The 144,179-nt window shown below is 44.2% G+C and overlaps 2 protein-coding genes across 3 annotated transcripts; both read right to left on the reverse strand.

Moving 5' to 3' along the window:
- Positions 1-837: 837 nt before the first annotated feature.
- On the reverse strand, positions 838-112,145 carry LOC147105077 (S-adenosylhomocysteine hydrolase-like protein 1). Of its 2 annotated transcripts, none has more exons than XM_086011141.1 (17): positions 111,780-112,145; positions 56,328-56,439; positions 54,496-54,639; positions 49,012-49,112; positions 46,124-46,226; positions 36,032-36,126; positions 33,433-33,539; positions 30,743-30,859; positions 27,914-27,977; positions 25,790-25,878; positions 17,876-17,946; positions 16,073-16,167; positions 15,508-15,606; positions 10,770-10,838; positions 10,143-10,221; positions 9,748-9,868; positions 838-7,317 (listed from the first exon to the last, which is right to left on the reverse strand). In XM_086011141.1, the coding sequence occupies exons 1-17, from the start codon at positions 112,029-112,031 to the stop codon at positions 7,311-7,313; spliced, it is 1,725 nt and encodes a 574-aa protein (XP_085867267.1). In that variant the 5' UTR covers positions 112,032-112,145; the 3' UTR covers positions 838-7,310. The 2 variants fall into 2 exon arrangements, with proteins under 2 accessions (XP_085867267.1, XP_085867269.1); XM_086011143.1 differs by lacking the exon at positions 111,780-112,145 and adding an exon at positions 72,678-72,813.
- Positions 112,146-125,363: 13,218 nt separating this feature from the next.
- LOC147105078 (glutathione S-transferase Mu 1-like) lies at positions 125,364-140,959 on the reverse strand. Its single transcript, XM_086011144.1, has 8 exons — positions 140,811-140,959; positions 137,763-137,838; positions 137,015-137,079; positions 135,687-135,768; positions 133,907-134,007; positions 128,924-129,019; positions 126,930-127,040; positions 125,364-125,542 (listed from the first exon to the last, which is right to left on the reverse strand). Exons 1-8 carry the CDS (start codon positions 140,844-140,846, stop codon positions 125,450-125,452), a joined length of 660 nt encoding a protein of 219 aa, XP_085867270.1. The 5' UTR covers positions 140,847-140,959; the 3' UTR covers positions 125,364-125,449.
- Positions 140,960-144,179: the final 3,220 nt, after the last annotated feature.

Genomic DNA, 144,179 nt, shown 5'->3' on the forward strand with positions numbered 1-144,179 from the left:
GAGGGGAGCGGTCAAGTCAGAGGACCTCCTCATAGGACTGATCCTGGGCCTGGCCAAGAACAGGTCCAGGCAACGAGTGGGCGAGGGAGTCATTTGGCCCGACTGCCTGCCTCTCTTCTGCTATATTCGTGCCTGGGTGTCCCTGGAGATGGAGCAAGCTGTGTCCAGTGGCTCGCTTGAGGCCTTCTGCCGGTGGGCACTGGAGTGCTTCATCACCCCCACCCCAAAACAGAATTTTGATGTAATTTGTTAATTTTCCTTTAAATTTTGTTTGTTACAGTTTTATTGGTTGTGCCCCTTTAAAAAGGGGACACATCCTGTCCTAATTGGTGATGACATCAGTAATCAATTAAGTTGTAACCAATAAGAAGTAGACCTGTAGCTTTCAGAATCAATAAGGTATGTAACTTTTCTTTATAACCTGGTGTCAATCATGTGATGCAATGCTTTCATAAAGCTGCTGCTTGAGCAATGGGCAAAACCCCCAACAAATATATGCTGTAGTGGGTCAGCAGGGAACACAAGACACTACACTCAGGACAAGAAAGTTAATAGTGCCATAATATACATTGGAACGCAAAACTCATCCGATCTTCATGGCTGATAGAGCCACACTCAAAATATGATGTCACCAATAAAGATTTGGGTTAGCAGGTTATCTAAAAACAGCACTATGGTCACGGGTTTAACAGAATTATTATATTTCCATTTTGATTATGGGATGACCTTCAGTCTCCAGAGCACTGAAACAAGATAGACAGATAATACACAACAAAAGAAACACACAATTAAACTTTTGGATGGGGTGGAAAAGACAAGTGCGTATGAAACATGATGGTTGTTTAGGAGACCTTTATTAAGGTTAATGACATTTTTCATCCACTACTCTCCATAGTACAGCAATTAAAAAGGTTGTATGCAATAGAAAATTATCAAATAATATGTAGAGTAATAAGTGTTCCCTACTTTGAATACATCAAGTATTTAATTAGCTGAAATTGAGTAAGACTCCACACGGCTGGGTGACCCAATGGCCTTTTAGATTTTTCAAGCCATTGCCTTATCCCAAAAAAATCCTTTAAACAGGCTGAATACCAGGAGCTGTACCCGTTAAGAATCTGCACTACCTACTTTAAACTCTTTTTAAATCCAACATCCAGTTCAAATGACGACACTGACACTGCATTTGTACAGAGGTCACATCATACTGCAGGGACTGCATGTTACCGTCTCAAACTGCTGTGGTTGGAGAAAAACCACAATGCACAAATCCACCCATGACAGTGACCTCAGCCCATCCCCCAAATTCTTTTGGTCTTCATCCAAAATACAATGTACACCGCGTAAATAATCGAAACTTTCAGAGACATTTCGGTCACCAAGTTCACAGTTACAATTCTGCAGGTTTTCAGAAGTTAACAGGATATTGCACTAGTTCTGGTATGAATAGGTTTCTTTCACAAGTCACGATGGGTGTGTAATTCACACGCATTACATGTGGTAATGGATCACAAGGCTTTCATCACAAATAAAATCAACCCAAAAACAGACTGCTACCAGCCAGGTGGTGAGCTAGTTGTCCACTTATTATACATCCATTACAATTTAAATCTCAAAGGATAAGTTTCTCATGTTTTTATTATTGCGAAGAGTGTCAGATAATGCTTTAACTAATAGAGATTTTGTGCTGAGTGTTATTGGGCTTACTTCTGGGATTTGCCTTAATTGTTTGTACTTTTTTCTATTTTTAAAGCCACTGCTTTAGAGCCAGTGACAAAATCAAAACATTTGAGCAGGAGCTTATGGAAAGAAAATTCATAAGAACAAAACCTGAATGTTTTAGTTAACAAACAGCTGCAGTAAAGCACATGGTAGGAGTATGCAGCATTTTTTTGTACAAACCCAGTATTATTTTTTGTCACTTGCTATGTGCAATACAAGTGATGGGGACCACAAAGGTAGCTGTAATCAATGTATGACAAAGCAAGTATTAGTCCTTTTTAATATCAGAATGGTGTAGAATTTATAAGGCAATGGATTTCTTTAGCCCCATGTTGTATCTCCTAAAAGTATTTAATATGTATTTATTAAGATTTGATTAGAGCCAGAACGACGACGAATACACCAAAACCAACTCTGCTCCCCGAGCCATATCGCCACCATATCGCTGGCTTATGACAGTTGCCACACGGAACACGTTAATGGTGCTTAATAGGAAATGGTAATTCCAGAAGGCCCATGAAACTCCTAACACTAATTTCTCCGGATTCTTAATATCTTTTGTCTCCCTTCAATAAATTAGTAAATAACCTGGATTTTCACTAAACCACCGAGAGGAGTGTGTTGTTCTTTAGCTGCTTGTGGTCAGTGTTGATGATTTTCCCATCAAAAAATCACACTTATAGAAGAGAGTCACCCGCCTGGCGCATCCCATGACCTTGTACGCACCATTGCCGATATATACTCACACGTAGAAACCCTTCCTGCTCTTAGTTTGAAAGTTAGAGATTTAAAAAAATATATAGTTGACCACAGAGCTAGTTCATAATGTTCTATACACATCCATTCTTTGGAATTCTCTACCCCAGAGGGCTGTGGAGGCTCAGTCGTTGAATATATTCAAGGCTGAGATCGATAGATTTTTGGGCACTAAGGGAATTAAAGGATATGGGGATAGGGCGGGAAAGTGGAGTTGAGGTAGATCAGTCATAACCTTACTGAATGGCAGAGCAGTCTCGAGGGGCCGTATGACCTACTCCTGCTCCTATTACTTATGTTTTTTCTTATTGAGTGTCTGTGGGTGGAGAAAACCCATTGGAGTCACGTAAAGGAGGGATAACCCCCCAGAGTGTCCACTGAGAAGTCATCAGTGTTTGGTTAGGCAGACTAGCAAGGGGGAGGTGGTGGTGGGGTGAAAGGATTTTCCAAGTGTGCGCCGAATTATTGCCAGTGAAATAAAAAACCCACACGAAACGTTTGCCTCGGTTAATTGGTCATTTGAAACACCACAAACTTGGATTCCATGCTACAAATTGGACATAGTGTAGAGGAGTATTCTGCCACATGGCTCCAATGCATTGACTCCATGTTACAGCAGCAATTAATCTTTACGGGGCTCCGTGGAAAAGGATCAAGCTAATGATCTGTAGATACCTGTAGTCGTTACCTTTCCTTTAATTCAGTACAGGGGGCACTGAAGAACAAAAAATATATAAAAATGCATCTTCTTCCTGGTTCATGCTTCATTAACCTTCCTCTCTCAGCTGTGCCAAACTCTAAAACCCCTGTTCCTAGCATGACATAGTTCATCACCTGAAAGTTTGTCACAAGAGCACATACCTTCTCTGGATTAGTGTATCTTTGTTTTCTATTGGGATAATTACTAGGTATATTTAAAGAAAATTCAAAAGCACTGTACAAGTAGAAATCGGCAACATGAGCAAGTCAGGTACAACTTTTCAGAGTTGTACACCCCATAATTAAGCAGAAGCAGAGAAAAACATTTCAATACAAGAAAACAAAACCCTATTCTTTAGAGAGATAATGCATAAAGAAATTTTAATAGAAATAATCTCCCATCACAGATGTACCAAGAAAAGTAGTGATTATCTTGAATGAATTTTTTTATAAACAGGGCTGTAGCAGCCAGCTGGTTCCCTTTCTATGGTCCTTCAAAATAAACTACAAAAAACAACTCTGCGTCTGTCCACTGGCTGGAGTGTATGGGCAGATATAATTAGTACATCTTTTGTGTTTGTTTTTTTGTTGTTGTATAGATTAACGAGGATCCAGTCTCTTCTAACAATCATGCGGTTCAGACGCACGCTGCAATTCGTACCCCTTTATTAGCAGGGATTGATTTTCGTGCAAGGTTTGTTGGATGCTAGGGTGCAGAGTGGACATTCAATGAGGATACCTCACTGCCCGTCTCCGTGCACCAATGGTACACAGCCGGGTGGTGGGGGTGGTCCGCCTCCCTTTCTTCCAGTACACTCCTGGGCCACGGGGGCCTTCCCATCTTTGCCAGATTTTCCATGCTTCCCTCCTCTGCTATAACCACTTACACCCACCTCTGGACCCATCTTTTGATTCTATTACTTGTCTCATGCTCACCTCATTTTACCTTTCCACATTCATCACTTTTGGCATTTAAACACTCCTACCCCCTACCCTATCACAGACCTCTCCTTTTTGTTATTTTCCTGCACCCCCCCCCCCCCCCAACCTGGCTAAGCACTTGCTTAAAAACTGTTAAGTCTCTAACATTTTCCAGTTCTGACAAAAGGTCATTGACCTGAAACTTTAAGTCTGTTTCTCTCTCCACAAATGCTGCCTGACCTGCTGAATATTTCCAGCATTTTCTGTTATCATGGATTAATGTTTGGGGAGTTTAAAAAGGCAGGAAGATAATTCAGTGTTGTTTAGCATGCCTGCTTGCAAACACAAATTCCATAATTTGAGGTCCCTTTCAGTTTGTGAAATTAAAACATGAATTTCCACATTTATTAAGAGATAATACACAAATTCGACATTATTACTACACAATAAACAGCAGCTATCCAGGCTTATTTCCATCAGCAACATTGCAAATGTAAATACAGCTAAATCCCGTTAATGGTAACACTCAAGTAAGGGAAATGCTTGATGAACAAAAAATGCTTTGAACCGCCCTGGGATGCTTCTATTTAAAAGACATCTACTAGAACTTCCATTTCCAGGGCTGGGAGTGGTGGCGCCTTTTGACATCAAGTCAAAATGGACTGTTGTACTTAGCAATTTTCTCTCTCTTCCTCCTCTTTTTTTTTCTCCAGAAGATATCTTATCATTTTTGGAAAGTAAGACTTTATGGCCAAAGCAGGCCCACTTATTATCTCCGCCTACATATTAATATTGTTAGATTTACACTGGCAGTTTTCACGGTCTCATGGCCTTACTGTATTAGCATTTATCAAATGTTAGGCCTCAATATTCACTGAGCAAAAGTTTAATTACCAGCTACTAAGATGACATTTTGGGAATTATTTTACTTGAAGTTGGCAGTGATCTGGGGCTGCAGTGGGCTCATTATATAGCCCAGCAAACATAGCATGCATGATGGAGCGGGGGGGAAATGGCTACGTCTGTTAAATTAATGGAAGTTGGGGCTACCGTGCCATCTCTCAGCTCACCGATTACTATTGTCAAGAGTTCCCAATTTAATAGTACGACTGGTCCACTAATGTCAACCGCCACGCTTTTATTCCCATTTTGGTTCCCAGGACAGCGTGCATCAGACTTCTCAACAACTGATTTCCCATCACTGGCAGTAAGAAGATGCATTGCTGGCAAGACTAGTCCTGGTATTTCCCTATCCTTATGAGATGGAGCTCTCAAAAAGTGTTCTGCTTAGCAGCTCAAGCAAGATCTGACCATGCCCTCTCCGCCGAGGAGGGGAGCTCACTATCTTACTGTTAAAAGGGACCAATTCATTCCATACTCAAGATTCCTCATACAGCAATTAGCCTTGGTGCCATTTCAGAATAACATTTAAGAACCCATCTATTGTTGTGGTGGAGTCTACGTAAACTATGTGTGTGCACAACATGGATGGGAATCCAGGAAAACAGAGTACATAAGTAACAGATTCATTACAGCAAACAGGATGGTGAGAAGAGTCATGGTTAGGGAAGCTTGGGCCAGACCATATTGCCTGAAAGGACGATGGAAGCAGATTCGATAGTAACTTTCAAAAGTGAATTGGATAAATTCTTGAAAAAGAGAAATGTGAAGGGCGATGGGACTAATTGGATAGCTCTTTCAAAGAGCCGGCACAGACACGATGGGCCAAACGACCTCCTTCTGTGCAGTGAGATTCTCTGAAATCTGCATCACAAATCAAATATGGCAAGTTGGTTTTGCACAATGTTGCTCCAAACTGAGACAGTAGCAGTCCTGAAAATATTGCAAGGGAGATTTTTTTTTCCCCTTCTTTCCCATTTAATAATCTAACTTTAATCAAATGAACAAAAGGTTACAAGGAAACAGATTTCACAAATCCGAGTCATTCTCACCCAAGTCAATTCACAAAACAACACAGAAGCAACTTTTTGATTGAAAAATCCTTCATGTTTCTACAATGATTTTTAAATTCTTTATTTTTTTTTAAAATATATCTTTTTCATGTAACTGGAGTGAAAGTATTTTCTGGTCCCACTGTTGGGTGTACAACCTTAGAGGCTCATTGGCAGACAACCCACAGTATTAGTAAAGGTCACTAGCAGCATCCAGTGCTTGGTCGTGGTCCAGAAAATGCATTGACAAAAAAAAAGCCTCGCCACAAACAGTACATAATCTCTGAAATGTTGTGTGTGTTTGTATATAGCAAGTGTCTGGAATATGAAGCCATCAGGAGGACTCAACCAGAGATTAGTGCTCGTCACCACAAACTCCATTTGGCACAATCTTACGACAATACTTGCTCTAATATGATTCAGTCAAAGTGTAACCGACTAGAATTAGAATACTGGCACCTTAGAATCACTTTCCCTGTTAAGCCGACAGATGCAAGCTTCGAATTTTCTTTGCCTGATTGGTAATGATTCGTGTCCTGAAGTGTAACATCTAGTGGTGTCAATATATTAAAGCGCATAAGTAAGGCCAGCATTGCATGAAAGGAGACGTGAACTGAAATTCTGCATAAACAAAGCCAGTCACATTTTTTTTTGGCTACAGTGATATTCACAGCTGCTTTAGTACTGAATCGGGTTTGTTTAAAAGTTGATGCTCATCATTTATTACAGTCAACACTGGTTCCTGAAAAGACACGAGTATCATACAACTATACTGGCAATCACCAAATAGGATTCGATTGCCACCAAGAAACAGATTTTAAAAAAAACATATAGTAAAAACAAGAGATCCCTTTGGAACAGTTTGAACTGAGCTTAAAGCTCAGGTCTTGGACTAAAACAAACAGGAAAAACAAAAAGATAATTTTTTAAATTATTACAGTACTATTTGTTTGCACATCAATCATATCATACAGGCTCAAGTGATTTCATGGAGACTGTGCTGCCACAATATAATGTGACAGGTACACCTCTCGGCAGTAAGTTAGAAATCAAAACACTCATTTATAATTTGAAGAGTATCGAAAAGAAAATACAAGCAAAAGACCAGGCTGTTAAAGAAATAAGATGCCTAGGAGTGCAGAAATGCTCTTCAAATACATTTAGTGAGCATTTAAACAACTAGGCTGGCTCCTACTATACATTCTTCTACTGAGGTTTCAGACAACTTGGTCCTTTTCAATCATTTTGGTTCTGGTCCGTCTAATACCTGCAGTGGGAAAAAAATTGTTGTGTGTAAAGAAGGGTTCTCTTGACCATTCCATCAGTGATTTGCATTGTCTGTGCAAGTCCTACACCCCCCCTCCCATTTAAGCACAGATAATCCTACTCTTTACATGAAGAGTTACGACACTAATTATAAGAACATAAGAAATAGGGGCAGGAGGAGGCCATTCGGTCCTTCGAGCCTGCCCCACCATTCAATGAGATCATGGCTGATCTATTATATCAACTTGCACACTAAACAAATGTTTCACGACAGTCAATGAACCATCAAACTACTAGTGGTTATTGAGCACGCAGATGGTTCATTGACTGTCGTGAAACATTTGTTTAGTGTGCAAGTTGATATAATAGATCAGCCATGATCCCTGCATAACATGCTATAAATAGGGTGCTTGGAACACATCACCGGGGGGCTGATTACCTGCTTATTCAGCACCAAAATAGTTACTTCTGTTCACATATAGTGAGTGCCCTTCTTACAGGCATAGAATAGACTTTTCAAGATAATTTATACATTAAATAAAATGGTCCTGCATTTTATGTGTTCATTTTTTGTGCAGAAATGCTCGCAGTATGCTTTAACTCAATGCTTCAAGAGTTTTTCCCCCGAGCTTGTTTATTCAATATTTTGTATCAACAGTTCTCTCCTCTCTGCAATAGAATTCCCACATGATGAGGTGATCATTTCTGATGAGAACCTGGGCAGCAGGTTTCATTGCAGACATAGCATTAGTTACTGAGTAAGGTGATTCCAGTTCTTCCCTTCGGGATGACGGTTCGAGTGGGACAGGATCATGTTAAGTGTGTGTGATGAGCTCCCTCTAATGGCTCAGGTCAGTAAAGGCAGTGTCTAACCAAGCCACCAAGGGCAGCAGGTCGCAGGTTCACGTCCTGGCCTGTGATGACTTTGTTTATCGCATGTGGAACAGCAGCAGAGATGTTATGAATGGATGAGTCAGGGCAGATAGGAGCAGACTGCTTCCAGTAGTTGAGGGGAGTCAAGAATAAGGGGTCAGAGATACAAAATTAGGTGTAAGATTTAGAACAGAGGGCAGAAGAAACCTCTTCAGAGAGTTATGAGGTTGTAGAATTCCTTTCCAGTGTGGCTGAGGTAGGAACTGTGTCAACGTTAAAGATTAAATTGGATAGGTGGATGAAGGAAAAGGGATTGAAGAGATATGGGAACAGGGGGGTAAACGTGATTAGAACTATTTGATCACGTGGAGGGGGTAAACGTCAACATAACAACAACTTGTATTTATTTAGCGCCTTTAATGTAGTAAAATGTCCCAAGGCGTTTCACAGGATAAGATAACAAATTTGACACCGAGCCACAGAAGGAGAAATTAGGGCAGATGACCAAAAGCTTGGTCAAAGAGGTCGGTTTTAAGGAGTGTCTTAAAGGAGGGGAGAGAGAGGTAGCGAGGCAGAGAGGTTTAGGGAGGGAATTCCAGAGTTTAGGGCCTAGGCAGCTGAAGGCACGGCCACCAATGGTTGAGCGATTATAATCAGGGATGCTCAAGAGGGCAGAATTAGAGGAGCGCAGATATCTCGGGGGGTTGTGGGGCTGGATGAGATTACAGAGATAGGGAGGGGCGAGGCCATGGAGGGATTTGAAAACAAGGATGAGAATTTTGAAATCAAGGCGCTGCTTAACCGGGAGCCAATGTAGGTCAGCGAGCACAGGGGTGATGGGTGAACGGGACTTGGTGCGAGTTAGGACACGGGCAGCCGAGTTTTGGATGACCTCAAGTTTACGTAGGGTGGAATGTGGGAGGCCAGCCAGGCGTGCACGGATTGATTGGGCCGAATGGCCGGTTTCGTGTTGTAATTTCTATGTACAGCTGACACATGAAGAATGGACACTTGGCAAAGTACAAGTAGATGTCAATTATGCATGCTCTCAAACAGCAATTGAGCTCTCTTCTCCTCCCTAGCCGACTTCTGACAGGGGAGGAACAGGCGACGTTAATTGATAAAGTTCACAAACGATGGGCTGCTGAAATTAACCTAAGTTTTCAAAACAAATATCCATGATGCACTTTGACCCCTCTATTGTTTTACATACAGGAAGAGGTATGTTTTCCCTTGGCTGCAGTGTAAATACTTTCCTACAGAGTACTACATATTTTTCCTAAATTGCAAAGAATAAACCCTCAAGTATATCTGCCTATCTTTCAATGAGGCACTGCTTCATATCAGAAGTTTTTAGGAAGTCTTTGAGTCACAACAGTAATAAAAGATGAATATGCTCAAAGATACAAGACGTTCAATGTTTTTACAATGCAAGTATCCTGTGCTCAGGGGCAGCTCCGTTTCTTCAAGTCAATACTTACGATAGCTTCACACGGTAAACCTTAAAACCATTCCACTAAATACGTGCATTGATGTTAAGGTCCATTATAGAGTGTACCTGTAGTAATTAGGTTTGAAAGGTCCATTTTTGTTTAGGCCAAGGTATTTTGCCTGGTCGTCTGTCAATTCTGTCAAGTGGGCATCAAAGGTTGGCAGATGCAAACTGGCAACGTACTCATCTGTAAGGAGACAAGTTTTATGAACAAATAAGTGCTGGATCGAAGTATTGGATAACTTAAAGAAGTATCTTCTAGCACCCTCTGCGACAGTTGTGCTTGCTGGCTGTCGACTGAAATATTTACCAGGACAACTAAAAACAATCTTTGAAACGCTCTCTAGAATTTCAAGTTAGTTATCGGTGCCACGGTAAAACTATACAAGGCGGAATGGCAGACCTCCCACTTCTTTGCATCCAAGATACAGCTTTACAATGGAAAGCACACTACCGCTTACCCATCTTTTTAGGCAGAAGGTACACGTCTTGTTTGTAGCGCCCCTCGGGAGCATTGTAGAGCTCTATCAGAGCCAGTGCCTGCACAGAGATCAGTATAGATCATTAACTTATATGTGATAAACAGGATTGATATAAAGCTGTATATTTGCCAACTCACCTGAGAATTTCACTTTTGTGAAACATTGTTTAAGTTTTGTTGCTCATATATCGTCATTGTCCATTAAACAAATTTAGCGGCTCGACTGCTGCAACAGTAGAGTACTGGGACTAGTGACAAGGAGACCAGAGATTTGCTAGTTTCAACTGATGCTTGCTTTTGAGCTCACTTAACAGGGCAGATTTGACCCATCTCTGCAGTTATTACTGGGTATCTGTTAGTGTTTTTCATATGTAACTTTTTAAGAGAACAAGATATTTCTTTATCATCTCTAACCAGAAGTGCTGCCCGAGACGAGTGAAGCTAGTCGGTCATGTGGCACATGACTGTAACACAATACACAGGATACATGAAATACAAGGTCATTTAAAATAAATACCAATATTACATTACAGAGGGCTCTGCCACAGTGTATCGTAAGTCACACTGCAGTTAAATTATTTATTGGAGTTCCCATCTAGTCACTTACCTGAGTGGTTGCTGTGATTGAAAGCACAAAAGTGGGCACAGTTGAACAGCTCAAGTTTAGAAGACGGCCCTGATCCAAAAAAAAGCAAGAAATTATTAAAATGGCATTTTAAATTGCACACCACTGCCAGTTTATTTTATTTTCCCTCCTTTAGGTCCCTTCACCGAACAGCATTCCTTGGCCAATAGGTGAGCCACTGGCAGACAACACAAGGTTTCTACAGAAACACAAACAAAAGATGCACAAGGACGCTATGGGATGAACCACTGGTCAAATAGTCCCTCCCTTACGAAGCCTCTGTGTGGGCAGCTACAAGTGCTACGAAAAATGATCTGATACAAGTCCCATGGTGTCATCAGTTTAATTACATGGCTTTCACTTCTCAAAGATTTGCTTGCTTCCCAACCTGACGTATGTGCACAGAATTCAGGCCAGACACCCTGCTTTCAGGCTTCACCTAATCCTGCTCTATAATCAGTTGCTAGGAGGCAAGCTTGATCCACTGTTGATTTTTCCATCTCTCCCTCTCAGCGTTCACACGATAAACCTAAACCACTTGAGCTTGATGTTTGTAGCTTACATCCTCTGAATCCTGCGAGCGGATCACTGCCTTGTAATTTCCATTACCTTCTTTAATAAATAGCGCTTTAGTTCAGTCTAAAATACCACTTCTGCCTTTTCCTTGTCAAATCAGAATTTACCAGCAACATTTCTTTCAGTTAGCACACTAGGGCAACAACTGAGAAATGTTCGATCCAGTGACTCCTACTGGAAAGGGCCAATGTGTGGATGTTCAGAGAAGATAGCGGCTGTGATGTTCTCCACATTCAAATAACCTGCCTACACTCACTGAGCTGGGCTCATATGAAGAATGGCTTTTACTCCATCACAACTGTACTTTTTTTTTTACCCCATGTTCAAATTCTACCCACCTACATCGGAGACTCTGATACCCTCTACCATTTTGATGGTTGTGGGTTCTCCAGTAGCCCTATTGGTCTCCTTTTCACTGTGGATATATTGTCATTCTATGCCTCAAGACCTCACCAGGAGCGGAAAGCCTGGAAAAAAAGATAGAAAGTCTGCAAATTCAGGTCTGGGAATTACACTGAAATGCTGGAGGACTTGGCTAAGGTCTAAACCTAGAGTTCAGGCCACCTCGAACAATCTATCCCAACGTCACTCACTTCCTCCAGGTAAATATGGAAACCTACATGGGCCCCAGATGTGGTTGTCTTTTTGTAGAATGCGTGGAACACTTTGTTTCAATTCTGCTTGGGGCCCTTTGATCCATACAGGCGGAACACCTCCGTTCAGTCCGTAAGGGTGACCCCGAGCTTCCGGTCGCCTGTCATTCTAATTCACCGCTCCATTCCCACTCGGACCTCACCGTCCTTGGCCTCTTGTATTGTCCCACGGAAGCTCAACGTAAACTCGAGGAACAGCAAATCATCTTCCGATTAGGCACTTTACAGCCTTCCGGACTCAATATCGAGTTCAATAATTTCAGATCATAACCTCGGCCCCTATTACTTTTTTCCTTTTAATTTTTTCCACCCCTTTGTTTTGGGTCCCTTTTTTTTCTCCCCCCCCCCTTTCCTTTTGTTTCTCTCTCACCTGGCAGCTGTCCTTATCCTGCCAGTACACTTCACACCTAACCTCAGCTGCCTTTTGTCTCCACGGGCCCATTACCATCTCATCTGGCTTCGCATACCTTTTATTGTCTCTTTTTCTTCTTTTGTTCGATTGCAACTTTGCCTTCGATCTTTTTATTTTCTTTCCAGTTTTGAAGAAGGGTTTCAACCCGAAACGTCAACTCAAATTTCTCTCCACGGATGTTGCCTGACCTGCTGAGTTTTTCCAGCATTCTCTGTTGTTATTTTAGATTTCCAGCATCTGCAGTATTTTGCTATCGTACAGAATCAGGCCATTTGGGCTCATTGGATTGTGCCAGATCTTTGCTAGAGCAATCCAAAACTAACCCCACTGCCCCACTCTTTGCCCATCGCCTTGCATCTTCTCCTGCTTCAAATATTTATCAAATATTTTCCTGTGCAATTGCAGCAGGTGCAACACTATGACTTGTCCATTCACTTCCTCCCAGACCACTGTCTGGGGCCCCAAACACTCTTCCATGTGAGACAGCAACTTACATGTAGGTCCTCCAATATAGTGTGTGGTATTTACAGCTCACAGTGCAGGCTCCTCTAAAGGACACTGAACTCAAATTAGGTGACCGCTTATCCGAACAACCTCCATTCCATCCATAATTGTCACACTGAGCTCCCTACAATTCGCCACCTAAACCCCCTCCCATTCTCACTCTTGCCTCTCTACCTTGAGCCTTATGCATGTGCAGCCAAGCTCAATTCCAGCTTCAGGAACAGTACAGTATCTTTCCCATGGGCACGCTGCAGCCCTCTGCTCTGAACTCTAACTTTAGACCTTTGCCAAATCCTCCATTTTCCAGCATATCAGTATTCTTTCCAGAACTGAATTTGCAGACTTTCTATCTTTTTTCCAGTTTTCCAGCATAGCTGACGCGCTCACCATCTTGGCTAGAAGCAGTTCTATTGTGTCTTTAAAGTCTGTCTATTGCCAGTCTGAAAGGATCACTTACATCTCCCAAAAAATTCACCTGCTTTTGTTAACTTTCCCTTTTGTGACTCCAGCATCTATTGCTTGCTTGCATTTTCCTTTCTCGCCCTTTTTCTTCCTGATTCTATTATATTCAGAAGGAAGCCACCGTCCAAAGTGTTCATAGAGTCATAGAGTTATACAGCACAGAAAGAGGCCCTTCGGCCCATCGTGTCTGCGCCGACCATCAATCCCTGTCCAGTCTAATCCCATTTTCCAGCATTTGGTCCATAGCCTTGTATGCAATGGCATTTCAAGTGCTCATCCAAATGCTTCTTGAATGTTATGAGGGTTCCTGCCTCTACCGCCCTTTCAGGCAGTGAGTTCCAGATTCCAACCACCCTCTGGGTGAAAAAGTTCCTCCTCAAATCCCCTCCAAACCTCCTGCCCCTTACCTTGAATCTATGCCCCCTTGTTATTGACCCCCCTACTAAGGGGAAAAGTTCCTCTTTATCTACCCTATCTATGCCCCTCATCATTTTGTACACCTCAATCAGGTCCCCCCTCAGCCTTCTTTGCTCCAAGGAAAACAACCCCAGCCTGTTTAGTCTTTCTTCATAGCGGAGGCGCTCCATCCCAGGTAACATCCTGGTGAATCTTCTCTGCACCCTCTCCAAAGCAATCACATCCTTCCTATAGTGAGGCGACCAGAACTGCACACAGTACTCCAGCTGTGGCCTCACCAGCGTTTTGTACAGCTCCATCATAACCTCCCTGCTCTTATATTCTATGCCTCGGCTAATGAAGGCAAGTATCCCATATGCCTTTTTAACCACCTTATCTACCTGTTCCGCTGCCTTCAGGGATCTATGTACATGTACACCAAGGTCCCTCTGACCCTCTGTACTTCCTAGGGTCCTACCACTCATTGTGTATTCCCTTGCCTTATTTGTCCGTCCAAAATGCATCACCTCGCACTTTTCAGGGTTAAATTCCATTTGCCACTTTTCCGCCCATCTGACCAACCCGTTTATATCGTCCTGTAGCCTGAGGCTTTCCTCCTCGCAATTTACCACCCCACCAATTTTCGTGTCATCTGCGAACTTACTGATCATACCTTTTACATTCTCATCCAAATCATTTATGTAGATCACAAACAACAAGGGTCCCAGCACCGAACCCTGAGGTACCCCACTGGACACAGGCTTCCAGTCACAAAAGCAACCTTCGACCATCACCCTCTGCCTCCTGCCACTCAGCCAGTTTAGGATCCAACGCGCCAAGGCACCCTGGATCCCATGGGCTCTTACCTTCTTGACCAGTCTCCTATGCGGGACTTTGTCAAAAGCTTTACTGAAATCCACGTAAACCACATCCACAGCATTTCCCTCATCCACACAACTAGTCACCCCCTCGAAAAATTCAATCAGATTGGTCAGACATGATTTACCCTTGACAAAGCCATGCTGACTATCCCCGAGTAACCCTTGCCTCTCCAAGTGGAGACTAATTTTGTCCCTCAGAATTTTTTCCAATAATTTCCCTACCACAGATGTTAGGCTCACTGGCCTGTAATTCCCTGGTTTATCCCTGCTACCCTTCTTGAATAATGGTACTACGTTAGCTGTTCTCCAGTCCTCTGGTACATCCCCTGTGGCCAGAGAGGTTCTGAAAATTTGTGTCAGAGCCCCTGCAATCTCTTCCTTTGCCTCACACAACAGCCTGGGATACATCTCGTCCGGGCCTGGGGATTTATCCACTTTTTGGCCTGCTAAAACCGCTAGTACCTCCTCCCTCTCGATGCTAATATGTTCAAGTATGTCACAGTCTAGCTCTCTTCACAGAAGCTGACTGACTTACTGTGCGTTTTCAGAATTTTCTGCTGCTCTTTCAGATTTGTAGTATTTGCTGTTTTCCCCCCCCCCCCCCCCCCCTCCCTTTTATTTGACTGAAAGGCCGGTTGCGGGCTGCCTACACCAATGGAACTGTACCCAGATAAAAGTCAGTGGCTTCAGGAATGGGGAAAAATAAATAAATGCTTGCCTTGTGATTCTCGGCAGCTTTGTGCTCACAATGTTATTACCCTTAGGGCTGCTGTGAACTACCTTGAACTAATTCCTGTACAGGTTCTTGCTCTAGAAGCTGAATGAAGTCGACAAACCTCAGCTAAAAGCACAACACGCTTCCCATCGGGCCAGATCACATGATCAACTTGAGACCGTACACGCTCCCATGTCAGTTCTGGAGTACGTAGGCTAGCCTGCAGTAGAAATTGTGAAGAAAAACCAGATACAAATATTACAAAATAGAGCGATACAACCATTGAAAAACAAACAATAAAAAAAAACCTAGCATATTCCATTTTAACTGGTCTAATAACTTGCATTCAAAATTAATTCATATTTTGTTTAACTAATAATTACTCTCATTTTAGTAAAATCTTTTAATACTGTAGCAAATTGTGACGTTAATGCGTTACTTTTTTTGTGAAAAAAAAAGTCAGAATGCCTGAAGCATTCAGGTTTCTGGAAGGACTATTATCATGTAAATACAGCTATTATCAGGCACTTTACTAGACAAAAGGTTACACAGAATCATAGAAATTGTGACACAGAAGGGGCCATTGGCCAATCATGCTTGTCTGGGTGCTATTTTAATCCCAATTCCCTGATCTTTCCCCAAGTGTTTAATTTCACTTTAAACGTCTGTGATAAACCTTTCCTTACCACGTCAATCTCAGTGTTGGAATGCCCCATGTTGCAGACAATGCAGCCATTTTTCATTCGGTCAAGCAGTTCCCTAGTAACAACGTTCTTGTTACCTGAAAACAGAACATATACATTTTTTTTTAATGTGAGAAGTCACACAACACCAGGTTATCCTTTTGTTTCTCTCTCACACCTGGCAGCTATCTTTTGCCCTGCCATTACACTTTACACCTAATCTCAGCCTATTACCATCTCGTCTAGCTTCTAATCTCTTTTACTTCTTTTGGTTCTTTTATTCTTTTGTCCGATCGCAGCCCTGCCTTCGATCTAGTTCCTTTTCTCTCCAGTTTTGAAGAAGGGTCAAACCCGAAACGTCAACTCAAATTTCTCTCCACGGATGTTGCCTGACCTGCTGAGTTTTTCCAGCATTTTCTGTTGTTATACCAGGTTATAGTCCGTCAGGTGAAGGAGCAGCGTTCGAAAGCTTGTGATTTCAAATAAAGCTGTTGGACTATAACCTGGTGTTGTGCGACTTCTCACATTTGTCCACCCCAGTCCAACACCGGCATCTCCACATCATTTTTTTTTTTTTTTAAACTGTGCACGATATGTAAATCCAGCTACAGCCATACACCACTTGAAATGCAATCTGAAAAGCAATTTATAAAATGCATCATTGCGAATAATATACAAGACTATTCATTCACAGCAGGTTACGGGGGACATCATTCAACAGCTCTGCAATCATTAATAGGTAAGTTTGGCCTCATCATTGGACTCTTGGGGCTTGGTTTTAAGGAGGAGGGCGGGTTGGGGGCTCCGAGGCAGTTGGGAAAACTGGGAGGCCAGGTTTCTCGCAGGCCTTGACGACTTTAACGCCAGGGCCTGATTTGCATGCGAGGCCTCAATTTCCCGCCCGCAGCCAGCCAGCTCGAGGCGCTGGCTGGCTGCGGGCATGCCTCTGGCACTAGGCCACACAGAGGGAGGGAGGGATTAGGCCGTGCTGTTGAAAGGATCAGGGGGAGGGTTGGGGTGGGAATGAGTAGGTTAGGCAGGGATCCAGGAGGTAGGTATAAAGGCACTTACCTCCTGGATCCAGCAGTCCCCGGCTTGCTGTAACTGCCGGGTTTTACGAATTGTGTAAAACCCGTCCACATGCAGTTAAAAACAAAATGGAGGTTTAAAAAAAAGGCTTTCAGCCTCATTATAATATTTAAATTGACGTCCCGCCTCCTGGGAGCGGGTTGGTCGCTGCCCCGCTTCCGTTAAAACCGGAAATGGGCGAGTTGGAGGTGGATTCCGGTCGGGAAACTCATTTTTAACAATTTAACTACCCCAATGTTCCCAACCCACCCATTCTTTAAGGTTAAAATTGCCCCATTGATTCTGGTAACAAAACAGAAGAAAACTTAATTTAAGAGGGGAAACAAAAAGCAAAATGCAATAAATCCACGGTTCTTCAAATGTCCCGTTTGATGCCTGTGCTTTTGGACTAAATTAAATATTCACTGAAAGGGTTTCATTGAACTGACACCAAAAACCAAATTTTACTTAAACCCCCCTGGAGTCAAATATAGGGGTGCTTCCAAATCAGCATCTAAACAGAACATTCAGTAAATGAAGATAATATTTAACTCACCTCTGCCACGATTTCATTTTTTTTTAAAATATATCTTTAGGACATTTTTCAGCATTCCACAACTTGGCCTTCCCCCATCCCATACCTCACTTCCAGAGCAATGTTTGCCATCACATTAGGTAGACTGGGCTGCTAATTAAGACATTATCCACGCTGTAACTACATCTGTATCCCTCCAATACCTGTGCAGGTAATGATCAAATCCCCCTGCCGTATGACTTCATTCAGTTTCATCACACGAAATCCGTCCATACTACGGAGGAAAAAAAAAGGTTTACAATGAAAATAAAGCAATTAATGCCTTGGTCTGAAAGTTTTTTGCTTTTGACACAAGGGTCAGCTACTTAACAGGGTCATCTGTTTTATCAAAGCACATTGAAGACTCATTACACTAACTCACAAAGTGATAAACCTTACTTTTTCTGCTAGTGTTAACCCATGGTCTGCTGGTTTCCAAAGTCTATTTAGGTTGAGGTCCAAATAGTTATGCCTCTAGTCAATTCTATCAGGTGGGTTGAATATTATTGGGCAGCGAAAGAACACAAGAAATAGGAGCAAGAGTAGGCCATACGGCCCATCGAGCCTGCTCCGCCATTTAATAAGGTCATGGCTGAACCTCTACATCAACTCCACTTTCCCGGCGTAGCCCCATGTCTTTTGATTCCCTTAGTGCCCAAAAATCTATCGATCTCAGTCTTCAACATATTCGTCGACTGAGCATCCACAGCGCTCTGGGGTAGAGAATTCCAAAGATTCACAAGCCTCTGAGTGAAGAAATTTCTTCTCATCTCAGTCTTAAATGGCCGACCCCTTATCCTGAGACCCCTAGTTCAAGACTCGCCAGCCAGGGGAAACAGCCTCTCAGTATCTACCTGTCAAGCCCTCCAAGACATTTATACGTTTCAAAGAGAACACCACTCATTCTTCTAAACTCCAGAGAGTATAGGCCCATTCTACTCAATCTCTCCTCATAGAACAGCCCTCTCATCTGAGGAATCAATCTAGTGAACCTCATTGCACCCCCTCTAAGGCAAGTATATTCTTCCTTAGGTAAGGAGACCAAAACTGTACACAGTACTCCAGGTGTGGTCTCACCAAGGCCCTATATAATTGCAGCAAGACTTCCGTACTCTTATACTGGCACCAGTACTGGGGCAGGAGGGAGCTGTTTCGTTGGGACAGGCTTCACTTGGCCAGTGCTGGGACTAGAGTCCTGGCGGATCATATAACTAGGGCTGTAGAGAGGGCTTTAAACTAACTAGTGGGGGGGAGGTTCCTAGAGAGCAAATAATAAAAATGACAACAGAGAAGGTCATAGACTTAGGTAGCAGTGGGGAAATTAAAAACCAGAGCGTGTCAGGAAGGGGCAGAAGGTATGGAGTAAAAGGTAAAGTAATAAAAAGGGCAAAAGCAGGAACTAAGTGTCACAAAACATCTTTGAAAGTTCTCTATCTGAATGCACGTAGCATTCGTAACAAAATAGACGAGTTAATGGCACAAATAGCTACATATGGGTATGATCTTGTGGCCATTACAGAAACATGGCTGCAGGGTGACAATGCCTGGGAATTAAACATACCAGGTTATTTAACGATCAGGAAGGACAGGCAGGAAGGAAGGGGAGGTGGGGTGGCTATGTTAATAAAGGAAGGAATCACTGTAATACAGAGAAATGATATTGGGTCAAAAGATCAGGATAATGAAACAGTTTGGGTGGAGGTAAGGAATAATAAGGGGAAAAAAACACTAGTGGGCGTAGTCTATAGGCCTCCGAACAGTGGCAACTCTGTTGGACGGAGTATCAATCAGGAAATTGTTGAGGCTTGTAATAAGGGAACATCTATAATTATGGGGGATTTTAACTATCATATTAATTGGACAAATCAAATTGGGCAGGGCTGCCTTGAGGATGAGTTCATTGAGTGTGTTAGGGATGGGTTTCTTGAGCAGTATGTAACTGAACCGACCAGGGGGCAAGCAACCTCAGATCTGGTCCTGTGTAACGAGACAGGATTAATTAAAAATGTCCTAGTAAAGGATCCCCTTGGAATGAGTGACCATAACATGGTTGAATTCCATATTCAATTAGAGGGTGAGAAGGTTGGATCTCAAACAAGCATGCTAAGCTTGAATAAAGGAGACTATGAAGGTATGAGAGCGGAATTGAGTAGAGTGGATTGGGAAAATAGATTAAAGGGTAAGACGATACATGATCAGTGGTGTACATTTAAGGAGTTATTTTACAACTTCCAAAAAATATATATTCCACTGAGAAGAAAAGGGTGTAAAAGAAAAGACAGCCATCCATGGCTAAATAAAGAAATTAAGGATAATATTCGACTAAAAACAAGGGCATATAAGGTAGCCAAATCTAGTGGGAGGATAGAGGATTGGGAAAACTTTAAAAGACAGCAAAAAACAACAAAAAGATTGATTAAGAAAGGGAAGATAGATTATGAAAGTAAATTACCAAAAAATATAAAAACAGATAGTAAGAGTTTTTATGGTTATATAAAAAGAAAAAGGGTGGCTAAAGTAAATGTTGGTCCCTTAGAGGATGAGACTGGGAAATTAATGGTGGGAAATATGGAGATGGCAAAAACACAATGAATTTATATCAGTCTTTACAGTAGAAGACACTAAGAATATCCCAACACTGGACAAACAGGGGGCTAAAGGGGGGGGGAGGAGCTAAACATGATCAAAATCACTAAGGAAGTGGTACTCGGTAAAATAATGGGACTCAAGGCGGATAAATCACCTGGACCTGATGGCTTACATCCTAGGGTCTTGAGGGAAGTGGCGGTAGGGATTGTGGATGCATTGGTAATAATTTTCCAAAACTCCCTGGACTCGGCAAAGGTCCCGGCAGACTGGAAAACTGCTAATGTAACACCCTTATTTAAAAAGGGCAGTAGACAGAAGGCTGGAAACTATAGACCGGTTAGCCTAACATCTGTGGTAGGTAAAATTTTGGAGTCCATTATTAAGGAGACAGTAACAGAACATTTGGATAATCATAATTTAATAGGACAAAGTCAGCATGGTTTTATGAAGGGGAAGTCATGTTTGACAAATTTGCTGGAGTTCTTTGAGGAAGTAACATATAGGGTGGATAAAGGGGAACCAGTAGATGTAGTGTATTTAGACTTCCAAAAGGTATTTGACAAGGTGCCACACAAAAGATTATTGCTTAAGATAAAAAATCACAGGATTGGGGGTAATATTCTGGCATGGATAGAGGATTGGCTATCTAACAGAAGGCAGAGAGTTGGGATAAATGGTTCATTCTCAGACTGGCAATCAGTAACTAGTGGTGTTCCGCAGGGGTCAGTGCTGGGTCCCCAACTCTTTACAATCTATATTAACGATTTGGAGGAGGGGACCGAGTGTAACATATCAAAGTTTGCAGATGATACTAAGATGGGAGGGAAAGTAGAGAGTGAGGAGGACATAAAAAACCTGCAAGGGGACATAGGCAGGCTAAGTAAGTGGGCAGAGATTTGGCAGATGGAATACAATACTGGAAAGTGTGAGGTTATGCACTTTGGCAGGAAAAATCGTAGAGCAAGTTATTATCTTAATGGCAAGAAACTGGAAAGTACTGAAGTACAAGGGGATCTGGGGGTCCTGGTGCACGAAACTCAAAAGGTTAGTATGCAGGTGCAGCAAGTGATTAAGAAGGCCAATGGAATGTTGGCTTTCATTGCTAGGGGGATAGAATATAAAAATAGGGAGGTATTGCTTCAGTTGTACAAGGTATTGGTGAGACCGCACCTGGAATACTGCGTACAGTTTTGGTGTCCATACTTAAGAAAGGACATACTTGCTCTCGAGTCAGTACAAAGAAGGTTCACTCGCTTAATCCCGGGGATGAGGGGATGGACATATGAGGAGAGGTTGAGTAGATTGGGACTCCACTCATTGGAGTTCAGAAGAATGAGAGGCGATCTTATTGAAACATATAAGATTGTGAAGGGGTTGGATCGGGTGAATGCGGGGAAGATGTTCCCGATGATGGGTGAAACTAGAACTAGGGGGCATAGTCTTAGAATAAGGGGCTGCTCTTTCAAAACTGAGATGAGGAGGAACTACTTCACTCAGAGGGTGGTAGGTCCATGGAATATGCTGCCCCAAAAAGCTGTAGAAGCTACATCATTACATAAATTTAAAACAGAAATAGACAGTTTCCTAGAAGTAAAGGCAATTAAGGGTTACGGGGAGCGGGCAGGAATTTGGACATGAGTCTAGGTTCGGATCGGTCATGGCCCTGTGGGTAGCGGAGCGGGCCCAGGGGCCGTGTAGCCTGATCCTGCTCCTATTTCGTGTGTCTAATTCTGTTAGATTCAGGAGATGGTTCTGTGATAGTGGATTGGCAGTTAGGATCAGATCAGCCATGATCTTATTGAATGGCGGAGCAGGCTCGAGGGGCCGATTGGCCTACTCCTGCTCCTATTTCTTATGTTCTTATACCCAACCCTGCTTGCAATAAAGGCTAAAATACCATTTGCCTTCCTAATTGCTTGCTGTACCTGCATGTTAACTTTCTGTGATTTGCATGCATTACCAGGAGTTATATGTTCTTCCACCAAATTAAGTTGATTGATTAGACATCGCAAATAGACCACGGGATTATTTATCAGTTAATTGAACAAAAATTTGAAAGATCTTCAATATAATTTTTTTCTCTCGATCTACTGAATCATTGGTTTGATATCACCATAGGATTAAGCCATTTTGTTACATAATTTGGAGCTCACTAAAAATATCTGCAAATTAGTCAATAAGCAAAATACTGCAGATGCTGGAAATCTGAAACAACAACAGAAAATGCTGGTAACACTCAGCAGGCCAGGCAGCATCCGTGGAGAGAGAAAGAGAGTTAACGTTTCAGTTCTGATGAAGGGTCCCAGACCTGAAACGTTAAATGTGTTTCTCTCTCCACGGATGCTGCCTGGCCTGCTGAGTGTTTCCAGCATTTTCTGCAAATTAGTCATTTTGTTTTTTTAAAAAAAAACTTATTTTCTCCTTGCCAGGTATCTCTCCTTTCCTCCTGAAGTCACTAATTCCTACTGGGGTACAATTCCACAATGTGCCAGTGCCAGTTGCCTCGAGCACATGGTCCAAGTGACCATTACTCATGTTACCAATGAAATCAGCTGTATGAGGGGGCCCCTGCTGAGCACAATCCTGTGCTCAGCAGTGGTCACTGGATAGTGATCAAGAGCAGGAACCCTCGATGATTGTTTTTCCTCCCGGACCCGGGGAGCTGCAGTGGCTGAGAATCAGAAGTCCACGGCACAGAAGGAGGCCATTTGACCCATTGGGCTGGATTTTGCTATGGGGGCGGGTTGGAGGTGGGAAACCCACATTCGGGCTTGTTGTCCCGCCTCCATGGAGATGTGGCCAACCCACTGGATTTTCCTCTGATTGACCTTGTTGAGCCCGCCTTGTGGGCTCAGCAGGCCAATTACGGGCCACCCGGCAACAGGTGACGTCAGAGATTGACATTTCATCTGTCAAAAGCTTTTGGCAGATGAAATATCAGTGTTTAACAGCTGTTTGAAGCTGTCAAGCACTGAAAAACTGCTAATTCAGCCTCAGTCCTTTCTCAGGATAACTTTAAAATCATTTTGCTGCAGAAACCAAGCAGCTGATTTTTTTGTAAAAATCGGAGCTTCTGTGGTTCTTGCAGCCGACTCCCAACACTGGAATGCAGGACTCCTGTAAAGGTAAGTAAAAGTAAGTTAAACTTATTTAAACACTTTAAACACTTGCAAAACACTTACCTTTGCACTTCTGCACCCCTCACTCACCTGAACACTGGGCATCTCGACCCCTCCAAGACCTCAGACCCACGTCCCGCCTCGAAAACTTTTCATGGTTTGGAGCTGTCGGGAAGCTCACAAACCAGCAATAAAAATCGCGAATAGGCAAAAATCGTTAACAGGCAGTTTAATTGCCTTTAATCCCTTCCCACCTCTGGGAGTCGGGTTCCAGCACTTGTCGGCAACCCGACTCCTATGAAATTGACATGGAGGCGGGATGGGGTCGGGACCCCCGGATCTCCGATTTTTATCGCCCGCACGCCTCCAACCCGACTCCAGGGGCTTAGGAAAATCCAGCCCATCGTGTCTATGCTGGCTAAAAAAGAGCTATCCAGCTATAGTAATCTCGGATGTAATGCTTAAGTTATCCACCAGATGGAGGCAAATATTAAAGGGTTCATTTACCAGTGTTTTAAGGTAAGTCCTGCTACACAAGTATTTAGGTAATGTGGCTTTGTGGGTATGACTCATAGGATCCTCCATCTTTGCATCGTGCAGTAAGAAATAGTGTGTGCATGCCTGCAGCTGTAAGAGCTATGTTCTCTCCTAACCTGTGTAATTAAAAAGTTAAGTTTTGGTTCCTGAAGTCTCACTTATGTCAGTTATTGGACCTTACCACTCGGATATCACAGCAGCCTAATCCCACTTTCCTGCTCTTGGTCCGTAGCTTTGTAGGTTACAGCACTTCAAGTGCCTATCCAAGTACTTTTTAAATGTGATGAGGATTTCTGCCTCTACCACCCTTTCAGGCACTGAGTTCCAGACCCCCACCACCCTCTGGGTGAAAAAAGTTCTCCTCAGCTCCCCTCTAATCCTTCTACTTTAAATCTATGCCCCCTGGTTATTGACTTCTCTACTAAGGGAACTAGGTCCTTCCTATCCACTCTATCTAGGCCCCTCATAGCTAACAACATAAACAGGGAATTGAATCTGGGACAATCATGACTAGTCAGCTACTCACTGAATCATGAGGGAAGCCCAATTTGTCCTTTTTCATCAGGGGGGGGCGGGGGGGGAAACAAATGGGGCTCAGTTTGCTTCTGACCTCTAGATGCCAGTAGACACCTGCTGTCCCCCACCCACTCTCGTACCTCATCCAAAAGCTTAATATAGAGACGGAGCTTGTCCTAGCTTCTCGGTTAGGTAGCGAGCCGAAGCAGAGTATTCTATCGGGGGTTGAAGCATATCTTGGAGCTGCCTTATTTGCTTCAACGGTCTTCTCTGTGTTAAATTGGTGGTCACATAATTTATAGAAGATTTACTTAGCACTCCCGATGGCTTCGTGTGTAGGTGCTCCACCCAGCGTGATATTGAGCCATACAGACCAGAAGATCCTAGGTTTGATTCCTGGGTTTGTGTGGGGTTAGCTGATCTCAGGTTTGTCCCTGTTGGAGCACTAGAATTTGCCTAGCTATGCTGGGCTAGAGAAGGAAAAAAAAAATCAGCTGAATTGATATCCGGTGATTCCTACGGGAAATACGAGGGTGCTGAATTTAGATGAGGAAAAGGTCACCTTTGGCTTTGATTCCCCAGCTGGTCAAACTGCCTGCTGACCCTCGCCTTCAAGGCTCAAATGGCTAGTTGAGTGAGCGCAAACACCCATAAAACCATAGGACAAAAATTGGCAAGGAAGAAAGCAAATGTATTTTTTTTTTTTTTTAAATATACTCTTTCATTACTAAAAAAAAGTTAATTTAGCTTTTGAAAGACATCCTGCTGTTCTTTCATGTGATATCTGCAAAAATTACTTGTAGACACAGTCTAGTGGTAAATGAAGACACAGTCTAGTGGTAAATGAAGACACAGTCTAGTGGTAAATGAAGACACAGTCTAGTGGTAAATGAAGACACAGTCTAGTGGTAAATGAAGACACAGTCTAGTGGTAAATGAAGATAAAGAAATGCACCGAAGCACAGTACATTTGTCGGCCCACAGTATTCTTGGAATTAAAAGATGAAGTTGTACTTCCAATGTTGAGGTTTTCCTGCATTGCTCAAATATGAACTGAATTGAAAAATGGCAATTAGGTACAATATTTCGCCGAGGAAAGCATAGCAAAAATGCAGCTGGCTAAATAGTGCAGAAATTAATACAGAACAAAAGCATTCACCATATCAGATGCATGGGAATAAAATATCTTCTAAACCAGAGAGATATATTCTGCTCAGTTTTACCTTAAGGACTCCGCTAACCCCCTACTTTCCCTCAGCCGAGATACCAGAGGTTTGAGCACGGAGCTACAATAAGCATTGAAAACAGTCATCTTACCAAGCCTGCAGAGCACAAATTGGATCAATCTCGGTCACATACACAACAGCGCCCAGCGCCTTCAGAGCAGCGCAGCAACCTTTTCCAACCTATAAAAAACATAGTTAAAAACATTATTTTTTTCTTTACAGTCTGTCACTTTTGAGGAACAGCAAAGATATTAAACGGAATTGTTTTACTGCTGCGTGGTTTACTGCAAGCGATTTCAGAAGCAATGCTGTAAGGAAGTTTAAAGTGGCTGTGGAGAATAAAAGAAAAAACCACAAGAGATAGAAATTTGAAATGAGAACTGAAAATGCTGGAAATATGCAACAGGCCAGTCATCATCTACATGGAATTGCATAGAACATACAGCACAGAAACAGGCCAGTCAGCCCAACTGGTCCATGCCGGTGTTTATGCTCCACAGGAAGAAAGCATTTGATTTCTTCCTTGCCAATTTTTGTCCTATGGTTTTATGGGTGTTTGCGCTCAGCTCACTCAGCTAACCATTTGAGCCTTGAAGGTGAGGGTCAGCAGGCAGTTTGACTAACTGGGGAATCAAAGCCAAAGGTGACCTTTTCCTCATCTAAATTCAGCACGCTCGTATTTCCCGTAGGAATCATCGGATATCAATCCAGCTGATTTTTTTTCCTTCTCTAGCCCAGCATAGCTAGGCCAATTCTAGTGCTCCAACAGGGACAAACCTGAGATCGGCTAACCCCACACAAACCCAGGAATCAAATCTAGGATCTTCTAGTCTGTATGGCTCAATATCACGCTGGGTGGAGCACCTACACACTAAGCCATCAGGAGTGCTAAGTAAATCTTCTATAAATTGTGTGACCACCAATCTAAACCCCAACAGCATAATCTTCTATTCCTTTCACCCATATGTGTTTATCTATCTTCCTCTTAAATGCATCAGAGTGAGAAAGACAGGCTACTGTTTCTGATGGAGTTCTTCTTTAGAACTTGAGACAATGTTTCGTACCCAGAACATTAAAATATTTATTTTTCAATGACAGACTGTATTTCCAGCATTTTTGTTCTTTATTTTCGAAGAGCCATTTCTCTTGATCTGATATTATTAACAGCAGAGTTACGAATATTACTTCCCCCCCGCCCCCCAACCTAAATTCAAAACCAGTAAAGCAAGATTCTTGCTACTCTGTCAGGCCTCCCTGCGTAAGCAGTCTTTCACAACTGGAGCCTTGCCTGGTTTCCTAGGTACAGTGACAGATACAATATGCTCACTATTGCATCCATCATTCTAGCTGATCTGCAAAATAGACGAGGATGTGGGACAAGCTGCACTTAAAAGCTTTTTTTTTTTTTACTTTTATAAAATTGCTCTCTAGATAAATTAGGGTATATTAAAACGTGACAAACAACTCCTCTACAAGAGATACATTAGCCACTGCTACAGCCTCCATACATGCAAGACGATATAGAAAGGGGGAGGGGCTGAGGGAACGCTGAGCAGAACCTTCGAATGCATTTCCGACACCAAAAACATTACTTGGGTTATTTCAGTTTTACATTTGCAAGGAACATGTGGGACTGAAGTACATGTAACACATGAATCACTTTGCTAGGTCTCGGTGATAGCTGCTCTCTCGCTGCCAGAGGGGCACTTTTGTGCAATAAATCGATTGTCCAGAAGTCACTGCACTTTTTCAGTAATGTACAATAGCTTCAGCAGCACCACAACCCAAATCAACACACGCACAGGCAGGACCGTGCTTTTATAGGGCAGCTTGCCAATCAGATATCCAATGTTTGCACAGTGACCATGCAAAAGGACAAAAATCATGATCCACTGCTTGCAGTTAACTGGAATGAGCACTAATTGATAGCATTCAGCACAAAGATTAGGTCACAAACAGGATTATAAAGCAAAAAAAAAGCCATTTTGGTTTTGAAGTATTTATTTCTAGAAGTACTTCAGAGTAATGTTCCCCGTGAGCTGTGCTTTGTTCTGCACGGTCTGTTTCTTTTAATGCGTGGTCCCTTTAAATTTCTGCGCATGAGTGGTATTTACAGTGTAAAAGCCAGTGAGTGGCCTGCGTGGGACCTTTCAAATGACTGCGCGGCCACGCGCACCTTAGCAGAAACATTGCTTGGGAGTAGACTGGACATTACCTCTCCGTATCCACACACTACCACTTGCTTTCCACCGAACATCACATCTGTTGTTCTCTTTAAGCTGGGAACGGAACACAGAAGCAGAACATGAGATTCGTAGTTTATGAGCTGTCCAAGAAGAGCAGGTTTGTAAAGTTAACCGAAGTAATATATGATTGGAGATCCAATGTTTAAAAAGAAAAATCCTCTGGGCACATTGGGGCCTCTTATGTTAGTTGAAGTGTTAAAAAGGAAATAGCTCCCCTGGCAGCAGGAGTGGCATATCTCAGCTGGTGCAACAGAACACTTGCCCAAATGGCCTGTGTCCCTGAGCTAGGGGAGAACAACAACAGGAGCGCACAGCAGGAGTTCCTGCTCCGGATTACTATCCAGTGAATCCCCCTGGAAAGGAGGTGCATGCAGATGGGATCGAGCTCAACCGCGATGCTCCCAACAGTCAAACCATCCACTGACCATCACTGTCTGTGTTCACACACAAAGAGTGACTGCCTGGATGAGGTATCGAAGGCCAGCTGGGACCAGCGGAGACATGTCCACCATGAGTCAGAACCTTCAGGAGAAAATCAGAAGCAAGTAACTGGGGAAGAGGAGAATGGTAAAAGATGTGACTGCACACTTTCAATTAGTACCCTGAATTAACAGATTTTGGGAGCTTCCCGAGTCACACTTATTTTTTGACAGTGATTTTAAAGCAGTTTCAATAGCTACTTTACTGTGGTATTACTGCCCCCAGCTCCTAACACGTGGGTCTCGCGCAGCCAATGGCAACATTAAAGGTGCCGTCTTTCGGATGAGACGTTAAACCGGGGCCCCGTCTGCCCTCTCAGGTGGACGTAAAAGATCCAGTGGCACTATTTCGAAGAAGAGCAGGGGGAAGTTATCCCCGGTGTCCTGGCCAATAAATATCCCTCAATCAACATCACGAGAACAGATTATCTGGTCATTATCACATTGCTGTTTGTGGGAGCTTGCTGTGCACAATTGGCTGCCGTGTTTCCTACATTACAGCAGTAACCACACTTCAAAAAGTACTTCATTGGCTGTAAAGCGCTTTGGGACGTCCGGAGGTCATGAAAGGCGCTATATAAATGCAAGTCTTACTTTTTTTAACTTGCTAGATTAATTTACGTCAGTGCTGGGATAACAATTTTTTTTTTTTTTTTTTTTTTAAAAAGCCTGATCACCTTGGCTACCAGATTTTAGCAAATACATTAATTTTTCTTCACTGTTTCCACTCACGGTGCGAGACTCCTCCGTTGGGAGATGGGGGACACACTAACCCACATAAAGGCAGTTAAGTATATCCCAGAATCTAACACTGAGCTGCCTCACCCAATACATCCAAAGACTTCTAATCAAATATTTCCAATGCCTTTGGCATTTCTCGTAATAATTCAACACACCCAGAGGTTGTGCAACATTTTATTTGCCCTGTAGATTCCCAACCCAAGGGTAGGAAGGTAAACAAAGCACATTTCGAACAACATGTGGAGCGATCCAAATGAGGGAACCAAATGTAATATTTACAAGTTTGCTGACGACATGAAACTAGGTGGGATTGTGAGTTGTGAGGAGGATGCAAAGAGGCTTCAAGGCGATTTAGACAAGTTGAGCGAGTGGGCAAATACATGGCAGATGCAGTATAACATGGATAAATGTGAAGTTATCCACTTCGGTAGGAAAAACAGAAAGGTAGAGTATTATTTAAATGGTGCTAGATTGGGAAATGCTGATGTACAAAGGGACCTGGGTGTCCTTGTACACCAGTCACTGAAAGCAAACATGCAGGTGCAGCAAGCAGTTAGGAAGGCAAATGGTATCTTGGCCTTCACTGCAAGAGGATTTGAGTACAGGAGCAAGGATGCCTTACTACAGTTGTACAGGGCCTTGGTGAGACCACACCTGGAGTAGTGTGCGCAGTTTTGGTCACTTTACCAAAGAAAGGATATACTTGCCATAGAGGGAGTTCAGCAAAGGTTCACCAGACTGATTCCTGGGATGGCAGGACTGTCGTATGAGATTGAGTCGACTAGGCCTGCATTCACTAGAGTTTAGAAGAATGAGAGGGGATCTCATTGAAACGTATAAAATTCTGACAGGGCTAGACAGACTGGATGCAGGGAGGATGTTTCCCCTGGCTGGGGGGGGGGGGGGGGGGGTCTAGAACGAAGGGTCACAGTCTCAGGATACGGGGTAGGACATTTAGGACTGAGAGGAGGAGAAATGTCTTCACTCAGGGTGGTGAACCTGTGGAATTCTCCACCACAGAAGGCTGTGGAGGCCAAGTTACTGAATATATTTAAGGAGATAAGATAGATTTCTAGACACAAAAAGCATCAAGGGATATGGGGAGAGAGCAGGAATATGGTATTGAGATAGAGGATCAGCCATGATCATATTGAATGGTGGAGCAGACTCGAAGGGCCGAATGGCCTACTCCTGCTCCTATTTTTCTATGATCCGGTGATTGGGAATGAGGGGGCTGGGAGGGGTAAGGGGACACGTGTGTTTTTGGGCACAATGGCCACCGATTAAACAAACACAGAGAATCCCCAAACAGCCCCAAGTGAGCTTTGATGCGGTTTTTCGCTTCACATTAAAATGAGTCACGATCATGCTACTGTGCACCCACTTGCACATCCCGGCATGCCAACATTAACAGAGCAAAACCAGCGCCATCCATTCAGCAGAGCATTTTTTGTAGGTTTATAAGCAATTCTGTGGTCAATTAGAAACATGCTTCTGCTGAAATGAAGGAGATGGGTCAGTTACATGCAAAAACCTTCCAAACCAGAAGAAAAACTACTGTATTTCTAACTTGTTTACCCATCCAAGATGGACTCCCTGCAGCAGTAGAGATTATCAAATTTTTGTTTGGTAACAGAATCATTCACATTCATGGCTGGGACACAGAGCTTGCCTGCTTTGGACAACTGATACAATCTGAAATGAAACAAAAGAAAGACGAAACCTTAATGCGAGACCAGTTTTTCTAACTTTTGATGCATGCAAAGGTACAGTTATGACAAGGATGCTGGTGATATGCAGCTGATATAGCCAAATTATCCTGACTGCTCCACGTTGGTTTCTGGCCCTGTGTGTGCATGCAAGAACACATTTACAGAGCTGAATTCACAACATCCAAACACTGGTTCCGTTTTAGTGTTAAAGAATTTGTCTCTTTGCTAACTGTGGCAAATTGGATTTTGCCTGGGCTGCTTAAGTTGATTTTTTATAGGAGGAAAAATTCAGTTGGTTGCGCCTCCCGTTAGCGCCTTAAGAGGGCGCTAACGGGACGCAAAGCAACTAGCACCCGGGCGCAGCACTGCCCACGCCTCCCGCAAAATTCAGCAGGAGGTTAGTGGTGGTGCTAACCGGTAGCGCCCTGCGGCGCTGGCGTCATTAGCGTGCGCAGCACCCCGCTCACGCCCCGGCCACGATCTTCGGGAGCGCCCCCCTGACTTACCGCCGGACGCTATGTCCGATGGGGTCAGGGGGGCGTACCTGCGGCCGGGGAGGTGCAATTTAAAGGCGAGGTGCGGGGCGGCCATTTTTGTTGCTGGCCGCCTGCCAGCACCTGCCTGCGCTCCCGTCCCAGACCTCCTGAAACGCGCCCCCCACACCCCCGCCCCCGCGGAGGGCCGGCTGCGCTCCAAGAGCCCGGCACTTCTATTGGGTGCCGGGCTCTTTTGCCTGCACTCCCGATCCCCGGGGAGCCCAGCTGGGCCCCAGGTCGTGCTGCACTAGGCCCCTCCCCTTTAAGAAGGGGAGGAAGGCCTGCAATACCACGGCGCGACGTGCCACAGCGTGTGGCGCTGCGGCACATAACGCCGCAATATTGACTCACAGCGCCCCAAGAGGGATGCGGGGCGTTTCCAGTAGCGCCCAGCTTCCCTCTTGGGGCGCAACCACTCAATTTCCGGCGCGGGGACGCTAGTTTTTCCAGGGCACTACTCAATGTTTAGCCCATAATATTTCTGCCTATAAATTCAGCATTTTTCTTAACAATAAGCTAACATCTTAAAACCAGGCTGTGTAGAATATTGCAAATGTGTAGAATACTGATGTGAAGTATTAATTAGTTATTCAAAGGGAGGATCGTTATGCATAATCTCAAACATACTCTGCTATTGCAAGATGACTCCTTCCAACACTTGAAGGTCCAGGGGCAGGGGGCACATGCTTAGCTAAGATAGGCACGTGGGAGCCCCCTGCACCCACATCAAAGAGGTAGGCTCCCACCTCAGGCCAGTGACCCGATTGACAGCTCGTTTAGATGAGCCATTCACCTTACAGAATTAAGGGGAGGGGGCTCTCTTGCTTGCCTGTTCTATCTCTCACAGACAGACAACAGCAGTTTCAGTTTTCATAGCACCAATAATCTGCCTGTATTTTAAAAGTCTGAACTAGCTTCAGAAGGAGAGGCTATTTTCAGAGAGTAAGTACATAGCATTTTTATTATTTTCCATAATTGAGTAAAGGAAAATCGATTGATTGTTCATTTATGCATTTTGGGCAAATAAACAAGTTGTTGGTTTGAAACTGTGCCTCGTTTTGGTTACATTTTCAGTCTGCCTTCTTTCAGGAGACAAGGATTCACATGGTGGCACACATCTTATTTCAGAAGCCGGTACAAAGAGCAAGAGTTCTCCATTACAATTTCTGGGTTATGCTATCGTTTAACGGGATACTGGTAGCACTCTGGATCGTAGGGGGTGCAAAGTCCATTTACAAGAGCAACTGGTGACACTGTACCCTAGACAGCATCTGGTGGCAAAGCTCAAAAATGACAGCACTAACATTAAAAAGATGTAACGTAAAATCAAGCTTAAAGGGATGAAAAATAAAGCTCAAGTAGTTCCTAGGTGGTCAGTTTGGCCATTTGGGAATGAGTTAAAAGTTTGCTTCACGATAGCTGCTGTTATACAGCTGCCAATGTGAAGTTGAATCAGTCAGGCTACACACTGCAGCTGGTCTGGACACTTGCCTTGATGTGAAACTCAAACTGTTTCAATAGAAAATGCGTATTTGATACAGGAAGGACATTACTGGTACTCATAAGCCCAATAAATGTGAGAAATATATATAGCTTATCTAGGAATGTAGTACAAACACACCATAGTGTATGTTGCCTTTGACATGACACACAGCTCAAGAAATGCTGTGTAAAAATTACCTACACTCAAGAACATAGTTCCTAAGGTACAGCTCCTGAGCTCCCGTGGCACTTCCACATTGCAGCAAAGCGGAGATCAGGATCTCACATGTGGCAAATTGCAAAAAAAATCGTGCCCTATTGTACCAAGCCATTACGTCACCTATTCATCCATTTTAGGTACTCAAGAAATTTTCATTGAAGGCTGATGCAACAGTAGTGATCTTAGTTATTTCCATTAACTATAGATAGAGTCACGGTTTTCTGCCACTACGCCCCCTCTCCTTTTTACTGAAGATCTCGGATTACTAGTTGTTAAGATAAAATTTCTAAGCCAAAAGAAACATCTTAATATTCCCACCTGTGAACACCAGTCACACTCTCCTCTACAATGCCTCTGATCTTCTTAAAAACATTAGGATATTTCTTATAGACCCAGTGAGTCAAATCTCCACCATCATCCAGAATCTAAGAGGGAGCAAAAACACAGAAAAAGATTGTCACTAACTTTTGCATATGCAACAAAATCTGGTAAATTGACGACAACAGGTTTAGGCTGTGAGGAGATGGTTAAGGAAATTAGGCGTAGTTTATTTAAAGAAAAGGAGACTACGAGGTGTCAGCCGTGGCCTAGTTGATAGCACTCTCGTCTCAGAGTCAGAAGGTTGTGGGTTCAAGTCCCACTCCAGAGACTTGAGCACAAAAATCCAGGTTGCCACTCCAGTGCAGTGCTGAGGGAGTGCTGCACTGTCGGAGGTGGCGTCTTTCGGATGAGGTGCTAAACCGAGGCCCCGTTTGCTCTCAGGTGGACGTAAAAGATCCCTTGGCACTATTTTGAAGAAGAGCAGGGGAGTTATTCCCAGTGTCCTGCCCAATATTTATCCCTCAAATCAACATCACTAAAACAGATTATCTGGTCGTGATCACAATGCTGTTTGTGGGAGCTTGCTGTGCGCAAATTGGCTGCCGCATTGCCGACATTACAACAGCGACTACACTTCAAAAAGTACTTCATTGGCTGTAAAGCGCTTTGAGAAGTCCGGTGGTCATGAAAGGCGCAATATAAATGCAAGTCTTTTTTTCTTTATTGCTAGATTTTGCTCAAGTGTCATTGGAGTTAGTGCAATGGACACAATTATCTTAAGTCAAGGTTATACAACAGAACCAAAAAGGAAAGACATTTTCCAGCCTTACTGAATATTAACAGGATTCTGGAACCAATAAAATAATTCTACGATAAGATATCCTCCAAAAACACATTAGTTTAATCTCAACTGCTGCAAGGTCACTCTTCTCTATACTCCTTCCCTTTAACCACTCTCCCCTTTCACAGATTTTGAAAATCTTAATGGTTATACAACCTGTAATAAGTTACTGCGTAATGCTGCGAACATTTCATAATTTTTCTGCAGCTAGTGCAATGTATAGGCAGATTATTTCCTCGTGGGGGCACTATTAACTAACAGCTATTTAAAATTCTGCCCTTTGAATTTGAGTGACCATTTTTTAATGGGTTTGAGGTTTTTTTTTTAAAATGAAAACTGAATGTAAAACATGTCAATTTCAGTAATTACAGTTCACCAAAGTGCAGAAACTTGCACTATAATGAAATGGATATTGCAGGTTTCGAAATGTCACTATATATCGTTTCACAGTGCCATTTAATTTCACTAAATCAATAATTACTATATTGTGAAATGCTATTTATCTTTTCTAAAGTTCTTGGCTAGTTTTTTTCCAGCATATCTAATCTCCTTTATCCAATTAAGAAAAGCTTAGTCATGTCAGGAGGTTGAGGTTCCAAAGAACTGAGTAGTGGGATGTTGGTTTCACCTCCGCCATTCCAGCTCAGCCACATTAGTGTGCTGGAGGTGGAAGGGGAAAAAGTTTGAAGAGTTGTAACTGGCTGCTTGCAACATCTCCTTGCAGCTAGGGAATGGCAAAGTGCAGTTGGAGGATAGGAAGAGAACAAAGGGTACTAAGAAGATAATAAAAGGATTTGGTACTTATTAAAAAAGGCTAAAAGTCATCTTAACCCGCTATGATTACTGCAGTCTTACAATTAGCAAGAAAGCACGTGAAATGCCAGAGTGCACGGGAAAGCTTTGCAGCTCATTCACTTCTGTCACAGTTTTGGTTTAAGGAATTAAGTACGCTGTCCTTTAAACTCTGGGACCTCGATCTGAAACCAGCCCCCACTTGTGCCGTGAAGATCCTGCTTGAAATACATTGGAACAGCCTGCGCCCACCTCCTTGCAGATACAGGCATGTAGCACAGGCACCCTGTGGCACACATCGGCAATCTTGCTCCGAGAGACCACAAGAATAGCTGGTGTGGAAAACGGAAAACTTCACGTTGCCACAATCTCTTCAAAAGACTGGAGTTAAAGGAAATGCTGGAAAAAGCTGAACAGCGCTCCAATTCCCAGCACTGACACGCTTCATTTTTATCTGTCAGCACAAAAGAAAAGCATGTGCAGGTAGATAAAGCCATAAAAAAAGACAACTGGGGGCACAGACTACAAGAATAAAGTATTGATAAATATTCACAAAACATTGGCTAGGCCACAGTTAAGAACACTGTGTGGAGTTTTGGGCAGCTCATTATAAAAAGGACTTTTAAAAGCGAGAATGATGTCATGGATGGGAAACTATGGAAATGTGAACTACTGGGACTATTTCCATTGGAGCAAAGATTTCCATTGGAGCAAAGAAGGTTAAGAGGAGATTTAATTGAGGTTTTTAAAATTATAAAGGGTTTGACAGAGTGAAAGACTATTTCCTCTGATTGGGGAGTTAATGATGAGGTGGTATCAACTTAAAATTGTTACTAAGAGAGTGAAGAGAAGTTAGTAGAAATATCCTTACAGAGTTGTTGGAGAATGGAATGCTTTGGAGGAAGAAAACCCAATAATCAGGGTTCTCGGTCCTCAACTTGGCTGGAACAATAGCTCATTTACCATATTTGCTTGCCAGCCGTTCATGTTCACACAACAATCGATGCACCACCAGAAATCATCTTCAGACTCCCCTTTCCAGGCAAACACTGCAAATCCTGGGGGAGGGGGGGGGGGGGTGGAAAAAAAAAATTATGGGAAAAACTCAAGATATTTGTGAGTTATAACAAGCTTAAAGGATTCAAAAGCAAACAGATTGTTCAATTGAGTGATAGAAGCAAGCTCCACTGACTTCAAACAGATTTTCCATAATTATCAGATTATCATTTGCAAAATACAATTTGAAGAAAAGTCTTCACTGCAGTAAGGGTACATCAATGAACCAGACTCTCCAATATTCATTGGGAGAATCTGAAGGGATCAGCTGATGGCATTTCATGGGTGAGAGCATTTTACTAATCTTACCAAGACCAGCACAATTAAATTCATTGCTTCTACTCGACATTAGCTAGGTGACATTTTAGAAACACAAAGCACATACACTATCTATTTGGTGCCAGCAAGAAAACTTTACCAAATTGACATAATGTAGTTTTTTTTTTTTTTTAAAAACAGATACACTGCTAATGCCGCTATTTTCTAATTGAAAATCTTCTGCACTTCAGGAACTGTTTAGGTTAGAGGCTATACAAAATAAGGCCGTCATTTCCAGTCCATTGCAACTTGTCCCTCCAGAGTCCCAACTCTTCCGTCTTCCTCACACCTTTAAACATCCACCTTGAAGAGGCAGGACCGCAGGTTAATGTCCCCTCTGAAGGACAGCATCTCCTGACAATGTGGCACTGTCACTGGACTGTCAACGTAGATTAGGTACTCAATCCAGCTCAAAACCACAACCTTCTGACCCGGGGCGAGTGTTAGCTTGGCTCAGTTAGTGTTTTAGAGGCATCACGCTTAAACAGAGCTACACGAGACACATTACTACATAAGCAGACAAGAAGTATTTTAAGTAAATAAAGACTTGCTTGCGATAACTTTATGTTAGTACCAAAAAACAGACACAGGCTGAAGGAGCTCAGTGAGAAAGTTTAAAAACAGTCATATCCTTTAATAAAATACAAACCTGCTGCTGGAGACTGACCAATGACCTGAGCTCTTGGGTGCTTCAAGGCTAATACCAATTTCTGCATAGCTTTGGCTTAGAATCTAAATTTTAGTAATGGAGGATATTGTACATAGTTGCTTTTAGCATAAGCATTAGACACACTTTTTTAAAAAAGAGCTTTAATTTAAAAGAACATTTGATTGAAGGGAACAATTAGTTCCCATTAACAATTGCCCAGTAGTTTGAAGCGACATTGGGGAGAAATTTTTCTTTTAAACAAAACACAGAAAAATGCTTTTTTTATCTCCTTAGTTAAAAGCCCATTAGTAAATGTACATTCTCAGATAGTATGTTTGAAAGCTGCATATTCCTGTAGTTTCAATTGAGAGCCAATAACTGCAAAGAAACACAGGTATTCTGCCTTCTTTCATTAAATGAATTTTGGCTCCAATACAACTAACTGATCCATGCCCATTTATATTGCAGTACCTCTTCTACTGAAAGCATGTGACTAGTTGCTGGTGCCCATTTAAAATTGTGGAATTAATTCAGAGCTTCTGCAACATTAAAGCAACTATGCCTATACAAACCAAGCAGGTGTTCCAAAAGGATCATGACTTTAAAGCTACTGCACACACACAATCCTGCAATTCTGTTGTAATTAAACCTACCATTTTTGTTTACATGAAGCTTTTTCTCTCAAGTACACCTTCAGAATTTCATCTTTCCTAGATCCGGTACTGAACTGAACTGAACCCGTGCAGCTTTTTATTCTCCACTATTCTTTCGCCCTCAGCAAGAACAGCAGCGTAGTCCGGACCCCATACTTCTTCAGGAAGTTTGCCTAAAGCTGCAGTTTGCCGCTGGGCTAAGGCCACGGCTAAATTATCCTCTTTCCCCTCCCCAAAATGGGATTGATCAGTCGCTGCCAAAAGAATGCCTTTTCTAAGTGGCGGCCTAAACAAGAACCAGTGAATGTCCCCAGGGAGGGGACAACAGTGACCTGTCTAATCTGTCCTGTGCTGAGCACCATTAGAATCCGTGTTCACAGAATGCCCATTACGAGACAGTCACTAAAGTTATTACTCTGAATGTATTGTTACTGTATATAAAAACAGGTGTTAACTACTATTACTATATTGCATGCAAGTATAAAAGTCATGCACACAGGCTATACATACAGTCCCAAACATAAATGAACTGCCAGCTTTCACCAAAAATGTATGACAGTTGAATTTAAGCTTTTGGTCACGAAGCTTGAAATACCACAATTTGCTGACTGCTGCTGGTAGCTGCGCTCGGGTAGGTTACCCTTTATGCCTGAAGGAATTTGACAAGAATGGTATGCTGTTGGGTCATTAGTGCATGGGGGGGGGGGGGGGGGGGGGGGTGCAGGCAACCTGTGCAATTTCAGACTGCGGACAGCTGCTTTTACATTGACCTTAGAGGGTGCTGCAGCCTCTGGTTTGAGCGCCCGGTGACAACCCCAAATGTGAACTTGCCTGCTTCACCAAGGCCGGCTACTGGAAGGGCCTGGTGTGTTTTTTTTTAAAAAGCCAGATCTTCCATGTCTTAGTGAATTGAGCAAACATCCTCCAAGGAAAATACAAAAGCAGCTTTAGTTTTCAGCAACCACAGCTTGATACCAAACCAGTGTCAGTTTTCCTAAAAGCACAGAGAAGCCAATACTTTTTCAACATCTATTTAACAAAAAATACAATTTTTTTCTACGACTCATGCATGCCGTTTCTCCACTAGTTTCTAGCTATCCTTATGAACAATTTTCAACTCTTTTGGAGGGGTGGGGTTTGGAAAGGGTGAACTGGGTCAGCTCAGCTATTAATATTTTTAAATGCTTTTACGCTGCATGCAGTAAACTGGGGCAAAATGAAAAGACAGACAGACTTGCATTTATATAGCGCCTTTCACCACCACCAGACGTCCCAAGGCGTTTACAGCCAATGATGTACTTTTTGAAATGTAGTCACTGTTGTAATGTAGGAAACATGGCAACCAATTTGCGCACAGCAAGCTCCCACAATCAGCAATGTGATCACAACCAGATGATCTGTTTTAGTGATGTTGATTGAGGAATAAATATTGGCTAGGACATCAGGGATAACTCCCCTGCTCTTCTTCAAAATAGTGCCATGGGATCTTTTACGTCCACCCGAGAGCAGACGGGGCCTCGGTTTAACGTCTCATCCAAAAGATGGCACCTCCGACAGTGCAGCACTCCCTCAGCACTGCACTGGAGTGTCAGCCTGGATTTTTGTGCTCAAGTCTCTGGGGTGGGACTTGAACCCACAACCTACTGACTCAGGCAGGAGACACTGACACACTCTGAAGCTCACATTTACACTGTATTAAGGGATCTGCAGTTTGTACCCAAGAGCCCCAGCTGCTGCAGTTTCATTTTCACGGTCCTAGTGCAAAAAGACAGGTGATATGATGCAACGTTTACACACCAACTTTAATATTGCAGCTAAAGTGGATGCATAAACCTCACTGTTGAAGGCAAGCCTTGGGTTGGCACCATGTTCCTGACATCCACACAGCAGTGCTGGAGATATCCATTGATTTTTACCTTGGTTGGTTGGTCACCTTGGGCATCTTTCCGTAAGCCACATACTAACTGTGGTTAAGAGAACACATTTTCATTGCAACTGATAGAAATTATTGGTCAGGGTTCACACAGCTCACAGAGAGAGGTTACAAAAGATTCTGTAACCTGCAGCCACATCAATATATTTTTGCTTGTCCTCACCAAATGCTGAGGGCATTTCAGGGGTTGCTGGGGGGGGAAAAGAGAAAGAGAATGGAGATGGAAAAATTAAAGAATCAGACAGCATTGGGGAGCTAAGTTAATATGAGCAGACACAGTCATTAGCTCAGTGAGTTTTTGGTCAGTTCAACTGTACATGTTAATTCAGCTCCCACGCACTGCCAGATACAACTCCTTGGAGTCAGTTGTCTCAATTAGGTTAGCACCATTTGCTGTTGGAAATCAAATGCAAAAAAAACCAAGAAAACACACAAAAATAACAATCATCAGTTTTCAAAAAAAGTGATACTAATGATTAGGCTCATGAGGAGCAGCATCATATATTTTTTTTTGAAGAGGCAAAGTGGAATGACAGTAATTCCCCAGTACGTCTATCCACAGTGCGGCACAAGGGCCAGCTGGAGTGACAGGCACGATACGGAATCTGCCTAGGGAATGGTGGCTGATGCAGGTGGGCGGGGATATACATCTCATCCTCATGGGAATGGCAGCCCTAGAGACGGTCTGTAATTAACACATTTCAGAGGAATGGAGGGGTTTATTTTGGCAGGTGGATGGTAAAATTAGCACCGTCAGTAGATTGTTTCACCGCCACTAAATTAAGGTGACTTACTTCAAAATGGATGTTGATGGAAGTTGGAGGGGGATGGGGGAGTGGGGGGGGAGGGAGGAGAAGAAGAAAAGATCTTTGAAGGAACTAAATTAAGATTGTTATTTTCTGCATTACTCAAAGCTGGTTCACACAGTCCCTTTACTTACTTTGGATCAATATCTAAAAAGGTACATAAAAAAATTAATGGGGAACTGGAGAACCACCAGCAGGTATTCTATTTTACACAAACGCAAATTAAAAGATTTTTTTCATATAGTAATAAACACAAGACAATTAAACCGGTTATTCATGAGCTACAGGTCATGAGCTGGTTCAAGAGAATCAGTGGGACAGACAGGACAGGACAGGACGACACACAGACTTTGTGTAACCTTTGCAGGAGTGCCCTGGAACCAAAATAAAATTAGAGAGTGGAAAACAAATATTGCAACAATGTTAAATACCTTTCGTGCAACTGCAATGTTTCTCACTTTGAGGCACAGCAACTTGAAATACTACAATCCTAAACCTCACTCAATTTGCTGAGCAAGGGGAGTCTGGTAAGCAATCAGTTGTCACCAAACAAAAATGATAAAAACTTTACTTAATGCAACCGATGACCAACATCTTCCATTTCTACAGTCCATTGTGATGGCTTTGCTTCGAACTTGAATAACTACATGCTGCTTGATGTACACATCTTTGGATGTACAGTTATTACTGTTTGATTTATCCGATTTTAGTGATTGGAATTCTACTGAAAAACTTACATCTGCAATTTAAAAAAAAATGTAAACACAATTTGGACTAGGTGTGCGGATATATTTTCACACGCATGGGTTCAGTACATTTCATACTTATTACATTTAATGGCCCACTTTAAATTGCAGGCAAATCAAACTGAAGATCTAATGGTATTAGGCATAGAACATGAAAATAAACTGCAACATTGCACAAGAAGTGAATCTTCTAAAAAACACAAATCCATCTCTCTGGACTCATATCTTCGACTTATAAGCCTTTTCTACAGTAAAGAGACATAATAAATATGTCTCAGGACAATTATCACCAGCAGAACAGAAAGTTTTTGTACAGGGAAAGCCGTCAACCAGGAATTAATGGGCTTCAAACAACCTCATTTTGTTTGTGTCTGTTCGGATGAAAAGAGTACAATAGAAGCTGGATTATTTGGCTTCTCTTTTATCCATTTGAATTTTCAGTGAAAGTGGACAATCAGGGCTTCGGTGCCCTGGAAACTGGTGTTAGTCAGGGCTGCCAGAAACTATTTTGAAACAATTCAGCTTACAGGGAGGTGCAAACGCACAGATTCAGCAGCATTTTCACAGCAGGCGGGGCTCCTTAAAAATCACCTCTTTTGGTCACCCTAAATGTCTCCTTCTGTGGCTCGTGTCAGATTTTGTTTGATGACTCTCCTGTGAAGCACCTTGGGACGTTTTGCTATGCTGGAGGCAAATTATTGTTGCTATTCACAGGACAACATGCATGTTGGAGCGTATCCTAACATGCACCTAGTCCTGTTCACCCATCATCCCTGTGCTCGCTGACCTACATTGGCTTCCAGTCCAGGACATTTTATTACGTTAAAAGGCACTATATAAATGCAAGTAGTTGTTGCTTTGGGTCCAATTCAAAGCCCAACACCTACAAAAATTCTGTTTAGGCACAGTAATGCACCATTTTGCTGTGTGCGTTTCAAATCATTGTGATGCACTCATACCTCACCTAGTGCTGGTTATTTGCCAGTTTTATTACTGAATATTTTGATTTTTATGGAATATTCATGTAAACTTCTACAACAGATGAGGCATTACTCCAACTCTCTTTTCAACAGTTGAACATCAATACAGCATTGCCATTCTGGATTATGACTATAGTCTCCAAGTTAAATAATCAAAACTTATTAGACACTACACTTACTCTTACTTACACTTAGATAATTTGGAGGCTCTCAATTACCCACTAATTCCAGTATCAGCCACTGAGGGCCCTAGCATTCCTGTAGGTAATCAAGGTGCTTATGAAGATATCTGTAACACAGGGAGACAGTATACTACAGGCCAGAATGTTCACTGGAACATTTGAGTTGATGCTGTTTTGGAGCACTTTACACATTTTAATTTTCAGTTAGAATTCTCCCCCTAGAGAATTTTAATTATCTACTGTGAATCCAGTATTACGAAGGTCTGTAGAACAGCTTACTCTGTGCCAATATACAGCGTACATCATAGTGGCAAGATGTGACGTCTTGGGAAGAAGTGCGGGGGGGTTCAGCTATAGCCTCCCTCAAAACTGCTGAGAGGAGGTCTGGAGCATCACCAGATCTTTGGCTGGAGAATGATGGATGGTGCAGGGACGCAAAAACAAAATGATAGCTGGAAGAACATGAGAAATAGGAGCAGGAGTAGGCCATTCGGCCCTTCGAGCCTGCTCTGCCATTCAATGAGATCATGGCTGATCTTCTGCCTCAACTCCATTCACCGGCCCTATCGCCATATCCCTTGATGCCCTCACTAGTCAGAAATCTATCGACTTCTGTTTTGAATATACCCAATGACTGAGCCGCCACAGCCCTCTGGGGTAGAGAATTCCAAAGATTCACCACCCTCTGTGTGAAGAAATTTCTTCTCATCTCAGTCCTGAATGGCCTACCCTTTATCTTGAGGCTGTGGCCCCTGGTTCTAGACACCCCAGCCAAGGGAAACATTCTCCCAGCATCCATCCCATCAAGCCCTGTAATAATTTTGTATGCTTCAATGAGATCCCCTCTCATTCTTCTGAATTCAAGAGAATACAGGCCTAGTTTACTCAATCTCTTCTCATACAACAGTCCCGCCATCCCAGGAATCAATCTCATGAACCTTCGTTGCACTCCCTCTACGGCAAGTATATCCGTCCTTAGGTAAGGAGACCAAAATTGTACACAGTACTCCAGGTGTGGTCTCACCAAGGCCCTATATAATTGGAGTAAGACTTCTTTACTCCTGTACTCAAATCCTCTTGTAATGAAGGCCAGCATACCATTTGCCTTCCTAATGGCTTGCTACACATTCACATTCACTTTCAGTGACTCATGTACAAGGACACCCAGGTCCCTTTGAGCATCTGCATTCCCCAATCTTTCACCATTTAAGAAATACTCTGCCTTTCTGTTTTTTCTACCAAAGTAGGTAACTTCACATTTATCCACATTATATTCCATCTGCCATGTTCTCGCCCACTCACTGAGCTCGTCAAGATCCCCTTGAAGCCTCTTCACAACTGACACTTAGCTTTGTATCAGCAGCAAATTTGGAAATGTTACATTTAGTCCCCTCATCCAAATCATTGACCTAGATTGTGAATAGCTGGGGCCCAAGCACCGATCCTTGCGGTACCCCACTAGTCACAGCCCGCCATCCTGAAAAAGACCCGTTTATCCCTACTCTTTGTTTTCTGTCTGTTAACCAATTCTCAGTCCATGCTAGTATATTACCCCCAATTCCACGTGCCCTAATTTCATTCACCAACCTCTTGTGTGGGACCTTATTGAAGGCCTTCTGAAAATCCAGATACACCACATCTACCGGTTCCCCTTTGTCTACTCCACCAGTTACATCCTCAAAGAGTTTGGGAGAGAAAATTACACCTTCGCTTCCTGCTCGGCCATTTGTATCTTCTTACAGCAACAAACAGGAGATAAATCAGTGTATGATAAAGCAAAATTAAAAAAATAAATCAAGTGTATGATATAAAGCAACAGTTGGAGAGGAATTTCTTCACTCAAAGGGTCATGAATGTTTGACATTCTCTACCCCAAAGGCCTGCGGCTGCTGAACCGTTGAGTATATTCAAGGCTGAAATAAGAGATATTTTTGGACTCTAGAGGAATCAAGGGATATGCGGATTGGGCGGGATAGTGGAGTTGAGGTCGAAGATCAGCCATGATCTTATTGAATGGCGGAGCAAACTCGAGGGGCCGTATGGCCTACTCCTGCTCCTAATTCTTATGTTCTTATAAGCAATAAAAAAGCCACATAAAAAAACTCATCTTTTTGATCAGTTTCAAAATATCAGCAATTGAAAGAGACAATGATGACTTTGAGCTCAGAGGCAAAATAGGCAACTTAGAAGCGAGACCCTCGGTGGTGAAGGACTGTGACCGCACGAGGCTGGCTGCTTCCTGCCTGCCTCAAGCTCTCGCACAAAGACAACTTTAGGAGATTTATTGGTGCCGTGGTTTCTTCATACAGTGTACAAATTTTACCTTGTGCCAACAAAAACATTGTTATAGAATAGGGCTAATGTTAAAAGACCGTCAGCAATAGTCATTCTGCTGCTTCGTAATACACAATGTTCCACTGTTAAAACAGTTTCTCAGTCTATGATTTTTTTTAAATTTCAAATCCTGGCCACAATATTAGGTTATGTAGCTAGGATGAGAAAAAGGCATCAGCACCATAGACACTCAATCAATTTCTTGCCAGATCTCGTCCCCATATACCAGCTCTCCCTCCCCATACCTTGACTCCCACCCCTCCAAAGGATCGAGTTACTTACCTCCCTTAAAAAAAAATTAGTGAACATAAACCAATCGCACAGTGGCCTGTAAAACTCGGAAAAACAGCATATCTTCAGGAGTAGCTATAGCTGCTTTTAACATTGGAAGGGAACCACACTCGTGACACAGGATCCTGGAAACACAGATTTCATGTAGCTACCAGAAAACCCAATGTAAGACTGTTGGGACTCACCAAGAATGGGGGCCAGAAGACCCGCCACTGCAGGCACTCGGCTTCAGGTAACCCAGCAAGCCAATGGGTGGTGCGATCCTAGCTGGAGAAGCAGCAGGACGTTTACAATATTCCGTGATAGTAAACTGCATGGCATTAGATGGGTTAACTCCAGCAGTTTTCATGGGTATATTTGAGGGTGCCTATGCTTTGACTCTTGCCAGTCTTCGGTTAAGCTCCCTAGACTTAAGAAAGTGGGGCATGCCTCCAAGTATGCCTTCCACATTGGGCAAACAGAAACTTTGAGGATTGCGTACTTAATAACTTTCAAGCTTAGAGAGTATGATACTCGGTTTCCAGATGCGTCGGATACATTAAAAAAATTGGAATCGGCTCCACTGTTGGCTCAGTAAGATTATCCAATGAGTAGCTAAGCTATACAAACCAAGACTGCTGCTTCAAACCCCAGTCTGTTCTGGGTTAGCTGATCTCAGTCAGGACAACAGTCGAGGTGCTAGAATTGGCCTCAGCTCCCCTCGATTAGGAAGAAAAATAGCCCAACTCCTCAATCCCTGCTACAAACGTGTGTGCAAACACTGCTAGAGGGCAGGATTCAGGTTTGGTGAGGGCACCCCCTGCAGTTGAATAGCCCATCACAACTCACTGCGAAGAGCCACATGAATAATGGCCACTTGGCTGAAGTACAGATGGCAACCAGCACCCATGGATCTGTACCTCAGCAATGAGTCAATGCCTTCAGAGAAAAGGGAGAGCAGAAAAATGACAAAAAAGATGCCAAGTTACAACTATACCTGCCTTTGGCCTGCAGTCTGTACAGGATAATAAACAGCACACCAGAGTTAAATGAGGCAAACGGCAGTTGGCAGCAAAGGAACAGAAACACTGAAGTGTGAACTAATATGTAAATAAAATATGAACATACCAGCCTCAGCGAGAGCAGCTGCAACTTCATTCTGTGTGGAGTAAATATTACAGGCTGCCCAGCGACACTGTGCTCCAAGAGCTCCCAGGGTCTCTATCAGGACCTGCGACAAGCACACAAGGAAGAAGTTAACACATGAAGGGTGCCACACAAGCGGCTTTTATTCTGCATTTATAGTGGGATGACTGTTTTTAAACGGGGTTTACCACCCCCCACCCCGGGTCTCCAGCCTTACTGAACCCAGCCAGTTTAATTTGGGGTTGCTGCTGGCTGTGCGAGAACGCACGCCTGGAGCCATTGCACCTCACTAAACCCAACATAACAGCATCTACATCGCTCGCTGTGTTTCAAAATAAACGGGGAGTTAGGCTGAGCAGTGCAGTGGAATGAAGATATTTATTCTGCAGCCCTTGAAAAAATGCAATTCTCAAGCAAGTGCCACACAGTGCCTCACAATCAAAGATACTAACTTTGGTATGCAGCTGCAGGGTCCACTCAATTATGTTTTAAAATGCACTAACCCAACAGTACGAGACACTTTCGGAGCCCCTTTTATGATGCGTGTGCGTGTTGGACCTGTTCCTTTCATAGCTTATGTGCCAAGTGTCTTACCAAGAGCTCATCTCCCGAGGGAAGCGAATAACCACAAAACTGTGAAATTTCTTATTGACTCGTTGAAAATAACCCACCAAAACTTTACAGTACCAGATAACATCACCACTTACATCGTTCAACCTTCAGAAAACATATTCCGCACAACCCATTTCTACAGTCTCAACAGCAGAGGAACTTGTGTTCTGATCATCTATGTTCACACTTGGCCTTATAAACTGCTAATATAGTCTTAACCAGACATCTAGTCAATTTCTTACGAAAAGCTAATCAACATTACATTAACTGCTTTTGAGTAGAGTTCTACTCGAACTCTTCTCATCTTGTTTTTGAAGCTAATTCATTTATTCCTCAGGTCCTCTCATTCCGTGACCATAGTTGACTCTTCGCGCCCCCACCCCCCAGGTCTATTCTACGGACTGTTTGGTTAGTGACTTCAACCAGGAAAATGGTGATGGCGTTAGTGTGACTTTGATGTTCCCAAGCTAGGGAGGAGAAAGAGAACAGCAAGGGTTCCTGCTGCTGATTATCATCTGCTGACATCTGCCAGAAATACACTTCAGGCAAGAGTGTCTAATGTGCTTTTTACTGACAGTAAGCTGGCAGGCACCTACACCAAACCTCCTCCACTTCCTCTGCTACACTTACACAATGACAACAGATCTTGAAGATACACATTTCAGATAGACAGATAAAATCCTGAAATAAGTTTATTTTCCAATTTACTCCACCTTGCACACTAAATACACCAACCCCTCCTGTGGTACGATTCTACTGGCACCAACAGTCCTTTGGTACCTCGCTTAAGTAGCTATTCTATACACGAGAACCCAGACAGTGACTGTTGGGAGTCTATCTGGCCATCGAAAGCATCACAGCCAAGTCCAATCCTGTCTTCAACCAATGTTCAACCACGCACTTTTCAGCTCAGGCTACTGGTTAGTGGCAGAGTTTTCTTCTCCCTGGTCTAGTAGATTGAAAACAACCATAGCACACCCACTGCAGCGCTGCTGATGTCAATAAAAGCAAAGAATTGGAACCTCCTGGTCTTTTTTTTAAATTCATTATTGGGATGTGGGCGTTGCTGGCAAGGCCAGTATTTATTGCCCATCCCAGTTGCCCTTGAGAAGATGCTGGTGGGCCATCTTTAACTGGCGCAGTCTGTATGGTGAAGGTGCCCCCACAATGCTGTTAGGGGGGAAGTTCCAAGATTTTGACCCAGTGACAAAGAAGGATCGGCACTGCATGTCCAAATCAGGACATTGCATGACTTGGAGGGAAATTTGGAGATGATGGTGTTCCCATGCACCTGCTACCTTTGTCCTTCCAGGTGGTGAGGGTCCTGGTTTGAGAGGTGCTGCCATAGAAGCCTTGGTAAGTTGCGCAGTGCATCCTATAGACAGTACACACTGCAGTCATGGTGTGCAGATGGTGGAGGGAGTGATGTTTAAGCCAGTGGATGGGGTGCCGATAAAGTGCACTGCTTTGTCCTGGACAGAGTCAAGCTTCTTGAGTGCTGTTGAAGCCAGACCCATCCAGGCAACTGAAGAGTATTCCATCACTCCTGACACGTGCCTTGTAGGTGGGGGGGCTTTGGGGAGTCAGGAAGTGATTCACTCGCTGCAGTTGCTGACCTGCTCTAGTAGCCACGGCATTTATGCAGCTGGTCCATTTCATTTTCTGGTCAATAGTGATCCCCGGATTTTATGATTTCATGTTACACTAAGCAATGGCTTTACCCACCAGACAATCGGGGAAGACTAGGAACCAGTTAAAGATGTCTGTTTGTAAACTGACTACGCTTTGTCTCAGTCTCAGCACGGTGGCATAGTGGTTAGCACTGTTGCCTCACAGCGCCAGAGACCCGGGTTCGAATCCGGCCTCGGGCGACCGTGTGTGGAGTTTGCACATTCTCCCCGTGTTTGCGTGGGTTTTCTCCGGGTGCTCCGGTTTCCTCCCACAGTCCAAAGATGTGCGGGTTAGGTTGATTGGCTATGATAAATTGACCCTTAGTGTTAGGGGGATTAAATACGTGGGGTTACAGGGATAGGGTGGGATATGTGTTGGTGTAGGGGTTACGGGGATCGGGTGGGATGTGTGTCGGTGCAGGCTCGATGGGCTGAAATGGCCTCTATCTGCACTGTGGGGTTTCTGTGATTCTGTGATATTCTCTCAGCTTGCATCCTCATTAAAACAGAGAAGACGTGAATGTTACTGCCCGTTAATTTACCGACAGCTTCCCAAACTTTACAGTACCAATTTTATATGTTGCTTACCGCAGTTTGGGCAGTGATGTGGGTACAGCCCACAATTTTGGCTCCAGCTAGTGGTTTTTCACCCTGAGCTCGTTTCCTAAGAGCAACAAGGGCTGACATTTCTGGAAGAAATAATTAAAAAGGCAAAACAACAGATTATCAATGAATCAATACAACTACTACAGGAAACTCTTTTTTATCCGACACCGATGGGACCGGCATGGTGCCGGTTTATCAAAAAGTCCGGATTACAGAGAGGTATAGTAAAAGGGAGAGCTCCGTACACGGCCACAGATCCAGGCTTCCCTGTTGCTTAGCAACAGGTGCAGGAACCCCGGCCACAAGATCCTGGCATCCCTGTTGCTTAGCAACAGGTGCAGGAACCCCGGTTACACAGCCACAGATCCAAGAACGGCCACTAATATGAAGTAAAACTTACCTGAACCTACTCTTGAATTTTGCCGGTTAACAGAGATTTCCGGTTATTTAGGTGCCGGTAAATCGAGAGTTTCCTGTAATATCCTTTCAGTCCACAGAAGACAATTTACGAGGCACACATTTTATTTAATCTCACAGAATCACCAGGGCCCAATGCATTGGTGCAGTAGTGCACTGTTAAACAGTGGGATCTAGAATCATTTTTAGCCAATAATCTAGAAAAGCAACAAAATCTGGAGGGAGTGGGTTGACCTGCAGCACAACCTAGATGGGAGAAACTAATTGTTTTTCTTGGGGGGGGGGGGGTGTTGGGCGTAGAAAAAGGAAAGGGAACCTCATCCAACAAGTGCTACAATCAACGCCCCCGCTAAGCTGCGTGGCTGCGGTCTGGAGGCCCCACGCAGGCTGCTCACTGGCTTTTAAATGGAAATAACCACGCATGCACGAAAAATTGAATGGGCCACGCAGTCAGTTAAAGGGCCTGCGCACCAAATAAAATTACAGGGAACATTGCCTACAATATCTCATTACTCTTAATGTCAATCCATTTTGATTCTACTATGAACTACAGTATCTGCTATTTAATGGTAAGATTAGGGTTCAACACTTCTCTGGTTTAAAATAGGACAGTCCTACTTTTGAGTGGGTTGTCTGTATGTCCCGAACTTGTAAACTGTAGGCCAAAAGGGAAAGTCTGCTTCCCTTCCCCTACTTCTGTGTCTTATAGTTATTAATGTTTATGTTAACACCTGGATTTTGCAGTCGGCGGCGTAACTACGGACTACACCGCCAGTATCCGAACGGAATGCGAACTTAGATGGGGACCCTCCCTCGAGAACTTGCTGGCAGACGCGACACAGTGGAGGTCAGTGCAGTGGCCCAGGGACGCACAGTGCGCGTAAGCGTACCTGGGAGCACGTGGGCTGGTGTTCCAATCAGCAAACAAAAGAGGCGTCTCATTATTTATAAACATAGATGTTTATGCACATTAAATCCCAGAAGGCTCTAGTAATGAGGGTTTGTTTTATTTTCTTTCCTTAGCTTTCTGAATGGATTTTTTAAGCTTACGCTCCACACAGATGCAAAAAAATAATTAAAACCCTTCCTCCGAAAACTTTTCATGGACAAAATCCTAAAATACGTGCATATACGGCCTCATATAGCTTTTAAAATTACTTAGATTTGTCAGGAGGTATCCCCTTACGCTGTGCAAACATCGTTTGCATCAGCCATAAAATTTTCATACATAATTGCTGGGCAATTAGCCCAACTCTGCGCCAGTAATTAGGATTTCCCGTCGGTGCAGATCATCTGTCAAGTCACAACTTGACAGATCGCAAGTTCGACATTTAGCGCATGCGGAAATCCCGAACTTGCGGTCCATTTCGAGGACGATATGACGGTGTACTCTCAGAGTACACAGTCGTACCCACCACAAATTCTGGCCCATTTAATTTTCCAGATCAGTGTAGAAAACGTAAGAAGTCGAGTGCTCATCACCCTGCTCTGCCCCTATTCTGTTCCTCATCCCATTTCAGACTTGGAGAAAATAAAAAAGAACTTGCATTTAGACAGTGTCTTTTACATCCTCGAGATGTCCCAAGGTACTTCACTGCCAATTCATTACTTTTGAAGTGTAGTCACCGTAGATACATAGGAAAACACAGCAGCCAAATTGTGCACAGCAAGGCCTCGCAATTAGCGAGTGAAATCAATGACCAGTTAATCTGTTTTGGCGGTGTTGGTCGATAGCTATGTATATGGCCAAGACACTAGAACTTCCTGCTCTTCTTCAGATAGTGCCATGGGATCTTCTATGTCCAACTGAGCAACCAGACAGGGCCTTGTCTTAAAGTCTCATCCAAAAGACAGCGGGGGTGATTTTCCCCAGATACTTTAGGCGTTAAGGAGCCTCCGAGGTCGCCAAGATGGGGTCTCAAGCTGAAATGCCGTTTCAGCTCAAGGTGCCATCTTGGTAAAAGGAGTTAAAGCTTGTGCTAGGAATAGCCGCCCGGAGGGTCGTTAAGGGGCTGATTGCCATTTAAATTGCCTGCTAGCGCTCATTCAGGAAGCTGCACGGCATTTTGGTGGCTAGCACTTGAACTAACACACCCCCTAACAGCGACCAGCTGATTGGGAATAAACAAGTGGTCTGCATGAGGAATGGGAGGAGGACATGAGGCCAGGCAGAGCAGCATCAGCTGCTGCAGGAAAAAGAGACAGGGGGGGCAAGGTGGACTTCTTTCTCTCTCTTTTCTTTTCTTCCCCCCACCCCACCCCCACCGCCCCCGCCCCCCCCCCCCCCACCCTGCCCCGCGAGCACGGGACATCCATACTCCTCTGGACCTCCTCCACCAGGACTTACAGTGCCACGTCCGAGAATCTGTGCACCCTCTCACTCGGTCAGAGACATCCTGAACCTGCCACTCTGTCTCTGCCAGCACACTCCACATCTTCAGTAGAAGTGGGTGCACGAGGAGCCCACATATACCGCTGCATGAAAATGGTGTCTAATCAGCGCTCGAGTGCTAAACCTGTAGGTGTCTGCTTTAGCATCTCCAGGCAAGTTCAAATTATGGTAATCAGAAATTAGGACCAAATGTGCTAAAGCCAGACTTTTAAATAGGCGTGTCTTATTAGCACAGCACCCCATTTTCACCCTTTCACCAAAATAACCCCCAGCATCTCTGACAATGCAGCACTCCCTCAGTATTGCACTGAAGTGTCAGCCTAGATTATGTGCTCAAGTTCTACAGTGGGGGTTGACCCCATGACCTTTGGCTTAAAGACAAGAGCGCTGTAAGAAACTTACAGCAGTTAATTCTCAGAGAACTGCTTTGTAAGATGAAGCAATGAAAAGTTGAACTGAATTCTACCTCCAAGGTCCAATGCTGTGGGAAATTAACAACATTTTGAAGCTTAAAATGATTAAGCCCTTTGAAGTCACCCAGTGACCAGTAAGTGTGTTGATGTCTTTGATATAAAATATTGCTTGGATACAAAAGGCACTAGTGTCATTGTACAAATAGTCCCAGTCTGCAGTTTCAGCACACCACAAGGGCTTCTTAGGACTAGAATGTATGGGAGCATCCTGCAAATCTAAATGTGAAGTTAATTTTCAATTTCTTGGACTCTTCCTAAATTAATAAATGAAAATAGCCATGAAATTTAATGCTAAAAATATTCCACAGGTCAGTGGCCAATTACTTTTGCATGATGTCAAGCAAAAATCGACACCCACTTTGATGGAAACACATTAATGGCCCAGAAATTCGGGTCGGGGGTTTCCCGTGGGTGCAAGCCCCCGACCTGCGCTTACCTTGCGCGCTGGCCGTTGAGCTGTGGACCCCCGTGGAATTCCGATCCGGGGCCTGGTCCAGCTGCCGGCGCGCAGTGCTTGCGTATCCCAGGGGCGCAGTTAGTTCGATGCGTCCCCTGGGATCACATGGGCCATGGGGAGCCAATCGGAGCAGGGAATGCTCCATTCATAAGATTGACAGGAAGGCCTGTCAAAAGTCATAAATACTACGGCCCCAAAACAGCCCTAAATCTTCAAATAAATTTTTAAAAAACATCACATTTTTTAAATAAACTATAAATTACATGAAATAACTATTTTAAACAATAATTTAAATTTTTGAAAAAAATAATTTTATTTTCTAACGGGGCTAAAAATAAACTTACCTTGCTTTAAAGTATTTAAAAATAATAAACCTGTGGAAAAAATGTTTTAATTTTAATTAGTTCACCACTTACCTTGTAAAAAGCAGGCCTTACACCTGCTTTTTACATGTCTAATTTCTGGAGACTTACCCTCCCGGGAAAACCTGCAAAAAAAAAACCGAAGTTCGATGCGCACGCGCAGCCTCTCCTGCGCACGCATTCAACCTCTGAACCTCTTCGTTCAGGGGAATGGAAGTGCCGGTTTCCCGCGCATGCGCAGTGCATGCAGGAAACCGGCACTTCCATTGGGCCTACGGGTGAGTACCCTGTGCGTACTCACCCGTGGAGACCCGAATTTCTGGGCCATTGTTGCTGTTGTCCCTCTCTCAGGTCTAATTTAAAACACCTTTCTGTGGGAGATGTCCATGGTCTGGGCTTTCCTAACTGAGGCCAGAACAGCGGGAGCAACTATGAAAAGAATTATTTAAAAAAATTATCCCCAAGATCAAATATGTATTTTTTAAGCATCAATACTTTTTAACAAGTTCACACAATCCTTTTATAAACATCAATTAATTATTGTGACATCAAAGTAACAGACTAAACAGAGAGAAGCAAATTTAGCATATTTTCTTGACAGCATTAAATTAATTAGCACTAATGGTGGTACTTTGCACATCTTTGAAGAATGCGTCACTAGAGAAGATCTGTAAACTGCTAGCACTCAAATTTTCAGTGAGGTCTTTGTTATCTAATATCTCCTTTTATATTATTTCTTGCCACTGACTTCAGTGGAAATGCTGCAATGTTTGAGACTCCAGAGGAACAACAGTTGTGCCATTATGGGCAAGTGGGAACGATGGCGTCTCCAGCCCAATCAGGCCAATTAAAGACGCTCTCATGAGACAGGGTAGCAGCCAATCACCTTTTTCAGTATATAGGGAAAGTTCTCCATATCATTGGAGCCCTGAGCAACAACCCTTCAAATTTACATGGGTCAGTAACCAGGCAAAAGCTGTGGTCCAATAAGAATATTGATTCAGCTTTTACTGCAACAAGGAATTAAGGACATCAGACGAAGTGCAAGATCAGAGGGAAATTACCAGTATAGTTCAGCCTGTTGGCTATTATTACTGAACAGCATCAGTCTTCTGCATGTCACAAAAGGTGAGAGGGTTTTTTGGGAGAGGGAGGAGAAGGGACAGAGAGCGAGAGTGAACACAATACAGATCGTCTGACCCTGTAGAGCAACTTCATATTATAGAGAAACCTATCCAACTACTACCAAAAGGACTTCAAGCGACCCCTATAATCACGATTCAGTTTACTTTTTACATTGCGAGATAAGATTTCTAAAAGGTTAAGCTGTGGCTGCACCCAGTACTAATCTCTGCCCTATCGTACCTTGCTCAGCAATTTCAATCTCCCTGCGTCCAAACTCTGCCTGCTTGATGTTCTTTACACAGAAGTCACTGCTGTTCTTTGAATTGGTTTGCTGCTTGTCCCTTGGGGAGGTCTCATCATCAGAACTGTCTGTATAGGATGCCGCTAAAGGGAGAAAGGCAGTGCACAAATGACAATGTCAGTGCTACACATGCAATGAACAAAATTTTAATGACTCAACAGCATGCGAATACAAAAAACAGCGTAAACAGGATATAAAGAGACCATCAATCAGTGATCAATATACACACACACACACAGAATCCCCACAGTGCAGATAGAGGCCATTTCGGCCCATCGAGCCTGCACCGACACATATCCCACCCTATCCCTGTAACCCCACATATTTAATCCCCTAACACTAAGGGTCAATTTATCATAGCCAAATCAACCTAACCCGCACATCTTTGGACTGTGGGAGGAAACCGGAGCACCCGGAGGAAACCCACGCAGACACAGGGAGAATGTGCAAACTCCACACAGACAGTCGCCCGAGGCCAGATTTGAACCCGAGTCCCTGGTGCTGTGAGGCAACAGTGCTAACCACTATGCCACCGTGATTCCATAAGATTGAAGGGCGGCATCTCGCAGTCTTGTGGAGAGTGGTCTCCCATTGTGGAAAACGGCTCAAACCAAAGCCTTTACTGACATTCTGACTGGCCCAAACTGTGGGTAGAGTTCTGTTGGGTTAAATCCCTGCCGTTTTTTGTGGGGTGGGAAAGGATGCAGAAAGGAGTGATCTATACTCACCTCCCAAAACAAATCACTATACCTATTTATTAAATACTGTGGTATTGATGTCTGCAACCTGCCCCATCCTATCCTCCCGGCTGGAGGAGTGCAACAGACGCAGGGGCGGGGGGGGGGGGGGGGGGAAGGGGATGTGAAATGAAAGTGTTTTCATACAAATCTCACTTTTTTCATGAGCAAATTGCTTGAAAAGAAATTCCTGTGGGCAAGTAGCTCATCCCGTAATTAGATTGGGCTGAACAGCAGCAGAAAGTACAAACCTAGTATTTGCCAGTGAGTTCTCAATTTTGGCCACGCCATCAGGGAAGTAGGAAAGTAGGAAGGGTGGGGGTTGGGGGAACGCACTGCCTGACTGGTCAGGACAACATATGTAGAGGCCAGAAAGCAGGTAACCTGGCCAGAGAATATTACAAGACATAGGGGGGAGCTGGAAACTTGGCTTATATTAAAATGTTTCCTAAAACACAGAAAAATGTCTTGCTCGAGCCATAGACAGACAGAATATATGCAGTATCTGCACAGTGCAATATGACAATTACATTACAATTTAAAAAGTAAAAATTAAATACAACTATTATAGAGTTCAAATGGAGCGAAAAGAGAACGAGAAAGAGAGAAAGAAAGAACGGAACAAAACAAACCCAGATCAAACTACTTTCTTTTTGACCTAGTTGGTGGGATTGGGGGGGGGGGGGGGGGCGGCAAAAGAGGGAAACAAAACGGCTATTTCAGTATTGGATACTTTAATATACATGGAGCAGCATACGTCAATAATATGCATTTATTGCCTTTCACAGTGAAATGACTCAAAACACTTCATGTAATGAACTACTTTTTTTGAAGTGTATTGATTGTTGGGTTACCCTGCTGAATAAATAGAAACTGCTTACAACCAGCAGACTGCCTCCACGGGTAGGGAACACCACCACAGAAGATAGTTTCCCGGAAGGTCCATGGGTGGGTGGGGAGGTGGGGGGGGGGGGGAGAAATAAATCAAGAAATTAGTCAAGAAAGGTGAATAAAGACACAGTTTGAGTTACTACCTGAGCTGTAGCTGTCTGTGGAAGACTGAGAAATGGAACGTGACAGAGACCTTCGGCCAGTCTTGGTGGGGAATCTGCTGAACTCCTGCTTCTCATCTGCAAACTGGATTTGCTGCAAACAGAGAACATCCATATAAACAGGAAAGAATTTCAAACAAGATACACAAGGCAAACTTAGGCACTACAGGTTTTGCAATAGGCATACCAAAGTTGAGCCGGTGCAGTAGAGTGTAGGGAGAAGGAGACAACTCGGCCACCTTTCTTCAGCTTGCAATCTTGGCCAGACTACATGGGAATGCTGCAAGCCAGTTTGCCACTCTCCCATGTAAAAGGTGAAGAACAAAGGGCCACAACCTGGGGAAATGGTATACTAGACAGAAATAGATCAGCTCTGGAACCTCCCTCGCTCCCCCTATACCTCACTCATCTCAGCATATTAAGGAAGTCACAATAAAAAGGAGGGAAAACACATTCCCAGAGACATCCCAACAAAGTAAATGAAACACTAAAATCACACGTTATATCAATTCTGACTAACTGATTGACTTTGATCTGTGTGTAACATTTTCAAACCAATCTTGTACACCCCTCCATTCTTTTGGGTTTTCAAAGAAAAAAAAAAGGACTTGCATTTAGTCTTTCACAACCCCAGGATGTCCCAAAGTGCTTTACAGCCAATGAAGTACTTTTGAAGTGTAGTCACTGTTGTAATGTAGGAATGTCAGGAGTGGAGCAAACTTCAAGTGATTTTTAAAAATTTTTTTTAATTGCTTTGTGAAATTTCCAAGTTTTGGCAATTTCCAACAAGCCTATAATTGTGAATTGGGAGTTCTTACTGCACTACTTAAAAGGTACCAAACAATTATGCAGCACAGTCGTACCCGTTTATTGACAATTGCTTAATTGTCATTCTCGTTTTAAGGCAACAATATCTAAAGTCCTGTTTTTTCCCCCCCTTGCGCTTCCAATACTTTTCCAAAAAGTTCATTGTATTGCAATTCCACTTATTGCAATTCCCACTTGTATGCAAGTGTGGTGCGCAGAAATCCCACTTTAACGAGGCTTGTCACCTTTGAACCAGAGACTTTCACCTATCAACGGGTTCAGCGGTCACGTAATAATTATTTGCTGCATTAAAACAGACTCACGAGACGTGGGCATTTTTCTTTCACATTTTAAGATGCTATACTGTATTCACCCTTGCTGCAAGATGTTGTACAAAATTTAAGCAAATAAAAGTTGTTATGCAGCAGAGCAGTCTTGATTTTTGATACTGCCCGCTTTACAGAATATCCCGGCTTAATCGCAATTTGCGAGGATGTCCCGAGCGGTTGCAGTTAAGTGGGTTTCACTGTACTTAAAATACTTACGGCTGTTGATGAAAGAAAAAAACCTCTTTAAAATGGAGCAACATCAGAAATTTGAGGTTTACATCCGTCAGAACTTCGTGGAATAACTTTCAAAACTTTGGTCATTAGTCAAAATTTAATAGTACTTCAATAACACGGTATGTCCCACTTAAAATCCTAACACAAAAATAATGCTGAGAAAACGGTATACTGAATATCTACTTAGACAATGTATTTGATGCCTATTTATAGTCATATACATGGTGCTTTCTTTACAGAAACACAAAGTACATGCAGCAGGTTACTAGAGGATGTCAAACCGACTGTCATGTAAAACTAATAATAAATACAAAACAGTAGCATGTTGCCATTTTAGTTCTTGTGCTACATGTTGGTATTATTCACATACGATATATTTCACTTACACGCACCTCAGAGGCATCCACTGGTGCGTGCCGCTTACAGTTCAACATCTTTCCTGTCTGTTGGTACTGGATATTGAGATAAGCGCTTAACAACCGTAGCCTATTAATCTCCCATTTAGGATACGTTAAGGAAGTCTTCGAGATGCATACAAGCAAGCCAAAAGCTCTCTGAAGCCTAAAACTCAGGTCTCCTTTTAGTTACAACTGGAATCCGGATAGAAACATCACTAGTTCGGTGTTTCCAGTAAAATCACCCCAGTGGTTACTTTTCCCCATTGATGGGTAATGTAAAAACGAACAGCATTTTGTACTTTTAACTGTTCACTGTTCCTCCAAGCTAGATTATTTTCTTCAATGCTTCCTCTTTGGAGATTTTTGCCCTTGCACACCTTGATCACCCAGCAGATCCATATTTGTAGCACGAAGTCAGGACAAAACATAAAGGAAATCCAAAATCACACCACAACGGAATCTCCATCACTGCACCATTATCCGCTGTCCTAATTATGCACCACAACTTTTGAAAAACAAGCCTTTGCCTCATTGCACACTTCCTTTTATTATTCGTATTTTCTCCTTTTCTTGATGACTTAAACGACAAAATGTTTATTTTGTTATGTGCATTTGCTCCCATGACCAGATCACTGCAACACTACGTGTGCCAGGCCAAATTGGAGACTCTTGACTGGCATCTTCCATTATCAACTGGAGGATGTGCGGGTCCCTTCCTTATAGTGAACAGTGGAGGCTCCACTGTACTTATCACTGTACAGCCTTGTAAACTGAAAAATACTCTTCAAATGGCAATGTTTTTAATCTGTATTCTGGAAGGCTGGTATCGGTGAGCTCTCAGTATTTACTCTGACAAATCCAGCTTCCATATCACAGTAGCAAGCTCATGGATCCAGTTTTTGTGTCTACCGTGGAGATAAAGGAGCTGGATTTAGTAGTGTAAATTCTATTATCCATCGAGGCGGGGGTCGCTTCTATTATAGCAGGTAATGGAAACTCCAGTGTACCTCCATTCCGGCAATAATGAAAAACTATTCATTTTACATCTGCTAACAATTGCACATCTAAAAACAATGCAGACACAACACAGAAATGCTCGATATTGTGAAATACTGAGATGTAGTTAAGGTACATCGCTGAGCAGGAGGGAAGTAGGAGAAAAGAAAAATGAGCATATCAGAGGTCTGGATAGGGTCATTCCCAATATGGAAATCAGCTGTTAACTGAACAAGTAGTTGGTTAAAATGGTCAATCTGCCCATTACCTGGGCTAACCCAATCAATACTGGAGCTTAGCAAAATCCTAATCCCTAAACGGTTGCTAAAAATATTACCAAACATCTCAAGAAGCTTAACAGCCACCAGTTTACACAAGGCTGTTCCACCAGCTAAAAACAGATTTCAAATCAACTGTAAATTTAAATAATTTATGGTCAGTTCGTCAATTATATTCAGTATAGCTTTATTGCAGGGAAGCATCTCAAATCCATTCTGGATATAAAAATGCCGTTTTCAATTGTGACAAGAGGGTGTCTTTCAAAAAAAAAATGCCTCACTTCATGCACTGTACCACAACTGGGTGAGCAAGCAGGGGAAAGGATCGAGAGAACAACAGAAAACGCTGGAAAAACTCAGCAGGCCAGGCAACATCCGTGGAGAGAGAAAGAGAGTCAACGTTTCGGGTCGAAGACCCTTCGTCAGAACTGAGAAAAAAAAGCAGGAAATGAAACAGATTAAAAAGCAGGTTTGGGGGCTGGGAAATGGGGGAGGGGATGAAAGAACAAAAGGGAAGGTCTGAGAGGTGGAGAGACATTAAGAGATATTCAAGACGAGACGAGATGGTAATAGGACAGGTAAAGAGACAAAGGGTGGCTCTAGATGAAGTGTGAAATGCGCTGGCAGAATGAGAGACAGCTGCCATGTGGGAGAGAAAAAAAGGAAAAGGCACAAACCAAAAGTGTGGATAAAAAATATATAAAAATAGAATAGGGGCCGAGGTTATGATCTGAAATTGTTGAACTCGAGAGAGTCCAGAAGGCTGTAAAGTGCCTAATCGGAAGATGAGGTGCTGTTCCTCGAGATGTCTAACCATTAACTACTTAAATGCTTGACATTACAATACAATACATAAATAGAACAAGATTTTAACAGTTGCCCTGCTCTCGAGTGCAAAAAGTCACTGCTTCAGTGACGTTGCGGAGAATAAGAATTTAGCTACAAAATTTTGTTCTCCTTGGAGCAGAGAAGGCGAAGAGGAGATTTAATAGAGGTGTTTAAAATCATGAAGGGTTTAGATAGAGTAAATAAAGAGAAACTGTTTCCAATGACTGAAGGGTCGATAACGAGAGGGCACAGATTTAAGGTGATTGGCAAAAGAACAGAGGTGGCATGAGAAAAAAAGTTATGCAATGAGTGGTTAGGAATGCGCTGCCTGATAGGGCGGTGGAGGCAGATTCAATAGTAACCTTCAAAAGGGAATTGGGATAAATACTTGAAGGAGAAAAAATTGCAGGGATATGGGGAAAGAGCAGGAGAGTGGAACTAACTGGATTGCTCTTCGAAAGAGCCGGCTCAGATTCGAATGGCCTCCTTCTGTGCTGTACTAGTCTATGAAAATCATGGTTTACGTCACTTTTAGTTGCATTAAGTTCTGGCGTTTACAGTAAAGTCTTAACAGTGATAAATACAGGAAGCTCTGGCAGTGTCTCCGCCTGTTTGCTGAAGCTGCTCCAGCTGGCCAGTGTTTTATTTAAAGGATGGATGTGTAGCATACTACAGTGTATATGTGCTTTGAGGAGATGCGGCATCCAGCATACTCATCCTCTGCAGCAGGTTCTCAATCCACATCACACACCACTAAAGAAACATTTATTGAAACTCTCACTTACTGCATTTGTGTACACTGGCACACAGATTATTATTTTTTGAATGAGAAGGTCTTTCACTATCCGTTAAGTGCAAAAACAAACCGGAGTAATTGCCAGCTGCAGACGGTTGGACAACGTGCCTGAGCCACGGACCTACAAGTTACACAAAATCAGAAAATTACTGTCTTTCTACAACAGCAGGAGCAGTGAATGGCAGTGGTGCTTCAGTTAAATTGTTTTTAAAAAAACTGTGAGTTGTAATAGTTGTCCGCAATTTTCTACGTTTATTTACGCATGGTAACTCTTCCCAAAGACGACAGTGCTTTGTAGCTATAATGTATAGCCAGTGCTCCCAGGACAGGTTTAAATGAGCATAACTGATGCAATACAGGTTCCGCTCATAGGAATTAGGACCAGGAGTCGGCCATACGGCCCCTCGAGCCTGCTCCGCCATTCAATAAGATCATGGCCGCTCTTCGACCTCAACTCCACTTTCCCGCCCGATCCCCATATCCCTCGATTCCCCTAGAGTCCAAAATTCTATCGATCTCAGCCTTGAAAATACTCAGCGACTGAGCATCCACACAGCCACTGGGCATCAACAGCCCTCTGGGATAGAGAATGCCAAAGATTCACAACCCTCCGAGTGAAGAAATTCCTCCTCATCTCAGTCTTAAAAGGCCGCCCCCTTATCCTGAGGACTATGCCCCCTAGTTCTAGACACTCCAGCCAGGGGAAACAACCTCTCAGCATCTACCCCGTCAATCCCCCTCAAAATCTTGTATGTTTCAATGAGATCACCTCCTTCTTCTAAACTCGAGAGTATAGGCACAATCTACTCCTCATAGGACAACCCTCTCATCCCAGGGATCAAGTGTGTGAATCCAGGATGCATAATGATTGGAGCTGCTTTATTTAGATTTGAATCCGGTTATGTTCATCAAGTGGTGCTGCCTTATTTAGACTAAGCCCAACCGGCAGCAGGCTCAGCGTGTGAACCCTGCAGGGAGCTCTCTCGACCACACCAAATGTACACTGAACAGGGCCATTACATTTAAAGAACTTCCGTTTGTATAGCACCTTTAACACAACAAAACATCAAGATTACACGGCTTTCAGTAGAGCACAAACGGTCACTCTGTATGTTTACATTTTCACGTTTACATTCTCCTCCTTTGCATTACAGGCAATGTTCAGGCCGCATCTAACCATAAATCGTCATAGCAATCATACCAGTCAGCAGAAGCCACACGTGTACTTGAAGCCAGAGTGGATTTGGCATGTAGAGCTCAGTGCTCAGTCAGAGGCGCAATTGCTGCAGACTTCAGATCCAACTCTGACCTCTAACTGGCATTGCTCACAAAGCTTTAATGGTCTTTTCCCACCTTTTCACGATTTACCAAAATTCCACTTTTTGCTATTTTGGCAAGAATATGTTTTCCGTTGCTACATAATGCTTACACAGAACGAGAGAATTCTCTCGACGTAGCTTTGAATCTCCTCCATCAGACAACTGGTTTCTTTTAAAACTCTCTGGAGCATTCAGCCAGTCACAACTGGAACAGCCCAGATGGTACTCAAAACAACATATGCAAACGAGGGGAAAACACAAAAGGTAAGGGCCAGACTGGCTGGATTATAGTGACAAGATCACATTGTCAAAACATATATTAGAGAGCAACACAGCTCATGTAACGTACTGACCAATTGTCAACACTTGCATATTGAGCATTATATGCAATGCCCTATCATTGGTCACTCTGGCGGGCACACAGGGACCGAATGTGTGAACAGCTCCAATTTCAAAAGCTTATGTTTTATGACCAACTTTGTAAGAGTCTTTGCTATGGTGTTTAATCTGCACTGTCCCACATACACAGATACTGGGGGGCTGCTCAAAAAATGCTCAGTTGATAGCCACTGAATCAGAAGGTTGTGGGTTCATGTCCCACTCCAGAGACTTGAGCACACTCAATCTAGGCGGACGCTCCCAGTGCAGTGCTGAGGGAGTGCTGCACTGTCAGAGGTGCCATCTTTCGGATGAGACGTTAAACCGAGGCCCCGTCTGCTCTCTCAGGTGGACATAAAAGATCCCATGGCTACTATTTCGAAAAACAGCAGGGGAATTATCCCCGGTGTCCTGTCCAATATTTAACCCCTCAATCAACATCACTAAACCAGATTATCTGGTCATTATCACATTGCTGTTTGTGGGAGCTTGCTGTGCGCAAATTGGCTACGCGTTTCCTACATTACAACAGCGACTACACTTCAAAAAGTACTTCATTGGCTGTAAAGTGCTTCGGGACATCCAGTGGTCGTGAAAGGCGCTATATAAATGCAAGTCTTTCTTTTAGGCGTTAATCAGTACACTTTCCAATTACCATCACCAGCAATCACGAATTTGTTGACATAGGCTGCCACAATGGAAGTTGTAGTTCATAATGCTGCAGTCGTAGCGCAGGTACTGGTTTGACAAGGGTACCCGGTAGAGTTGTGTCAGCGGGCATTGAGTTATAATTCCCTGCTCAAACCACTCGATTCCCAGGCAGAATGGAGCTCAGCATGCGTACGGCTCTACTCACCAGTGTCCCAACATTTTCCAATGTTAGAAGAAACCCAAAAGTATAATCAGCTCTTTTCTAACCTTTAAACTGTACGAACAGTCTGACAGGCCACCTGCGCACTTTTAAATGTCAAAAATTAAAAAGCAAGCTTTGCATTATACTGCCCTGGTCTTAAATCAAAAGCATGGAGATGTGAAATGCATGCTGAACTGACAAAACTCTGCAGTACAACTGGACGCTTGATAATCATTTTTAGAAAGCAGCCCCGATGTAAGATTTTAGACTAAGAGGAATGAAGTGGAAGGTTCTTTCACTTTCCTGGTTTAGTTTACTGACCCAAATAGTTCATATGTCTGTTCTCAGCAGTCCCATTAGCTTAAATTCAGGTTTCTACACGTGTTTATTAGAGTTATTTTCAGAATTGTAGTCCGTCCATTGAATGGAAACACAAAGGAAGTCAAACCAGAAAATATTTTACATGAGGTTAAAACAACTTTGGGATTTCGCTTTGAAATGGTGGGTTTTTTGACTATGTTGTTGGCAGAAAATCCAGTAAGGATTTCAATGTTTTAAATCAGAAATTGTTTGTTCAACATGTCCTGATTATTTTAGTGATTTTCCCTAGTTTTTCATAGTTCTGAATAATTCATTATTTAACTCCTGTATCCCCAAGTGTGTGCCCTGCAACACTGTCATGTACGTACAAGATATTAATACAGGTAGACTATCCTTTATCCGAACACCGAAAACCTCTAAAAACCAAAAGTTTTTTCGTTCAGCGTAAGTCATGCGCACGACATGACCAGAGTGGCGCACGACTTACGCTGAGCAAGGCAGAGGGTCACAGAGTTCCCTCCTGGGTAGGAGATTGCAGGCCGAGCCGGGCAGTGTGAAGGAGGTACCGGGAGAGTGAACCCAACAATACAGCGGCCCGTCGATAGCTGCAGCGGCCCGTCAGATATTCTTTTCTCCCCCCTCCCCCACCCGACCCGACGCCCGTCTGATATTCTTTTCTCGCCCCCAGCCGACCCCCGACCTGATTTGCAGGCCAACTTAGTAGGGGTCAGCCGATATCCAGCTTTCCAGAGAAGCAGGAAGGGGAATGAGACACGGAACAGTCGCAAGAGGTAGCCTGAACTTTTAAAATTTATATTAAATACAAATTTCCCAGTCTTATAATAATACCTTCTGAAATCCGAAAAATTCCGAAAACCGAAACTCAGCTGGTCCCAAGGCTTTCGGATAAGGGATAGTGTACCTGTACTAAGAGATGGTGGCACACTACTGAGATGCATCAACTCACTGCATTGTGGACTGTTGGAACCCAGGTGGTCGCTTGTACTTCCTGATCACAGCCGCACCAACAGTGGAAACATCCAGCTGAGGATAGCCACCTCTCCACAGAAGTGTATTTTTTTTTTTTTTTTAAATAAACAAAAACATTTTAGAAAGGAGGACAAATCGCTGCTCTCACCCACCTCCTTACAGCTACCTTCCAAGTTAGAGCTGTGCAGATTCCTTCAAGAAAAATACACTAAACAAGAATACCACTCTCACACAAGGGTTATTCTATTTTTCAGAAAAGAAGAAAACAGGTAAAAAGACTTGCATTTCTATAGCGCCTTTCATGACCACCGGACGTCCCAAAGCGCTTTACAGCCAATGAAGTACTTTTGAAGTGGAGTCACTGTTGTAATGTGGGAAACGCGGCAGCCAATTTGCGCACAGCAGGCTCACACAAACAGCAATGTGATAATGACCAGATAGTCTGTTTTTTGCTATGTTAATTGGGGGATAAATATTGACCAAGACACCAGGGATAATTCCCCTGCTCTTCTTCAAAATAGTGCCATGGGATCTTTCACATCCATCTGAGCACGCAGACGGGGCCTCGGTTTAACATCTCATCTAAAAGACAGCACCTCAGACAGTGCAGCACTGCACTGGAGTGTCAGCCTAGATTTGTGTGCTCAAGTCTCTGGAGTGGGACTTGAACCCACAACCTTCTGACCCAGAGACGAGTGTGCTACCCACTGAGCCACAGCTGACACCATGTTGGTTTGATCAAACTAATATCACAGAATCCACACAACTGTACCTCATCACAACGCTTGACCAAAATGCTTTATACATCCAATTGGAACGCTTTTTTCCCACCCCAGAAGCAAAGTGGTTATGTTACTGGGCTAGTAATCCAGAGGCCTGGACTAATGATCCGGAGACGCGAGTTCAAATTTCACCATGGCAGCTGGGGAATTTAAATTCAGTTAATTAAATAAATCTGGAATAAAAAGCTAGCATCAGTAATGGTGACCATGAAACTACTAGATTGTTGTGAAAACCCATCTGGTTCACTAATGTCCTTTAGGGAAGGAAATCTGCCGTCCTTACCTAGTCTGGCCTACATGTGACTTCAGACTCTCAGTAATGTGGTTGACTCTGAACTGCCCTCTGAAATGGCCGACCAAGCCACTCAGTTGTGCCAAACCGCTACAAAGAAGTATACTAAGAATACACTGACTGCAGCGGTTCAAGAGGGCGATTCACCACCATCTTCTCGGGGGCAATTAGGGATGGGCAATAAATGCTGGCCGTCAGCGACGCCCACATCCCAGGAATGAATAAAAAAAAGACAGCAATATTCAACCCTTTACTGCTTAAAAGGGCCCCCATCAAGAATTAACCATCAGCTTATTACAGTTTCATTATTATAGATATAAAGCAGGATCTGGCCAAAATGGACTGGGATCAGCTACTTGTAGGAAAATCCACATCAGAGCAGTGGGAGTCTTTCAGAAAGGAAAGAGAGTACAACGCCAACATGTTCCCGTAAAGGTCAAGGGTGGGACCAACAAGCCCAGGGAACCCTGGATGTCAAGGGATATACAAGAATGCATTAGGAAAAAAAGGGAGGTTTTTGGCAGATACAAAGGACTAAAAAACAGTGGAAGCCCTAGAGGAGTATAGAAAGTGCAGGGGGGTACTTAAAAAAGAAATTAGGAGAGCGAAGAGGGGGCATAAAAAAACACTGGCAGGCAAAATAAGGAAAATTCCAAGGTGTTTTATAAGTATACTAGCTGGGGAGCCCCGCGTTGCGAGGGCAATTTTGGGGCGCTTGGTCTCCCTGCCCGTGTGTGTGTCCCCTCTCCCTGTCATGTCCTCTCCCTGTCCTATCCCTCCCTCCCCTCCCCTTCCTCCCGTCTCCCTCCCTCCCCTCGCCCACCCCCGCTCCCCCACTCCCCTCTGTCCCTCTCTCCGGCCCCTCCCCCTGCCTAGCGCCTGAGGTCCGGAGCTGAGGTCCCCCGCGTATGGCGCGGCTGATGGACGGCCGCTGTGGGCGGGCGGGCAGCGCATGCGCGGTCAGTGGGCAATTTTGGGGCGTTTGGTCTCCCTGCCCGTGTGTCCCCCCTCTCCCTGTCATGTCCTATCCCTCCCTCCCTGTCCTATCCCTCCCTCCCCTCCTCTCCCTCGCCTCCCCCGTCCCTCTCTCCGGCCCCTCCCCCTGCCTAGCGCCTGAGGTCCGGAGCTGAGGTCCCCCGCGTATCGCGCGGCTGATGGACGGCCGCTGTGGGCGGGCGGGCGGCGCATGCGCGGTCAGCGCGAGCGCCCCGCGATTTCCCGAGGCTCTTCCCCCCCCCCCCGCGATTTCCCGAGGCTCTTCCCCCCCCCCCCACCGCGATTTCCCGAGGCTCTCCTCCACCCCCCCCCCGCGATTTCCCGAGGCTCTCCCCCCCCCCCCCCCACCGCGATTTCCCGAGGCTCCCCCCCCCGATTTCCCGAGGCTCTCCCCCCCCCCCCCCCCCCGATTTCCCGAGGCTCTCCCCCCCCCCCCCCCGCGATTTGCCGAGGCTCTCCCCCCCCCCCCCCCGGCGATTTCCCGAGGCTCTCCCGCCCCCCCCCCCCGGCGATTTGCCGAGGCTCTCCCGCCCCCCCCGGCGATTTCCCAAGGCTCTCCCGCCCCCCCCCCCCCGGCGATTTCCCGAGGCTCTCCCCGCCCCCCCCCCCGGCGATTTCCCGAGGCTCTCCCGCCCCCCTCCGGCGATTTCCCGAGGCTCTCCCGCGCCCCCCCCCGGCGATTTCCCGAGGCTCTCCCCCCCCCCCCCCCGGCGATTTCCCGAGGCTCTCCCCCCCCCCCCCCCGGCGATTTCCCGAGGCTCTCCCCCCCCCCCCCCCCGCGATTTCCCGAGGCTCTCCCCCCACCGGCGATTTCCCGAGGCTCTCCCCCCCGCGCGATTTCCCGAGGCTCTCCCCCGCCCCCCCCGCGATTTCCTGAGGCTCCCCACCCCTATTAAATTGTTATTTAATTCCCTAACACATCATTAAAATATTTACCTTAGTTCCCTAACACACAGAAAGTGTGGGGGAAAAAATTGTGAAAAATCAAGATGGCGGCCACTCACCTCGGTTCAGAAGGATAAGGCCCGCCCACACGCACCGATTGGTCGACCGGTCAGGTCACCGAAGCGTAGGATTGGTCAATCGTCGAGTCACTCGACACTCAACTGTAGGAAGGAACCCGCCGTCCGATTGGTGGACCTCGACGTCACACGGTCGCTAATGAGATGCTAATGAGCGGAACGCTGAACGTTTTTGGGATACCGCGGGCGGGATTTTTGTCCGGCCGAAACGTAAATACGCCTATGACCGGTCCGGAATCGCAAGCTTTCTTTTGAGGCGACGCGCGCATCGGTACGCTCTGTAACTTTCAAACGTATAGAGAACGGACGGACAGACAGACAGACATCGGGACAGACAGACAGAAGAGCTCTTTTATATATATAGATTAAGGGCAAGAGGATAACCAGGGAAAGAGTAGGGCCCATTAGGGAACAAAGTGGCAATCTGTGTGTAGAGCCAGAAGATGTAGGTGAGATTTTAAATGAATATTTTGCAACTGTGTTCACTATGGAGGAGGGTGATGTAGGCATAGAAATCAGGCAGGGGGATTGTGATATACTTGAACAAATTAGTATTGAGAGGGAGGAGGTACTAGCGGTTTTAGCGGGCTTAAAAGTGGATAAATTCCCAGGCCCAGATGAGATGTATCCCAGGCTGCTGTGTGAGGCAAGGGAGGAGATTGCAGGGGCTCTGACACAAATTTTCAGAACCTCTCTGGTCACAGGGGAGGTGCCAGAGGACTGGAGAACAGCTAACGTAGTACCATTGTTCAAGAAGGGTAGCAGGGATAAACCAGGGAATTACAGACCAGTGAGCCTAACATCAGTGGTAGGAAAATTATTGGAAAAAATTCTGAGGGACAGAATTAGTCTCCACTTGGAGAGGCAAGGATTAATCAAGGATAGTCAGCATGGCTTTGTCAGGGGGAGATCATGTCTGACCAATTTGATTGAATTTTTCGAGGGGGTAACTAGGTGCGTGAATGAGGGTAGTGCAGTTTCATGTAGTCTACATGGACTTCAGAAAGGCTTTTGACAAAGTCCCGCATGGGAGGCTGGTCAAGAAGGTAAGAGCCCGTGTGATCCAGGGCAATTTGGCACATTGGATCCAAAATTGGCTTAGTGGCAGGAGGCAGAGGGTGATGGTCGAAGGTTGTTTTTGTGACTGGAAGCCTGTGTCCAGTGGTGTACCACAGGGATCAGTGCTGGGTCCTTTGCTGTTTGTAGTGTACATTAATGAGTTAGATATGAATTTAGGAGGTATGATCAGTAAGTTCGTAGATGACACGAAAATTGGTGGAGTGGTAAATAGCGAGGAGGGAAGCCTCAGGCTACAGGATGATATAGATGAGTTGGTCAGATGGGCAGAACAGTGGCAAATGGAATTTAACCCTGAAAAATGTGAGGTGATGCATTTTGGGAGGACAAACAAGGCAAGGGAATACACAATGAATGGTAGGATCCTAGGAAGGACAGAGGATCAGAGGGACCTTGGTGTGCATGTACATAGATCCCTGAAGGCAGCAGGACAGGTAGATAAGATGGTTAAAAAGGCATATGGGATACTTCTATTCTATGCCTCGGCTAATGAAGGCAAGAACAGGGAGGTTATGATGGAGCTGTACAAAACGTTAGTTAGGCCACAGCTGGAATACTGTGTGCAGTTCTGGTCACCACACTATAGGAGGGATGTGATTGCACTGGAGAGGGTGCAGAGGAGATTCACCAGGATGTTAGCTGGGCTGGAGCGCTTCAGTTATGAAGAGAGGCTGGACAGGCTGGGGTTGTTTGCCTTAGAGCAGAGAAGGCTGAGGGGGGACCTGACTGAGGTGTACAAAATTATGAGGGGCATAGATAGGGTAGATAGAAAGGAACTTTTCCCCTTAGTAGAGGGGTCAATGTTCCAAGGTAAGGGGCAGGAGGTTTAGAGGGGATTTGAGGAAAAACTTTTTCACCCAGAGGGTGGTTGGAATCTGGAACTCACTGCCTGAAAGGGTGGTAGAGGCAGGAACCCTCACAACATTCAAGAAGCATTTAGATGAGCACTTGAAATGCCATAGCATACAAGGCCATGGACCAAGTGCTGGAAAATGGGATTCGAATAGACAGGGCTTGATGGCCGGCACAGACCGATGGGCCGAAGGGCCTCTTTCTGTGCTGTACTATTCTAGGATTCTAAGTGGTCATTTCGAATAGCATGTCTCTTCAGACATCTCACTGAAACCCAGCCAAATAAGATGACTCCGCAAGCACAATGACTTTGTAATGAATTTCCTCATATCCTGTCTGGACACTCCCCAAAGCTGTTGCTACAACTCTCCCAATGTTACTGGCATGGGAATCAAACCCCCAAGGGTTTTCAGCAACTGTTTTTGAAATACCTGCTACAAGGTACCTATGTAACCAACTAGGATTGCTAACCTCATAAAATCAGTCATAAAAATTGTGCAAATGTGATACTTCCTGCCTCAGAACTCTGCTTGGATAAAGGGAATTCAAAGAAAGTGCAGCATGCAATATAAAATCAGTGTTGTACTCGACCAGATCCTAAGTTGCAATTAAAAAGAACCTGGCCACCTTTAAAGTTGAATCTGGTAGCCCAGAATATGGCCCAACCCAGATATCATTTCTTATTTTTGTATTTCCTTTTCAGGAAATGGATCAGAAACTCTGAAGGGTATTTCTTCCCCCCACCCCCCACAAAGAATTTTTTAAAAATGCATGAAAACTGAAAGTACGTAAGCAACCAATGTTATAATCCCTAAAGCAGGATCTCACGGCTAGTCAGAGTCCACCCATCCTGTGTTCTTGTGCAGGAAATTGCACACACGTACCAAGAAGCAGACAGGAAAAGTTACTTTTCTGCTTCACACTACTTTGCACTATTAGCAAAACTGTATATATGGTAGCTCCAAAGATTACAGATTGCACCTGCTTCTCCTCCTCCAGATCTTCATCCTTGCCATCAGGAGACTAGACCACCTGCCCACATTGAATTTCCAACTGAAGGAGAAGTTACCATTTGGTTTTGACTATTAAAAGCATTGTGCAGTAGAAATTAGTGACAAGAGTTCAGAACTGTTTAATGTATTTGATTTTAGCAATGAAAGATTAACATGGGCATCTCACAGCTGGAACTCTCCTACTGCTCGCATCCCAGAAATGTTTGTAATCAGAGATTTGGTGACCCTGAATCTCTGTTCCCTAGCCACAGACTATACCTGTGAGCTTCCACCCACTTGCAGTGTAAATCCCCTCCCCTTTCACAGGCAAAATAAGCTACAGCGACAGACCGACAAGATCAGAAAATAAATACAGACAAAGAATGCCCATCTTAGCTGACCTATTTAGAGAAAACTACAGTCAGTCATAACACCGACTATCTCTTAAATCAATCAGGGACTCTGCATCTACTACTCTACCTGGAAAACCATTCCCTTCTGTGAAGAACCACCTCCTCACATCAGCCTTAATGTTGCCCTTCAGCAGTTTCATTCTGGAGTGCTTGCCCTACAGTCGAGGTTTAACTTGACCTGGTGCTCCAGCTTTAACTTTTCTATAGCATTTAATATCTTACACATCATTATAAAGGTCCCTTCTTAGTCACCTCCTTTCAATGTTTCTCCAGGCTTTCCTCATAACTAAAGCCATTGGTTTTTACCTAAATACAGATGGAATCATGGACTGCCATTCCAAAGACACCAGTGCAATTGTTCCAGTATCCCCTAGGTCCTGTTCAACTTCACCCGTAGCTAATCTGAAACCATTCATTCGTTCAGTGCCTCCGTTGCCCATTTCTCCTTTTGACAGACGGTACTTTACACTTAATCAACAGCAGTTGCGTCCATTAGTCTAGCTGATCTGGAGAGAGTACCTGAATTAACAAAATGGCAAATAGCATTTTTTTGTTGCACATTTTCTTCCCATAGCCACTGAAAGCCCCAACCTGCAATAGATCTGTGCCCTCCCACAGTACCTCACCCAAGTCTTCACGCATGAGCTGAGACAACGAGCATCAACATTGCAACAGTGACTACGCTTCAAAAAGTACTTTGGTGGCTGCAAAGCGCTTTGGGACGTCCGGTGGTCGTGAAAGGTGCTATATAAATGCAAGTCTTTCTTTCTTTTAACAGATTATTCAACCTTAGGGGCAATCACTGCTGAACCCTGTCCTGTCTTCACCCCACATGTGCAAGCAAACACACTTCTCAGCAGCAGCTACTGCTGGATGGGGAAGCTTGACTGATTCTGTGCTACCCAGAACACTATAGCCAAATAGCACCCCTACTGCCACCCAAGCCAAGATCAGTACACCCAGCGCAGACTGGGAACTGAACATTGGACCTTCCTGATCTGGATAGCTCAGTGCCAGTGGGAGTGACTTTACCGTCCAAGCCATCTGGGCAGCAATAAATCAGTTTTAAATGTTTTTTTTTTTTTTTTTAAAAAGCATGCAGAATGAGGATACGTTAATCTAAAACAGTTAAATAAAATAAGGTGTAATGTATACGCCTCTTCTAAATGAACTGGGACCTTTTTATTCGGGATCAAAATGACTGCAATTGTACATATTTTTAACTACACGGATTCAAAGTAAACCTCTCTGATGGGTTTTTCAAGTCAAAAGCATGCAGCCAGCTTGTAAATTAAGTGACAGACTCCACTCAAGATTATCTCTGGGGCCGTAAAACATTTAGCGTTAAGCAAAAATCTCAAAGAAAATAGAAATCATACCTTAATGTGCTTCTGAGACATTCTTCTTCCTTTTGTATCCTGGAGTATAAATCCCCAAGCGTGTTTTTATAATTTCGTGTTTCACAGCCAACTCATTTCCTAAGGAATGAATTGGTCTAACCTCCACCCACAGCTTTGAGTAAACTTCACTGTTAAATAGATTTAGTCACCTGACCTGATTTCCCATAACCTTCCAGAGGCATTCACAAAGAGCTTTCATATTAACGGATTGTGAAATTTCTGACATTCAAAATTCTTTAACACTCAATATCAATTTATGGCCCATTATAAAGCAACGGTTCTCTTGGCATCAATTAAATAAATTATCAAATGCCTTTATTAGGGTTCACCCAGGCTTCCAAACCAGAAATACATACGCGAAGGAAATACAGTTACGTGTAGAGACTGGAGAAGCTGGGGTTGTTCTCCTTGGAGCAGAGGAGGCTAAGAGGAGATTAGATAGAGGTGTTCAAAATCATGAAAGGAAATAAAGAGAAACTGTTTCCAGTGGCTGAAGGGTCGGTAACCAGAGGGCAGAGATTTAAGGTGATTGGCAAAAGAACCAGAGGCGACATGAGGAAAAATCTTTTTACGCAACGAGTGGTTAGGATTTGGAATGGACTGCCTGATAGGGCGGTGGATACAGATTCAATAGTAGCCTTCAAAAGGGAATTGGATAAATACTTGGAAGAAAAAATTACATTATAGTCAGAGGCAAAAATATTCACCCAATATCAGCACTAATATCGATAAAAGGGCAATGTCCTAAAAACCGGATATAAACTTTTGTTCAGTAACACATGCAACACAAGTACGTCACTTGTGTCAAAATGTATCACCACCACCAAAATGTTTGCAAGATGGTGTGCATGACTCTTCTGTCCTTTCCCCTGCCTTGACAGTGAGCATCCTCCTTAAAAGTCCTTAACCACAATGCAGTGCTTAAGCAGGCAATAGAAATGTGCTCTTAGAAATAAATGAGGACATTCCACGGCACTCACGAGTGCGCAAAGCAAACAGGAAAGGTCAAGTGGAGCCGATTAAAAGGTCTGTATGCACTTGAGCCGACCAAAAGCTTTGAAGGTCACCTTTTTAAAAAAAAAAAATCCATCTAGCCCAGGCTTGAATCCAAGCCGACTGCTCGCATTTACCTCCTGTGGGGTGGGTTGAAGGGTGTGCAGAAACACTTGATATTCAAATCTGCCAGCTGACTTCAAAAAGATTGTTTTCTGCCAACTTCTGCACGGTTTGCGGTAATCACAGGGTGAGCCCATTTCAATGGTGATGCTTTAATTCTAAGTTGCTGTAACCGCAACATTGAGCAAGAGGGCTGGGGGCTGATTCAGTCCCTCACTGAGCACTCAAGAATTCCCCTTTAGGGGGTAAGTTGCCGTTTTCAGAAAACAAGTTTCAGTCAACACTGATGAAAGGGAGAGAGTCTTAAATCAGCCTCAGAGACAGTCACTAAAATGATTACTATTTGGCAAAAAGTGAATTACTCGTAAACCATGACACTACCACATAACCAACGTGCCCTCCAAGCTGCGCGGCCGTGCAGTAATGGGAAAGGTCCCGCGCAGGCCGCTCATGGCTTTTACACTATAAATACCGCGCATGCGTAGAAATTTAAAAGGGACCGCGCATTAAAAGAAACGGGCTGCGCAGAACAAAGCGCAGCTCACAGGGAACGTTGCACATAACAGTACCAATTCCACTAGCCTGAGACTGTGGGCGCCCCCACCCTCGGAGTCCTTTTGTCCAGTAATGCTCCCCACTAACCGATTCCAAGCAAATCATGATGTCACAATTAGCATCCCCCACGCCGCCAGGAACACCCACACAAAAAGTTCAACATTTAATCCAAAGTGTCTTTGATTGGTGGCACCTTTGTGGTGTACCATAGTGGCTGATCACTGGAGACTGAATGGCCATCAGAAACAGTTAACTTGTGGTCTAACCATACACCCACATTGGGCAAATTTTTAAATACACTTTTAGATCCCAGGCAGAGAATTACCATTTGGCTTTATCAAAAGAAGATGATCTTTTTATACACAGAGTTAACGTCATAACGCACCTGCCCTGCCACCCCCCCGACAGTTGTAACATTGGCTTTATAAGTAGGCAACACATAAAATTCTAGCACAACTAACAGAAATTTTATATACGCTCACTATTTCAATATAATGTGCTGTATGGGAAGTGAGTCTGGTGCTGTCGTTTGCTGGGCCCAACTACATACTAAATGTGAATCGTAGCAGGGGACTGGGCTGTCTGAGATGATACTGCAGCCATACAATAACTCCATGAGAATCCATTATTTAAGAACTTTATGGGGGCGACAGTGTTCAAATTGTACCCCCAAAATGCTCCCAAATAGACAGCAGCTGGCATGACACACTGTCGACCATTGCACTGTGTGCCCCTGTATGATTACACGCACCCTGCAGAGCGGGTGATCCATTCCATGCATGGTCACAAACAGCGAACTAACAGGAAATAGTAAGTCAGTGCACACTCTTAAAATTCGGAGGAATTGGAATATTAGCTCTCCTCACTAACACAGGCACACAGCTCCTTAAAAATACAAGTTGTATTGAAAGTTTCAGATATCCAAAATGCAAAGACCTCTGCGAATGAGCTGCACACTTTATCCAATACAGGTTTTTAGTTGTGTGCTTAGAGTCCAACACTGACTTAAGTTTACAGAACCCAAACATGCACAAGACAGTCAATTTGTAACCAATCACTGAACACAATGGCCCAGAACTTGGTGTCGGGGGCTTGCCGCGCGTGCAAGCCCCCGATCTGCACTCACCCTGCGCGCTGACATCTGAAGCCCGGGCCTGCTTGCATTTCCTGTCACAGGCCCGGTTCTGATGTCGGCGCGCAGTGCTTACCTGATCCAGCGGTGTAGTTAGTGCGATGTGCCGGCTGGGATCAGGTGAGCACTGTACAACCAATCAGGGGAGGGGAAGGTTCATTCATGAGTTTGAGTGTAAGAACTGTCAAACTTAAGAAAACTACGGGGGCCCAAAACACTATTTAAACTTTAAATAAAAATTAAAAAAAATCCCAATCATTAAATTAAGTATAAATAAGTTTAAAAAAATAATTTAAACAATAATTTCTTTTTTTGAAAAAAATTAATTTTTAATAAAAAGGGTCTAAAACTAAACTTGCCTTATTGTAGATTCTTTAAAATAATAAACCTGTGGAAAAAAAATTCTAAATTACACTAAAACACCACTTACCTGTAAAAATAAATACTTACGTGTGCTTTTTACAAGCGTAAAGACTGGAGGCCTTTAGACATGCGCAAATCCCCCAGAGGAAATCCAAGACGCACGCGCTGCCCCCTACAGCGTACGCGCTAGCCTCTTCAACTCTTGGGTTAGAGGAGAGGAAATGCCGGTTTTTAGCGCATGCGCTGTGCATGCTGAAAACCGGCATTTCCTCCGGCCAGACGCGCGAGTACCCCTTCCGTACTCACGCGTTTGGGGAGGAATTTCTGCCCCATTACTTCAGCTTTTGGAAACATTTCTTCAGGAGACCCTCCGACTCTAAAGACAGTTCTTCAGAAATGGCATCCCGTGTAAACCTAACCAAAGGTCTACATCTAAAGCAGAAGAGATGTAAAAATTCACATTTACCAAGGCCGTTAGTTTGAAAGATTGGCACTCGTTCTCTCTTTTATTGGAGCTGTTAAAACGTTCCAATACAATTATTGCAGAGTACAGAGACCCTGGATAGTTCCATAAAAATGTGAATTCCCCAGACCTCGCCAATTAAAAAAAAAAGGGCCAATTTTACTGGTTAGGTTAGGTTAAGTGGCATGACACAAACTGGAATACAGGACCACTTGAGTGAGGGGAATGGATTAAGAAAAAAGGAATGAATGACTTGCATTTATATAGCACCTTTCACGACCACCGGACGTCCCAAAACGCTTTACAGCCAATTAAGTACTTTTTGAAGTGTAGTCACTGTTGTAATGTGGGAAAGCAAGAAAATAAAATGATGTTTAAAGGACAAATGTAGCTATATTCAAGGATAAATTCAAACTGATTCATCCTTCCACCCTCCTGAACACACACATGCACACACACACACACACGTGGGACACAAGCCTAGGAGTGTTAAAGAGAGGAAAGCGTCACAATAAAGAGACACAACAGGGGTGGGAGCATGAGGCCACTATAACATGGCGCAGAATGGGGATTACCAGCAGCATTTGAGCAAGTTTGTCATCGCTCTGTCATCACGCCAACCACACTGCATTTAACAGACACTTCCCAAATTTCATTACATTCATTTTTCAAGCTGAGATTTGTGTGGCTTCTGCGATCAGTTATCCAGGAAGCCACAGAACAAGCAATGGCACAAAAGGAGGACATGGTGTGGTTGCACACACAGCAGAGGCACTATGGGGATGGCAGTGTGAGGATACCTATTCCATCAAATGTTGAGCAGACAGAGGATGCTCACCCTGAATTATTCTCTTTAAAAATAAAGTTGTGCCTTTTTGAGCTGTAAAAACATGCGTCATGTACAAACAGAGGTAAAAAATATCCACCTTACAGTACCTTCCCTTCAGAGCGCAAGACACCAGTGTTTAATAAGGCAACAAATAATTATCAAATTACATCAGGTTGTAAAATGACAACCACATACAATAATAAAAAAAGACTTGCATCTATATGGCGCCTTTCATGACCTCAGGACATCCCAAAGCTAATGACGTACTTTTGAAGTGTAGATACTGTTGTAATGTAGGAAAATCAATTTGCACACAGCAAGCTCCCAGAAACAGCAATGTGATAATGACCAGATAAACTGTTTTTCCAGCGATACTGATTGAGTGATAAATATTGGCCAGAACACCGGGGATAACTCCCCATCTCTTCTTCGAATAGTGCCATGGGATCTTTTACGCCCACTTGAGAGAGTAGACAGGGCCTTGGTTTAACATCTCATCCAAAAGACGAATATCAATCTTTGTTAAACTTTTGCAAGACTGGTCAATTATCTTCCTATATTAAATATAGAATTTGGAGATTGAGGTGTAGAAAAAGGGAGAAGTTTACCAATAGGGACTAACGAACGAATGATGCAGAACGAATAATTAGGTCCTTTCATAAAAGGTAGTTTACCAGAAACTGCAGTAACAACTTAACCTGAAATCATGTCATTATAAGGCCTTTCCACTATTGAGAAACATATCCTCCACCCGGCAATTTAAGTGGTAATGGGTCAACAGTTTATAAGATAACAACAAGGGCAAGATCTGAATGAGAGGATGTTTAAAAGAGTCACGACTTTCATCACGGAGGGAGAGCAACGGTGAATCATTTTCTGTTCCAAAATTTCATATGCAAGGATTATAATGAGTTTTTTTTACAATGCAATTTTAAAAAATCAGTGTGTAGCACTCTCGCCTCTGATTCACAATGTTCTGGGTTCATGTCCCACTCCAGAGACTTGAGCACAAAAATCTAGGCTGACACTCCAGTGCAGTGCTGAGGGAGCGCTGCACTGTTGGAGGTGCCATCTTTCAGATAGGACATTAAACAGAGACCCTGTCTGCCCTCTCAGTTGGACATAAAAGATCCCATGGCACTATTCGAAGAAGAGCAGGGAAGTTATCTCCGGTGTCCTGGCCAATATTTATCCCTCAATCAACATCGCTGGAAAAACAGATTATCTGGTCATCATCACATTGCAGTTTGAGAGAGCTTGCTGTGTGCAAATTGACTGCCACGTTTCCTACATTGCAACAGAGACTATACTTCAAAAATACTTCATTGGCTGTAAACCACTTTGGAAAGTCTGGTGGTCGTGAAAGGAGCTATATAAATGCAAGTTTTTCTTTCTTTCAGTTAAGTCTTGTGATGCCAATCACCTCACTCTCACTTAAAAAAAAATTATGTCCAGGTGAGTGATGTTAATGCCAGGAAACGGAAGGCTTTCCCATTTAAGGCATCCAGAATCGGCATCAAGCATCCCCAGTCTGATACACCACACAGTTAGCTCCTCCTGCTTTGTCCGAAAGGGGCACATTGGCCCCAATTTTACAAGAGCACCTGTGTGACAATTTCCATTTCCCACATTCGACATTCTGTAGCTTTTCCAAATCGAGCCGTCACCTAGTACCAAGGTTTGTGCTCTGGTCCCAGGCTTTGAACGTGTCTTTTTTAAGTCTACAGTCTTTTTCACCCTTCCTTTTCTACATTTGAGGCCGTCTTTGTGACAAAAAAAGCATTTTTTTGCCTGCATTAGATGACTGATTCGAATCTATTAGAAACAATATACACAGAGTTAACTGTGCTATGCTGCGAGCTCTGCAAGACACAGCAAATGCACATGATGTCATGGTGGATATAGTTCAATTAATATGCAATGCAGTGGTGTTTTCTGTGAAACAAAAGGTGTTTTCATATGTTAATGGTGGCTGAGTGCAGAGGCACTGAATGGTACCTGCTTCATAGTATCTTTAATAGCAGGATAAAAGAGGCAATTGATTCCAGTTATCACAGATAGATTGAATGGGAGGGAAAAAAAACCCGAGTCAGCATCAAAAACTGGCTATCTATTTAATATTGATAAGAGAATGCAACCTTTTGGAAATAGCTGTTGATCTAATGCAATTATAGGATATCTATTGCCTTTTGTTTCAGTATGATTTGAGAGAGATTTGGATTATATTTCTTTGGGAAGCCCATTTGATTCTTGGAGTCAGCTTTTAACCTTCCAGTCAGCAGAATGGTTAAGTTTCTGCCAGTCCAGCAGGGAGGCTAGGCCAGTCCAATACTGCAGCGTATTTCAGAGCAAGAGACGTGCACTTCAGTTTTGAAGTCTGTTTAGAGTGTGAGTGGGTGGGATACTTACTATTTTATATAAATCGAGGCAAATAATGAAGCGTATGATTCATTGTTTTATACTGTACATTTTTCAATTCAACCCATTTGTTGGTTTATACTAACAAAAGTGTATATTCACTCTGCCTCTTGGAGAGAATCAGGTGGCAGTACGGGATACATTCCAGTAGCTGTTGGAAGGAGGGAGTATCTCGTGATCCTTGGGTCTCGCCATACTTTACATAGATATTGAGCAGAAAAGGGTACACTCTGGATTGTAGGAGACACAAGGGCCTCGATTTTCATTGAGCCGAGGAGGCAGGCTTGGAGGCGTGCGGTGGGGGGTAAAAAAAAAAAAAAAAAAAAAAAAATCCCAAAAACTGGTGGGCGGGAACCCCCCCACCCCAGCCCGGTTCCCGACTCCGAGCAATTTTAACTCAGTCGTGTCTGATGGTCCCGACTCCGTCCCGCATCCAACAGGCGGGACAGGTCGTTAAGGCCCTTAACAACCACTAAATGGCCTCTATAATCCTATTTTGAAAGGCCCGTGCGAATTTAACCCTTTTCCCACGTGAAACACGCCTGGTGGGAAACACGAATGTGAAACCTGGCGGGAGCACTATTGGATTGCTGACTATCAACTGCAGGTCAACCATTAAAGAGGAGATTTGATCAACCATGATTTGCAGGTGGCAGGACTTAGTGCTCTCGGGTCTGGGGCAACTTTTACATGGCTTAACCACACCTGTGGAAGGTTGGAGCCTCTCACCCATCTCCAGTATGACCTCCTGGGAAACCCCTCTCGCCACCTTCACTCAGCGCTTCCTCAACAGAGGCATATACCAGAAGCGTGGGAGCCATTAACTTCCTTCCCATCTGGGCATTAGAGGAGCTCGAGCACCAGCCGCGGCAGCAGCAGAACCAGGAACAACAGCAGCACCAGCGCCAGGTTGCTGCTCACCCACCTGAAGCTGCACAAGCCAGAAGGGGCCAGCGCCTGGAAGCCCGTCGGCGCAGGAGATACCCCCAAAACAGGGTCTACAGACGCAGGGTCAGCTACCTCAACATGACTGAGCAACAGTGCCAAAGGTGGCTCCGACTTTCGCGAGAGGTAGTAACTGACATCTGCGCAATACTACAGCAAGACCTGCTGCCCAGAGGACCAGGTGGACAAGCATTACCAGTGGCCATCAAAGTCACCACCGCACTCAACTTTTTGGCCTCAGACTCATTCCAGGGATCAGCAGCAGACATCAGCGGAATCTCCCAGGTGGCCGCACACACTTGCATCACGCAGGTAACCGATGCCCTCTTTGCCCTCGCGCACAATCACATCCATTTCACCAAGGATCGAGCAAGTGTCACAGCGCGAGCGGTTGGATTAGCTCATCTGACAGGCTTTCCAAGGGTGCAGGGTGTCGTTGACGGCACACATGGCCCTTAGGGCACCCCATAGCAATCCAGGTATTTGTCAACCGCAAGGGCTTCCACTCCCTCAATGTTCAGCTGGTGTGTGACCACAGGAAGGAAATTTTGCATGTTTGTACCATGTACCCTGGCAGTTGCCATGACTCCTTCATACTGCGCCAGTCTAGTGTGCCTCCGCTATTCAGACCAACTTAACAGATGGCTACTTGGAGACAAGGGCTATCCCGAGGACGTGGCTGATGACGCCGTTGAGGCCAGCCAACGAAGCTGAGGAGCGCTACAATTCCAGCCACATTTCCACCAGATCCATTATCGAGCAAACCATCGGTTTGCTGAAGATGCGCTTCAGATGCCTGGATAGATCAGGTGGAACCCTACAGTACTCAGCAGCCAGGGTCTCCAGAATCGTCGTGGTTTGCTGTGCACTTCACAACATGGTACAGCGTCGTGGCTTGCAGATTCCTGAGGACCAAGTGGCTCCTCACATATCCTCCTCAGATGAGGAGGAGGAGGAGTGTGAAAACAAACATCCTGCAGAGGCCCATCAACCAGCAGCAGCATTATGCGAGAACATTGCTGCCCGGGATGCAAGGAACGCACTCATCCTAGCCAGATTTGCTTAGCCTAGTCAATCAAACACTTTTGCCTCGCTGCTTCTTACCAGGGCTTTGACAATGGCCAAGAACCAGAGGATTCCTAGCACTCTGACCACCATACTGACAGTTGCAAGTATTCCTAAGGCCTCAATGTGGAAGTCCCAATAGCAAAATGACAGACACCACAACTGCAACATTTGCCATCAGAATTTTTATGTTCAATAACAACGTGATGACATTTTTACAATAAACACAAAATTGCACCCAAGTAACTACCCTTGTGACTATTTGTGCAGAATTTTCCTCTTACTCGTGCTCCTACGTGGTGCCTCCCTTGTGGCTTCAGCAGATGCGGAGGCCCCTTGCTCACTTTCCTGCTGCTCCTGTCTCGACGCCTTTGGCGGGCGTCCTCTGGGGTTGCGAGCCTGTGAGGGCTCATCAACAGTCTGCTGCTCCTGCGGCTGTGCAGGGGTGGAGACGTCTATCTCACTTGGGTGTGGACTCCGGTGGGGCTCTGACCGAGGGCTCTGCACGAGGGCTCTGCAGTGACATGGAAGTGTGAGCGCTTGGAGGAGCCCCGACTTCCTTGAGGTCTGCCACCAACCTCCCTCTCATGGGTCAGGTCCCCCTCAGCACCTGCAAGTGGCTAGAGAGCACCTTGCTGCACATCAGGGGGGCCATGGGGACCCGTATCTGCAAAGGCAGTCCTACTCAGAAGGACTTCCATGAAGCTCTGGTTTCTCTGTTTAATAGATGCCCATCGTTCCTCAAGAGATCTCATTCTACTCTGAACAATGACCATGTTTTCCATACCCTGGCGACTAAGCTCCTCCATGGCCGTAGCCATCCTCTCCTCTACGATAGCCAGCCTTACCACGGAGGTAGCAATCCTTTCCACAGAGGTAGCCATCCTTTCCGTGGTAATGCGTTCATGCGCCAATGACTCCACAAAGGCTCTGCTCATGGTCGCTATGGACTCCTCCATTCGCTCCACACTCGCAGCGACCCTAGAGACAAAACCTGCCAGAGACTCCTGCATCCGTGCCTGGAGTTCCATCACCTCTGATCTTATGGACGGACTCAGAGGCAGAGGGTCGACATGCAGCTGAGCCGAGCTGGCAGAGTCCTGCGCCCTCCGACTAGGACTCTCCACTGCTGTCCCTGTCTCCACAATCTGCTGATGCTCACTTGTGGGCTGTGATACACCAGGTGACAACACTACTCTATGTCCCAAAAGCCCCACCGAAGTGTGAGTGTCTGCGCTGGTGCTGGGTGCGCTGAATTCTGCTGACGCTGCGCCCTCAGAGGTTGCAGCTTCCTCTGAGGAGTCTGGCTGCTCAGCCTCTTCTTCCTGGCTAGGGGGGACGGATGCTTGTGATGGTCCTGTGGGGGAGCAAAGGAAAGAGTCAGAGATGTGACGCAAAGGCTACATGCATATAGCTTTTGGCAGATGCTCATAAGTCCATCTGTTACAACTTCACAATCATTATCAGCGACTCATGCAATGTCAAAGAGATGGGAAAATTTTCTGTCACCAGCTTGCTGTGTTACACCCGTCTGTCCGTCCCCCACGCACGAATCATCCTCTATTCCCATAATTTCCAGGACGGCCTCCTCCCAGGGGGTCAGGTGGGCTATTGAGGCTGTCCCTCCTCCTGTCCTGGCTCGCTCTCTTTCGTTGTGAGCTCTTTTCCTGCAATGAGGGAGACAAGTGGAGGTTGAGTGAGAATGAAGGAGTGAGTGTAGAGATTGCATAGCATAGATACTTAGAAGGAGACAAAGATGGAGTGAGGTTGCAAGTCCAAGGGCCCTCCCTGTGTGTTGTCAGTTGTGTTCAAAGCATCAGAGTGATAGGGAGTGCGAGGGCTGCACGGTCGAATAGTTATGTGAATGTGAGCAAAGAGAGAGGGAATGGGTAAAGGTGCATGGATGTCAGTGTCAAGTGGGATGTGGAGGAAGAGATTGCTAAAGCTGAGTGCTGGTGAGGAAAGGCAATGGGGATCAGATTAAGGGTGATGGGAAATTCACTCACTTTTCCAGTGCGCTGAAGGTCATGAAATCTTTTCCTGCACTGTATCCAGGACCTCCTCAGCCACCTGTATCCACACTGCCTTGGTCTGAGTGGGAGGCCTCTTCCTCCCTGATGAAGGGAACAGCACCTCCCTGTTGGCCCTAGCCCCATCCACCAATGCCTGCAGTGCCACCTCGTCAAAGCAAGGAGCTGAGCTGGCCCTCCCGCTTGTCATATTTGCTGCAGCTCCCTCACACTGCACAGTCAAGAAGCTTGGCAGTCTGCAGAAGAAGCAAGGCTTGCTGTGGACCTTAAATGCAGTAGCAATGATGACGTCATCAGAGGGGACGTTCAGTCATGAAAAACCCATTTGCAAAGGCTTCCCACACGTTGGAAATCAATTGGCCAATTCAGTTAAAATTGTATCAATCTCCCACATCCATTTAGATTCGTGTGGGAAACACGAAATTCGGATAACACGACACCATCCCGCACCTGAGTTAAAATCCCCCCCAAGGTCTTCTTACAGGAGTGGCCGCTGAGAAAACATTTAGTATAAAAAAGAGGCAGAGACCCTCATCACAATTAAAAAGTACTTGGATAGACACTTGAAGTGCCGTAACCTACAGGGCTACGGACCAAGAGCTGGAAAGTGGGATTAGGGTGGATAGCTCTTTTTCGGCCGGCACAGACACGATGGGCCGAATGGCCTCCTTCTGCGCTGTAAATTTCTAAGATTTTATGATAAACGTGACAGCCCTCTTGTTGTAGAATCTGTGACTAAATTAAGCATTTGATGTTTATCTTGTCCATACCCTTCAGGATCTTAAAAGTTTTAAATGAGGTCACCTTGAGCCTCCTCTTCTCCAGTGCAAACATTGCCAACTTCTGTTTTCTCTCCTCATAACTTCGGTGCCGAATCCTAGCTATCGGTTTCGTTGTCCTTCAATGCACCCTCCCCAATACCTGCATGTCTTTTTCATACTCTGCTGACCAAAATTGTACATCATACTTTAAGTGACATCTACTACTTATCAGCCCATTTCCCCAATCTATCCAGGTCCTTCTATATTACAAGGCTCCTCATATCTATAGATAGCTTTAAATGAGAAAAATCAGTTTTAATAGCTTACTGTGCCACACTTGCAGTGTAAACAGCATTTGTTACAATAGATCAATACAGAATTTATGATACAGGAGGATCAAAGCTGCAATCCATTTACACTCTTGGTGCTTGGACATTGACCTGTTCTCACATGTGGGATAAATTCTACTGCCAATCGCTCTTATACAATTTTACTGCATAGGGTTGAACTGCAGGCAGCAAAGTTCAAAAAAATCCCAGCTCAATAAACTGTAAAACAGGTCAACCACCACTGTCTGGGGATCCATCAAAAGAGGGAGGAGAAGGACGAGAAGAAAGGAGGGCCGGTCAGTACACAGCGCTATGGCTTTCCTCCAAGTAGAGGGTATGGAGCAGCATTGGGATATACCCGAAAATGTCACCCTCCTACCTACTGGCCAACGTGATGTACAGGAAACTCTTGATTTACCGACACCTAAATAACCGGAAATCTCTGTTAACCGGCAAAATTCAGGAGTAAGTTCAGGTAAGTTTTACTTCATATTAGCAGTTCCTGGATCTGTGGCTGTGTAACTGGGGTTCCTGCACTTGTTGCTAAGCAACAGGGATGCTTGGTCTGTGGCCGGAGTTCCTGCACATGTTGCTCAGCAACAGGGAAGCCTGGATTTGTTGCTGTGTACGGAGCTCTCCTACCTTTTAACTATACCTCTCTGTAATCCGGACTTTTTGATAAACCGGCACCACGCCGGTCCCGTCGGTGCCGGATAATGAAGAGTTTCCTGTATTGAGGGAATTAAAAATACGGCAGTGCAAAAATGAGAAACACACTCATTTTAAAGTAAAGAAAAGTGAAAAAATGACAAAAAATTCATTTTTACAAGAAAATATAAGCTGTGTCCAATTGACAGAAGGTCATTTTCACAGAAGAGGTGTGAAAGGGTTGATTACAGAACTGCATTAAAACTTTGGTAGTAGATACTGTACGTTCCTACTGGGTCTCAGCGCCACAACAACCAAGAAACACACTCATGAAAGAACGAACAAGGTTGTTAAGCAAGATTTAAAAGAATCTTGTACAATACAGCACATCAAGACTTCGAATGGAATAGATGTGCTTCTTTTGCCTTTGTACTCAACAAGAAATGTTCCATTATGCTGCAATTTACAAATACTGGTGACCTATAAAGATGAACTGCTGCTACTGTTGCCAAGAAAATTGTAAGCAGGATCTGTGGAATATACAGGAGTGAAACACTATTTATAGAATGGAACATGAAATTGCTTTTATGACTTCCTCCCACATTCGATGTGTGAAGCATCAGCTAAGCTTCATTAACACGTCAGAGAACACAAAAGAGGACACTTAACAAAGATCGAAGTCTTCCATTGTTACATTTCTTGAAGAATCATACATTTAGAGAAAAAAAATAGGCACAGTACTGGGAATTCCAAAAATAAAATTCCAAGATAGAAACCCTGTAATTAAGAGATACCACAGAAATAGAATACTTGCTGGTTGAAGGTGACCATTTCTCTCGGTTCATTATAGACTTTATAGATCAGCACTCAACAATGGCTAGGAGTACATGAATGACTGACCTTCATATAACTATTCTGGATTTTCAAAACAATGCAAGAATTTGTTTAGTTCTGGTCCGGTGGTGCAAGACATCGTAACACCAAAACATACGTCAGTGAAGGCACACAGGTTTCATTCTCCCCACACTGCTGAGATTCCTCTTGCTGTGCGGAAAAAAAATCAGTTTGCCCACAGTCCCAAGACACACAAAAAATGGCCCAATGACCAAGATGGTCTTGGTTTCAATTCCTTTGTCTGTACCGAGGTAAACTGGTCTCAGTGCTGAGGGCACAACCAGCAGCACTCCCACGTCCGATAGCTACTCGGTGACCTCTACGGGAAAGCAGGCGTACATGGACATCAGATAAGGGCAGAATCAGGCGTAACCCTGCTGTTTCCCATTCTCCAGCTGAAATCAGTCATCATAATTTCTCATACATGAAGATTGGTCATTGAGAGAGGGATTGGAAGGCTGATAGGATGCAAAGCAAGGAAGAGAGAAATCTTTGTTCAATTCGGAGTCAGTAGGTTGTGGGTTCAAGCCCATTCCAGGATTGAGTGCATAATCTTAACTGACACTTCAGTGCAGTGCTGAGGGAGTGCAGTATTGTTGGACGTGCCATCTTTTGGATGAAACGTTAAACTGAAGCTTCATCTGCCTGTCCAGGTGAGTACAAGATCACGCAGCTCTTTGAGGAGGACCAGGTAGTTCTCCCAATGTTCTGGCCAATATTCATCCCTCAATCAAAACAATAAAATAGATTTAACCACTTATAGTGCCTTTAATGTGGAAAAACATCCCAAAGTGCTTCACACAGAGGCATAATCAAAAAAAGCTGATGCTAATCTAAAGAAGGAGATATTGGAGGGGTGATCAAAACCTTGGTCAAAGAAGAAGTGTATCTAAAGGAGGGAGAGGGAGGTGGGTAGGTATAGGAGGGAATTACAAAGTGTGGGCTTAGACAGCTGAAGGTATGCCCAACAATGGTGAGGCAAAAGTGAGAGGAACACACAAAAGTAGTAGGTAGTTTGGCAAAGAAGAATGATGTCCTGTAGAGTTTGAGGCAGTCCAGCTAGATCTGGTGAGGGATGGCTAAACCTGTTGTTCACCCTGGAAACCCTCAAGTCTGTACCACTTGGATGTGAGGGAGTTAATATGGGAGGTATCCTAACTTGCACCGTCCCGTTCGCCCATCACCCCTGTGCTCGCTGACCTACATTGGCTCCCGGTCCGGCAATGCCTCCATTTTAAAACTCTTGTCCTTGTTTTCAAATCCCTCCATGGCCTCGCCCCTCCCCATCTCTAACCTCCTCCAGCCCTACCATCATCCAAGATCTCGGCCCTCCTCCAATTGTGGCCTCTTGCGCATCCCCTATTTTAATCGTTCCACCATTGGTGGCCGTGCTTTTTGCTGCTGAGGCCCGAAACTCTGGAATTCTCTCCACCCCTCTCCCTCCTCCTTTAAACCTACCTCTTTGACCAAGCTTTTGGTCACCTGTCCTAATATCGCACGTGGCTCGGAGTCCCATTTTGTTTCATTAACTCTCCTGTGAAGCACCTTGGGAAGTTTTACTACGTTAAAGTTACAATATAAATGCAAGTTGTTGTTTTTGTTGCATGCACGGGGAATGACTGGAATGGGAGACGGAAAGTTTGACTGGGGATAAAGGCGTTAGTGGAGGCGGCGAGGGAGTGGTTGAGCAAATGGCGGCAAACCAATCACGGGGAACGGAGAGCCAACAGCACGTTAACTGGTCATTTATTTCATCTTTGATTTAACTCTAATAAAACCAAGAGTTATTGGAGCACATCATGCGTTGGCACAACTTGTAAACAGTGACTAGTTGAAAGCTAGGGTTTCACAGTGGTCAAAACGGTTAACAGGAATAAACTAGGTCAGGCAGTGCAACTCGCCCGCTACTTGGAAATATTCCAAAAAAGTTAATTGTGAGCCCGTAATCACCCACTGAAGTCATCATCTCAGAGGATACCAAGCGAGGAGATTGATGCTGCATTTATCTTGTAGAACTGCTGAATGGAAATGGGCGTGACATGGCTGCCTTCAGAGGCACTGAACTGTGTAAAGAGATACCTTTAGAATGCAGCAGTGTTCCAACGAGACTTTCAAACTGTACGCGCTCAGTTTGTCTATTGTTCCAGGGCAGTGGAATCTACCCTACAACATTTAAGTTTCAAGTTGTTCAGTAATACATACGCAGCAACACAAATCTCATTAGCTTGGTTCTAAGAGTCTGTTTCTGGACACAGTGAAAACTGACTAATTTCCTACATTACAACAATGGCTACACTTCAAAAAGAACTTGGTTAGCTGTAAAGCGCTTCAAGGCATCTGGTGGTCGTGAAAGGTGCTATATAAATGCAAGTCTTTCTTTATTATCTGGTAAAATGAGAGAAGGATATCTGCAATACGGTCAATAATCCTCACTGGAGCAAGTACCTGTAATTTCTGCATTTTACCGCTGATGCGCATACCCTTGTTCAGTATTTGTCCTTCAGGTATATAGTCAACTCTCCATGCTGCACAGCTTACCCATACTTGCTTGGCATTGACCAGTAGCAATAACCACACAAGAATAGCCTCAAGTTGTGGCACCAAACTAAAAAGGTGACTCAACCGTGGATAACGAGGGAAATTAGGGACAGCATAAAATCAAAAAAAAGGGCATATCAACTGGCAAAAAAAAGCACCAGACCGGAAGATTGGGGGCAGTACAAGATACAGCAAAAGAGGACAAAGGGATTAATCAGGAAGGGGAAAATAGAATACGAAAGTAAACTTGCAGCAAACATAAAGACAGACTGCAAAAGCTTTTATCGGTATATCAGGAGGAAAAGACTGGTAAAATCCCAAGTCGGTCCCTTGCAGTCCGATTCGGGAGAATATATAATGGAGAATAAGGAAATGGCAGACCAATTAAACTCATACTTTGGTTCTGTATTCACAAAGGAGGACACAAATAACCTCCCAGGAATATCGGCAAACATAGGGACTAATGAGAGGGAGGAGCTGACAGAAATTAGTATCTCTAGGGATATGGTGTTGGGTAAGTTGAGGGGACTGAAGGCCGACAAATCCCCGGGGCCTGATAAACTACATCCTAGGGTACTCAAGGAGGTGGCCCTGGAGATAGCAGATGCTCTAAGGATCATCTTCCGGAACTCCATTGACTCGGGAACAGTACCCGTGGATTGGAGGGTAGCTAATGTTACCCCAATATTTAAAAAGGGGGGTAGAGAGAAAGCAGGGAATTATAGACCAGTAAGCCTTACATCGGTTGTGGGCAAAATGCTAGAGTCCATTATTAAGGATAAAATAGCAGAGCACTTGACAAATGGGGAAAGGATCGGACAGAGTCAACATGGATTTACAAAGGGTAAATCGTGTTTGACTAATCTGCTGGAATTTTTTGAGGAAGTAACTGGTAAAATAGATGGGGGAGAGCCAGTGGATGTGGTGTACCTTGACTTCCAGAAAGCCTTCGATAAGGTTCCACACAAAAGATTATCATGCAAAATTAAGGCTCATGGGATTGGGGGCAAAGTATTAACGTGGATAGAGAACTGGCTGGCGGATAGAAAACAGAGAGTTGGAATAAACGGCTCGTTTTCGGAGTGGCAGGCAGTGACCAGCGGGGTGCCGCAAGGATCTGTCCTGGGACCCCAGCTGTTCACAATATATATAAATGATCTGGATCAGGGAATTGGATGCAATATTTCCAAATTCGCTGACGACACTAAACTAGGAGGAGGGGTGGGCTCTGATGAGGATGTCAGGAGGCTACAGTGCGATTTGGACAGGTTGGGGGAATGGGCAGATACGTGGCAGATGCACTATAATGTGGATAAATGCGAGGTTATCCACTTTGGGGGTAAAAACAGGAGGGTAGATTATTATCTAAATGGCAATAGATTGGGAGATGGGGAAGTGCAGAGGGACCTGGGTGTTCTTGTGCACCAGTCACTGAAGGAGAGCATGCAGGTGCAACAGGCGATCAAGAAGGCAAATGGTATGTTGGCCTTCATATCAAGGGGGTTCGAGTATAGGAATAGGGATACCTTACTACAGCTGTACAAGGTGCTGGTGAGACCGCATCTGGAGTATTGTGTACAGTTTTGGTCGCCCCATCTGCGGAAGGATGTTCTTGCCATGGAAAGAGTGCAACGGCGATTCACCAGGCTGATACCTGGAATGGCGGGAATGACCTACGAAGAGAGATTAAATAGTTTGGGCTTGTACTCACTGGAGTTTAGAAGATTGAGAGGGGATCTCATCGAAACATATAAAATTATGGCAGGCCTGGACAGGCTGAATTCAGAGAGAATGTTTCCAATGGCCGGGGAGCACAGAACCAGGGGCCACAGTCTAAAAATAGCGGGCAAATCATTTAAAACAGAGATGAGGAAGAATTTCTTCACTCAAAGAGTGGTGAGCCTGTGGAATTCCCTGCCACAGAGGGCTGTGAAGGCTAATTCAATAAATATTTTCAAGAGAGAATTGGATATATTTCTGAAGGCTAAGGGGATTAAGGGTTACGGAGAAAAGGCGGGGACGGGGTACTGAACTGGTAAGATCAGCTATGATCTCAGACGAAGATCAGCCATGATCTCATTGAATGGCGGAGCAGGCTCGAAGGGCCGAATGGCCTACTCCTGTTCCTATCTCTATGTTTCTATGTTTCTATGTTACTATGTGTAACATCAGAAATGTGTTCTTTTACAAAGCAGCACATAAGAGATTGAGCAATTCTTATTCCTGCTTTTATTGCTCAGGACTAGTTGGTTTCTGTTACATTGCTCACAAAGAAAATAAAAACAACATTTGTTTCTCTGTGTAACTGTGGCTTTGAACATCTTCTACTCCAACTCTTTCTGCATCTTTGAATGGTTCATACACTTTCTTTCCCAAATTTTCTCCCTCTCTTTCTGCAAGTCTGTCCTTCCCACTGTCTCCCACCTACTTTAAGTCTCACTCTCTTTATATCCTCTTACAAAGTCTCTCTCTTTCTTTCTGCATGTTTTTGACCTGCCCTGGAGACCTGGAAGCAGACTCCAAACGCTGACCATCTGCTTGCTGCAGAAATTCTCAATGATCTCCGACTACAAGGCACAGCTCTGCTTTCAGTCAACAATGCAATCTTCAAAGTCTCTTTGGAATATCCCAACATTTCAGTCAAGTACAGTGCCTTGAAAAGTGCAGGTGTTGAACAAGGGGCCAGGCTTGGGAGGGAAGAGGTGGGCAGGGGCAGAGGAGGAATCGAGCAGGAATGGAGCGTGATTTTAGGGCTACAGAGCAAGAACAGAACACAGGGGCAGCAGCATCTGACTGACTGACGACAGATACTGACTCGTCAGAAAAGCCTGAAAGATAATGGACACAAGATGTGCACTCTACTGGAGTCTTGGCACAGAATTGTGTGTGACAGCTAAATTAGACAGCAAATCTAATTAAAAAAACAATCCTATTAAGACGCAATTGCCCTGTGCTGGACTGAAGGAGAAAGTGGTAGAACCGAGTGGTGCAGTTTATTCACATATACCACCCTTTCACTTCTAGGTGATCATTCCCTGAGATACAAAAATCTGTCCAGTTTCAGTCTAGATTTCAGTAGGCATGAATCTGTACACATGCATAGGATTCATAACTCAACAATCATGCCTTTATTGTACTGACCTATTGGTCAGTAAGGGGCATTAAATAATGGTGCCGCAGCTATTCTGGCCAAATTATTGAGTGCTGTAGCTTCCTCAGAAACTCATCACAAATACAAGCACACATGCAACACATGACGTAACATGTATGCTCCTGCACTGTTACATGGCGCCCAGTTACAGAGGAAGTGAAATGCCCAATTGTATGTTGCCAGTCTAAACTGGCTGCACAAACATTACAAGAATCTACGAACACATCAGCTACCCGCTAAAGAGCTAAAATTCATACAAACAGGTAGATGCAGGTTGGCTCTAATGTGCAACATGACTCATTTTGGAAATAACAGAAAATGCTGGAAAAACTCAGCAGGCCAGGCAACATCCGTAGAGAGAAACAGAGTCAACGCTTCAGGTCGAAACCCTTTGTCAAGACATGAAACGTTGACTCTATTTCTCTCTCCACGGATGCTGTCCTGGCCTGCTGAGTTTTTCCAGCATTTTCTGTTGTTATTTCGGATTGCCAGCATCCGCAGTATTTTGCTATCATGACTCATTTTGGATTGTGCTGATTGATGGAGTGGAAATTATTTTACTGCCTTCCCACCAACATGTGCGAGTCTCAGCAAAGTTGACAGTCACTTTTGATTTGGTAGCTCTGGGATTTTGGCACTGCATTCAAACCACAAGCACTAACGTGGCACAAAGATTGGCCAGCTGAACTGTGCATTCATAGGTTTCTAAAGATCCTCGTATGACTTGTCTGTTTCGCTCAGACATGCCACAAAAGATAGGACAAGTGGAAAAAGGAAATACAGCACGCTGGTGCAGCTGTGACTACTCGTGAGATTGAGGGTTGAGGTTAAAGCACACTGTTGGGATAAGTCAAGGGACCTTAACTCTGAATCTAACCTGTCCTACACACCATCAAGTGGTCAGCATTAGGTGCAAAGAACACAAAAATATTCCATTCCTCACTGACATGTCTCACTTCAAATCAGAAAAATTCATCCAAACACTTCTTTTATTCATTCATGGGATGTGGGCGTCGCTGGCAAGCCCAGCATTTATTGCCCATCCCTAATTGCCCGCGAGAAGGTGATGGTGGGCTGCCTTCTTGAACCGCTGCAGTCCGTGTGGTATGCCCAGTGCGCTGCCAGGGAGGGTGTTCCAGGATTTTGACCCAGCGACGATGAAGGAACGGCGATTATGGGGGGGTGGGGGGAAGAAAGGTGGAGAAGAAAGGAAAGGAAAATGTAGAAACAAAGTTAGCAAACATTTACTTTGGATTTTATCCACAGTCATCCCAATAAGTACAAACAAACAGGTTTAGATTGGAATGTCACATCACAATGTTATTGCAGTATATTTTTCTAACCTTGGACTAAACACCGTTTGGAAATTGCTTATCAAAAGGGTGCAGCCTGATGCAGTGATAACATTCCCACACAAACAATACGACTGTCAATTACTTAAAGTCCTTCTTCGACCTTGGTGACTAGCTTGTTCTTTTGCAGCTCCACCATTAACGGGATCATTAAAAGCTGCTCCGATAAACCAGTCGAAGGTTCTTCCACCAAAAGAAAGAAAACACAGGAGCGAACCCAGCAAGAAACAATGAATTGAAATGTTAGAGGAAACAAAAAAGAGAAGGGAAGACAAATCAAAATGGTTTATTAGGCCAGTTGTACTGTACATTTTACAATCACGTGAAGCAGTTTAATAAAACGCGTTGCATTACTCTGCTGCTAAGTTACTCAGATCAAATTTTGGCAAGCGGTGCCAGACCACTTGAAAGTATTCTCCCACCAGTTGAGCTTCGCATAAGCTGCAGTCCAAGTTTATCAGCATTAACATTTTTCAATCCAAATTAAAAAGTTTGCCATGTGTAATTTAGGCAAGGAGATTATCAGGCTGCTGGTTACTTTATATTGCAGGGCCACACCTCCGATTGTTTAATTACAGGGCGATTGTTTAATTACAGGGTGAATCTGAATCAGTCGGTAAGCACTGTTGTCACAGAGAAGGGTCGGGCTGATTCAGCACAGATTTTCCTAAAGATTTATACTTCAAAGAAGTGAGTGCCTATGATTTTGCATATAGTGTGTTCTTGAAGTCATCCACGCTATAAGAGGCAGAAAACTGAGCAGATGCCAAGTACAAGGAAGGGAAAAGAAACACTGTTTATGTGCACCCCAACAGTCACCTGCAGCACACATCAGGGAACAAGTCACCTGTCCATATTTTCAATCACAGAAAAAATTTGGAACCGATTTCAGTATTGTCAAATTTTTGAAGGGGAAAGAGTCCAAAGTTCTCCAGTACTGATGTTAAACAGTACAAAAACACATGGTCTAATAAATTCTAAATCCTAATATTTATATTTAATACATTAGAGAATAATATGCATTATGAGGCAGTAACTCACAGGAGTTCAGAGGTCAAATTGAAAGTATGAAGCTCAAGTGGTTTACAATCATCCAAATTCTATTACTGCCCTCATAAAACTTGTTTATAGATACATTTATCATAGAATTACAGCATGGAAACAGGCTGTTCGGCCCATCCAGTTCGTGCTGGCGTTTATCCTCCACAAGTTACCCGATACCCGTTGGGGAAGCAGTTGAAACACTACAATTGGCCCAACACCTCCAGGTTAGGGAAGAGAGAATGAAAGTCACAGATCCGGTTTGTGATCATCAGCCGGTAGCCCCTGTTGAAGGAGAGTGTGTGGATATCAGCATTGTGATGCCCTGACAGTCATACAGCCCGATGACACTCAACTGTCTGGGTCTCCACACGAAAAACGTTAACCTGGGCGAGATGTGAAAGGGCAGCACACACCCTGCCATTGTGCTCATCCGGAGTCCAAACCTTTAGGAACAGGAGGGGGAAAGAGGAAGGGAAATTTTTCACATAATGGTCTTCTCTAAACTTGAGCTCACAGTGTTGCACCAGAAGTTTTAATACAATGTTGGCAAGTGTAACACACGTGTTCTGTTTTGAGATATTCCATGAGCTTTCTCAAGCTTCAAAATCCAGTGTGACCTCGGATTTTGCTCACATACTGGGCTTTCAATGACACACTCTAAGAACATAAGAAATAGGAGCAGGAGTAGGCCAATCGGCCCCTCGAGCCTGCTCCGCCATTCAATAAGATCATGGCTGATCTGATCCTAACCGCCAATCCACTATCACAGAACCATCTCCTGAATCTAACAGAATTAGACACACGAAATAGGAGCAGGATCAGGCTACACGGCCCCTGGGCCCGCTCCGCTACCCACAGGGCCATGACCGATCCGAACCTAGACTCATGTCCAAATTCCTGCCCGCTCCCCGTAACCCTTAATTCCCTTTACTTCTAGGAAACTGTCTATTTCTGTTTTAAATTTATGTAATGATGTAGCTTCTACAGCTTTTTGGGGCAGCATATTCCATGGACCTACCACCCTCTGAGTGAAGTAGTTCCTCCTCATCTCAGTTTTGAACGAGCAGCCCCTTATTCTAAGACTATGCCCCCTAGTTCTAGTTTCACCCATCATCGGGAACATCTTCCCCGCATCCACCCGATCAAGCCCCTTCACAATCTTATATGTTTCAATAAGATCGCCTCTCATTCTTCTGAACTCCAATGAGTAGAGTCCCAATCTACTCAACCTCTCCTCATATGTCCATCCCCTCATCCCCGGGATTAAGCGAGTGAACCTTCTTTGTACTGACTCGAGAGCAAGTATGTCCTTTCTTAAGTATGGACACCAAAACTGTACGCAGTATTCCAGGTGCGGTCTCACCAATACCTTGTACAACTGAAGCAATACCTCCCTATTTTTATATTCTATCCCCCTAGCAATGAAAGCCAACATTCCATTGGCCTTCTTAATCACTTGCTGCACCTGCATACTAACCTTTTGAGTTTCGTGCACCAGGACCCCCAGATCCCTTTGTACTTCAGTACTTTCCATTTTCTTGCCATTAAGATAATAACTTGCTCTACGATTTTTCCTGCCAAAGTGCATAACCTCACACTTTCCAGTATTGTATTCCATCTGCCAAATCTCTGCCCACTTACTTAGCCTGTCTATGTCCCCTTGCAGGTTTTTTATGTCCTCCTCACTCACTACTTTCCCTCCCATCTTAGTATCATCTGCAAACTTTGATATGTTACACTCGGTCCCCTCCTCCAAATCGTTAATATAGATTGTAAAGAGTTGGGGACCCAGCACTGACCCCTGCGGAACACCACTAGTTACTGATTGCCAGTCTGAGAATGAACCATTTATCCCAACTCTCTGCCTTCTGTTAGATAGCCAATCCTCTATCCATGCCAGAATATTACCCCCAATCCCGTGATTTTTTATCTTAAGCAATAATCTTTTGTGTGGCACCTTGTCAAATGCCTTTTGGAAGTCTAAATACACTACGTCCACTGGTTCCCCTTTATCCACCCTATATGTTACTTCCTCAAAGAACTCCAGCAAATTTGTCAAACATGACTTCCCCTTCATAAAACCATGCTGACTTTGTCCTATTAAATTATGATTATCCAAATGTCCTGTTACTGTCTCCTTAATAATGGACTCCAAAATTTTACCTACCACAGATGTTAGGCTAACCGGTCTATAGTTTCCAGCCTTCTGTCTACTGCCCTTTTTAAATAAGGGTGTTACATTAGCAGTTTTCCAGTCTGCTGGGACCTTTGCCGAGTCCAGGGAGTTTTGGAAAATTATTACCAATGCATCCACAATCCCTACCGCCACTTCCCTCAAGACCCTAGGATGTAAGCCATCAGGTCCAGGTGATTTATCCGCCTTGAGTCCCATTATTTTACCGAGTACCACTTCCTTAGTGATTTTGATCGTGTTTGGCTCCTCCCCCCCCCTTTAGCCCCCTGTTTGTCCAGTGTTGGGATATTCTTAGTGTCTTCTACTGTAAAGATTGATGTAAAATATTCAGTGTTTTTGCCATCTCCATATTTCCCACCATTAATTTCCCGGTCTCATCCTCTAAGGGACCAACATTTACTTTAGCCACCCTTTTTCTTTTTATACAACCATAAAAACTCTTACTATCTGTTTTTATATTTTTTGGTAATTTACTTTCATAATCTATCTTCCCTTTCTTAATCAATCTTTTTGTTGTTTTTTTGCTGTCTTTTAAAGTTTTCCCAATCCTCTATCCTCCCACTAGATTTGGCTACCTTATATGCCCTTTTTTAGTTGAATACTATCCTTAATTTCTTTACTTAGCCACGGATGGCTGTCTTTTCTTTTACACCCTTTTCTTCTCAGTGGAATATATATTTTTTGGAAGTTGTAAAATAACTCCTTAAATGTACACCACTGATCATGTATCGTCTTACCCTTTAATCTATTTTCCCAATCCACTCTACTCAATTCCGCTCTCATACCTTCATAGTCTCCTTTATTCAAGCTTAGCACGCTTGTTTGAGATCCAACCTTCTCACCCTCTAATTGAATATGGAATTCAACCATGTTATGGTCACTCATTCCAAGGGGATCCTTTACTAGGACATTTTTAATTAATCCTGTCTCGTTACACAGGACCAGCTTTAAGGTTGCTTGCCCCCTGGTCGGTTCAGTTACATACTGCTCAAGAAACCCATCCCTAATACACTCAATGAACTCATCCTCAAGGCAGCCCTGCCCAATTTGATTTGTCCAATTAATATGATAGTTAAAATCCCCCATAATTATAGATGTTCCCTTATTACAAGCCTCAACTATTTCCTGATTGATACTCCGTCCAACAGAGTTGCCACTGTTCGGAGGCCTATAGACTACGCCCACTAGTGTTTTTTTCCCCTTATTATTCCTTACTCCACCCAAACTGTTTCATTATCCTGATCTTTTGACCCAATATCATTTCTCTGTATTACAGTGATTCCTTCCTTTATTAACATAGCCACTCCACCTCCCCTTCCTTCCTGATCGTTAAATAACCTGGTATGTTTAATTCCCAGGCATTGTCACCCTGCAGCCATGTTTCTGTAATGGCCACAAGATCATACCCATATGTAGTTATTTGTGCCATTAACTCGTCTATTTTGTTACGAATGCTACGTGCATTCAGGTAGAGAACTTTCAAAGATGTTTTGTGACACTTAGTTCCTGCTTTTGCCCTTTTTATTACTTTACCTTTTACTCCATACCTTCTGCCCCTTCCTGACACGCTCTGGTTTTTAATTTCCCCACTGCTACCTAAGTCTATGACCTTCTCTGTTGTCATTTTTATTATTTGCTATCTAGGAACCTCCCCCCCCCACTAGTTAGTTTAAAGCCCTCTCTACAGCCCTAGTTATATGATCCGCCAGGACTCTAGTCCCAGCACTGGCCAAGTGAAGCCCGTCCCAACGGAACAGCTCCCTCCTGCCCCAGTACTGGTGCCAGTGTACTGGTACTCTGCGGATTGCTCCTCTATAGTGATTGAAAACTCATCCCACTACAAAGTGCCTATGTGGCACAATACAAATCAGTAGCAACCCCCTAGCGAAGTCCAGGAAACGTATCCGCCAGCTCAATCGCAGCGAAGTCTCCTGTATATTTGCTGCATTCAGAAAGTAAGGAAGCATGAAATCAAATGTAAACATTTTATGGGACAAAAATGTTGTATATTTAGAAAAAGGGTGTCTCAGTATCATATGGTTAAAAACACTTAGATGTAAGCAGCTCAGTTTTTCTCACCGTCAATTTCATTTTCTTAATATTTGTGTTTAAAAAATAAAGGTTTAAATAAATATAAATGCACCTTCTTAAAGTGTTGGTATTAAAAGGGAAATTGTTGGAAGAGGTCGCTGAACATAGTAGAAGTAAGCTGAAGTTTGTGCCCATGAACACGCAGACACACACAGTTAAAAACATTTGATCCAACTTTAGAATGAAGTGTGGGACTGGTTTCAGCAATCACAGACGGCAGCATTTAAAAAAAAAAAAATGATAAAGTGTCTTCTGTTTTCTGGGTGCAAGAGATGAGTTTGGCAGTCTCAGATCCAGTTCCACATGGGCGCGCAGCATATAACCGCCCCCCAATTTAGCACCTCACTCAAAGAAGCCACGTGGCGGCTGGTGCGAGAAATAGAAAATCATCACAAGGATGCAGTGAAAGAAAAGACTTGCATTTATATAGCGCTTTTCACGACCACCGGACGTCCCAAAGCACTTTGCAGCCAATGAAGTACTTTTTGAAATGTAGTCACTGTTGCAATGTAGGAAACATGGCAGCCAATTTGCACACAGCAAGCTCCCACAAACAGCAATGTGATAATGATCACATAATCTGTTTTTTGGTGATGTTGATTGAGCGATAAATATTGGCCAGGACACCGGTGATAACTCCCCTGCTCCTCTTCGAAATAGTGCCATGGGATCTTTTATGACCACCTGAGAGAGCAGACGGGGCCTCGGTTCAAAGTCTCATCCGAAAGACGGCACCTCTGACAGTGCAACACTCTCTCAGTACTGCGCTGGTGTGTCAGCCTAGATTTTTGTGCTCAAGTCTCTGGAGTGGGAAATGTTCTTCAAAGCCTGGGGCTGAGAAAGGTGGTTGAATACATTCTTCACTCTGTATCTATTCCAGATTTAACCAGAGAGAGAGTACTTGATGCGAACACTGGGTTCCCTACAAGAGAAGTATCATGTTTCCCAGCACTAAGATCACTCACCTTGAGGAGCACAAAAGTCACAAAAATAACCTGGAGTGGGCTTGCAGGAAACAGTGCAGCATTCAAGAATTTGCTTCTTCAATTTATGTGATAAATGGTGTTGCTTTCCCTGGTATATTACACAGCAGTCCTGAAGTGTCGGTGCATAAATTCAGTAACTGATCAATAGGCAGATCTCAGTACACTGCAAACATATTAAAGGTGAAGTGGGGAATCAACACTAACTGCGTAGTTTGCACAACAGGCCCCAATGAGCTCTTCTACGTAGCTCTCACTGCAATTGCAAGGTTGTTGTGCCAATTTAATAATATGCGAGCTTCAGTGAGTATTCCACGCTATGGCTAGGTCACTGTGACATCAAACACTTTACTGCATAAACAGACACGTCCGGGATTGGGCCCCAACTCATTTGAATTTTTTTTCTCTTTAAAAAAAAAACCAACCACAGGGGAAGAATTATCCTGGCCATTACATGTAGCGATATCAAACGCGTCTGTGCGCTATTCCCATCAAGATTGTAAATGCATTTTTTCCCTTTGATGTGTTTATGAAATACTGACCAGAGATAATCCTCGTTGGTGCACTTATAATATTCCTACTCATAGCAACCAAAGCCCCCTCCACACCTAAGTGTCAGTGACGCAGCCATTGCAGCGAGTTGATTATGGAAAGATATTTTATCACTGGTCCCATTAGAACGAGGATGTCTGCACTGCAGCATTCTGTGCGTACACACTGCTCTACACTTTGTGCCACGTGCATTATATTGAAGTGATTGACAATCTTCTAAACATTTTCCAACGCCCAGTTCAGAAAGGTGAACTGTATATCGCCAAGTCTTCCACATTAAGTGTTTATTTTCTGCCATTTTCATTCATGTCAGGGAGCAGTGGAATTAACCCTTTGCCAGGTGCAATAGCATTTTTGCACCCAAATAAAATGACCCAAAAGCATGTCAGAAAATAAAACCAAACTAGTGCAGCAGAATACAACTCTGATACTGACAGGGTAGATGCCGAGAGGTTGTTTCCCCTGGCTGGAGAGTCTAGAACTAGAGGGCATAGTCTCAGGATAAGGGGTCAGCCATTTAAGACTGGGATAAGGAGGAGTTTCTTCACTCAGAGGGTTGTGAATCTTTGGAATTCTCTATCCCAACGGGCTGTGGATGCTCAGTCGTTGAGTATATTCAAGGCTGAGATAGATAGATTTTTGATCCTAGGGGAATCAAGGGATATGGAGATCAGGTCGAAGACAGCCGTGACCTTATTGAATGGCGGGGCAGGCTCGAGGGGCCGTGTGGCCTACTCCTGCTCCTAATTCTTATGTTCTTAATCTAAAGATGCATTAATACTACCAGTTATGCTGAATCTTTATAAAGTGCTGATTAGGCCGCTGAGTATTGCATGCAGTTTTGGTCACCACACTTTAGGAAGGATGTGAAGGCCCTTGAGAGGGTGCAGAGGAGATTTACCAGAATGGTGATGGGGATCTTAGCTACAAGGACAGGTTGGAGAAGCTGGATTTGTTTTCATTAGAGCAAAGGAGGTTGAGGGGTGATTTGATAGAGGTGTACAAGATTATGATGGGTTTGGATAGGCTAGACGGGGAAAGGCTGTTCCCACTAGTTGATGGTACAAGGACTAGGGGGCACAGATTTAAGGTTTTGGGCAGGAGATACAGGGGGATTTGAGGAAAAACTTTTTTACGCAGCGAGTGGTGATGACCTGGAACTCGCTGCTGACGGAAGTGGTGGAAGCGGAGACACTCAATGTTTTCAAGGGGAGACTGGATAGGCACTTGAGGGAAATAAACTTGCAGGGCTCCGGGGATAGAGCGGGGGAATGGGACTGACTGGATTGCTCTACAGAGAGCCGGCACGGACTCGATGGGCCGAGTGGCCTCCTTCTTTGCCGTTATGACTCTATAACCGTAGTGGCTTCGCTTTGTGCGTTATAGCGTAGACATAGCTTGAATCCAGAGTCAGGGCCCAATTGGGCACCAGAATGAAACGAAGTAAGGCTCCTTGGAGGAAACTCACACTGCTTCATTCAATCTGCTTCAGTCAGCTCGAACCTTCGACCCCATTTACACATGTTTAACAGTGGTGCAAAGCGGTTTTTTGGCTTCGCACCAATGCTAATCTTATAGATACAAAATGCGCCATTAGGGGTCTAATAAGAGTCCTAACTAGAAACACCACCCTCGCCAAAATATTTAAAATTCCTCAACTTTTAAACATTGCTTGGCACAAGACCACCAAGCCCATAAATACACAGAACCAGAATGTCAGAGGGCCAACGTTCATGTACAAACTAAGAAAATCAGCATTAAAAAAATACAGAATCCCTTCAAAATTGAAGAGTTTGGAAGACTGTTTCTCACATTATAACTCAGTAAGAAGGGTCTGTTTATGCCTTTAACATTGCTCGAAATACCCTCAGTAAAAGTATTTCTGCCTCTACAGTTTCAGACAAACTAGTGCCTGATTTTAATTTAGTCTCTTTTTGACAATTTTAAAATTGCTGCTCCATTCAGGCCCCTCTACAACACATCCTGGGATAGGTAGGTGCCCGCGTTGGAGATGGAGATATTAAAAAAATCTTACATCTGTGTGCACTGTCAAGTTTTAATCACCCACTATAAATTTCTATGTCTACATTTATATTGGAAACTGCTTATGTAATTACACCAACAGGTTTTTTTTATTCATTCAGGGGAGGTGGGCGTCGCTGGCAAGGGCAGCATTTACTGCCCATTCCCAATTGTCCTCCAGAAGGTGGTGGTGAGCCGCCTTATACAACCGAGTGGCTTGCGAGGTCATTCCAGAGGGCAGTTAAGTGTCAACCACATTGCTGTGGGTCTGGAGTCACATGTGGGCCAGACCGGGTAAGGACGGCAGATTTCCTTCCCTAAAAGGACATTAGTGCGCCAGATGGGTTTTTACGGCAATTCGGCAGCTTCGTGGTCACCATTACTGACACTAGCTTTTTCATCGAATCATAGAATGGTTACAGCATGGAAGGTGGCCATTCGGCCCGCGCCAACTCTTCAGCTAGTCCCACACCCCTGCCCTTTCCCCGTAGCCCTGCAAATATTTTTCCTTCAGATACTTACCCAACTCCCTTTTGAAAGATGAGATTGAGTCCGTCTCCACCACCCTTTCAGGCAGTGCATTCCAGATCTTAACCACTCACTGTGCAAAAAAGTTTTTTCTTACGTCGCCTTTATTTCTTTTGCCAATCACCTTAAATCTGTCTCCTCTGGTTCTCGACCCTTCCGTCAATGGGAACAGTTTCTCTCTATCTACTCTGTCTAGATCCCCTCATGATCTTGAACACCTCTATCAAATCTCCTCTCAAATTTCTCTGCTCTAAGGAGAACAACCCCAGCTTCTCCAGTCTATCCACGTAACTGAAGTCCCTCATCGCTGGAACCATTCTCGTAAATCTTTTCTGCACCCTCTCCAAGGCCTTCACATCCTTCCTAAAGTGCGGTGCCCAGAATTGGACATAATGCTCCAGTTAAGGCCGAACCAGTGCTTTATAAAGGTTCATCATAACTTCCTTGCTTTTGTACTCTATGCCTCTATTTATGATGCCCAGGATCCCTTAAATTTTTTTTAAACGCTTTCACAACCTGCCCTGCCACCTTCAACGATTTGTGCACATATACCCTCAGGTCTCTCTGTTCATGCACTCCCTTTAGGATTGTACCCTTTAGTTTATATTGCCTCTCCTCGTTCTTCCTTCCAAAATGTATCACTTCACACTTTCCTGCGTTAAATTTCATCTGCCATGTGTCCGCCCATTCCACCAGCCTGTCTATGTCCTCTTGAAGTCTTTCACCATCCTCTTCACTGTACTTTCAAGTTTTGTCTCATCTGCAAATTTTGAAATTGTGCCCTGTACACCCTAGTCCAAGTCATTAATTAATATATACGTCAAGAAAAGCACTGATCCTAGTACCGACCCCTGGGGAACACCACTGTATACCTTCCTCCAGTCCGAAAAACAACCGTTTACCACTACTCTCTGTTTCCTGTCACTTAGCCAATTCCGTATCCATGCTGCCACGGTCCCTTTTATTCCATGGGCTTCAGCTTTGCTGGCAAGCCTATTATGTGGCACTTTGTCAAACGCCTTTTGGAAATCCATATACACTACGTCAACTGCATTACCCTCATCAACCCTCTGTTACCTCACCAAAAAACTCAATTACGATGCCTTTAACAAATCCGTGCTGGCTTTCCTTAATTAATCCACACCTATCCAAGTGACTGTTAATTTTGTCCCTGATTACTGTTTCTAAAAGCTTCCCCACTACCGAGGTTAAACTGACTGGCCTGTAGTTGCTGGGTTTACCTTTACACTCTTTTTTGAACAATGGTGTAACATTTGCAATTCTCCAGTCCTCTGGCACCACCCCCGTGTGGATGGAGGATTGGAATATTATGGCCAGTACATCTGCGATTTCCACCTTCAATTCCCTCAGCATCCTAGGATGCATCCCATCCGCTCCTGGTGATTTATCTACTTTAATGCCTTTCTAATACCTCTATCAATTTTTATCCTATCAAGTGTCTCCACTACCTCCTCCTTCACTATTTCTCTGGCAGCATCCTCTTCCTTGAAGACAGATGCAAAGTACTCATTTAGTACCTCAGCCATACCCTCTGCCTCCATGCATAGGTCTCCTTTTTGGTCCCTAATCGGCCCCACCCCTCCTCTTACTACCCTTTTGCTACTTATATGCCTGTAGAAGACTTTTGGATTACCTTTTATGTTGGCTGCCATTCTATTCTCATACCCTCTCTTTGCCCCTCTTATTTTCTTTTTCCCTGACCTTTCAATATACTGTATAGCTTGATTCTCAGATGTATTTGCAACTTGACATCTGTTATACACACTCTTTTTCTGCTTCATCATATTCTCTATCTGTTTCGTCATCCAGGGAGCCCTGGCTTTATTCTAGATTTATTTGATCGAATTTAAATTCCCCAGCTGCCGTGGTGGGATTTGAACTCATATCTCCGGATCATTAGTCTGGATTACTAGTCCAGTAACATAACCACTACTCGTAACCCGGCTATCTACAACCACACTGGGTTGCCCCAGTGTGTCATCAAACAAAAACCAAACCAACGTACCCCCTTTTGAAGAGGCACAACTAATAGAAAACTAAATCATAAAAAACAAAAGGAAACTTATCAAATTAAATAATAATTCTCTTCACATTCTAGTCCGTGGTGCCCACCTGTCGTCGAGGGCACCAGCGTACCAGTGGACACCGTGTGCTCCATCTCCAGGGCCACCCCCGGGTGCAGACAAAGCCGTGGAAGAGAGGCAGGTAGCTAGAGCAACCACCCCCACTGGATGCGTCCAACTTGGTCCTGTGGATGGCCACCTTAGCTAGGCCAAGAGCTGACTCACGAGGAGGTCTTCCGACTTGCCCACCCACCCCCCATAATCAGGCTAAATGTACCAGCTCACTGGGCTCAAACAGTAGAGGGCATAGCTCCAGTCAACCGTACCTTGAGTCTACAAAAGGTTTAACTTTTATAATGTAATAAAGGTTGGGATTAATCTCCTGAGGCTCTGCTTAATTGCCCTTGGGAGCCAGAGATTCTTGATGCACTAATCTCAATGGATTTTATCTTGTGATTTTTTTTTCACCTCTCCTTGATAATTTCGACATCGTCAGCATATCCCTTATCACTGTATTCCACTCACATGGTCACGGCACTGAGATTTATTATTCAACATCACTATACTGCTGTATTCATTTGCAACAGTGAATTCTAAACTCACTTAAAACAAATGATGAGAGATGTTTGCATTGGCAAGGAGCAGACCTTGTTCCACTTGCATGAATTCAGCACTCCTATATCAAAGTCTAGATAGTCACGGCTTCAAAACAAAGCATCTTATGTGAACCTCAGAGGAAAAAGACTTGCATTTATATAGCGCCTTTCACAACCTCAGGACATCCCAAAGCACTTTACAACCAATGAAGTACTTTTTGAAGTGTAGTCACTGTTGTAATGTGGGAAACGTGGCAGTTAATTTGCACACAGCAAGCTCCCACAAACAGCAATGTGATAATGACCAGATACATTTTTTTGTGTGATGTTGATTGAGGGATAAATATTAGCTAGGACACAGAGGATAACTCCCCTGATATTCTTCAAAATAGTGCCAAGGGATCCTTTATGTCCACCCGAGAGAAGACGGGGCCTCGATTTAACATCTCATCTGAAAGACGGCACCTCCGACGGTGCAGCACCCCCCTCAGCACTGCAGTGTCATCTTAGATTTTTGTGCTCAAGTCGCTGGAGTGAGACTTAAACCCACAACCTTCTGACTCAGAGGGGAGGGTGCTGCCCACTGAGCATCCCTTACTCTAGTACTGTGAGCTTTCCATTTCTGAAGCAGTCCCTTATGGCTTCTTTAAACCAGTGACAAATTAATGCTGTGGTCACATACTCACAAGGAACTGTATTGAGGTTCCCCAAATTTATCTCTTAAGAGCCCTTAAAGCCAGCAAATAGAGGTCATTTTCATCCAACTGTGGGCAAGATTTCACCTGGGACCCAGAGGTAAAAGGACGCTATTCTAACCCCTACACTATCCAGTATCTTACGGCACACTGCTGTTTTAATTTAACACACGGTACAAAATCACAGAGAAATGTGTGTTAGCCGGGAGTAATTACAAAGCTGTAATCTAATTGAGGCATTCAGAACACAAAGTCACAGACCAAACTATGAGCATTTTATAGGGTCATCTGCACTCAAAGATAAGATTAGAAATTTCTGACTACTTCCTACTATTTTCTATCCAATTTTTGACTTGAAATGCTCACTTTGTTTTTGTTCATTATTTGTGCCAACGGTAGCTATCACAGTGAATGTTAATTCACAATTTATCCGTATCCTTGGCACACGAAGACATTCATTCAAGACGATTAACATTTTTGACATTACTACTCAAAACTTAATCAAGAAAATATCTGCAGTGAAGTTCCAGGAAATTCCACGAACTTTTCAGCATCATTCTGGAAGTCAACAGCTGATGCTAGTTCTCTGTTTAGGCCATCAACAGTTGTGCAGTTTACCACAGTGTGGCAGATTAGAGGAGTGCAACGAGACCTGGGTGTCTTTGTGCACCAGTCGCTGAAGGTAAGCATGCAGGTGCAGCAGGCGGTTAAGAAGGCAAATGGTATGTTGGCCTTCGTAGCAAGAGGGTTCGAGTACAGGAACAAGGATGTCTTGCTACAGTTGTACAGGGCCTTGGTGAGACCACACCTTGAGTATTGTGTGCAGTTTTGGTCGCCTTATCTGAGGAAGGATGTTCTTGCCATGGAGGGAGTGCAGTGAAGATTCACCAGGCTGATACCTGGGATGGCAGGAATGACGTATGAGGAGAGATTGTGTCGATTGGGCTTATACTCACTGGAGTTTAGAAGATTGAGAGGGGATCTCATCGAAACCTATAAAATTCTGTCAGGCCTGGACAGACTAGATGCAGGAAGGATGTTTCTGATGGCCGGGGAGTCCAGAACCAGGGGTCATAGTCTAAAGATAAGGGGTAAGCCATTTAGGACTGAAATGAGGAGGAATTTCTTCACCCAGAGAGTGGTGAACCTGTGGAATTCTCTACCACAGAGGGCGGTGGAGGCCAGTTCATTAAATATATTCAAGAAAGAGTTGGATATATTTCTTGAGGCTAAAGGGATCAAGGGATATGGGGAGAAGGCAGGGACAGGGTACTGAATTTGGATGATCCACCATGATCTCATTGAATGGCGGAGCAGGCTCGAGGGGCCGAATGGCCGACTCCTGCTCCTATCTTCTATGTTTCTATGTAAACTACTGTACTGCTGTGATTGCAAAACCCCAATGCACAGCAGCAACACTGACCAACCAAGGAAAGTGAGAGGAAACAGAAGTATACCGTACGCCCTATCACTATTATCAGACACTATGCAATTCTGGTTTTCACCAGCAAAAATATGCAACTCACATCTTCCACTCTCTATAAACGTGAGCTCATCCAAAACTCTGCTGCCCATATCCAAACTCACCCTAAGTCCCGTTCACCCATCCCCCTTGTGCTCACTGACCTACATTGGTTCCTAATCCAGCAACGTCTCAATTTTAAAAATCTCATCGTTGGTTTTCAAATCCCTCCGTGGCCTTGTCCCTCCCCATCTCGGTAACCTCCTCCAGCCCCACAACTCTCCGAAATCACTGCGCTCCTCCAATTCTGGCCTCTTGCGCATCCCTGATTTTAATCGCTCCCATCACTGGCGGCCGTGCTTTCAGCTGCCTAGGCCCTAAGCTTTGGAATTCCCTCCCTAAACCTCTCTGCCTCGCTAACTCTCCTCTAGGATGCTGCTTAAAACCTACCTCTGACCAAGCTTTTGGTCATCTGCCCTAATTTCTCCTTATGTGGCTCGGTGTCAAATCTTGTTGTGGTAACGCTCCTGTGGAGCACCTTGGGACGTTTTACTACATTAAAAGGCGCTATATAAATGCAAGTTGTTGTTGTAACTAATCGCAGCAGTGAATTTTATGACAAAAAAGGAAATGCTGAATCACTTCCAGAGTAGCTTAGCCAGTTTTTAAACTTTACATTAAGGATGAATTGTATTCCTATTTTAAAGAAAACACAAATCCCACATTTAAGTAGCTCCTTTACGATTCAATTTTAAATGTTAACCAGTCATACACACCTCAATCTCAACTTCATTTTGGTACTATAGGCAGAAATCCAAGGGATGAGGAAAGGTTCATTTATTCTCAGCAGATTGTTTCTAATCATTCCAGATATATTGTACTAAATCCACAGGAATCAAACGAGATAGCTGAATAGCTCTACTTTAGTGTCTTTCGTATAGACAGCCTTCTCGTTAAAAAAAAAATGTATTAAGTCCTGGTACGACCACAACAAAACACTAGTGTTTCATTTAATTAATATGGATTGACACTCAAACCTCAGGTGCAAAACTTTTTTACCAAACCCCAAGTCGATGTCCCATCAATCGGTCACGGGCCGCAAGTTGTCCTTTCTAGTTTTCAACAGACACCCAAGACTTTAGCACCCTAAATCTCAAGCTTTATGGCAGCTATCATTGATGATGGTTATAAACGAGTATTACAGAAGTGCAAAATTGCTTTATAAAAGCGATTAACATACTTCACTTTGAAGATAAAAAAAAACTTCCTTCAGGGCACAAAAGGTGCTGCTGGCAATTATGACAACTCTCCTGGTGTGACACTCATTCTACAGAGGATCGACAGTATTTTTTTGGCAAAAGGATTATTTGCTGTATGCAAGCCGAGACAATGGAGGTTACTGTCTCTTCCACTTACCCACTTCCCCCAACAGAACATATTTAATATGATGCCCAATCGGGCTGTCATTTTGGATGTCACAGGTGTTTAGTTGGCTTACCACGTTTCTCACTGAATGTATGAGCATACCTCAACACAGCGCAAACTGGGAAACTCAAATTCAAAATCTCAGCCTCAGGCAACTGAATTTCTCTCTGCAGATAACCAGGGGAAAAATAAAAATACTTCCAAACAGTTATTATAGTACAATATGACAGTTATTATAGTACAATATGACAATGTGCTAAAAATCAAAAAGAAACTCCTAAACATAGACCCTTTCAGCCATCAGTACCATCCCCAACTTTGATTTTCAACAAACGCAGGTGGGGCCACATGTGGAAAGCCCGTCTGCCTGTGCAGAAGGACGTAAAAGATCCCATAACATATTTTCCCCCCCCCAAAAAAGAGCAGTGGGTTCTCCCGGCTACATTCATCCCGCAACCAGCACCACCACAAAAACGATTAACTGCTCATTTATTTGTGGGACTTTGCTGTACGCGGATTGGTTGCTGTCTTTGCCCATGTAACAATGACTCCGCTTCCAAACTGCTTCACGGCCAATAAATCAACTTTGAACTTCGTGTAAGGTTTTAGATAAATGCAAGGTCTTTCTTTTCTTCACTCGAGGGTTGAACTTAAAAGATTAAATTCCACCATGCACAGAGATGGCTCACTCAGCTGAAATATTTATCAAGCAAAACAGATACATTTCTGAGTCAATGGTGCAAAGGTACAGGTATGCAGCAAACGCAACAGGCAAATGAAAATGGCCCAGAATAACGTTTGTCTCAGTAACGTTCAATATTTTTGTTTTTTTTAAATGAAGAAACCCAAGTAAAGGACCAAGGTACAGGACCACCAAAAGCTGAAACGAGCAAGATAGAAGACGAGGCAAATTAAGAACAAGAAAGAAAGACTTGCATTTATATAGCACCTTTCACAACCACCATGATTCCCAAAAACTTTACAGCCAATTAAGTACTTTTTGAAGTGTAGTCACTGTTGTAATGTAGGAAACGCAGCAGCCAATTTGCACACAGCAAGCTCCCACAAACAGCAATGTGATAATGACCAGATCATCTGTTTTTGTTATGCTGATTGAGGGATAAATATTGGCCAGGACACCGGGGGGGGGGGGGGGGAAACACCCCCGCTCTTCTTTGAAATATGTCCACCTGAGAGAGCAGACGGTGCCTTGGTTTAATGGCCCAGAAATTCGGGTCCCCACGGGTGAGTACGCACGGGATCGGAATCCCACACGGGCCCACAGCTCAACAGCCGGCGCGCTAGTGCAGGTCGGAGGCTTGCACCCGCGGGAAGCCTCCAACCCGAATTTCTGGGCCATTGTTTCATCCCTCAGCACTGCACTGGAGTGTGAGCCTAGATTTTTGTGCTCACGCCTCTGGAGTGGGACTTGAACCCACAACCTTCTTACTCAAGAGGCGAGAGTGCTGCCCACCGAGCCACAGCTGACAGGTAGTGTCAATAATGAACTGAAATGCAACAACTTGACAAGTTTCATTAGCTCAATTTTCAGTTGACATGAACAAAATTCTACAGCTTTCTCTTTAGAAAGACTGAGACACTGTGATTTCATCAGTCGATAGGTAGCTGATGGTACGAAAAACTGTGCTGTGTAGTAAAGCCAGGGCAAGACTGAACAACTATCACATACCCATGATTAAGAATGTTTGGAGTTTTGATGCAATTAAGCCAGAAGGTAGCTGACCCCTGACAACATGGCATGCTCCCTGAAGTCTACACAGTCACCATAGATATCATCCCAATTTTCAATATCCCATGGCAACAAGGTGACAAACATCTGAGATCCAGGTGATAGTTAGCTTTATTTGAATTCATACCATACAAGAAATGTTACCTTCCTGTAACAGCTTTTAAAGCTATGTGCTCCTTCTTTGGAATCAATATACTGGATAATCCTTTGATAATTGTGCTGGTCACTGAATTTCTTAGCAATAGTATATGATAAAATATAAAACTAAAATGGATCTGTACATGTACAGTAGGTGTACCAGATAAATGTGCGTTGGTTAAGTTAACATTACGTTTATGTACACTTGCACTGAAGCAATTGGAACCTCAATCTCAAATCAAGAATATTAACATTAATAACTCAATTATCGTGGACTTCAAAAGCCACCGAGGGAACCACCGCCCCATCAGCATAGATGGGACACCAGTGGAAGTCGTCAGTTGCTTCCGATTCCTGGGGCTGCAGATCTCCAATGACCTGGCCTGGAACCACAATACTGAGGCTATGCTGAAGAAGGCACACCAGCGCCTCTACCCTCTACGGTGCCTGAGGAAATGCGGTATAAGCACACATTGGCTTGTGAACTTTTACCGCGGCACCATAGAGAGCGTCCTGACGGGTGGCGTCAATGTGTGGTATGGTAACACCACTGCACAGGTGGAGTGGAACCAAAGACTACTCTCAAAATCCAAACTGGGTTGAAGGGAAGGGGGGTGGGGTGGTGGGCTTGCACGATGTAAGCTAACTCACCAATTGGATCTCATTGAAGGAAGAAGAGGAGGAGGGGGGGGGATAATTATCACCACCCACAAATGTGAGGGGGGGGGAAAAGAAGGCAAGGGACGCAGCGAGGCTTACTACGCATTCGCTCGCCCGCACGGCACACTGGGAGTTGTAGTCCGCCCGCCGCGTCCCACAAGCCGCCAAGGCGCCAGAAAAACTACAAGTCCCACAATCCGACCGCCTCCTCCACCGGCTGAGAACTTCATTTTTCCCCCTTTTCTCTTCCACCACCACATACACTCACCTTTTTGACAGGTTTGTGCGAGGCGACCGCGCCGTTGTCGTTGTTGAAGACGACCAGGGACGGTTCTTTCTGCGCCACGGCGTCGAGCAGCGTCTTGTTGAGCGGGTACTTCTCGGCGTCAGCCTTGCCTTTCTCGCTGCTCTGCGCTCGCTCGGCGTTGGCGCTCTCCTTCACCTCCTTGGCCTTCAGCGCCTCCTTCACGTCTTTCGTCTCCACCGGCTCGGCCAACCCTTTCTTCAGCAGCTCTGCCATCTTTCTTTCACTCCGCCCCCTCTCCTTCGACTTCCCTGACCTGCCGTTGGATTCGAGTCCGGATGGCGCAGCAACGACCGAGAGAGTCTTGTGTGTTTACGTTGGACGTCGGAGGACCGCCCCCGTCTTTACGTGCCCTAACTCGACGTCAAGCAGCCTTGCCAGCACTCTGCGTCTGACGTCAACGCGTAACCTCACTTTTAGCAAAGTTGCTCACTTTTTTGCAACTTTGAAAAGACTTGCATTTCTCTAACAACAACAGAAAATGCTGGAAATACTCAGCAGGCCAGGCAGCATCCGTGGAGAGAGAAACAGAGTTAATGTTTCAGGTCTGGGACCATTTTCTGTTGTTATTTCAGATTTCCAGCATCCGCAGTATTTTGTATTTCTATCGCGTCTTTCACGACCTCAGGACGTCCCAAAGTGCTTTTACAGCCAATGAAGTACTTTTTTTTTTGACGTGCAGTCACCGTTGTAAATGTGGGCAACGCGGCAGCCAATTTGCACACAGCAAGCTCCCGCAAACAGCAATGTGATAATGACCAGATCATTTTTTTTTTGTGATGTTGGTTGAGGGATAAATATTGGAACCCGGGGCACCAGGGAGAACTCCCCCTGCTCTTCTTCAAAATAGTGCCACTGGATCTTTTTCGTCCACCTGAGAGAGTAGACGGGACCTCGGTTTAATGTCTCATCCGAAAGACGGCAGCTCCGAGTTGATAATTTTTGCAACTTTTAGGAGGATAATTTAGGGTTAAGTGACTAATAAAACCTCATCAAAGCGCTGCACAGACAGGAAAGTAACTAAGTCTCACCAGTGCTGGCCACTGGGAGAAGGCAAGGCAAAAGAGGCACTTTTGAGAAGGCTTGTGAGGGAGGGGAAAAGAAAGAGCTAGGTGGAAGAGTTAAGTAGAGGTGTCCCAGAGTGTTGGGCAGTGATGGCTGAAGGCTCTGGGTCGGATAGGTGCAAAGGAGGCCTGAATCAGAAAAGAGGAGGGTGTGTGCTGGAACATGGGGATTAAGGAGGCTGCAGAAGTAGAGACAAGAGGTCCAGGTTATGGAAGGATTTGTCTAAGATAAAAGGATTTTGACATCACTGTGTTGAGGGATAAGGAGCCAATGAAAGTTGTCAACGTCAGAGTTGATAGGGGAGTGGAACTTTTCATGAGTAGGAATGTGGATGGTGGAGTTTTGAACAAGTTGCAATTCGTGAAGGGCACAGCTTGCAAGTTCAGCAGTAATTGAGTCGAGTGTGATTAAGGCATAGATAAGAATGACAGCAGTACTAGGGGCGAGATGGGGCTGATGTGGGCAGAAGTAGATGGTGGGTAGCATGTGGGGTTTGAAGGACAGCTCAGGGTCAAATAGGACACTAAGGTTGCACACCATTAGACTCGACCTGTGCAAGCAACTAGGGAAAGGAATGAATTCGGGGGCGAAGGTGCAGGAGATTTTGGTTTGAGCTGAACAGGACTATGGTCTGGCCAATGTTGATTAAGCGAGGCCATTGTAGGAGCTGTGCTAGTTTTGCTGGGACACATAGGAGTAGAAACTAGGCGGGGACAGTGCCACAGAGGTGGCACGTATAGGGTGGATAAAGGGGAACCAGTGGACGTAGTGTATTTAGACTTCCAAAAGGCATTTGACAAGGTGCCACACAAAAGATTATTGCTTAAGATAAAAAATCACGGGATTGGGGGTAATATTCTGGCATGGATAGAGGATTGGCTATCTAACAGAAGGCAGAGAGTTGGGATAAATGGTTCATTCTCAGACTGGCAATCAGTAACTAGTGGTGTTCCGCAGGGGTCAGTGCTGGGTCCCCAACTCTTTACAATCTATATTAACGATTTGGAGGAGGGGACCGAGTGTAACATATCAAAGTTTGCAGATGATACTAAGATGGGAGGGAAAGTAGTGAGTGAGGAGGACATAAAAAACCTGCAAGGGGACATAGACAGGCTAAGTAAGTGGGCAGAGATTTGGCAGATGGAGTACAATACTGGAAAGTGTGAGGTTATGCACTTTGGCAGGAAAAATCGTAGAGCAAGTTATTATCTTAATGGCAAGAAAATGGAAAGTACTGAAGTACAAAGGGATCTGGGGGTCCTGGTGCACGAAACTCAAAAGGTTAGTATGCAGGTGCAGCAAGTGATTAAGAAGGCCAATGGAATGTTGGCTTTCATTGCTAGGGGGATAGAATATAAAAATAGGGAGGTATTGCTTCAGTTGTACAAGGTATTGGTGAGACCGCACCTGGAATACTGCGTACAGTTTTGGTGTCCATACTTAAGAAAGGACATACTTGCTCTCGAGTCAGTACAAAGAAGGTTCACTCGCTTAATCCCGGGGATGAGGGGATGGACATATGAGGAGAGGTTGAGTAGATTGGGACTCTACTCATTGGAGTTCAGAAGAATGAGAGGCGATCTTATTGAAACATATAAGATTGTGAAGGGGCTTGATCGGGTGGATGCGGGGAAGATGTTCCCGATGATGGGTGAAACTAGAACTAGGGGGCATAGTCTTAGAATAAGGGGCTGCTCGTTCAAAACTGAGATGAGGAGGAACTACTTCACTCAGAGGGTGGTAGGTCCATGGAATATGCTGCCCCAAAAAGCTGTAGAAGCTACATCATTACATAAATTTAAAACAGAAATAGACAGTTTCCTAGAAGTAAAGGGAATTAAGGGTTACGGGGAGCGAGCAGGAATTTGGACATGAGTCTAGGTTCGGATCGGTCATGGCCCTGTGGGTAGCGGAGCGGGCCCAGGGGCCGTGTAGCCTGATCCTGCTCCTATTTCGTGTGTCTAATTCTGTTAGATTCAGGAGATGGTTCTGTGATAGTGGATTGGCGGTTAGGATCAGATCAGCCATGATCTTATTGAATGGCGGAGCAGGCTCGAGGGGCCGATTGGCCTACTCCTGCTCCTATTTCTTATGTTCTTATGTTCTAAATGGCGGAGAAGGATTTATTGGTTACCTGCTTCAAATGTAACAAAGAAAATACCCCGTCACAAAGGAGGAGGTCGTTGTTGGTGACACTACCCAGGGAGGTCTTGGTGCTGCGTGCAGACTCTTCATCCTTGGTGATTTTAACCTCCATCTCAACCCACCTTGCCCTCTCTTGATTTCACTACCCTTCTAACCTCTCCCTCCAGTATGGAAGACGCAACAACTACGAATAGTCTTGTATGTTTATATTGGAGGTTCCAACATAAATCCATCTATCCATATTCATGGCCATTCCCTCGATTTTGCTATCTCACATAGCCTCTGCACTCCCATGGTCTCAATCACACATAATGCCATCTGACTACTTTCTTGTATCCATCACCACCGACATCCCACTACCTCCGTCCAACTCCACTTCCTTCAGCATCTGCCCCGAGGAAAAACTCTTCCCAGTCACTTCCAATTGCATCTTCAGGCTACCAATTGCCAGCCCTTTGGCCTTCCATTAGCCCAATACTTCTGCAGCTATCGATCTGCTCAACTACCTCATCTGCAACTTTGATCCCTTGACCCCAGCAAAATCTTTACTCTTTCCCATCCTGCTATTGCCCCCATTTTTGCTCCCTCAAGTCCAAGGGTTTCAGACTTGAGTGTATCCACCACACATGTGGTTTAGCCATCCGTCATCAGACTTGGCTGGACCACATCAAGCGCCATTAGGCCTCACTCTCCTCTACCAAACTTCTCCACTACTCCAGGATCATCCTGCAAAGCAAAAATGACCCCTGGCTTCTTTTCTCCACCACCAACCAGCTCCTTAAACCTTTACTCCTGTCCCCAACAACAGGTGTAAAGAACTCATGGACGACTTTGGCACTAAGTTTGAAATCGTTCATTCAGCTGCCTTTGTGCTAATCCCTTCTCCTTGCCCAAGCTTAATATCTCCCAGGTTCTACCCTACCACCATCCCAATCCCATCTCTATTAGTTTCTCCCACATTGTTAGCTGATATTGTAAATGGTTCCGTTTATTTACTGTCCCCTCCTTTCCAAAACATTTGTCATTACCCCCCCCCCTTACAAAAAAAAACCACCCTCGAGCCCTTTATCCTTGCAAACTAATGCCCCATTCTCAACCTCCTGGTTCAGTCCAAAGTTCTAGAACGTATTGTTGCCTCCCGAATCTGTGCCCATCTTTGCTGCCACTCCACATTTGACACTCTCCAGCCAGATATGGCCCTAATCAAGGTCACAAATTAAACCGCCATTACCATCTCCTCTTGCCTTGCACCATCATCCCTTTTGTCTTTTAATCTCTCCTGCCTTCCAGCCTATCACAGACCTTCCCTTTTGTGCTTTCCTCCCTTTCCCTGCCTCTGCTTAAAAACCTATTCCATCTCTAACTTTTTCCAGTTCTGACGAAGGGTCATCGACCTGAAACGTTAACTGTTTCTCTCTCCACAGATGCTGCCTGACCCGCTGAGTATTTCCAGCATTTTCTGCTTTTATTTCAGATTTCCAGCATCTGCTGTATTTTTGCTTTTATGTTAAATTCTCTGTGACTGTGGTGCACTATCCCTTCTCAACCTCTCTGCAGCCTTTGACACAATCGACCACACCATTCTTCTCCCTTGTCCAGCACAGTGGGACTGCCCACGCTCTTACCTAGCCAATCGTAGCCAGAGCATCTCCAGCAATGGCTTCTCTTCCTGGCCTGCACAGTTACCTCTAGAGTCCCACAAGGATCTAGTCTTGGCCTTCTAATCTACGCTCTGACCCTTGGGAACATCATCCAAAGACTTGGTCCGCTTCCCTATTTATGCTAATGACACCAGCACTGCCCCTCTCGACCCCTCCACTGCTTGTCCTGCATCCCAGCCTTGAGTGAGTCACAATTTCCTCCCGTTAAACACAGGGGAAGGCTGAAGCCATAGTCTTCGGACTCCGCACCCTGACCACCACCAATTCCAACCACTGCCTCAGGTAGAACACATATTAAAAAACTGTTACATACACATTCAAGTTTTTGTTGACATTGTTGAACGAGTCCTTGAGAGGTCAAAGGGTCTTCAGCTAAAGAGAGGAGATGGGCAGTGTAGTGTATGTACCTTTAAAAGGAACTATGTTTTTGAAGCCCCTGTATACTGTAGTACCAGTAGTGACCACTCGGGTATATAAGCCTGTGTAGCGTCTTGTGTTGTTAGTTCACCTCCAGACTTTGTTCAGTAAACACTTGTTAAATCAACTCCTGCATTCCGTGTCTCCATTAACACACGGATCTAACAGTGGCGACGAGTTAGAAACGAACTTACCTGCAATTCGGCAGCACCTCAAGGGGATCGATTCCTCAGACGAAGGTCGAAGCCAGAAGCAAGAAAATAAATAAATAAATAACTCGAAGAAACTCAAAAACGAGGGCCAAGCTTGGTCTCCAGTCTGTGGTTTCCCCAGCAAAACGGGATGGTGGCAGGTAGTGCACTGATCCTTCCTGGGCTGCGGCGGGCTAGAGCTCGATCGGGTAGCTCTGCAACGGGGCCGGGCAGCGAGTCGGGAAGCAGAAGCAAAGAGAGAGAGAGGGTGGAGCACTCAGGGCGCGGCCGGTGCTGCGAAGCAGGTCGGCGTTCGGACCGAGCAGAGGGAGGGGAAAGTCCCAGAGGGTCCGCTCCACGACGGGAACGGTTCTCCAAGTAACGGAGAAACTATTGAAGCGCTATAATAAAAAAAGTCGCAGAGGGTCCGCTCCACGACGGGAACGGTTCTTCAATTATGGAGAGAATATTGAAGCGATATATAAAAAAAAATAGAAATACCGCGAAAAGCTGCAGGTCGCAACGGGAACCGCGGAGAACAGCGTTGGCAGCAGTGGGAAAGCACGGGAGGCGCCATCTTAACTCAGCGGGGAAGAAAGAAAAGCACGGGAGGCGCCATTTTGATCCATCGGGGACGGAGGAAAAGCGCGGGAAGCGCCATTTTAGATTTTCAAGATGCCGAAGACTGGCAATATTACTGCTTTCGATAGTGATATAGAAGATTGGACCACATATGTGGAAAGAGTGGAGGTATATTGCAAGGCGAATGAAGTAGCGGATGATAAAAAGGCATCGGTACTTCTAAATCTGATGGGCGCAAGGACATACGGGCTGTTACGAAACTTGATCACTCCAGCCAAACCGATGGACAAGAATTTTAATGAGATTGTTGATACCTTACAGGAGCACTTAAACCCAACACCGCTGCTGATAGCGGAACGATTCAAATTCTTCAGGAGGAATCAGCACAAGAATAAAAGTAACGCTGGTTACTTCACCGAATTACGAAAGCTGTCAAAGCACTGCCAATTCGGGGCAGGACTGGCAGATTCTCTACGAGACAACTTCGTCTGCGGTCTCCTAAGCGAAGGAACACAGAAAAGACTACTTTCTGAGAAAGATTTGACACTGGACAAGGCTTTCAGTGCGGCTGTATCATACGAAGCAGCAGCAAGAGGAGCTGCAGAGATATAGCAAAAGCCACAGGACTTTGGCACCCATGAAATTACACGGGGTTTCGAGAGACGTTATCGCTGCGGCAGATCCACCCATGACCAGAAGGACTGCTGGTTCAAGGACAAAGCATGCAGGCAATGCGGAAAGATGGGACACATTGCACGTGTATGCAGATCTGGAAAGAAATCCGCTGACAGTAAAAAGGTCAATAAGGAAAAGTACAGAAAGGTACAAATGATGACGGACAGTAGCTCCGAAGACCAGAAGAGCGATAGCGACTCCGGAAACAAGAGACTAAGCTGTCTCAAATTACATAATGTAATTGCCAAAGAAGATTACCAGACCATTTGGGTTACCCTCACAATAGCGGGGTCCCCAGTCAAAATGGAGCTAGATACAGGATCAGCTCTGAGCTCTGACCGTCATGAGTCGACAGGATTACGAGCGGCTATTTCCGCATATACCTTTGAAAGACACATCCATTGCCTTGAAGACATATATGGGGCAGAAAGTAAACCCCAGAGGGAAAATAAGGGTGCCTGTTGTATACAACGGCAAGGAAATACAGAAGTTGTATTTATACGTTCTGCAAGATGGTGGTCCACCGTTGTTGGGACGTGAATGGATCAGAAAGATACGTTTAGACTGGCACTCCATTCAGACACTGACGGTGACCAGTAAGAAAAAAAACGATGATGACGTCATACCTGGACGATTAAAAGAAATCTTGGCTAACGCCAAAGAAGTGTTTCAACAGGAACTAGGAACCCTGAAAGGCGCCACCGCCTCAATAAAAGTGGAAGATGCGGCAATTCCCAAGTTTTTTAAGGCAAGGCCGGTGCATACGCAATTCGTCCAGCCGCCGAGGCAGAGCTGGAGGATTTGGAAAAAGCAGGCGTGTTATCCAAGGTAGATTGAAGCGAGTGGGCAACACCCATCGTCCCGGTCATGAAGAAAACGTTGAATAATGATAAATCTGAAGAACAGAGAAAAGTTCGCATCTGTGGGGACTTCAAGGTGACTGTAAACCCGGTTCTTCACACGGTACAGTATCCTCTTCCGAGGATAGAAGATATTTTTGCCTCACTATCTGGAGGGAAACGTTTCACCAAAATTGACTTAGCACAGGCATATCTACAGATGGAGGTTGAGGAGGCCTCTAAAAAGTATCTCACGATAAACACACACAAAGGCCTGTACCAGTACAATCGACTGGTTTTCGGAGTGGCATCAGCTCCGGCTATCTGGCAAAGAGCTATGGAGCAAGTCCTGCAAGGGATTCCAGGGACTCAATGCTACCTAGACGACATCCTTGTAACAGGAGAAAACGACAACGAGCACCTTGCCAACTTGGAGCAGGTGCTCACGAGGCTGAGAGAACGGGGCCTACGAGCAAATCGCCCCAAGTGTGAATTTTTCCAGAAACAAATATCATATTGTGACCATGTCATTAACGAAGAAGGGTTGCATAAGTCACCTGAAAAAATTGAAGCGGTCGTAAAGGCCCCAGCGCCTGAAAATGTCTCACAATTAAGGTCGTTCCTGGGATTAGTAAATTACTATCATAAATTTTTACCAAACTTGTCAACGGTTCTGCACCCGCTTAACGCACTGCTACAAACGGGAGTAGTTTGGAAATGGAGCGAAGACTGTAAACGTGCCTTCCATAAATGCAAAGGCTTGATCACGTCCAGGGAAGTGTTGGCTCATTACAACCCATCACTGCCAATCAGACTGGCGTGCGATGCATCCCCTTACGGCGTGGGAGCGGTATTATCGCATAGATTCCCTGATGGCTCGGGGCGGCCGATAGCTTTTGCGTCACACTCATTGAACTCAGATGAGCGTAACTATGCCCAGATCAACAGGGAGGCACTCAGCCTGGTGGGGGGGGGGGGGGGGGGGGGTGAAGAAATTCAACCATTACCTACACGGCCAAAAATTTACCTTGTTGACTGACCATCAACCCCTCGTCTCCATATTCAACCCTAAAAAGGGCGTTCCCATTATGACAGCGCAAAGGCTACAGAGGCGGTCCCTTTTCCTAGGGGCACACCAATATGACAAAGAGTACAAAGGAACAAAACAGCATGGGAATGCTGACGGGTTATCGCGCCTACCGTTGCCAACAGTGGAAGAGGCGCCTACAGTGGACCCAGTGGAGATATTCCACTCGACCATAGTGGAATGTCTACCGGTGACAAATTCTACCATTGAAAAGGAAATGCGAAATGACCCGACTCTCTCACGAGTCTACGATTTAACGGTGAAGGGATGGCCAGCACATGGCGAACCACTGTTGCCAGCATTCTCGCAAAGAAGAGAACAGCTGTCAGTGTGCCGAGGAACCTTGATGTGTGGATCCAGAGTGGTGATTCCACCCAAACTCAAGGATAGAGTGCTAAAGGAGCTTCACGAGGGGCATCTGGGTGGAGTGAAAATGAAGAACTTAGCCAGAGCATTTGTGTGGTGGCCAGGTATCGATGGAGACATCGAAGAAATGACCAAGAGCTGTCCAGGATGCCAGAAGGTCCAAAACGCCCCACCACAAACCCCTCGACATCCATGGGAGTGGCCCTCATCTCCATGGCAAAGGGTACATATCGACTTTTGAGTCCATAAATGGACCAGCATGTTCTTAATCGCGGTGGATACACACTCCAAGTGGCCGGAGGTAATAAAGATGTCCTCCACCACCACGGGAAAAAACCATCACAGTATTAAGGACCATATTCGCCAGGAATGGGCTGCCTGAACAGATCTGTTCTGATAATGGACCGCAATTTGTATCCGAAGAATTCAGGAAGTTCTTAAAAAACAATGGGGTTAAGCACTACACGTCCGCCCCATACCATCCCGCCACCAATGGATTGGCTGAAAGGTTTGTCCAGACCTTCAAGGCGGCCATAAAGGCCATGGGTAATGAAGATATAAATCTACAACATAAGGTAGATAACTTCTTGTTTGCGTACAGGAATGCAACACATGTGGTTACAAACCAAACCCCCGCCATGATGTTTTTCAATAGAAGACTAAGATGCAGGCTGGATTTGGTCAAGCCAAACGTCAGAAGGGACGTAGAGAACCGGCAATTTCAAAGCATGAATGAAAGCCCAACTGGAACCTTCCAGATAGGTCAACCAGTTTTGGCCCGGGACTACCGTATCGAGAAATGGCAGCCTGGAACTATTTGCACACGACTAGGACCGCTGATGTATACCGTGGACATTGGAGAAAGCATAATCAGGCGCTATGCTAACCAGATCATCGAGTCATCCAAAAAAGGACAACCTACACCACAACTCTATACGCCTAGTGATGAAGCAGAGATACCCATAGTATCTACCTCCGATCCGGTGATACAGGAACCAGATGAACCCGACAGTGGCATTGAAGCCGAATCGACCTTGCCAAAAGAACCTACTACACCACCGCGGCGTTATCCGGACCGAGTCAGGAAGCCTCCAGAGACTGAATTTGTAATTGATTAACTTCAGCAAATGTGTATATTATTGTTCTTATAAAAATGTTATTTAATGATTACTTAAAATGTTATGTACTATTTATCTAAAAGGGGAGGAATTGTAGTGTATGTACCTTTAAAAGGAACTATGTTTTTGAAGCCCCTGTATACTGTAGTACCAGTAGTGACCACTCGGGTATATAAGCCTGTGTAGCATCTTGTGTTGTTAGTGCACCTCCAGACTTTGTTCAGTAAACACTTGTTAAATCAACTCCTGCGTTCCGTGTCTCCATTAACACACGGATCTAACAGGCAGGGGTGTGAATGAGCTCATGTGGTGGGCCAGGATAGGATTGCAGCAAAATCAAAAGACCTTGGAGCATTTAGTTGAAGGTTGATACACTGAAGGCAAAAAAAGGCTAAGGGTTTGGGGGGGGGGGGGGGGGGGGGGGTGGAGAAAGGAAAGGAAAAGGGGATTTTATCCAAGAGGTTACAAGAGTAGTAGGGCAGGGGAACGGGGTAATTAAGAATGGTTGAGTAGATTGGGACTCTACTCATTGGAGTTCAGAAGAATGAGAGGCGATCTTATTGAAACATAAGATTGTGAAGGGGTTGGATCGGGTGGATGCGGGGAGGATGTTCCCGATGATGGGTGAAACTAGAATTAGGGGGCATAGTCTTAGAATAAGGGGCTGCTCTTTCAAAACTGAGATAAGGAGGAACTACTTCACTCAGAGGGTGGTAGGTCCATGGAATATGCTGCCCCAAAAAGCTGTAGAAGCTACATCATTACATAAATTTAAAACAGAAATAGACCGTTTCCTAGAAGTAAAGGGAATTAAGGGTTACGGGCAGGAATTTGGACGAGTCTAGGTTCAGATCAGTCATGGCCCTGTGGGTAGCGGAGCGGGCCCAGGGGCCGTGTAGCCTGATCCTGCTCCTATTTCGTGTGTCTAATTCTGTTAGATTCAGGAGATGGTTCTGTGATAGTGGATTGGCGGTTAGGATCAGATCAGCCATGATCTTATTGAATGGCGGAGCAGGCTCGAGGGGCCGATTGGCCTACTCCTGCTCCTATTTCTTATGTTCTTTAAAGACAACAGGGGTAGGAGAGGGTAAGATACTCCGAGGGTGCCATTGGAGTACGAGGACAGTCCAGCTAGAACTTGGTAGAGAACATCACCTCCATAATGATTAGGGCAGGAATGTGGTGGCATGTCTCATGCAGGGAGCGGCTTCTATAAATGGGGAAGGATTCACTGAGACAAGATGGTCTTGTCTAAGATGAGGTAATGAATGGGAAGAGCCTTATTTGTAAAGGAGTGGACATGAAGTGGAAGGATAGGAGACTCGTAGACGTGGTTGGAAGAGGTTCAAGATGAGTGGAGATTTGTTGAGGGTGGGGTGGGGAAAACAAAGAACTTTCTGCCACGATGAGAAAAGTAGTGTAGGAGCCAGTGTGGGAGGTGGAGAATACCAAAGAAATTCAGGCCTTCCATCTGCTCCACACAGGAAGGACTCAAACCTGGGTTGGGTATGAGGCAGTATGATCAAGATATTAAAATAACCAAATAGACCAAGAAAGGAAGATGGTCCACAAGAAGGTATAGTGCTTTATTTCACTAAATTTCTGAACAGATTATCCATTTGTGCAGGAGAATATATAGAAACATAGAAGATAGGAGCAGGAGCAGGCCATTCGGCCCCTCGAGCCTCCTCCGCCATTCAATGAGATCATGGCTGATCATCCAAATTCAGTACCTTGTCCCTGCCTTCTCCCCATATCCCTTGATCTCTATAGCCTTAAAGAAATATATCTAACTCCTTCTTGAATATATTTAATGAATTGGCTCCAACTGCCTTGTGGTAGAGAATTCCACAGGTTCACCACTCTTGAAGAAATTTCTCATCTCAGTCCTAAATGGCTTACTCCTTATCCTTAGACTAGGGCCCCTGGTTCTGGACTCCCCCGCCATCGGGAACATCCTTCCTGCATCTAGTCTGTCTAGTCCGGTCAGAATTTTATAAGTTTCAATGAGATCCCCTCTCATTCTTCTAAACTCCAGCGAGTATAAGCCCAATCGACCCAATCTCTCCTTGTATGTCATTCCTGCCATCCCAGGTGTCTGTGGTGAATCTTCGCTGCACTCCCTCCATGGCAAGAACATCCTTCCTCAGATAAGGCGACCAAAACTGCACACAATACTCAAGGTGTGGTCTTACCAAGGCCCTGTACAACTGCAGCAAGACATCCTTGTTCCTGTACTCTAATCCCTCGCTATGAAGGCCAACATACCATTTGCCTTCTTAGCCGCCTGCCGCACCTGCATGCTTACCTTCAGCGACTTGTGCACAAGGACACCCAGGACTCGTACTTCTCCCAATCTATTGCCGTTCAGATAATAATCTGCCTTCCTGTTTTTGTCACCAAAGTGGATAACCTTGCATTTATCCACATTATACTGCATCTGCCAGATCACCCAACCTGTCCAAATCATACTGGAGTTTCTCACCATCCTCTTCACAGCACACGCGCCTACCCAGCTTTGTCGTCTGCAAATTTGGAGATATTACATCTAGTTCCCTTGTCTAGATTAATTAATATATATTGTGAATAGCTGGGGTCCTAGGACCAATCCCTGCAGTACCCCACTAGTCACTGCCTGCCACTCGGAAAAAGACGGCTAAAAAATTAACATTTGTTGGGGTTAAGGGGAATTTTTTTTTATTTTTTTTTTTTAAAAAGTTTGGTAACTATTTTGTTAAATAACTTCAAAAGTACCTTCACATGAGAAAAAAGTCATTCATGCAAGCAGCATTTATATCTGTTAGAACCAGAAACTTGCACAACACTGCCATCTACTGGACAAGTGAACAGATTGAAGAAACAAGTGGTCAAAGTCCAATTTTGAGAAAGTGAAATTAGGTTATTTTTCCTGAAGGTTAATTTTTCCCAGATGGTGCAATATCCAACAGGCTGGATTAACCAGGCAGTAGGATAATTTGATTAAATCTACAAATTTTCAACTTTCTCAAAACTAAAAAAAGTGCATGGAGTTTACTGCAACAGATTCTGAAAATCATTCTTCACAGCAGGTAAGGGTAAAGCATTTAAGCTAAAAGACTGATTTCTAAAGAATCAAAACATATTCTTGATCAATCTCAACTTTGCATCTTCTACCATCAACAATATACCAAGTTGCAAAAGGGCACAAGTTACCCTGGCTTATGCCCAGTGACGTGAATGGTACTTGGCATCCACAGGGTGTGGAGTCACTCTCCATCCTAGTCGAATCCCATTCTGTGCTGCTTCTCAGAATTAGTTTAACCGTACGAGTAACTTAATATTTTGGGGAGTTCACTTTGCCATGCACTGCCTACAGTCATTATTTAAAAAAGCAGGAAAATGATAAAGACTGGTTATGCAATATTTGAACAATTCATTTCAATCTTTATTAAAGTTTGCAAAAGCTCTCATACACTAGGTTGTAGCAGCCTGCAGAATGTCAAGTCCCTTCAAGGTTTGTTGCCCCATTTGGCCATCTTGTTATTGAATGGCCCCTTCATAAAGCGATCAGATTTCATGTATGCTGCAATCTTCTCTAAAGCCTGAAAACCCAAACATTTGGACAGCAGTAATGAGAGCACAATCACAACAGGTTAGGAAATGCAAAATTAAAAAGCATTAAGAGCTAAAACAAGAGAAAATGAGCCATAGTTTGTTCCCAAAGTCTCCCTATACTAAGCAGCATCTAGTCAATAATTCGGCTTTTTAAAAAAAAAAAAAAAAAAAAAAAAAAATTGGTAGACGATGCCATCCAATGTTCCTACCAATCTTGCCCCCACCTCCCACACAATGCATGGTCCCTTTAAATTTGCTGCGTGGCATCTTGTCCAGGACCTCCAGATCAATGCATGCTGTGCACCTGCATAGCTTAGGGGGAAAATGTTGATTCCATCCAATTTTCATCTCCCTCCTGGGTAGGACTTCACTTCTGCTCTACAATTCACTGGTTGCACAGCCAAGACCAGGAATTCTGCATTTGGAGAGATTGTTGGATACAGTGCACATTGCTAAAACCCACCCTCCATTATTACCCTGATTATCACAGGTCAGCAGTCCAATAATCCTCTCATTTTCAAGTTAACTACCACATGGTAATTTTATGTTTAAAGGCAATCAATTCATTACTCAATACTGCAAGTTCAAAATGCAGAAAACCCAGGAAAGAAATCTTTATTTGCAAAAAACCTCTAGTATGTATTAATTGTTGCAATTATATTATAGAATACAGCCCAACTGGTCTGTTCCAGTGTTAATGCTTCAACACGAACCTCATCTTATGGCATCTGCATATCCTATTCCTTTCTCCCCATGTGATTATCTAGCTTCCCCTAAAAAGCATCCATGCCATTTGCCTCAACTACTCTAGATGGTAGCAAATCTAACCACTTCCTGGGTAAAGAAGTTTCTCTTGAATTATTCATTAGTGATGAGCTTATATTTATGGCCACTAGTTTTGGACCCCTCCCCCACAAATGGAAACATTCTTCATCTACCCAGTCAAACCCCTTCATAAATTTTAATAAACCTTTATTAGGTCACCCCTCAGCTTTCTCGAGCCCCAGCCAGTTAAGTCTTTCCTGATGGTTATAAATCGCTCAGCTCTGGTAACATCCTTGTTAATTTTTTTGGTACCTTCTCCAGTGCCTACGTGTCCTTTTTATAATGTGGAGATGACCAAAACTGTACTTTAGTTTCAAACAAACTAAGGGACCAGAGTCCATCCTACACTAGCATGGTGCAATTTTGGCATGCCATTCTCCCCCACACCAGATCTTGGGAACTATGTGGCTACCAGATTCAGTAGGCCAATCCCATCTAGTTGGAGAATTCAAATCTGACTTTGTTTTCAAACTCTTTACTAGTATGCAGATCAAGATTCAGTTAAGACATTTTGCTAAAAACACCTTACTTAGGAACTACAGTTCTTACCTCAAAATGGGTAATAAAATCCTTCAGGTTTTGAAACTCATCCAAACACTTGGGTTCAAACACACAATGTTCATCAAGCAATACATACATTAGAAAGTCTACAAAAGTAATCTGGTGAGAAAGTAAAAACATTTTAAAAATTGTTCTGTACAAAGCTGGGTTTGAGATTCTGAATTAAATTAAGTGGGTACAGAGTGAGCTTGCGCTAATCTTCACACTTGTCCGTCCGTAGCACCTTCAAACCACTGATTATACAACTCTGCTGAATCCCATGAAGCCTAAATTTGTTTGCTGCACCTCATTTACACACATTCAAAGTCAGGAGCCTGCAATTGTCTCAAGGAGGTGGACTAGCAAACCAAAGTTAATCTATGGAATTTGCTACCTCAGAGCTGTGGAAGCTGTGACATTAAATAAATTTAAAAACGGAGATACAGTTTCCTAGCCGATAAGGGAATTAGGGGAGCGGGCAGGGAAGTGGATGTGCGTCTAGGCTCGGATCAGCCATATGGCCTACTCCTACTTATGTAATCTGCTGAGAAGTAGGGTGGGGCAGGGGAACAAACACCGTTAGTTATGCTCTACAACTAGTAGCAAGACATGCACTTAGTCACAACAGTAAGGAACTAGCACTAATACTTTTACACTGCTTGTGTAAGCCAATCAGTGCTGGGTCAAGATATTTGCAATATGTACAATAGCATTAGTTCTTACATGGAAGCCCATTTGGTACACATTTTGGGGGGGGGGGGGTGGCAGAAAGACAGAAGAAAGTGAAGTCCAGGCTCATGGGTCTGTAGTCAAAACAATCTATTTTTGTCAAATGTATCCCAGAGCTTGAAGAGTTATTTGAAGCTACTAACTGAAGTCCAGATGGGACACCGGTTCCTCAAAAGTAGTAGCAAGGACTCGGATCCTTGTACCAGCAACTAGGCAGGGCCCCCTCGGCCCAACTGGATATTCAAATAGCCAGGGAGAGCACGAGGAGTTGTGGATTAGTGCAGTACAAGCAATCCCCTCACTTCACAAGGATAGCCACCAGCATGGCAGCAACCTTTTCAGTGTCTACATTTAGGAAGCACACTAAAAGGCAAATCATTTGTCCTCCCTCAATAGCCTGTAGAAGAGGGAGAGTGGGGGGGGGGGGGGGAAGAGAAAGGAAGGAAAATGAAGCAGGCAAGCTCACAGCCTACCCTCAGTAGCACAGCATGTTACTGAACCAAACCCTGTATGCTGCCCAGTCAACAAAGTGTAAAGAACCAAGTGTAACTTGGCTATTAAAATACATTTACTGTAACGTGTTGGACAAAGGCTTCAGCCCCAGCAGTAAACAAGTGAGTGACACTGGGGATTAGAGCAGAGCCCACACACAATGGACCAGGGGAGGAGGTTGGTGGTGAGGAAAGTGAGGCAACACAAGACGTAGGAGCAGGAGTAGGTCATTTGGCCCCTCGAGCCTGCTCCGCCATTCAATATCATGGCTGATCTGATCTTGGCCTCAACGCCACTTCCCTGCCCACTCCCCATAACCCTCGACTCCCTTACCTTTAAAAGGTCTGTCTATCTCCACCTTAAATAATATATTCAATGACCCAGCCTCCGCAGCTCTCTGGGGAAAGAGAATGCCAAAGATTCACAACCCTCACAAGAAATTCCTCCTCATTTCCGATTTAAAAGGGTGTCCCCTTATTCTGAAATTATGCCCAGATTCCCTTTTTTTTTAAAGTCTGTAGATAGTGCTTTAACCAAGGTGTACAAAACCTTGTTGGTTTTTAAAAAAACTTTTAAGCAATGCCACAGGACATTAGTTCAACCAGCTGCTGCACAGGCAGCAGATTTAGTCGAGTTACTGGTGGGGCTTCATCCTTCCTCTTCATGTGCCCAAGTGCAGCCATAAATCAGGGGGACCATAAAAAAGTGTTACAGCAGGCAAGCCAACAACAAGTGTTGTTCCCAGCATAGTTAGTGCATTGACCACTCGGAAACAAACTTACCTTGTCACCTGCAAACCAAGGTCTTTTCCCCAGAAAGTCAGAGAACTGCTTCAACAAGCCAGGTAGGAGTTTCAGATAATCAGCCTTCAGAGTTTCCTGCAGCAAATCAGATAACAAACGGTTACATGCTGCAATCTTGTGAACCAGATTATACTCCGAACAAAGGGTGTGCACATGCACAAAATCTTAAGCATTTATAATCTTGCACGTTTTAGGAATCTCATGGTAGAGGTGGTCAAGTAAAGTCAAAGTCTAAAGCCAGCAGTGAAAGAGTTTCCAGGAATTAGCAATATCCAAGCTTAGAGTGAATGTGTTTTTACTGCTCAGATGTAAAGGGTTGAAAGCCAAACTTCAAAGCTGGATTTTTTTTTTTTTTTTTTTTGAGCTCTATTTTTGACTTGCACAGCCACCACCCTGCCATTATGTTTCATAAAGGTCATGCACGTCAAAGTCACAACTCGTGAAGCATTTGTTCAATTGTTGGAAGTTCATCTACAGGGTCCTGCAAGAGAGCAGGTACCAGACCCCACAGAATGGAGGGAGTTTATTTTTCATGACAGCTGTAATAGCACAGCCAAGCCAGTCATCCAGATCAGACCCACAAAAGCAGTGGCAGCACCAAGGACAAACTTTAAATTAAAATCCCACTGAGGAACTGAACAGGTTCAAATATTATTGGACAAGGGGGCTGGAGCTGCATCAGACTCGGAATAGTTAAAGCTGGTCGTTCTGATCATTACAGTCCACTTGTAGGAAATTTGTGGGGGGGGACCGGTAGCATTGTGGTTATAGAAACGTTACTGGACGAGTAATTCAGAGGCCTGGACGAATGAGCCAGAGGTGTGAATTCAAATCTCATGGCAGCTGTGGAATTTAGATAGTTAATTAAATAAACCTGGACTAAAAAGCTAGCATTAGTAGCAGTGACCATGAAACTACCAGATTGTCATTGGGTTCACTAATGTTATTTAGGAAAGGAAATCTGCTGTCCTTACCCAGTCTGACCTATGGTGACTCCAGATCCACAACAATGTGGTTGACTCGAAAATGGCCGAGCAAACCCCTCGGTTATATTCAAGGCAGTGGCTCACTACCACCTTCCAGGGCAATTAGGGATGGGCAATAAATGTTGGCCTTTCAAGTTATGCCCACATCCCATAAATGAATTTTTTTTAAAACCAATCAAGCAGGCAAATGGGGCAGGTTGTGTCTGCCTAGAGATGATGGGTCCAACTTCCCATTCAGTCCATGCCTCAGTTCCACCTCACCAGATCCTCCTCTTCCCCCAATCAGTGCAATTGATCCTTTGCTTTTTACTCCAGTTTGTGTTCATCGTCTAAACAATCAAAATAATTCTCCATTATCAGCATTTTGTTACATTAACTAGAGCTCCGACTCCCAAAGCTCCCTCCTCAGGCCAGTGTTAAGACAGCTGTTTAATTGGTACAGCTCTGTATTGATGTTAAACAGCTTGTTTTCGCCATCCCTTTAGTGTATTTTTTTTTTTACATAAATGGGGCAATTGTTGATTTACAACCAGATTTATAATTATGTAGCTATGTGCAGAATGGCCTCTACATTTAACAACTCCAGCTATCATAGGCCAAGAATACAACTTTTATAAAAAAGATGGTCATTGGACTGAACACAATACATGCAGGTCATCATGGAGTTCGATAAACTAGAGATGTGTTAAGACTGCAGTTTGAGATTCATGGAAGTCGGAAGGATCTCCCTCCACATCCCCCATAAAAAAAGTTACTGTAAAACCCGGAGTGATTTCAATCACTAGTGAATCTCCATGGCAATGCCCATAGCAAGTCAGAGGAAATGCTGAATATTTAGCAGTGTATATTAAGGGAATCAAGGGATATGGGGGATAGTGGAGTTGAGGTCAATGATCAGCCATGATTGAATTGAATGGCGGAGCAAGCGCGAGGGGCTGAATGACTGACTCCTGCTCCTATTTCTCATGTTCTTATATAACCAATGTGTTATTCTGCTTCTGCAGCAGTGCCCCATTAACAATACCAAGTCTAACTGGTAAAACCAGTGGGCAAGTTCATACACCAATCAAGCGAGTGAGTGTCAATATTGTGGCTCCAGTATCGCTGGAGTCCTTTTTATACTTAAGGGATTTGCATCACATTGTGCACAACATCTGAAGGGTGACCACACAAGTGTGTAACTGCAAGGTTTTGAATATTAGTGAGTCTGTTAATTGGAGGAAATGATCAGTCTTAGCAGTGGTTGTTGCATTAGGCCAAGAACTTACACCACCCCTGGAGCGAGAGTTAGTGTAATGTTTAAGAGTTAACAGCACCATCTTGTGGCAGGACTAACAATAGCAAGTGTTACCATTACAGTATTACCTATTCATGTCAATAGATAGACTAGGTATCCGAGAGAAAAAAATTATATCTCCTTTTAATGTAGTAAAACATCCCCAGGCGATTCGAAGGAGCATTAGCCACATAAGGAAACGAGGTCAGGTGACCAAAAGCTTGATCAAAGAGGTAGGTTTTAAGGAGTAACGAGGGGTTTAGGGAGGAAATTCTAGAGCTTAGTGCCTAGGCAGCTGAAGGCACAGCCACCAATGGTGGAGCGATTCAGGGGTGCACAAGAAGCCAGAATTGGAAGGGTGCAAAGTTCAGAGGGTAGTGGGGCTGAAGGAGGTACAGAGATAGGGAGGGGTGAGGCCATGGAGAGATTTGAAAACAAGGATTTTTAAAAAATAAACAAGATGTTGCCTAACTGGAAGCCAATGTAGTTCAGTGAGCACAGGGGTGATGGGTGAATGGGACTTGGGGAGAGTTAGGGTACAGGCAGCAGAGTTTTGGATGAGCTCACATTTACCAACTTACAGGTTACATAGCAGATGGATGGTGGGAAATTGGCAATATGCTGTCGTCATGTAATACACAACCAGTGACTGAACGTCACCATTGTATTATAGGATTTGTGTTAGATTTCTCAGGATCAAACTCCACAATGTGAAAAATTGGTCATCAGTAACCTCTATTGTCATGTTCCTAATTTACAAATGTACTGAGGTTGTTAATGCCATTTAAGTCTGAATGGCAGCCTCCAATATCAATTCAGACTGAAGTGGAGTTGAAAACATTAAATACTTCAACTCCAATTTGAACAGTTTTCCGTGTCATTAGGAAGAGCAAAATAATTTTGTGTGTCTTAATGCAGTCATTAAAGTTTTTACTTGAGGGCCTCAGCCTCTCCCAAAAGCCACAACTCAGGAAAAGTATGTAAAAAGTCAGAGTGGGGAGAAACATTTCAGCAATAGAGAAGGTGGGTAGTATGAGAAACACCTAAACAATTCATTGTCAACTCAAAATCATCCACAATTCTGCTTCAGTCTGGTCACAGCATGGCCATCAAGCAGCATGTGTTGCAATACATACCCAGTTACTGTTTTGGGAGCTAATGGGCCAGATTTGGCTATATAGTGGTGAGGCTAATGGCGTTCACCATTATTCGTGTGTAAATGGTACAGCAACTTCAGGTGAGGAGCAGATGTGCAGTTAAATGTCAATATCCAAAAGTTGCACCACTGTGCAGTTAAGGCATTTTGCTGTCTGCCTCACTATTGAATGTCATGTACATGTGGGGTAGATATGAACAAACAGTCTTGCAAGCAACAATGTGATAATTGTTAATTACTGCCAATTAAACTCAGGCACAGAAAATTAACTATTACATGTGTAGAGTCTCATTACTTCAGGTATTAACTGTTGGAGATTTTAAAAGTCAAATTTTAAACAGTTTTACTTTTCTTTTGTCTCAATCCAATCTTTCGTTCCTCTACCCAATTTGACATTCAATTTACACTTCCTTCTCCGTACTCCTGCGGTTTCCTCAACCCGACTGGTTAAGGAGATACTCTGTTGGTTGCCCTGTTCATGGCAGTTCCAGATGCCTGGTTTTCCCCCCTCCCCGCGACATTATCAGCTCGCACTTCCAGCAACTTTGTGGGAAAGTTTTTGAACTGAAGGGTGCAGGGCAAGTCTAACTCACGGCAGACACTGTTTAGATACCCTACAACAAAATCTGGCCCATTGTCATCAATATTATAAAGCCCTACAACAGTGTCACCTACAGGTATAACTGGTACTGCAAGTAAAAGTAAAGGTTCCCCTCACCAGTGATGCCAGATCCCTCCTCCCATGCAGCCAAACTCCAGCAGCCCCACTGCAGCTCTGCCAAACTGACTATTTCCTAGTGCGACCGAAGCCCAGAACTGTCACTAAGTGCAGCTAAACCATAAAGCCCCCAATCCAGTACTGTTAAATACCAGATATCTCAGTTGTGGAATTCAATCCCATAAGCAGTAGAAATCCCAGGATTTCAGATGAAAATGAAATATAAATTCATAGAATCACAGCACAGAACAAGGCCATTCAGCCCATTGTACCAGCTCTTTGAAAGAGCTACCCAATTAATCCCACTCCCCTGCTCCTTCCTCAGAGCCATGCAAATTTTTAATGTAAATTTGTCCGATGTTATCTCTATGACAAAAATACCATTATTGCTAATCCTGACACCATAAACCATGCCATATTTATTGTGCTCAACCACACTAATAGTTAAGGGACTGTTCCAACAGCAGAGCCACTTGACTGAGCAAAATTGGAAACTAGACAATTCTCTGCAGTTGCCAGACTATGAATTGCAATCGTCATGTAGGCTGCAAGCCTACATTTCATTGTACTGCACTTGTGCACTAACAATGACAATAAAAGTTGATTTGATTTGATAAGGTGAGGTGAAACCCGAGACCACAGCGCCTTCAGCTGGTGGAAAATATCTGGAGTGATTGTGATCAAGTGCTACATCACATCGTTTGAAACATGCTACATCACATCGTTTGAAACATGCATTCAATAGGACAGTTTATCCTCCATTCCACCCTGCACCCAAACAATAAATTAAAATTTAGCTACTAAATGTAGCCAGGACAGAACTTACAAAATCAGGGTTGTATGAAAGCCTGGCAATGCCCATGCGGAAGTCCGCCGCCTGGTTCTCCAACAAATCGACGTGCATCTTTTCAGCTTCAGTCTCGCCATCTGGGAGGATGAAATCAAACACAAGTTGACCAAGTCAAGGCAGAAAACAGAATGTGGAGCTCATACCAAACTGCAGCAGCTATGGTGCGTAACCAGGTCCTTTCTGGATAATTTTCGCATTGGGAGAAGGTTGAGCGAGAATTATTCAAATATTAATTCATTAATTTCTCAGGTCTGAACTGAAGTCATCCAAGTGACATTTGTTCAGAATAGCTTACGCTTACAAGTTTTTTTTTAAAGAAATAAACATGCTTTCGTTTAGCCTTTGCACTCAGACATGATCAGGCAGGGCAGGAACCCAACCAGGTTTTACCTACTGGCAGAAGCCTACGAAGTTATCGCACAAGTCTTCAAAACTTGGCACTTGCAATTAACTGGATGGAGAAACACTGCCTTACAAGCTCATGTCAGCTTGTGAAAGCTGAAGTTTGCAAAAAAAGTGTACAAGAAATTAGGTAAGATTTTAAACAAGCTGAGAAAAAGACACTTTTTTTTTTTTTTTTTTAATTCCTTAATGGGATGTGGCCGTCGCTGGCTAGGCCTGCATTTAGTGCCCATCCCAAATTGCCCTTGAGAAGATGGTGGTGAGCCACCTTCTTGAACCGCTGCAGTCCATATGGTGTAGGTACACCCACAATGCTGTTAGGAAGGGAGTGCCAGGATTTTGGCCCAGCGACAGTGAAGGAACAGCGATACAGGTCCAAGTCAGGATGGTGTGGCTTGGAGGGGAACTTGTAGGTGGTGATGTTCCCATGCGTCTGCTGCCCTTGTCCTTCTAAGTGGTAGAGGTCGCGGGTTTGGAAGGTGCTGAAGGAGCTTTGGCGAGTTGCTGCAGTGCATCTTGTAGAGGGTACACACTGCAGCCACAGTGTGCCGGTGGTGGAGGGAGTGAATGTTGAAGGTGGTGGATGGAGTGCCAATCAAGCAGGCTGCTTTATCCTGAATGGTGTCAAGCTTCTTGTGTTGTTGGAGCTGCACTCATCCAGGCAAGTGGAGAGTATTCCATCACACTCCTGACTTGTGCCTTGTAGATGGTGGAAAGGCTTTGGGGAGTCAGGAGGTGAGACACTCACCACAGAATTCCCAGCCTCTGGCCTGCTCTTGTAGCCACAGTATTTATATGACTGGTCCAGTTCAGTTTCTGATCAATGGTAACCCCCAGGATGTTGATAGTGGGGGAATTCAGCAATGGTAATGCCATTGAATGTCAAGGGGAGATGGTTAGAGTCTCACTTGTTGGAGATGGTCATTGCCTGGCACTTGTGTGGTGCGAATGTTACTTGCCAGCCCAAGTCTGAATGTTGTCAGGTCTTGCTGCATATGGACACTGACTGCGTCAGTATCTGATGAGTCTCGAATGGTGAACAGTGTGCAATCATCAGCGAACATCCCCACTTCTGACCTTATGATGGAGGGAAGGTCATTGATGAAACAGCTGAAGATGGTTGGGCCTAGGACACTGCCCTGAGGAACTCCTGCAGTGATTGAGATGAATGCCCAACAACCACAGCCAACTTCCTTTGTGCTAGGTATGATTCCAACCAATGGAGAATTTTCCCCTTGATTCCCACTGACTTCAGTTTTGGTAGGGCTCCTTGATGCCACTCGATCAAATGCTGCCTTGATGTCAAGGGCAGTCACTCTCACCTCACCAGTTCAGCTGGTTAGAGCAAACTTACCAAGTTTGTGTTTCCTCGCAATATAGCGCATTATAGCATTGCTCTGGGAAAGTTTGACATCTCCATCCAACAAATAAGGAAGCTGAAAAAAAGTTCAGTCATAGATTAGAACATGGAGCAGTTAACTATCCACATAACTGAAGGTCTAAGCTCTTACCAGCATTTGTAGGGTCTAAGCTCTTAGCATTTTATTAGGGCACAAGCTTGAACAGGTTTTGTTTGAAATCACACAACTGCTGCCAAATCAGATTTGAATGGGGTACCAAATTAAATCAATATTGCATCGGTCCCTTGATACAAAAAATTCTCAGCCAGCAGACTGGTCGGTGTACCAGCAGTTCATGAATGCAGTCACTGAAAAGCCATGTTTAAAAAAACAAAACCAGTTACTATCCAGCAGCCCTTGCTATGAATTAAAATGCTATCCATAAATGGTACAAACTAGCTACTTCTGATGCTTTGAAAAACCTGACAGTTTATACTGCTCACCTATTTAAAGTGCCAGTGAGCAAGATACTATCGATAAATATAGTTAACTAGTCGGTGTGTTACATTCAATGCTACAGCAGTCAGTGGCACGTCAAATAGTTCAGTTGTAAGTCAGGGACAGTGCAGTTTAAACAAAGGAAATCTGTAACTGCCAATTCCCTGGAAGAAAGTTAGGAGAACAAAAATAAATCAAACAAAGATGTGAGAACTAAGCCACATTCAATCCAGAGATAGTCAAAAAAACTTGCATTTATATAGCACCTTTCACAACCACCAGGCATTTCAAAAGCACTTTACAGCCAATGAAGTACTTTTTTTTTTGAAGTGGAGTCACTGTTGGAATGTGGGAAACGCAGCAGCCAATTTGCACACAGCAAGGTCCCAGAAACAGCAACAGACTATCGTTTTGCTATGTTGATTGAGGGGTAAATCTTGGCCAGGACACCGGGGACAACTCCCCTGCTCTTCTTCAAAATAGTGCCCTGGGATTTTTTTTACATCCACCAGAGAGCAGATGGGGCCTCGGCTGAATGTCTCAGCTGAAAGACATCACCTCCAACAGTGCAGCACTCCCTCAGCACTGCAAGTGTCAGCCTAGCTTTATGTGCTAAGTCCCTGGAGTGGGACTTGAACCCACAACCTTGACTCAGGAGTGTGCTACCAACTGAGTCAGAGGTTAGAACATGTGATGGAGAAAGTGTCTCAGTTACAATAATTTTTTTTTTTTTTAATAAATAAACTAACCATGGGATTCCCAGTGGGGTTCAAGAGGCAGACAGACAATTCCCCACATTGGGGGCAGGGGAAAACTTAAGTTCAGGGTCAGAGTCAACACTTACATTTGGGAAATCCAGTCCAAGCTTCGGCTTTACATCTAACCAGGTGCTTCGATCATAATCCGGAGCTTGAAAAAAAAGTCAATACATTCAGAAAACAGCAAAATTTTGTTAATGTATTACATTATTGAAGTTACTGAATAAAAGACAGGAGAATGCTCAATTCCCAAAACCCGTGAGAAACATTTTCTCTAACCAGCAACATGTTTAAAGTGTATCATTTAGCAAGAAATAACATCCAAAAACACTCCAATTCCTCCCCTCAACATACTTCAAAAAAGTGTTGAACAATACTAGTAATATGTTGCACATTAAAATGTTAATGTTGCTATATTAATAATGAAACTCCTAACGCCAATCAGTTTCTATACTCTTGTTGCAAAGTGGCATCCCCACAGCTTAGTTAGCTCCAGAAATCGATCCACTTCAGTTTGGAAAGCTTTTGCAACAGTTGCCAGATGGATCAGTAGGCCAGCGAGCGCTGCTTTCTGATGGCATTTGCACAGTAGGCAGGTATTGAATGCCAAAACAGAAAATGTGTGCCACTAACTTCAAAAAAAACCTGCAGGAACAGCTAGTGCTTGCCAAAAATCATACAAAAAAGGGAGTCTTATGAAAAACAGTCAAAGTTCAAAACCAATTCAAGTAGAACACCAGAGACTGGCAGTTGAGGAGCCCTGTGAGTGCAATGCCAAGTCACATCACACTTTAATTCATTTTACCAATGAGCAGAACTTCACAACACACTTACCATCTCCACATGAATAGAACTTCTCTTCATACTCTGCTCCAGTATATTCCAAAAGCAAGCGGATTGGCTGCGCCAACTACATAATAAAGACACAAATCAGGCAGAGTGCACAAGACTTGATTAAAATAAAAAAACTAGAGATCTGCCATGCATTTAGAGACACTGGTGCTTAAGAAAAAGGCAGCTTGCATTTATATAGCATCTTTCACAACCACCAGATGTTCCAAAGCACTTTACAGCCAATTAAAGTACTGTACTTTATTGGAGTGTAGTCATTGTTGTAATGTCAGAAATGCAGTCAATTTGCACACAGCAAGCTCACACAAACAGCAATGTGACAACCACCAGATAATCTGTGATGTTGAGTGAGGGATAAATAAATATTGACTAGGACAGAGGATAACTCCCCTGCTCTTCTCTTGAAATAGTGCCATAGGATATTTCACATCCACTTGAGGAAACAGGGCCTCGGTTTATCGTCTCATCCAAAAGACAGCACCTCTGACCGTGCAGCACTCCCTCAGCACTGCACTGGGAATGTCAGCCTATGTTTGTTGTGCTCAAGTCTCTGGAGTGGGACTATGAACCCGCAACCTTCTGACTCAGAGGCAAGAGTGCTACCCACAGAGCCACAGCTGAGTATTTTAGTTCCAAGACCCATTGTACACTCAATTGCGGTGAACAATTTGAAACTGGTGTGCACCTGTATCAAAGACAAGGTGAACAGAGGTTTGGAATTGTTGCTGCAGCACAAGATAGTTTCAAATACTTGTATTTGTGGAGTCAAATGATCCAATTGCAGTTCTGGAGCTTTTGCCAGATCCATTTAAGCAACAGGTGGATTCAATTCAAACTCCAAGCCTGCCAAGGGGGGGGGGGGGGGTAATCCATTTCATACAGCAGGTAGTCATTGGAAAGTCTCAATTTACAAGAACTCTCCAGACCTTGTCCATGACTAGATAGCGATCTCCCAAAAAAATTAAACATGACAGAATCGCAGCACAAGTGGGTGCCGATTCAGCATTGAGATAGGCATAATTAAGACGGGCCTCTGCAATTATTTCTTTGCAGAGAACAAATCTGTACACATTACCAAGAAGGGAGGTGGAGGCAGAAACCTATGCCCTTTTAAAATAAAGTGTATGTTACACTGGAAGCCAGTCGATTTGGAGAAGGCAGTCGATTTGGAGAAGGCAAAGAGAAAGGGTGTTGAATCAAAACCCATCGTTCCTGGTGCTTGCTTAGTCCCAAGATGTCACTAACCAGCACTGTCACAGCAAAAAGCAGCCATAACTCCTGATCCACAGGAGAAGAATCAGGACAAGGGGGTAGTCTATGCAAAAGGGCCAGAATCATCTCCTGGTTCAATCACCTAGATGGGTGGCAGAGGAATTGTCAGATTGTGTGCCCCAAATTGGCCTCTGCCAGGAGATCACATGGTTTCAGGTGGTATGTATACATTATGATAGACAAGGCATCACAATTGTGGGGACAGGCTGGATGGACCAGATAGTCTTGTACTGGTCAGTCAGTCAGTCATTGTTAGTAGGTTCATGAAATAAACGGTTGCAGCAAGCTTGTCGGTGAAGAGGAAGGCAGAGAGCCCAGTATTCCTGCAAGTGGCCTTTATATTTTCACTATTCTAGTAATAATAGCAAAACGACAGAATATCAGTTCCCCTTTACGATTTCACTATTACCAGGCTGGTTTCAGTTTTGAACGTTACTTGAAAGGGAATCCAAGAGGCACAGGCAGTGGGAGGGAAAAGTAACTGGTTAGCTCACATGGAGTCCTCACTGCTTAAGCCTTTCTACATAAATTGCAAACTAGGCTAATGTTTTCCAAAACAAACAAAGTAGAAACATTGCAACACGAAGCACACAATTACAGTATCCCCATCCAAAGGTTACACAAAAAAACCCACACTCCACCGGCAGACCAAAAAGAGTACTGTCTGGCAACGATAGTATCCACCGCAAGATCACAAGATAAATCCTGGTTCTGCAAAAATGCGGCAACATTTCAGAAAAGTTACTATAAATTTCGAAATTGGAAATATAAAATATCGCTACCAATAAGCAGTTAAAGATACAAATATTTGGAAATCAAGATATTACTTGTATCTGGAACAGAGCGAGTGTGAGTGTGGGCCAATGTGAAATTATAGGAAACTATATGAAAGACCAGAAAAAAATGTTGGATCAATTGGAGCAAATAAGAGCCCAAGTACTAAAAGAAACCTGGGAGACAGCCAGAAGACTACTAGTGGGGAGTGGGGCAAGATAAAGACATAGTGGACCTATAGGTCACAGTAACCAACACTCAGCCAACCTGCATTTATATAGAACTAATACAGCAAGCGTCCCATAGTGGAGAAGAGATAAATCAGTAGCGTCACCTCCCCCCCCAAAGTCTGGTCAAAGAGATTAGCATTGAGGAGATGTAGGTTGATGCATTTTGGAAAGGTTCACAGCCAAAGCGGTAACTGATCCGTCCTCTCCACGGATGCTGACCGACTCGTCGTGCGTTTCAAGCAGAGGTTCTGGTTTTGCTACAACTCTACAAAGGAAAGGAGCTCCGGGGGGCGGACAGCTCCATTTTAGAACCAACTCAGTAAATTATGCTGATCGCTTGCGGCTCAATTTACCGCTAATATCACTCCCGAATAAAAAAAAAAGTGGCGGGGAACCAGCCATTGTCTTAAAATCCCGTATGGTCAGAGAGAGAGAGAGAGCGCGAGGGGAAAACGCAATAAAACCGGCTTTGAAAACAGATTAGTGTAAAGACGGGAGAACCATGCAAGCTAAGAAAAAAAGGGGGCAAGGAGGGGGAAAAGAGAAATCTGATTAGAAAAGAAGATTAAACAAAAGCAAACTTCTGCGTGCCAAAACATACAAACTGCGTTTGCTTATTGTAAATAAGAGAAGGGGTGGGGAGGGAGAGGCCCGACATGAACGCTGCGGGGAGCCCCGGCAATCACTGGAACCCAGAGTCCCGGGGATGGGCTTTGATTGACCGGCGGCCTTGCCCCGGCACCGAGTTCCTTACCCCGCGGATCTGCCAGTAGCCCAGTGTCAGCACCATGCTCGCAGTTACAGCTTCCACCTCTCAGCTCAGGTCCAACCAAACTCTGAGCAACCCTGACAAATACCACCCCCGCCTCGCAGCCTTTTATATATCCGCTCCTCACCACCGGGCCAGTTATATTTTGCCAGGAGTTCAGGCTTCATCAATGACGCGTCTCTTCCCGTCCTCCAAATACTCGTTTAACAAAACGAAGAGTTACTAGATTGCCAATAGGACTGGCGTAAAATTGGTTTTCACTATGGGTACCTGTACTGTTAATATTGTTGATTTGTCTGTAAAATTTACCACTGCATTTGTACTGTTAATCCTAAAGCTGTTTTTAAGGCTTTGTTTTATTGCGGCTAATGAATGTAATGGATTTATTATGTAATTGATGAGTTATAACAAGTACTACCATATTTAAATAAATATGTTTGACTCAAAAAATACTCGTTTAACCTGCGATTTAAAAAGAAATGGACATTTAAAAATGTTAAAGTTGTCCGCTTGACTTGTACATTTCTTTCTTCCTCTTGGGTAAATCCTGCTTGTTTCTGACTTTTTTGCATTAGATTTGTAATATGGACACAAAATAAATCAGACTTGCGTTCATTAGCATTTTATCACATCAAAGCTTTGGAACGTCCGGTGGTCATGAAAAGCGCTATAGAAATGCAAACCTTTCTTTACAATGAATTGTTTTTGGGGTGTGGTGACTTGTTGATATGGACAAAACTGATTCCCATTTTAGTATTGGCAATACTGGAGGCTAGATTGTGTACTGGACAGTTACTCTCTCCTTTACTCTGGCATCTTGCTCTTGCATCCATATCTAGATTAAGGCTGTGATGTAGAAGGGCTTCTTATCCAACTTCCACAATTTTGTACCAAAGACAATAAATAGGTGTCAGGCTGATCACAAAAGGACGCCATTTTTGGGTAGTTCATTAGCGTGGGCTCTGGGAGCGTGCGCTGGAAGAATGCAGAGTACGCAGATGGTGACGTCAATAGCCTCACGATTGTAGACATGCATCATTATGGCATGACTGGCAGTGACACAATCGATTGAGGGGACTTGCAATACGTTTTCAACTGAATAAAAGATTAACTTGTATGAGTATTCTTGGAGCTGAAGAAAACCAATTGAAATAATTTTGTGATGTTCCATTGTCACTGCAGTGGGACCTTTTGGGGACTCCTGATTTTTATTTCCACACATCGCCATCCACAGACGTGTGATAACTGCTGTAAGTTTTTTTCAATTGATGAGGCGGAATGAGTTCACTTTGCAGTATGAATTAAAATAGGTTGACTTTTTAAACCAAAGTGAGTTATTATGGTTGACACTTGTTAGGTTTGGCAGCAAGGCAGAAGTAGCTTCATTGTGGGACACGAGAAGTAAAGATAATTGCTGCTAAATTCGGCTTCATAGCGCCTGGTTTTTTGGCGTTACGGGTGTCAATTCGACTCCAAAATGGCGTCCGAGGAGTGCACGGACACTTTTGGTGTGGGCTGCACCGGACGCCATTTTGTGTAGGTCGTTAGCGCGGGCCCTGGGAGCGTGCGCTGGGAGTATGTAGTGTACACAGGTCGTGACGTCAATCAGCATGCAACGCTCACTTGATGCCAGCGTTGCCATTTTCGACCTCAACGCTGCAGCTGATGCCCTCCCTTAACCTCGCACAACTGAACATGCGCCCAGCAGCCGGAAGGACCCCCCACCCCTGTCCCCCACCAGCGCTAGTTAAAGGGATCATCACCTGCTTTCAGGTTAGTTGCTGATTGATTTCCACTGGCTCTTGGTGAGTTTGTAGAGGTGTTTCTTGGTTTGGTGTCTTATTTGAAGTTGTTGAAGTCTCCAGGGAGTGGTGTGGCGGGTAACTTCAAGGCTTCTGCTCAGATCAGCTGCTCCAAGACATGGGTGCAGTAGTATGTATCCCGCTTGGCCTGCAGCATGACAGGGAGAATGAGCAGAGGTGACACGGAGGAGGACAAGTTGCTTGAAGAAGGGGGAAGAGGAGGAGGAGAAGGGCTCTCAGCAGGAGACCATATACACCCAGGCTTTTTTGGGGACAATTTAAGAGGTGCAGGCTAGCGTTAAGAAGTGCGGGCTAGCTTTAATTTGTGCTAAACTGGAACAAACTTGGGCCCCCTGCTGAGCGTGCAGCCACTAAGCAGCGCGTTCAGTGCTGAGTTGCACGCCACAATCATTCTAATTAACAGGCAGCACCAAGTTGGCATGCTGCCTGCATTATATTGAACGGGGGTGTTTCTTGGTTGTACATCAGTGTTAACCGTGCAGGATCACGACTCTTGTTACTGCCACTTCACTCCAACCAGACTCTATTTAAATTGTCTTAAAGGGGAAACTAGGTAAGTACAGGATGGGGAAAGGAATAGAGGGTTATGCTGATAGGGTTAGATGAAGTAGGATGGGAGGAGGCTCGAGTGGAGCATAAACGCCGGCATTGACCGGGTGGGCCCGTTTCTGTGTTGTAAATTCTATGTAAGAACAAATGAGCTCATCGAACAACACAGCCAATTCAAACATTTAATTTTATTAAGCATTCAGAGTTCAACTTTAACTTAATACCCTACTTCTTATCACTGTGCTTCCCTAGGACCTAGCCTAGTACTTCATCTAGGTGCAACCTGGGAACCAGTGTCACAAGAGGTGGTTGGTTGACTGTTTGGAACGAGAACCTCTTGGGAATAAGGTGATTCTCATCTCCTGACAGCTGAATCCTGGGAATGAACTGTTGTGGCTTCATCTCTTGTGCGACTGCTTGGGCAGCCTGGCGCTTGCTCCTAAGTGCTCTTGTAATAAGCCTCTGAGGGATGAGGTGGGGAGGCCTGGCATATGCTGTTATCATGCCTGCAGCAAAGAAAATACTTCCCTGGTGTTCCTGCATAGAAACATAGAAGATAGGAGCAGGAGTAGGCCATTTGGCTCCTCGAGCCTGCTCTGCCATTCAATGAGATCATGGCTGATCATCCAAATTCAGTACCCTGTCCCCTGCCTTCTCCCCATATCCCTTGATCCCTTTAGCCTTAAGAAATATATCTAACTCCTTCTTGAATATATTTAATGAATTGGCCTCCACTGCCTTCTGTGGTAGAGAATTCCACAGGTTCACCACTCCCTGGGTGAAGAAATTCCTCCTCATCTCAGTCCTAAATGGCTTACCCCTTATCCTTAGACTGTGACCCCTGGTTCTGGACTCCCCTGCCATCGGGAACATCCTTCTTGCATCTAGTCTGTCTAGTCCTGTTAAAATTTTATAAGTTTCAATGAGATCCCCTCTCATTCTTCTAAACTCCAGGAGGGCAGTGGACTCCACTGTGACCCTT

The sequence above is a fragment of the Somniosus microcephalus genome, chromosome 18 (assembly GCF_052327205.1).
Source record: "Somniosus microcephalus isolate GS21.2 chromosome 18, FLI_Smic_1.0, whole genome shotgun sequence".
In the NCBI taxonomy this organism is placed as follows: Eukaryota; Metazoa; Chordata; class Chondrichthyes; order Squaliformes; family Somniosidae; genus Somniosus; species Somniosus microcephalus.

Coding starts and splice junctions, on each gene's coding strand:
- LOC147105077 (XM_086011141.1), bottom strand. CDS start 112,031: ATGGCAGAGCTGCTGAAGAAAGGGTTGGCCGAGCCGGTGGAGACGAAA. Junction 27,978..30,742: donor AGGGAGTCCATCTTGGATGG/GTAAACAAGTTA, acceptor TTCCGTTCCCAG/CTTAAAGAGAACAACAGATG. Junction 25,879..27,913: donor TAGTGTGTGGATACGGAGAG/GTAATGTCCAGT, acceptor TGTTTTTTATAG/GTTGGAAAAGGTTGCTGCGC.
- LOC147105078 (XM_086011144.1), bottom strand. CDS start 140,846: ATGGTGCTGACACTGGGCTACTGGCAGATCCGCGGG. Junction 137,839..140,810: donor GCTACTGGCAGATCCGCGGG/GTAAGGAACTCG, acceptor TTTATTATGTAG/TTGGCGCAGCCAATCCGCTT. Junction 135,769..137,014: donor TTGGACTGGATTTCCCAAAT/GTAAGTGTTGAC, acceptor ACTTTTTTTCAG/CTTCCTTATTTGTTGGATGG.